This window comes from Symphodus melops, assembly GCF_947650265.1.
Source record: "Symphodus melops genome assembly, chromosome: 5".
In the NCBI taxonomy this organism is placed as follows: domain Eukaryota; kingdom Metazoa; phylum Chordata; class Actinopteri; order Labriformes; family Labridae; genus Symphodus; species Symphodus melops.
The window spans coordinates 17,773,705-17,895,868 of NC_136695.1; the positions used below are offsets into that span (position 1 = coordinate 17,773,705).

Consider the following 122,164-nt stretch of genomic DNA (forward strand, 5'->3'; position numbering starts at 1 on the left):
CATTGACTACAAGAAAAATAAAAAAGAGAGGAAGAGGATTTGTTTGGGCTGTCATTTTGAAATGTTGAGCTTTACATTATGACTGTCAACACCTTGTCTTTTTAAAGGAAGAGGCAAGCATTTTTAGACATGAGATTAAATCTGAAGAGGGCAAAGGGTTGGATAATGACAAGTTGTCTCAGTTGCGCCCAAGACTTTATTTATTAACTTGATCATTGGAAAGTTAACAAAATTGTTTCCCACAGAATGAGATTCTATGTTTGATGTTTGTTGGACAGTGTAGTTTATTCCAGTAATTAAAAGTATTTGTAAGTTGTGTATTAGTGCCTATATAACACAGCATACGTACTACAATAGTCATTATGTGAATTGCTTGCACATATATGACCAAAACAATCCCGGTTCTTACAGACCGTAACTATATGTATGCACAGTATAATTCAACAATTTTCCTGATTTATATTCACAAAAGGAGCTTAACAACAAACTTTCTGAAAGAACAGTCAGGTGTATTTGCATGAAAGGTTCTCTAGATGGACTGCATAAGGCGGAGAGGTTATTCACTGACTGAATTAGCTGAGATGCCATGTACCCTAGCGGACAGCTAGTACTGTAGCTCCCACTTCATTTTAAGCAACCGAGCGTCCAAAATGGATCAATTTAAGTCTTAATACAAGAATTAATTATGGATTAATATTGTAGAAGAAGGAAACCAAGTTGCACTAATCCCAGAAATAAAATTTAAAAATAAAAACAGAGAATTATAGGCTAGGTTTTACCTCTTGCAAAAAAAGGATAACAGCACAGCTTGGGCTGAAGACTTCATTATGTGGTTACTATGGAAACAGCAACTTGATATCCTGTTAGCTGAAGGTTTCCTCTTAGCTGTGCCTAACAAAAATAACTTCTGTTTCATAATCTTGTATTTTCACATTTTACTACTATGCTAACCTATTTTCAAAACAATTACTTATGACGTGAAATTCTTCAATTACTATAGCTGGGTAGTCTAAAAACTACTCAAACAATATACCGCTGTCTGGAGGTCTCCACATTCAACTGGTTTTTACATTTGACATCTTTATATACACTAATGTGAAAATGCTTTTATCTACTTCAGTGTAATATGTCATAACCTATTGCAAACATGACAGAAATATTTATTTCAGTTATCTTTTCATCTTACTAATCTGAACCTGTTTTTAATCACATTGAAAACATGTTGTAATCTCTTTACTCTGGTGATTAGTCTTATTCAGTGTGATATATTTTTATTTACATAGTAAAGCCCTTTGTAATGCCTTTTGTAATTAGTACTGTATGTATTTTTCTCAACAAATTAGGTGCCTTTGGTTATTAAATTACTAGTTTGTAATTTTTTTGCGAAACAGTGATTTAAACAATTATTCAAGAAAAAAAAAACAATTTAAACTTGAAAAATCTGACTGTTTGGGGTTTCAGGGTTATTTTACGTCACATTGGAGAATTAGGTAAGCTTGTCTAAGAATTGTGTTTTTGAAGCCCATATATTGCTGCCAGCTGTGGCACTTCATTCATCACTCTGAGTAAGGGTGATCATGTTGCACACCGTCAGGCTTTCATTGAAACAATAGCTTTCATCCTTGAAGTCTTTTTTAAAATATTCACATATCTGCTTTTTATGCTATGTTTAGCCTCTGTGCAAGTCACTTTTCATGACTTCCTGTCTGGCATGTTTCCGGAGAATATCTTGGGAGATGATTAGCACCTATAGGATCAGCAACCCCAGAAAATGTAGGAATAAATCTGTAAATTCCTTTTGGGATTGAGAAATTTAAGATCATATGACAACACACCACACATCACAAGCGCGTTAAGTCTTTTAATGTTGCTGCAGAATTGTTTATTAATGTCCCCTCATGAACAAAAGTTGTAACTCTGGTGTCTCAGCACTAACTGGATCCATCTTAAAGCAGAGAGGGAAACATAAGCTGGCCAGTATTTGCCATTTCATTTCCTGGCTGGTAAGCGCTTGTTTCCTGTGTATCAACCCCCATGCTACCCCTACTTTACTTTGGACTCTCAGCTGCTAACAATTTACTTTCAAGCCTAACAGTTTCCAGATTAGGCTGTGATAGGCTGTGACTGTAATTAAAGATGACATTTTGGAGGATGGACAATGTAAATAAGCGTTGTATTTTTTAGGTCAGGTTAGGCAGTGGTTCAAACCAAGGAAGTCATTGTGTGAAAGTAAGACAAGAATCTTATTTCCCCTTAAGCACCTACTTCATAGGAAGTGTAATGTGTTCTACTTGCCTTGCCTTCTCACAGCAGAGTGTTGATTAACACTGAGTTGTATGCTGCACATTCTAAACATCTGTTGCACATCTTAGTTTTTATTCTAATAAAGCCTATCATAATAAAAAGAAACCTTTTGGTAAATAAAAACCTATTTTTTGTCTTGCTAAAAGCTTGATGGGATCATAGTAAGTGCCAGTACATTAGTTGACTTAGTAATAACCCAGGGCTACAAACTAGGTAGACAAAGGTCGAAAGGGTCAAAAAACATTGTTTACTTGTGTTCGTACAATGTTGAAAGTGTTTATAAAAACTTCTGACGAGAACAAATGACAGGTTTCAAACAAAAACAATTAAAGAGGAGCACATTTTTAGATACTACTTTTGACAATCTTTACTGGAAATAATTAATAGTCTTACATTATACACACAAACATGGACAGAGACTGTTTTTGTAAAGAGTGTAAAAACCATTGCCATATTAACACCAGTGGCAATCTTTTTCATCACTGTAGTTTATTGCATGTAAGAATGTATTTCCGACCCATTAGCAAAAAATGGGCAGTGATTGTCACATATGACTCAGTGGCTGGAGAAGTCCAGTTGATTTTAACTCTCTCTACTGACTCCACCTTTCCTATCACTGCAAAATGGAGAGCTGGAATAGCTTGTGCTTTGCTTAACTTATTTTCACTGCCGTTGATTATTATCCTCCTTCTTCTTCTTCTTCTCCTCCTTCTTCTTCTTCTTCTTCTTCTTCTTCTTCTTCTTCTTCTTCTTCTTCTTCTTCTTCTTCTTCTTCTTCTTCTTCTTCTATTCAGACTAATGTTTCCGACCTAACCACAAGGAGATTTGATCTGGTGACACTGAGTCAAAGTGATGTGTGCAATAGTTTTGTAAATTAAAAACTAATATGTGGTTAAATTGTATTGATAAATCGATTACACAATTTAGTATGAGGATATATATTGCTTGTAGGAGAGTTTGAATTCAGTGTAGCACAAACACTGGAACCAAAGGGAACTATTAGTCTGTCTTTGTACAAAATCCGCTTACCAGTAAAGCTCATTAATTAACATAATCATTGTCAGGTTGCCAGGCAAATAATCCTACACATAAGCCTCCATGTATAAAACCACAACTTCACATTTGTTTTGGTAGACTGAATAGTCACATTAATTGGGATGGTCTGAGTGCTTTTAAGTTGGACATGGACAGAGACAGGGTTGCCTGGAGTCTTTGTTGCATGCCATGCATGTAACTGGCTGTTTCTTTGTAGATGTAAGGGTGGTATCATCTTGTGTTTTTGCAACTCAGACATATAATACATGTTAACAGAAAAGATAATGTGCAGCCATGTGGCCAAGTTCTGTTTGCAAAGACATACTAATACATTATACTTTGTGACTGCATTGCCCGAGCTTGGAACTGCCAGACAGTTTTATTTTCAAGAGTACTTTATGAATTATTTAAGCTGCTTCAGTTTGTTAAAACTCGACCTTTTTTTACAGAATGGACTTACCCTCACTGTGGCCTGTATATCTAGATATACCCCAGTGTGACATGAGCCTTTGTTCTGAGTTTGCATGGTAATTGCTGGCAGGACTTGCATAAAGACGTTATTTTCCAGATGGCAGGCAGACATGACTCAAGAGCTGGTTAGCTTCACCATGTGCTCACACTGGAGCCTAAACAGCAAGCACTTACAGCCTTCAGATGGCATGGAGCTGCTTTAGGGCTGGCTGAGCTGAAATGGGTAATGGTCAAAATAATTTTGGCTGAAGAAGAAAAGCTTCAAGTCCCCCCAAGCCAGAAAAGAAATGTTGAGAAGACCTGTGCGACCTGTGTGATTGCAGGTGGGCTGTTTCTTTCAGCCAGACAGGAGAAATATTGGGTTTAAGGGTTTGAACTCTGATTGGATGTCCTGCAGATCCAAAGTTGACAATCAGCAGCTTGCAAAGTAACACTGAGGTTTTAAGCAACGGTCTCACTATTCAATGCTGACATACTTAACAGCTGTTAAAGCTGTCGAAATTCCGAAAAATGTAGAGTGTGCTAAAAGCATGGCAATTGTATATAAACCTACTGTTGTGATTAATAAGACAATATCTGTATATGTCAATATTGCCTTAAGAAAGGTTCTACTGTATTTGGTAAAAACATAAACTCTAACAGTGGATAAAATAGAATATGACATAAATATAAATAAGCCCATTGATCCACACCTTTTTTGAGAATTATTCACTCAAAGAGTTGAAGAAGAACATTTTTACAACTTTGACATATCTGTGGTAACTTTTCAAAACGGTCCAATTGCTTGGACATTGATTTCCTGAAAACTGTTAAACAACAGATGTTTAGACATTTTCAGAAAAAAGGCAATTTGACTCTTATAGTGTGAAATAATTACAGATTTTCTCTTCTTCACTTTTTTTTGGTAAATCAATATTGAGGACAATTTTTTCATCAACGAAGTATCTTTTTATCAAAGTATTTTAAATCAAAAGTTTAAATCAAATTTGAAGGGATACTGTCCAGGTTAAAACATATGTATTAGTTCTCCATTAGTTTCAGTCTATCCTTACTGTGGACATACAAACTTCTTGACGGTATATAAAAATGGATGGGATTAAATGATGCAGTCTTCAGTTACTGTAGATCATATCTCAGATGATGATTTTACATCTTCCTTAAACAATTTACAGATGTATCATTCAATCAGCCAATCTTTTTACAGGGAGTTTAGGGTATTACTATAAAACTATGACTAACAAGCAAATAGTGTTATTGTTGGATAGATTTTGTTTTCACATGTTTGCAGTCTTTAAAGTGCTATGCTAAGAAAAATTGACTTTCAATCTTAATAACTTCAAAATGTACTTCTGTGTATGTCAACTTGTTCATTAAAGCAGCTTAAAAATATGTTTAAGTGGTGAATTGTGTTTAAATAATATGTGTCATCCAGTTCAGCCACATCATTCTACTTTCTTCTTCTTTTGCCTCTGTGTAATTGGAGAAAATCCAGGGAGCATTCCTTGTTCGGGTTCATTGGATGGTGATGGACAGCTGTGACTCGGGACTCTTAAGAGTGGGACAAACTCAGAAGAGGCTGTGTGACAAAGGCGGGCAACTGAAAAAGCAAACAGTCTCCTTGTAGACAGCAGTAGCCATTGCTTTATAAGTATTTGGTGTCAAGCAACCACTGATTAATTTACTTTGAGTATTGCTCTCACAAAACATAAAAGAGGCATTGATCATAATCATGCTCTATCAAAATATATGCTACTATTCAGTAAGAATAAGAATACAATTGGTAAGTATTATAACAGTCAGAATTGTCTTAGAGAGGTAAATGTTAGGGCATACAGTATGCTCATAATCCTTAACAGATAAATATCATTAAGCTACAACTAAAGCACAAAAGTCATCTAAATTGTAGTCATGCAAAAAATATCTTCAATTGATGACGTATAGAGAATACTTAATTAATACTTAATACTTAATTTTTTTGTGATAAAGTCAGTCCAAACTGTCAGACACATTCCCCTGTCCCCCAGTATTTTATGTGACTTAGCTGTTGTCCTGAGTCATCAAGCTCCATCAGCCACACAACTCAGAGAAATGTCCTCATAAAGAAAAAGAAGTGAGGAGAATGGCAAACAGAGAGATCAAGAGAAAAGACGATGGAGCAGAAGGGGGGAAATTGTCTTTTTAGGTTCAAAGGCGATCTTTCTCCCCATCATTCTCATTCAGAGCCACAATGGCCCCTGAGGGCTTGTCACTGATGCCATTCAGCAGTCAATCAAAGTGATACAGGATCCAATGATGGCTGCCATACGAAGGTTTGGAAACCCCCTCCACTTGTTAATACAAAAAAACAAATACTACTCTTAGTTCTGAAATATCCCCGTGCAATTAGACACGCTTAGATTTGGTTCTTTCAAATTCTAAGACCTCTTTTTTTACTTTCAAGTTTATACCTTAGAAGTAGAAAGAAGAACGCAGTTGTGTTTTTAAATTAAAACAATAAAGAAATGTATCCCTAACGTTTCTAAAAATGTACATTATCAACATATATTCAGTATACTCAAATGGGTTTTTTTTAATACTTGGTTTAGGCATTTTTTTCAGATGAACTTGAGTTGTTAGATTTTATGCAGTTTTATACTTTGCAACATGACTGTTCAGTGCAAAGCCACATGTTTCTTTTACTCCACAACGTCGACTTGGTAACAAGGATTACTTGTTTCTTTGCAGATTCTGATTTTACAAGCAATAATCATGTTATAAAAGTTGAAATATTCTAAGAGTTCAGAGAGTCTTACCAATTAAATAAAACAGATATGTGTTAAAATACACCCTACAACATTGGAATATAACAACATAGTTATCATAATAACACCATTGATTGATTTGGGGGTACTTTTATTACATTTGCTGATAAGCTGTGTTTCATCTTCAGTCAAATGTGTGTGTTATAAGAAGTAATCTATGACAAGAAATCAAAATTGCAGGTCACAATGAGTTCATTCTTATCTTGAGAAATAGAGGTTGGACAGAAACTCCCAGCTTAAAGGATGTTTTACTTGTGAGGACTTGAAAACTGATTACCAAACTATGATGAGACATTCCCACTGTATTTATTCCCAGTTACATTATAGAAACAAAGCATTATATCAGCTACATCCCCCAAGCTAACCTTAACAGAACAAAGTATAAAATAACACAGAGGAAAGTATCTGGGGGCCCTTTAAGTGTTCTGAAACAGGAGACATATATCTGCGAGCAAATCCAGGTGGTCTGCTCTCCTCTGTAATTCTTAAAAAGGCACATTTCTCTCTGCAACTTCAGCACTCAGACAGAGGACATAAATTGCATTGATACACTGATTGATTCAGTGTGTGAGTCTACATGTGATATGAAGACGGCGTGTGGAGCTGATGAAGGTGCTGAGAGCTCCTGCAGTGGTGGCAGAGTTGGTAACAGTATGGCATCTTAGCTTTTGCACTGCCTAATGTGGGAATGAACTCAATAAGGCACTTGGTATAAATGCAATCAATCGGTAAGTAATGAGCTTATATAAATCTCCCCCCTGAGGAAATCCATTAATATCCTTGTTTGGTCAAACACTGTTCTTTGTGTGACAAAATTAACGCTTGGTAGGAATAACAGGGCCGATGTAGATGTCCTCGCCTCGGCTGTAACCCGAGAGCCTCACGGTGGTGCTAAGAGTTCACCAGGGGCCCCTCTGTGTGAAAAGGGTCCAGTCAGGCTTGGACTGAGTCACACAGAACACTACTCACTCCATCCACAGCTGCTCACAGCAGGATCCAGCCATCTGGACTCAGTTCTGCACTGACAGGAAGGCTCTCAAGGCACATCTGTATGAGGGCTACAGTCACAGTGGGCCCCAGGAATGTGCTGTTCTGGGAGGGAGCTGGGCAGATTTAAGGGATTTAAGGGACCACAATGCAATATATATCTTTCCACGCTGTACACTGTAGCACGTCTTTTCATCAGCATCTGTGTTTAGTTTTTACTGCCAGGGTTCAGACATGGTTTGAAGCACAAAAAAGGACTCAAATCACAGTTATTGTCAGTTGTTTTTTACAATAACTTGTCATGTATTATATGTTTAGACAGATTTTTGGGAAAAGATAATTGGTAATACTGCACATATTAGACAAGTCTAATACATATGTATAACTTTGTTTACATAAGGAAGCTGACAGAATAGTTATCAATAAAGGACTTGTGGAGAAACTGTGTGATTTGATATGTTTTACAACTCATTTTTGGATGTGTTTAACTTCTCCTTTTGCATAATTATTTTTTTTATTGTTTTTATATATTACGTTATTCTGTTTCTCTGCTTGTTTATATGCATGTATTTTTTACATTTTCAAAATAAATTCCAAATCAAAGGTTGAGTCAACATTACATGCCAGGTGTTGATTAGGTTTTATTCAAATTGCATTACCATTACAAACTCAGTGCATGAACGATATATATTTATATATATTTATTGTCTTTATTTTGCTTTCCACAGGTATAAAGGCAAACACAGTTTCAAATAATATCTGAAATATCTATTAGAATGTACAAATGTTTTCCTTATTTGTCCGAATAAGGAAAACAACTGCAGAGGCTTTGGACAGCATAACACAAAGTGAATCACACTGTAGCAAAGCAGTTAATCCAGACTGCATGCATTTTTACAATTCCTGGGCCTGCAGGGACAGCTCAGTGCATAATAAGTTCTTCTGTTACCATAGCAACTTTAACAAAACCCTAAAAAGAGTTGCTGGGAAAAGGTCAGAGGGCAAGAGCAGGTCACACATGATAACCAACACATGCTTTGGATTCTGGGTCTGCAAGTGGGAAAAGCTAAATGTGACCCATTAGGTATAAAAGTGTGCACTTTATTTATCACATTATTATAAAACAGTCAACTAAAAACATCTTTTTATAAACTGCCAATTCACAACAAATGTTATCTCAAGCGACAGGTTTCAACCGAATTCTTTATCATATTGTACAACAATTTTTTTTTAGAACAAAACTAGGTTGGTGTTTTTAATGACCACATTATTAATTTATGTTGAGTTAGCTTCCTTTGCCTGGTTGCTGGTTATCCCCCTATAACATGATACTTGCTTTATATTTTTACAAGAGGGAGAGACCCTTTCATGACCTTTTAGAACATATTGATGACAATGCATTCATTGATTTTAAATGAGTTTAACATATTTGAAGATGTACTAATGCGTCAAATAAGATATATGCCTTAAAAGGGGATTTTTGCATCAATAAAAACAAGTTAGGCTGTTTACAACCAGAGTTGTCTCTGTTGATAAATGTTTTGTTTTTTTAAATGTGAATACTTTGTTGCAATAACAACAACAAATCTAATTACTTTGTGCAGAAAGAGATGCAGTCTGAAGCCACAGCTGTGAGAACACAGGGTAAATGGTGTGAAGTTATAGAGAACATCTTCAACCACTATTAATAATTTATCACATAGGTAAACAGCAGCCTGTCTCCCGGGCTTCATCAACAGAGATCAGCAGTTGTTCTCCTTTATGGTTAGGTACCCTGCACTGGGAGTTGAATGAAGCATATGTGCATCGATTTTGCTCCAAGTATAAGAGCTGTGTCCTATATTCCCTGAGGCTGTGATTAATAGGGCACTCTTCTGGATGCAATACACACTATAATATCATCTTCAATGCAAGGGACTGCATGCCGCCAGTTTCACTGAGGCCTCTTTCACTTCCCAGGGCCTCCCCAATGTTTTAGATAGTAAATGAAAATGAAAAATGTATTTTCAGGACTGTGAAATGATACCATGTGCCGCATTTATTGCATTGACATTTACATAACTGAGTTAGATTCTTATTGTGTTGCAGTGCATGCATAAGTGAATTTCATGAACACCTGTTACATAATCCTGCCTTGGGGATGATATGGTATCAGAAACAACAGTGTATCAGAGGCAGTTTCACTGTGAATCCACCTATAGAGTCTTTTGTTCTGTTGCCTTTGGCTGTACGCTTGGCACCTTAAATCCATTCTCATTAGTGAACAGAGTGCAGGAGCAGTGAGCCTTTGGCCGTCAGAACGCTGAGGTCCAAAGCAAGTAGACACCGCCCCTTAGTGGTGAGTAACAGAACAGTGTGGAATATTTGTTGAAGAAGGGAGAGTGGGTCAAAAGAAGGAAGGCCAGTAAGTGGTGCTTACTTGGCCAATCAGAAGCTTTCGGATTTCCCATTGGCTTAGGGGTAAGTGCCAATCAAATCCTCCCAGGGGTTTCATTCTGTGAATTCATCAGTGTAGTTGAGGAGGTCTTGGAGAACACAGCTTCTCCGTGAAAACCTGCTCTCACTCACAGGAGCTCAGATCACGAAGAAGCAATAATTTTTTTTTTCATGCACTCAGAAAACATTCTTAATTTAGAGTGAATTATTTAAACTATCAAAACAATTCCTCATCAATATCTAGTATTGCACCTTACTGATATATGTGTGAAGACAGTATTGTCTTCATATACAGTATTTGGACAAGCTGAATCATGTCTCGAGTTGGTGGTTTTAATACGATGGGCCATATTTTATGATGTGCCATTGTTTTCATGTCCAGAAATGTTAATTAACTTCTTATCTGAACAGTTTTTGATAATAGTTTGTTAAAACATTGTATAAAAATACAGTAAAGTAAAACTTCATATATATTGATATTGTTCTTTAAAGTATATGTATTATACAGTAGTCTATAGTATCCTACTATGATGGAGATTGTATTGTATTGCGGATTATTATAGTATAATTGTTAGCAGTAGTTTATTATTATTATTATTATTATTATTATTATTATTATTATTATTATATTGTAAACACTGTGAGTCATTTACTTGCCTAGCTCTAAAATAAACATCCGGTTTTGTATTTGTTAATAAAACTGCAAAATTATCACAACCAATCTGTAATCCCAGCCTGACATGCGAAGTGTACACATCCCATTGTTGTATCCATTTGACGCCCATGGGTGGCAGGGCTGTTCCGGACCACTGGACGGGAGGGGGTGGGGCAAGGAAGAGCGGACTGCTCTCTGATTGGTCAGCGACGTACGCGTCCCCGTCGTCTCCTCCCGGTTTTCCTGGCATGACCTTTTCCCTTGGCAACCACTTCCTCCGAGCATCCACGGCCATCTTTAATTTTAAATCATTCATGAAAAGTTGTTCGGCTCATGAAAACACACCGAGCGACACAATTTGCACTCAAAAGCAGCATCGCCAGCGCTGTGTGCATGCTGTTATTCCTTTGACGAGTCCCACACAGAGCCGAGCCGAGCCGAGCCGAGCAGCTGTCCGCCGAGATTAAACACCAAAAGCGTACGTGCATATTGTTCTGTGCATCACTCGGGCCCGCTTCCTCTTGTGTTTACTGGTCAATGTTTTCAATCGTTTGTTTTCGCTGAACTGACAGGACGAGTGTGAGTCCTGTTAACGTGTTGCGTTTAGAGCTGGTGGAGTAACATGTTGTGCTCCTGAACTCAGCAGCAGGTGGAGTACTATTATAAGCGTCTGGAGCATTGTCTGAAGGACACAGCAGAGTGCACACTACTGTCGTGTCAAATATCAGTGTTTGTCATTTCCGTACGGTTTTAAGAAAATAAATACTTTTTGTTGATTTTGTCATGTTTGTTCGTCACTTTCTCTGTAACAGCAGTACCCTTTTTTTTTTTTAAATATATATATATATTCTTGGTTCACGACAGGATGAGAAAGAAGCAGACTGCCAAACAGAGGAAGACAGAGGAGACTACAGTTGTCCAGGAGTTTGTGGTTGAAAAGATAATACGCCGCAGAATATTTAATGGGAGAGTTGAGTACTTTCTGAAGTGGAAAGGCTTTACAGAGTGAGTCATAAGCTGCAGAATAATTCATTTGCTTGCCCTTAGTGTCTCGTTCTCTGCATGATTGTAAGTATCCTCTGTACCTTTTGATGTGTTTGCAGTGCTGAAAACACATGGGAACCAGAGGACAATCTGGACTGCCCTGAACTGATTGAACATTTCCTGAGAAACACCCATTTCTCTGAGGAGAATGAGGAAGAGCAAACTGAAGTAGGGTTCATTCTCAAAGAAGAAATGACAGAGCAAGAGACGGAAATTGTGAGTATTTAGGATATGAACCGCTGGATTGTCTGAGATTTTTTAAATTGTTTCCATGTTATTTAGAGAACTTCCTCAGCTAAATCTGTAAAGAAAAAAAACAACTTTTTTAATACGGAGCAGTGCTTTAGTTTGCTGTTACAACTTGAAAATCCAAGAAGGTTTTTCTCTGAATGAAAATTAAAAGCCAGATATGAGGTACTTTACACTACTCACAATAAGTTAGGTATATGGTGAGGTCCTCAGTGGGTTTTATACATAAGGTGTTTGTTTCACTTCAGTGATTTCTGGGATAAGGAGGCAATTGTATCAGGGTGATATACGCACCTCATTTAGTGTTTTCCAGTTAATGGTCTCACTGTGTACAGTGCGCCTTACATACTGGGGCCAATACCAAAATGTACAAAAAGACAACTCTTTTCAATGTGCATCCATTTCAACATTCTGGGGATATAAAAAGCTGGTGCAGGCATTCAAGGGTTGGGTTAAGGTCGCTTTGGTGGAGGAGGTGCAACACTCTGGGCAGGCATCACCAGTCAGTGCAAAACAGATTTGGTGATTGTAGATTTTTTCAGTCACTACATGTTCGTACCTCAGAGACACCATAGAACCCATCATCATCGTCATCCCACACCCCAGACTTTCTGTTCATGGATGATAACGCCAGAATTGTCACAGCTCGACTTCAGGAAGTCAGAGTGCCTCATTTGGCCAGCAATGTCCCCTGACCTGAACCCCATAGAGCGCGTCTGAGACCAGCTGAAGCAGAGACCAGATGCTCATACCCCACCCCCACATGACCTGGCAGAACTGTGTGTAGCACATGTGGAGGAGTGGAACGCATTGCCTCAGAACAACATGATGAGGCTAGTTAGGAGCACGAGACGTCGCTGTCATTGCGGCAAGTTTTGGAAACGCACTTCTAACTTTGATCATTTTGGTTATTTGGGGCCATCTTTGTTATTGTCTAAATTGTTGTGTTAATAAATATTGCACTAATGAAAATGGTGCTTCTTCTCATTTATTAATTGTAATATCAAAGTGAACTATTATTTATTTCATTAAAATTCAGACCAAATAGGAAAAGCACTCATAACAATAATAACAATATCCCTAACTTATTGTGAGTATTGGATTTGTCCCTTTTTGGCAGACTTTTCCTATATATATATTTTATTTTTTTACAAGATTAAACGTTCATAATGAAACTTCATGGTGTGTTAGAAATTGGTTAATGTCACAATCCTCATGAAAGTGAAAGCAGATACATTTCCTTTATTTTGCAATAGGCAAGTCCCTTTGTTCTTGGGTTTTAACATTTGTCCTCATGACTCTCTCTCTTTGCAGTCCTGTCTGCAGTCTCAGCAGCGGTCTCCCATCATGCAGACCAACAGCGATGTCCTCGAGCAAAATAACGAGCAGTCAGACACCCCCACTAACCTCAGAACTTACCTCGAGCCTGAATGCATCATTGGCTCCACAGACAGACAGGGAGAGCTCATGTTCCTTGTCAAATGGTAAATCAGCTGTGCCCTCTCTTTTGTCCTTGAAACATCTGCATGAGAGAAAAAACCGTACTTGTTGTGATTTAAAGCTGCAGTCTCCGTGTTCAATCTACGTCAAAGCAGGTGGAGAGTCTAATTTCACTTTTATGAGCATGTCATGTGATAATGTGGGAATATCATTGTGGGTATTAAGTTAGGTAGTAGGAAGTTAGATGATGACCTCCACCAGCTGATAAAACATTCTTGATATCATCAGGCAGGGCCCATCTGTAAGTGGTAAACATGCTAAAGGGGAACATTTGGACATACTGTCGTTTTGAGTCATGGGCAGTGCTACTGCGCCTGTAAGAAGAGTTGCATGTTGTCTTCTGTGGCTGTTAAGGTGCTGTGTTGGGCCAAGAACATTTCTTTATGCTTTGGCTCTCAGTGTATGACTTTTTGAAAAACAGGCAGGATGGGTGGAGCTTTTATAATGCACGGATGCTGTTAAAATGCAGGGTAAATGTCCTCTTCATCTGAGGAGGATAACTCTAATGGCACAGTAGTGGTGCCTCCTCATAGTCCTCCATGTTCATCTGGCAAACCAGTTAAATCCTGCTTCACGTTTTAACACAGAGCTGAACTTGAGTATATTGAGAAAAAAAAACAAGGGATCTGGTTCATAAGCTTTCCTCTTTATCAACAACCTTTTTATGGAGTGTCAGGAGCTTGTGCTGCTGTGCAAAGACGTATCTCACATTAGCAGTTCGATGCAGCCATCGTCATGGTTCCCTTCTCCCCTTTGTTTTCCCCACAGGAAGAACTGTGATGAAGTAGCCCTGCTACCAGCCCGTGAAGCCAGCGCACTGTGTCCCCAGGTGGTCATCGACTTCTATGAGAGGAAGTTGACGTGGCACTGTGGAGAAGAGGAGCTGTGAAGTACATGGCTAAACAGATTTGCTCTCACCTGAAGCTTAGTTTAACCTCCATCGAGTGTCCTCCCCCAGCTGGAATTAGAGGCAAACTGTGTGTAGAGTTTCAGATCCTAGCAGGTGCGAGATCCGCAGCGGGGATGGATTTTAAGTGCCCAGGCTCCTGCGGTGCTCAAAGAGATCTCTCTGCCTTTGTGCAGGCTGTGATGGAGACTAAATCTAACCTTGTGTGTAGAGTGGCTGATTTTCTGGGTCAGACTAACCTGTAGCAGCTTTGGTTCTGTGTAAGCAGACACAATCACTGTGGACGTGTTTTTATTGTTACTGTTACTGTTGTTAGCTAAGAAGTTATTGAGTGTGTGACTTATATTTTGGATAGCAGCACTATGTAGAGAAAGTGAACCAACTACTGTCCAATCCGTACCTCCAGTTTATGTAGCGCTGAAGATTGTAGACATGTTGTTTCAACGTTTGTTGTTTCAGGTGTTTCAGGTCGCAGCTTTTCCTGAGTGATACTCGTTCTCCACCCTTGTGATGAGGTGAAGCATTTAAATTGTTGCCCACTGAAGAATTACTTGTATTCCAATCAGCTGCTGAAGACCAAATGTTCCCTTCACCTCTGTTTTGAATGAAGTTAGTCAAAACCATACTTTTCAATACCACCTGTTGTAAAACCATACAATATGTTATTTCAAAGCTCCTGTGAGGAGTTTTTAGCTGTTTAGGAAACAAAATCCTTTAGTCACCAAAAGCTGTCATGAGGGAAAGAGGGAGCAGTCTAAATTGCACAAATACAGTGGCAAAGCATTTTTTCAATTTAGAGTGTGCAGAAATTTTCCTGCAATAATTGGTCATTAAAAATAACAATTTAGGGTGCCCTGGCCTTGTGTTTTGGTTGCTGTGGCCTCAAACAGATGTTGCTATTGTTTAATTAAACATCTGGTATCCTAACTCAATGTTGAATTCTAACATTTAAATTAGAGATCTTACACAAAGTCCTGGCAGAATGAAGTGAAAAAGCTGTACATTGTCTTTATCGAATATATTATTAGTAAAACAATTTGATCTGTGCAACTTTGATGGCTGACTAGATTGTTAAATGTAGCACTTTAAACATGAGACTGTCCTATTACATGTATTCTGATGACTCTGTCCTAACTCGACATGTCTCCCATGACTGTTATGGGACTCAACTGAACCTTAAACCCACTGAAACACACCTGCTACTGACTTACTGTAACTGTTGACCATGGATCTGTGAAGTCTGTGAATAAAAACAAAAAAAGGTAACCTTTTGTGAAGCTTTTCCTTTTTTTTTTTTCCTTTTCACATTTGTCACATGGTAAATCATAATGAAACAACATGAGGACCAGTTTCAGTTTCCTTACAGCTGATTTACAAACATCAGCTAAGCTGTTGGATTTGTTTTAATGGGTTGTACATGACAGCCAAAAAAAGCTTGCAAAGTAGAATTTGATTGATCTGCTCATGCTGTCACATTTTGCATGCCAGCTCAGTTACTCAGTAACAGGAGAGAGTGTTAGTGATTTGATTTTACTGTCAGAAGGGGGAGTCTATCTCAGTCTTGTGACTTTATTTTTGGAACCTTTGCCCCTGGACAATAAAAGGAAAAATAAAATGCTCAGTGCTTAGCACAGCAGGATTAGGTCGACTATGCTTTACTGAGGTTCAAGCAAGTAAATATGGATTATGAGAAAAGTAATTGAAAAGACTGGAATGCAGGTCAGAGTTGTTTTCTGTTTTGATTTCAAATAGTTGTATATACATGCTTTAAAATCAAGTAAACCTTTAGGACGTTACATTGTGTTAAGAAGCTGTCAACTCAGGGGCAGTCTTGAAAAACAACTTTTTTTCTCCCAATGTTGGGTTGGATATTTTGAGGGAGTTTCCTACCCTGATTCATGTTGTTTTAGTCATATCACTTCCTCTCTCCAAGTGTAAAAAGCTTCCTCTTTCTCACCAACAGTTTAGTGAGTTCAGTGTCTCCCCTGCCTTCTCCATGCAGCCGATTGTCAGTGTGTGGGTGCGGGACCCGCGGATACGAAAGAATGACTTTTGGCATGCCTACATAGACTATGAAATTTGTTTACATGTGAGTACAGTGATAAATCACTTGACTTTTTCTCTATGTAAATAATGGAGCTTACTGTGTTGTGTTTGTTTTTTGTGTCCTGGTTTAGACCGACAGTGTGTGCTTCAACAAAAAGATCTCAAGTGTAAGAAGGAGGTTTAGTGAGTTTGTATGGCTCAGGCAGAAGCTACAAGAAAATTCAATGCTCATGTAAGTCAACTTACTGTATTTAGTACATTTATACCTTCACTGTTCATATAAAAAGCTATCAAACTATGGTTCCATTTAGGAAAGGCCTTAAAATACATTTTATTGTACTCCTTTTTTGTGATAAATCAATATTGGTTGTTTTCTCGAGAGCTCAAGAAATTAACTCCTTATCATGGTTATGTTATGTTGAGATTTATTTCATAGATAAGTTGAGATCTTGAGAAAACAGCAGGAAATTAATCATTATCACAGGAATATGGAGAAAAGAAAAATGCTTAGGGCTTCAGTATAATTTAATTCTTGAGGAATATTTGTGTGTGTGTTTTTTTAAGGGTACAGCTACCAGACCTTCCCCCAAAGAACCCCTTCTTTAGCCTTAACAATGCTCAGCAGATCACTGAGCGGATGAAAGGCCTCCAAAAATTTCTGGAACAGTAAGAGTGACTTCAAAGATACATAAACTTGTGAACTTTAACGTACATGTAAAGATATAAAAAATGGATGAATTAAAGTTTCTGTGAAACGCTCATGACATCACTTTTCTTAAGTGATAACACAAACTATCATCATCTAATCTAACATAATCTTTTTTTTTTCTGCCCTTGTTTCCCAGAATCCTTCAGAGCCCTCAGCTGCTGTCCGACAGCTTACTGCATCTTTTCCTGCAGTCACAGCTCAGTGTGTCCAAGATGCAGGCCTGTGCAGCTGGAAGGACCCACTATTCCGTGGCCCAGGCCATAACGCATTGTGGTCTTAGGCGTTTCCACTCTGAGGAGGATCTGAAGAAGGACCAAAGCATGTCATTTGATTCTGACTCTGACAGGTATATAAACGTGGCAGAAATTGGAAATGGTTCTCCTCTCTAAAAAATTAGAGTATTCTCCCAGAGAAATGAACGGTATAGCAGGTTATTTAATGACAACAGCAGCCATAATTATGTATATTACCATTTAGACACAAATTCTTCATGCCTTTTGTTTTCTTTGCCAATAAATGCTTTTGAATAAACATACCAATGTGTTTATGTTCATGGTAATATTTAGAAAATTCCCTAAATAAACACTTTCCATCTGTACTTCCCTTTTTTCCCCATCCCTGTCATTTCAGCTCAGAGTGTCGAGATCCAGAACCTCGGATTAAAGATTTAGCTTTAAACAAAGCAGCGAGTACGGCTTTACTCGATCTCAAGGGGACCAGCCCGGAGAAAAATGTCAGCCGCATATCTGAGTCTACATGAAAACATCATCTCACTGTGAGAAAAGTTATGACCTGTGAGGAAGACATGTGCCTGCTACCCTGTCATACTGCACTTTTGGTTATGTATATCTCTTAATTATTTCACTTGTAAAAATCAAAGGCTTTTGTGCTCCTACAAAGACATTTAAAGACATTTGTGTTTGAAATAAGGAAAAAAAAAAAAACAGTTTAAATGCACTTTTCTAAAAATCCTTGTTACTAGTCTGTTCATGTGGGTTCCGCTATAAGAATATGGCAACAACCTTCCTGAAGATGGCAGTGTTGCTATATTTATGTTTTTGCATTTTCCCTTAACCCATAAGCGTCTGCTGTAACCATATTTACTTCATAAACACTCTTAGCAAAAGAATCATAATTTCTCGAGATTCACGAGGTTCATTTTGCCCGATATGTGCAGAAAACAATGAAATATTTGATACGGTGACAGCAACCCCCCCCTCCTCATAAAGTGTGAGGGAGGGGAGCTTGTCATCTGGTGGCCACTGCAGTGCATGGCAGTATGACGTGTAATAGAGTCTTTGTACAGTTTTCATACAGCTCCCCTGTCAGGTGTGGGGCTGGCAGGAGGTCAGGAGGGATCCCAAAGGACTCTATCCTGCATGAGAAGGCTGTTAAGAAGACAGGCTTCATTGTTCCCTGCTGAACAAAATGCCAGCTGCACTGACAGGCTACCTTTCTCTATCTGTCTCTGTCTATGTGTACATTCACTGCAGTTACATCTCTCTATATATCTGTGCACGTGTGTGCAGATTGTAATCCCACAGTGAGCAGCAAGATGCTTATGCAGAGGTAATGACCATTAAACAGTGATGGCTTACTGACATATCTGCAGCGCTAATTAGACTACAGGTTTGTCACTTTGCAGCAGCGTTGATGTTCTTTATTACTTCAGAGCACATACAGAAAGATCGTGTGGGTTGAGAACAGCAAACACTTTGGACAATCAGTTTTGGGTGTACAGTATATGTTTGATCATGCGCATCCAGTTATGATAATATAGCATGTGGATGATGTTTTCGTCAGTCCGTCATAGTGTAGGTAGGCATTACCCTGTACCTTCAAACACATGCATTAAGGCTGTTATGTATGAATAACAAAGCGATATATTGCTGTCTTTTTATATCTGAAGACTTTTGAATAAACTATCCAAAAAAGGGTTTGCCCATTATTCAAGTGAGTATGTGCAAATGTAATTTTGAAAGCTCAGCAGACAGAGCCCTGTGCTGGATTAGTCACATAGCATGTTGAAGTAAGCTTTTCTTTTTACACAGTCCCTGTCCTTGAAAAGACAAATATATCTTGTCATTGCCACATTCATGGAATAACATACAGAAGATATTCAGTGAGTCAGTGCAGTCAGTGATTTTTTTCTTTTCAAAACTGAAACATTAACCTTATTGTATTTTATGTCAGATTTACAATGTGTCTCTTGACAAACACTCAGAATACAACACAACTCACTCTATTATCTGCAGTTAAGAACAATGTGTCATACAGTACACTGTTTATTGCATGGAAATTTTTTAAGAGATATCATAAAAACACAGACCTTGTGGGTAATTTACGGGGACATTCTAGGGTATTTGAAATAATTGTGTTTGTTGGAATATTGTTGTGGCGTCCAGTGTATGAATAAGGCTTAAGTATTTTGAGATGTGTAAATGGATGCTTAAATGAATAAATGGGATATAAAAACTCAAGTTATTAAAACGTTTTAGATACCTTAATTTAAGTTTCTGGTCAGCATTTTATGAGCATGTGTGTTTGGGAGACTATGACCTCAGTATTTTTAACATCCTGGCAACATTACATCTTGAAGGCAGCTAATGTATGAGGCTAAACATCTGCAAATATGCAGCATGTCACATTAGTTTAAGGAAGGGATTTTGTTGGGTTTTGAACAGCTGCAAAGATTGTATGTTGTCTCTGTTAAGTAAATCACACGGGCATGTGTTATCTCCAGGCTTAGCACATGTTAACTGCTCTCTGTGAGAGTAAACCTTTTGTTGTTGCATTACAGTCCTGTGGATTGAAACGTTTACATGGTTTCAGTCAGATCTGTCAGCAGTATTGACTGTGCTCTAATGGTCTGTGACTCTGGTCCATTGGCCGGTAACCTTCAGCCACTGTAGCCTATCCTGTCAGTGTGACTCTGCTGCCATGACAACACTGACACATTTAAACCTATCAGATCGATTGGCTAACAGCTCCCTGCTCCATGTTGTGTGACCCTGAAGAGGTCAGATGGAGTGATACCATAAAATGAACCTGCTTTCAGTGTAGGTTCATGTCAGATAAAACCACACCTATTCAGTTGAGTACAGGAGAAATTAACTTTACATTATTTCCCTCAAATCTAATTAGAATGCTTATTGTTTTACACATAAAGCAGAAGAAGGTAAGCTAAAGAAGAAAAGCTCCTCAGGGAGATGCCCATCTGCCTCATACAAAGTCAGCACGTCTTTCTGCAGAGACAGCGATAATAAACCCCTCCTCACGCCTGCTATCTAATGTCTGCCTTACTATTCATATACTGGTGTGTTATTAAGACAGAATCGCGAAAAAAGGTAAGAAGAAAACTGTTTCATACATGGGAGAGAACCAAATCATCAAACTGTAATGTGACAAAATGAAATCCCAATCAGCCTCCATTTGCTGTGTGGAGCCAAAAACAAATGGAAGTATTGAGGGAGTTCTGCTCCAGTGGAGGCAAATTACAGATAAATCAGAGGCTGCTCATGCATTTTAAGTGCAACATTATACAGAATCCATTAGTAGCAATAGGACTTTAGCAGCCCTTGAGATATTAAATCTCTTTGCCTGCAACTCAGGAACCAGAATTCGTCAATATCAGGGGAGCCCAGCTGCACTGTCAATAGATAGGACATGAAACCTGCAGGAATGAAGCCACGCTACATGAAAAAAGGCATGACAGGCTGGTGATATCATGTGTAGCTTGTTAAACAGCAAGACAACCACATTCTTAAGGGGGCACATGAGGGAGCAAAGTAAATGATCTGGAAGCTTTGGGTTAATTAATAACTTGCACCTCTGCTTTGGACTTTTTTAAAGGTTTCCCACATTTTAGGCCAATCGTGGGTGCTGATTTACAGTGGGCCACAAAACTTCCACAACCTGACAGCCAAAAACAAAAAGAGATTCAGATGTTAGACTTGATGCTATGTTCAGGTCACTGGGTATCAATATCTTTCCACCTGCTCAGCGGATAAAAAATATTCTTTCTCAAGGCTCAATTTTTAATCTATCGTTCAATCATCAAAAATGAAAAAGTGCAAACTAGGAGCTAGCCATCACACATTAAAACTAACAGCTGTCTTTTTTTACTGTGTGGCTCACGCCTTCTTTCCCCACCTCTGCATGCTTTTTTACTTTTGGTACACAGATGTAGCAGTCAAAGTGAGCTCGCATGATCACTGTACCAACAAGAGAAACCGCTTCTCATCTCCTTAAATCGGGGCTGGTCCACATGAAATTCGTTCTTCTCAATAAGACACATTGGCCCTGGGGGGGGGGGGACATTGAAATGAATGCTTAATAATTTCCTGAGACAATATGGGATGTAAAACCAGGCATGTTGCCTTTATATTAAAACAGATGGTGAAGGTGGAACCTTGTTCTAAGTACACATCTTCTTATGCACATTGTCCTAACAGCATCATAAAGGCTATAAATAAGTTAAAACAAGGTACTTCTGATGCTTATTGAGTTTTGATTCTTTGCACAGGGGAACAGCTCCTCCGTGTGTCACAAGATTATGTGTGAATAACTACCCATCCTGACTAATGCCTTGTTATGGATGAAGAACATGTAGTGAAGGGGCTCTTTGGACAGTTCAGTGACTGGAGAAGCTCCCGATGGTGCCAGAGAGAGGACCATAAAGGGGTGGAGAAATGAGGAGAGGGAAAAAATGGAGGGGTAGAGGGCATCGTCTCCCGAGGCCTCTGTGCTTCACTGCCAGTGTGTGTAAATCAGCAGGCAGCTCACGGCTGCAATGAGGTAGAAAATAAAAAAAACATAAAAATGTCCGAGTGAAATAAGAGGCAAGGAGAAATCTTTTATGATAAGTCTAAATTCTCCTTACTCTGCAGTAGATCCACTGGCCAGCTCAGCTTGTCTTCTCCAGACGCAGTCCATCATCCCAGTGTCTGCACACAGTCACAAATTACTCATATGACCCCACCTGCTATTCATGTAATACATATGTAATGACTTTCCTAAATTCACATGATTATCATTCATGGTATGTTAATAGTTCTGTGTCAAGTTAATTAATATGCATGTAGATGATGAGGATTGCCAAACATGGGTGTCCATATTTTTAGATAATGTCTAAAACACATACACATCTATCAACATGTTTAAACCTTTAATTTAGAACATTTGTTTGATCATCTAAAAAACAGATTGATACAATGTAATTTAAAAAGTTATCAAAAATATTTAATTTATGTTTTCATAGGAATTCACTAAAAGACACCTCAACCAGCACTACATTAATGACATGTCATTAAAGTTCAAAGTAGAGTTTCAGTTTACCCATGCTGATTAAAAAATCTCAAGGGATTGATTCATGTACTTGCCTTTGGCAACCTACTTGTGTACATATCAAAGTTACATGAGATTACATTCAGACCAAGTAAATTAAAACATCTCTGGCACGAGTGAAGTAGGTTTGTAATAACAGTTCAGTGCTGCTCAGTCAGTAAAGCAGGCATCCCATGAAAGGAGGCTACAGTTCTCGTCACAAGGGTCTCAGGTTCAATTCCAGGTCCTGTCACTAAATTTAGTGAATGTCATACCCAACTCTCTTTACACACATTTCCTGTCTCTCTAAAGCTGTCATATCATAGCCAAAAATACAAACAAAAATAACATAAAAAAACAGCAAGATGATCAAAAGTACGTGGAGTAATTCCATAAGAAGAGATGTTAACATCTTTTCTCGATAGCTGAGTTGGCATAAATGAAGGAAGTCCTCCTGCCTAACTTCTCCAAATCGTTGACGATTTTTGTTGCTAACAGGTTCATCTCTCTAAAGTCTCTCCTCATAGTCCTTCTAAAGAATAGAAAAGTCCTGATATTTTCACAAAGAATCTGCTCTGTTGAACGAATTACCCCGAAATTTATGTCGGTAATCAAGAACAGATTTTTCTTTTTCCCATAGGCTGAGATAATCAACAGAAAATAGTTTTTCTCTCATGAGAATAAAATGTGCTTCAATCACTTCATGTAGCAATGTTTTGTGTCTGCTCTGTGTGTTTGAATGGTCACTTTGTACAGACAAGATGCTCCTTATGTACCCTTGGCTTTAAATTAGCCCAGGTTGGCTTGGCAGGACCTCCGTTGGACACATACCAAAGCTGACATTATGCAGGAGTGATGGCAACTATCTGCTATATCCAGTGACACTATGTTCGCTCAGCAAGCTCATATAACTCAACCCTCATACCTTTACTTCCTCTGTCACACAGAAATGTTACTATATTAAGAGCTGCCATTTGAGCTGGAACTTTAACCTGAATGTGGGTTCTTTCTTTACAACCATGTGCAGCTTATCCATCTGTGTGGGGGGTAAAATAGGTGAAGAGAAGAAGAGAGGAGGTATCAGTCAGCTGTATGGAGGTGTAAAAGGTACAGTGTAAAGTGGGCTGTAATTACAGTTAAAGCACCTCTGACCTCTGCTGATTACAAACTATCCTCCCAGTCTATCCAGGGTCATTACTCACGGCACTAACTAGTAGAGTAAATCTAGGCTGAACAGCGACCTGATATTAGAGCCACAGCCAGAAAGTAAACAGGGGCAGAGTACGGAGGCTGGAGCCTTGTAAATAATGTGCAAGGAGCTGGAGCAGGCGTGGGAGATGTTTATAGCAGGTGGACAAACACCTGTCACTTTGATAAGACTGATTTACCCTGAATGACATGTCAGCACATAGCTCTGCTCCTGTCTGACAGCTCAGGCCACCGATCACATCAGCCAGGAATATGAGACTGCTTTTCAACACTGATGCTTACAGTTAGAGAAAGAGATGACAAGAAGACCTGCAGTGACTACAACTTCATCAGTTCAAAACATCAGCTGGGACACTCGCATTTGTATTCATTCTCACAATAAGTATCAAGAAACACTAAGCAGCATGCACAAATAAAACAAAATAAAAAGTGCTCTTCTACTCTCACTCCCTTACAAAATTATTGTTTATTACAGTAAGTCAATTATCCCCCTCTTTGTTTGGTAGACAAGAAGCAGGAAGAGAGATGGTACTAAAAAATTCCCTTCTTCCCACTGCAATTCACCATATTCACATGTTCCTCCAAATTCATGGGCTGGAAAGTCAAAAATAGCTTTAGCTAGCATCATTAGGTCGGATTTCCCCCTTTAATATCAATAACTCAAATGGTGACAAAAGCTGAAAATGGATTAACATCAGTGTTAAATATCAGGTGTTTAAATGTGTTTTTTTAACACAAAGAGTTGAGGAGCAGTGAGATTGAAGTGATGTGGGATGTTTACCAACCTGAAACACAGCAACACAACATGAACTTTTTCATAGCAGTATTCAAACACTGTGCGTGATGACAAAGGTAAATGGGAGCCATGTGAATTTGATGGATTTCCCAGTGTCCACGCATCACCTAAATTCCAGAAATATGACAATAAAATTTAAATTTAATAAAAAATAAAGAATTTTTACTAATACTTTTCCCCAACTATCAGTTTACAAGATTAATTGGCACAATAGGAGGTTAATAATGATGTGTTCAAAGCCTAAAACTGGGCTTTAAGACAGAGGCGAAACATTGTCTTCACTCCATATTCTGAGAGATTCGGTCTTCATGTCATCACATACTGCCGCAAGTAGGATGAAGAAGGATGCGCAAAATTAACATGTGAAAGAAAAGGGTGTGGTGCTTGTAATAAATAATGTACAAAAAACGTTTTTGCATGCCATTGAGTTTTCATTATAAAATATCACAAATTCAATATAAAAATGGAAAATCTTAAAAGAGATGAAAGAATTTTTTTTTAATGACTTTCAAATCCACCTGGCATTATTTCTGCCCTAGCTTTCACTTTAAATACACCATGTCTCCTCACTATGTCATAAGCTAACTGCAGAAAAAAACTTAATTTGTCAGCTGCCATGAGTTATGTTAACAGAAAGTGACCTCAATTAAGAGTGACTTGCATTTAAAAAGTGTCTGTATCAGATTTTCAGATTTAGATGGGGGGTTGGGGGGGCTTTAATGGAACGCTGACAGAGGGCCAGTTGGAAAGGTAATACATTTCCTGCAAAATGCCAGGGGATACCACATAAATAAAGCAGTGTTATTCCTGACAGAAACTCTGTATGAAGCTGTGCTGTGATCTATGGCTGAGTGACCCAAATAAAGAGCAGCAGAAACAGCTGACAGCTTGATCAAGATTACCTCTCTAAATTGGTATAGATCAAGCCTTTAGCCTTCTCAACAAACCTCAGGGGTAACTGTACATGACAAAAAAAAAAGTCATGGTTATCATGAGAGTGACCGTGTCCTGACGTTTCAAGTGTCATTTAAAGTATAACAGGTGTTAGAGTGGGCTGTGTAGAAAATAATACCTGATCAGATCAAGATTAAAATGACTTTGAATGTGTTCTGTCCTAAAGAGACGTTTGTTTTATATTCTAATCATCTTTTTAAACACATCCAATGTTATTTACCGTTACTTAGCAGCTCTGTCTTTATATATTTGGCTGGTAAAAGAGTATTTTTATGGTTGTAAGTATTAATTAGGGATATTCTGGTATCATTAGTGTAATTTAGTGTTCCTTAGATTAATGGCATAGTGGCATTTATCTATGAAACATTATATCTTGATGTTAAATTGCAATAAAAGAACCTGTATATTCTGAAGATATGGCTGTCCACATCTAAGAGGGGAGGTAGGAGTGTAGTTGACATCCATTAAGGAAATCCTTTATTGGCACATTAAAATGAGAGGCAATATTTAGCCTTACTTGCCTTTGGCAACCTAACCCATAGCCTTACATTAAAAAGGGGGAAATACAGAGCTATGTCAGCAGGAAAGAAATATTTGTGTTTCTGATTCACAAATTACCAAAAAAACATGTTTTAAGTGTCTTTTAATCTAAAAGATGGTGCTTCAAAATACACATTAACATTGTCAGTAATGTTGTAATGTGTCAACACCTTTTTTTCTCTGCATCCCAAGAAAAGCACTTCCTTTCCACATCCAATGTTGTATATTCAATAACTAATTATGGTAATTCATTACTCTCCAATTAGCAGAGAGGCTTTATTGCTGTACTGTACCATAAAGAGCAAGATTTATGTTGGCTTTGAATGTCACCCAGAGGACAGAGGACGAGCTCATCACTCAGCGGGAACAAAACAGAAAGACAGGAGCGAAAGAAAAATAGAGGAAAGACACAATGAGGTATTGGTTAATGATCATATTTTGCTTCGCTTTCTGACAACCTTGAATAACCTTGGTAAGGCTGGTATTGTTTTTAACAACCCAAAAGAAAAGCATGATCCTAATAGATGAAAAAAAAAATGCTTTGCAACTTGTGTATGTCAGCTAGGAGATGGTAAAAAAAAAAATCTACAGTATGTGTGTAACCTCAGTGGGATAAGCCCAGCAAATGCAACTTCGCCTGCTGTCAAACAGCCCCTTAGAGGGTGATAAGTGTCCCTGCTATCTGTGAGGGTGGTTGTCTTATTAGTGCACCTCAGCCATTTCAGTCAGGCATGCAGCACAGCCAGCCATCTGCCACACTGTGATCCTCTGCCCAGCTTTGTCTCTCAGGTGCCATAAAAAGAAGCCCAGCATTTCTGTGAAGCTTGGGATAAAAGAGCTGACCAAAAGAAGTCCTAGTATTTAAAGACCAATTAATTAACAATTTTACTTGGCTGCATGATAAGAGAAAAATCATGATTCAGTAGCCTAAAATGTTTTCGATAACTGAGCTTATTCCTAATGTTTTACCCCAGAAAATACTTCTATAAATCTGCCTAAGCATCTTTGTCACTGTTTAATATATGGCCTTGGGAGAGATGCTATTGCCACCTTGTGGCTTAAGTGCCAAATTAAAGAACGAAAGCTTTCATGAAACAGGTATTTTTAAAGCTTTATTCCTCTGACCATTAATAATAATACATTTGCAAAAAGAAATGTTGTGGCTAAACAATAATAATAAAAAAAACTACAAACAAGCAGTAGAAAAATACTTTTAAACATGGTCTTCGTCACTCATTGCCATCCAATCCCCAAAATGAGCAAACAATAGTTCAAAATAAAACGTGTTCATGTAGCAACTCACACAGCATGTGTTTATAGAGCATAAAGCTCCAACAGGTACTCTTTGGGAACGATTCCTATCGCTCCGTTCTTCTCTCCGACCCACCAGCCATAATTCTGGTAGTCCTACAGACACGGAAAAAGAAGAATAGAGAGGATGACACAACTATTTGTTTTCTCTTATAATACAAGTAGACAACGATACCCTAAAAAAACTGTAATTCAAACGTGTGTCTTTAAATCAAAATGAAGAGATCTGTCTTAAAATTCAAATGTCATGTCAAAGTAATTTTTCACATCTGAAGAAGAGCCATAACAGGATGTGAGGACAGGGTGGAAGGGCCAATCTCAGCAGTCTGATAAAGGCATAAAATTCTCTTTCACTCGCTCCTCCAAAACAACAAGTATACTGTACCCCATCAACAACTTCATTCGTTCTCGTTCTTCTCATTCTCTCTCCCTGGTATTGCTTTCGAGCCTGCACTCATTCCCCTCCACTCCACACATAAAAACCCAGAGTGTGTATAAAGCACATCAGACATAAATCTGTCACAACATGACAAGTAATAGCTCCAAATGGCTGTCAGCATGCTGAGATGTGAGGAGGAAACTGTGAGGGAAGATCAAGAGAAGAATCTCTCTCTCTCTCTCTCATATCAAAGTCCTCCCAGGACATGAATCAACACAGGGGATCATGTTCTGACAAGGACAAAGAAAGAGGAACCTGCACAATGTATAAAATCAATGCAAAAACCCAGGGACCGAGAAGGAGCACATCTGTGTCCATTTACTCCCAGAAGGAGTGGTAGATGTAAGTAGAGGGAGAAAGATTACAGCAATAGTTATGGCTAACATGGACACTTGTTTGCTGATGGGGGCTGTCCAGTCCACGGTGTCAGATGATCGAGACAATTGAAGGCAAATTAAACATCATCCGGATACAAAGAGACTAATTCACTTCAAGAATGTATCACACGTCTCAAACTCCATTTCACAGGCCCCTGAGGGATAATGTAGCACATTGACATAAGGTGTGTGTAAGAGAGTGCGAGACCTGACTGTGTGCGAGCACGTTATGACTTCCTGCAGCAGGCCTTTGAAATGAGCAACACCTCATTGTGTAGTTCTGGCCCACAAATAAGTTGTGCCTGAGTAAATGTGGGACACAACATAAGCAGACATACAGACATGTGGCACGCTGGTGACAAAGCCCTCATTTACTCAAATACCCTGCTCTTGGTAATACTACTGTCCCATTAATATTATTTTTTATATGGATGCAGCATATACCAAGGGGTAAATGAAGTGTATCATGTTGTATATTATCACTTTTCAACAGTTGGAAGATCAATTTCTTTGTTTTCGCCAGTTTGAATGAAATATAGCAGAAATGTTTCATACTTTTGCAAAGGATAAGGATCTCGAGCACTGACTGTGGGTGGACAGATGGACTGATTAAGGTTGTGAAAATTTCTGGAACCATGGGATTCAAAATGACACAATCTCATTTTAATGGTTGATAAGTCGTAAAAGCACTGAAACTTCCTAAAAACCAGAAGCCATCAGTCATGTGCAGGAGTTTGCCTGCATTTTTTGTGAATTAAAAACAAAAATTGACATAATGGCATGTGCCTAACACGAAACAGGTAATGTCATTTGGTTTACTAGTTTAATATCTAAGTTTAAAAAACATTTCTGTCAGTTACAAAAACCCCAGAGAAACAATGAAAGATAATTGTCCATTATGTAGACATTTAATTTACAACATTATTCCTTTATATATCTTTTTTTATTATTAAATTAGAAGCTCCAAATTTTCCAGCACAATTTTTGAAAAACATGCAGCAGCAAATTGTTTGGGCAGAGTTTACATTTGATCAACCCATCAAGCACCTAAATTAAGTGAGACATCACATCTCAATTAGTTTTATGTTCTGAGACTAAAAGGCGATGGGGGGGTGGGTGTGGGTGCAGAATCTCTAGACACCACACTCTCCCTCACTCCGAGCCATGCCCTATAATCAACAGCCAGGTCCTGAGTGGGGGGTCTCGCTGTAACACTGCAGCTATTTCTGGGCTCTGGAATTGGGGGAGGGACACAAAGAAAAGGGAGGAAAGAGAATGAGGGAGGTAAGTAAGTAAGGAAGGAGGAGGGGAAGAAAGCGACCGTCCCTTTAGTTGCAGCTGGCTGTTGCAGTCCAGACAGGTTTTATGGTCATTGCCCTCACACAGGCCACAACCCCCAACACCAAGGTTTCAGCTAATGGCACTCCCAGTCTGAGTGAAAGGGCAACTTGATTCTTGGGTCCTTTTCCAAACACATAGAAGGAGTCATAAACAAGCATTTGGCCATCAAGCATTGATGGGTCTGTCTGCTTTGTACATTTGTTTCTTTCCATTAGTGTTGGATCATTTCATCAATTAGCTGGTCAACAGATGATCATTTTTTCCAAATACATTATTTACCTAAAGCATAATTGTGAGCTTGCTTTTTTCTCCTTAAATATTAAAAAGGGATTCCTTTTCATGGAGCTTGTAGGACAAAAAAAACAATCACATTTTTGGAAGATTTAAATGTCTATTTATAAATCAGGAAACAAAGCTATTCATACTGAAAATAAGAAAGAATTTCATGTCAAGGCTCGGCTTCATGTCTTCGAGCTGCCACTAGATGGCAGACTTGAATTTTGAAATTGAGCTGGCCAGTTGACAACAGTAAGTCTCAGTTGACTTCACGCTCCATAGAAACCAAACCAGACAGGAAATATACCCAGTCTAGATGGTGCATATTTCACACTTTTATTTTACGCAAACCACAGGGTCGACATAAAACTGTAAAAGTAAAATATTAGTAGACCAATTGGCTGTGGGATGTTCTAATGCTAGACTATTTTGCATCAAGACAAAATCCAATTCTGCATTCATACGAAGCAGAGGAGCACAAAAGGACTCCTGTTTAGTGACATAATAAAGGTAAAGAACGGCCCCTAAGTCCTCATTAACTGGCACACACGCAAAGGCGACAAGCCTCGGAAATTGTGCGTCCACCACACGTCCTCACCTGCTCTGAATGGAGTGGCGGACTGAGCCTGGGTTTCCTGAGAACACACATTCCTATTTGGGGAGGTGTGAGAGACGTCTGAGAGGTGTGTGGGCTGCGGGCTGCTCATTGCCTGGCATGGCAGCATCGACAGCATGCTGAAACAGTCCAGATGGAAGTGATGGAATGGCACTGTGTGCCAGCAAAGCCCAGCCTCCGCCAACAGCACTAAAACAGTTTCCGTTGTGACACAACTAATCCCAATCATGGTTCCAGAGAGAGAACCGAGCCCAGTCTGCCTCTTACCATCAGTCGTCCACCTCCAGGAGGCGGGCCAGATGCTGCCAGTAAGAGATGTGTACATACAACTTCTCTGAGGGCCCTGAAATAACTCACTTTAGGTGGTCTGGGACCAGCAGAACTATTCGGACTACTCAACCGCTATTAATTCCACTACTCATCACTACTCTGACTCTTAAAACTTTTGCTTTGCTTGGTTGGACTTAATCCTGGCTTATCCATGCATGAAGAAAACTCGTAAACACAGAGACAGAATAATGTTTTACCTCTAAAAGAAAAAGGGTTCCCTTAGCATACCTTGCTCAGGATATAAATGGCGTCTCCACGTTTGAAGGACAACTCATCCGGTTGGTCTGCTACACAGTCCCATAAACCCTGGTAGTAGTTTTGGTAGTCAGTGCTCTTATCAACTGAAGGGATACAGGAGTAAAGAAGATGATAAGAGATGAGTAATCTCATTAGTCCCACAGGTCTGACGGTGCAGCAACACCAGCAGGAGGCAGTGCAGAGACTGAACTAGAAGTGGAGGCAAACAGAAGCTTGGAGTTCATTCTACCTATTAATGATGGATGGGTTCCGAGTATGACGTCTTTTCACACTGAGAAAGTAATGTACTTTCACAATTAAAACACACAAAAAAGAGAGAGGTGTAGTTGACTGACAGATGGAGATCTGGACCTCAGAGTGTCTTTCTCTGATGAAACAACAGCCCTTTGTGGCATCAGCGTGGCCTCTAGTGCCAGTGTTAGGAATGTAGGCGTTCTATTTGTTCAAGATATGTCCTTTAACTCTCACATAAAACACATTTCAAGGACAGCTTCTTTTCATAATGCAATGATAGTGTGATCTATTGTTTAAGTTGTCTGCTTTTAGTATTAAAAGTACAAAGAAGTTATCTGCTTTCAGCTTTTTTAAACTGAATTTAGAATAATAAATCTGAAAATAATAAATTGAAATAAATTGGATAAATTGAAATAATAATATATATTGAAATGTTGTAGCTTTTATTTGCAGCATTTTTGTTTCATTTACTGTCAAAGACTAAACTTCTACATTACTAAAAAAATATCCTTAATACAGTTACCATGAAAATTCAGGCTTTTATTTACTTAGGGGCCTGAAATTGAGATGAGCTTTTGAAGTTCTATAGTAAGAAAGAATGAGGATACAAATAGCTTGTTAATGTTTAATACATAGTTAATGGTTATACCTCTTAGCCTATTTATTGATCTAAAGTAGGAACACTTCCTGTTTGTGGTTTCCCTCAGACCTTTTTGATGTTATTGGGATTTTTCTCTCTGTCAGTAGATAAGGACAGACAGCATGGTATTTTGGTACTTACAAAACTGATGTACGTCATTTATCTTAAAAGGAAGTTACCAAAATCAGCTGAAAGTTATTTCCAGCATTGTGTCAACATTCAGTCACACCGTTCACATAAACTTCCCCTGTATGCGTCACTTCTCCTTTGCTATGGCTAAGAACTGTGAGTATGCACAAAGTAACAACAACACTATGTTTCACAGTCCAGTCCAATTTAATATTAAATAAATTAAGCACCTAAACCTATGTGGTGCTAAAATAGATACACGTCTGTGCTGTGTACCTGCAGGAGGAGGAGCAGGTTTGTTCGCCAAATCCAACTTTGGAGGTGGCTTCGCTGGAGTGGGTATTTCATCCTCTGGAAAGAAAACACGAGAGCATATAGATGGTTAAGTGCACTGTTAGCTAGAGCTTCTGAATCTGTTTCCAATAACAGAATGAGGAAGTGTGCAATGGCAGAAAAGGAACAAATGACTGAAACAAAAGAAAATCCCAATAGCAGATTAGAGACATTTAATGCATGCTGTGTAGAATAACACAGATTTCCACAGGGATAAACAGTGTGTTCTGACCTGGGAGCTCCTCATAGATGTCTTCATCTATCGCCTCAGACTGCTCTTCCTGCTCAATATTACCAACATCATCGTATAGTTCCTGTTCCTCTTCATCTTCTGGGATGATGCCTGACATATCTGCAAACAGAGAGACATTTTTTTTTACTCATGCATTAACAGAGCCAACATTTGTTTATTTCATTCTTTAAATACTGTAGATTTTTTGAAATCTACAAGGCTACAAGTTGTTACATTAGGGGGGTTTAATAGAATGTTAGATTGAAACAGTTCAAACCTTTTATAACAAAGTCAATCTGTTTTACCCATTCCTCCGCCTCTTTCACTGATGACGCACAAAACTGTGAAATGAAAGAGGAGAGAAGTGAAAACTGCTGTCAGTGCAGCATGCAGCCCTTCATGTAATAATTAACATAAACAAATAATACTTCATTTATGCATATTAAAATGTTCCGCATGGAAGGGCCTGGATGTTAGAGACCCTCATTTAGACATTTTAAGTTATGCGCGTCAGGTTGAAACATTGCAGAGGCAGCAGTGTCAAATGAATGAACGGGTTTTAAAAGCACTGAATGAAGTCAAGGTACAAACATGAATTTACAAGTTTAAACATGTCACATCTCAAGTCTGCATTTGTTTTTACAATTTATGTACATTAAGAAGAGTAATGACTCAAATCAGCATCAAGAGCTCACCTGATATATTCGCTTGTCTGGAGCTGAAATTTCAAAGCAACAGTCTTTCTTGGAGTCTTTCCGTAAGCTGCTGTTCATTTTGACAGAGTAGCCATCGATACTGAACTCCCCCTTCTGCTGTTTGTCTATTGCAAACAATTATGACATGTAACATTATCGTAAGTGTTCACATAACTGCAATGACACTGACAAAACCTGGCAGACAAAAGCAGAAGGCCAAACACCTTGCCAATAAATGATATCAGCATTGTGTGATTATTGGGAAAATAGGGTTAAAAAACTGAAGTACCTTTCTCACTGCCGTAGTAGTAAAAGGTCTGATGGCTTAGAGCACACCATCTCTTCTGCCACTCGGTGCCAAAAAAGCTGTGATCTATAGAGGGAGGATGAATAACAGTCTTTGAATAGATACTGTATTTTTGGTTTATATTGAAATTAATAAAAGCTAAATATTGCAGAACTGTGCATCACATACAGTATATGGGTTCAACCTTGTCTTGTAGTACATCACGTGACACGTGATTAGCTAATGTTGTTGGGTGTTGTAATTGTATGTGGAGTTTAATATTCACTTTATATAAATGTGTTTATTTATGCTTCATTTTGAAAATGTAACAAATGATTCAGAGTTTACTAAATGAAGTAACATTCCTTTTTTTTTTAAAAAAAGCACAGCCTTGTATGTTATGAGAAGAGAACACACCCTTTCTGCGCTTCTCCAGGTATCCCGCTTTAAAGACAGACGTCAGGTCCTGAGCTGCCACAGGTGGAGACTGCTGAGCTCCTGGAAAAGAGTTCAGGGATCCACAAAGGGGGGGGTGGGGGGTGTCAGTGTTCTCACTGAACCCATTCTTTAAAGTGTTTTTATCATTTAAAATCAAAGATGAAGTCCGATTTTGCACTCTTTAAATATTAAAAAAAATTCCAAAAACATTCAACTGATGTAAAAATAAGTAACATCAAGGCTCCACTAAGCTATGCAATGCCTCTGACAGGAAGGATTCCTGTTGCAGTGTGCAACTTCAATGCAAATGTTCAACTGCTGTGTCAAAGTTGCTTTGTGTGAAAGAGAAGCCATAAAGCTAGCAGCTGCTTACAGCCCATAAACCCCAGACAGAGCCCTAAACACCATTTCACAAGTATTTCACTGATGCTCTGTTTATAAACCTAAAACAGAAAGTCCTGCATCGCGAGCAACAATTGAGAGCACACGGTTTAAACTACTGTATATTGAGGAATGTTATTTTTGCCTCAAACTACAGCCATGGAAGTCATTTTCAGTCCCCCGACTGTGGTTGAGAGTAATAAAGCATGCTCAGGCTGTCAAAGAGGTGGGGTGAAAGAGGTGGTGGGAGTAGCAGTTGTGCCCCTGGATTGCTCCTCAAGTATGTTGCCAAGTTACAGTTGGAATGTCTCCCTCATTGTGCCACTCAAAGTCACTTTCTCCACAGAGCGGATGCAAAGATTTTTATATTCTTCATACTCAGATGCAATTTTGAACACTTGTATTTGCAGCAGTTAATAGTTAGCGCGTCTGCTATGTGGTTTACCTTCAAGGGCCTCGTCATCTTTGTCTGTGCGCTCAGACTGCAGCGACCCGCCGTCGTTGTTGCTGTCAAACTCCTCCTCATCGTCAGAGTCATCTCCACCTGCAGGAGGAAACAGCGCTGTGGAGTGAAGGTGCACGTTATGGTGTAACACAATAGTTTAAGAGCAGCTCATATGAAGAGACTTAAATGACCAGGGAGATAAAACGTTACAGTACAACAACCAAATTAGATATTCAAATTGAAGACAAATCTGTTGTAAGAAAAGAATCACCGTTGCACACTGTCCCTTGTTAAAGAAAATAAATGAAATGAAATGAAAGAAAAAGATGATGGTATTATTATATTTGGATGCACTGTATTAGTAATACATCTTAAGGATGTGGTAGATTTGGTTGATCATGTGATTTTGTTTGTGTGTCAAGACAAGAGGTTAGAAAACCAGTAGTGTATCTATAGAGGAAATAGACTCATTATGAAGACAACACTCACTTTTGTCCTTGAAATCTTGTGGAAAACTGTTGGGGAGACATTTTATCTCTGCATCAGAATCAATGAACAGTCACATGTCTAATGTGTAAAACCAAACTCAAAAACAGCATCATGATATTCTACCAAGCAAACAGTCATACCCCAACTTGACCTCCTTAATCCGTTTGATGAAGGTCTCCTTCTTCTCTTTTGCCTTCTTGCTGAGGTTTTCCCCTTTTAATCCATCACATAGGAAGTGTTCAAGATCTAAACAAGAGTACACGAAACATTCACACTAGAGGTAGCCAAATAGCTCCTTACTGATCGTTCTATTGAGTTTCAAAGCAATACAAGACAGAGAAAGTTGGAAAAAGTGATGTCAAAGCGCACATTGTGAACTCAAAGCGCACATTGTGAACTCTAGTCATCAGCAGATCTGTAATGTGAGGATTTGGTGGACTCGGAGTTAGTCATCCATATTAAGTGCACGCTTCCTCTTTTTTTACAAACGTCTCTTTTCCTGCAATTAGCCACAAAAGAACACAGAAACCAACAAACATGTACAGATCGGCTGAATGTATGCAGATCTTACCTGAGATGAGCGTCGTTAGCTCCTCGGGAATGGGTCGCATTGTTTGGAGTATGTTTTCAGTTAGGCAGCAGTGAATTGTTTGGCCGAAGAGCAGGAAACCTCACTTGACACGGAAGAAGCAGACACGGAAGTTCAACAGCTAAATCACTGACCACTGTTGCTCGACACCCACTCTGATGTTTATAGCTCCATCAGCCTGTGTGTGTGCGCCTGTACATGTATTTTTGCCTGCTGCTGCTGCGGATGATGACGTCGGGGATTGAAAGGTTTAATGGCGCTTAACAGACTAATAAAGTCGATCATGTTGTTAATTGATTCTGACCAATATTTCTATTGCGCTGTAACTGACTCACTGGACACATTGGGAGGGTCTTTTCTGACAATGATGCAGACACATTGAGTTTATGAATATGTCAACGCTGTAAATCAAAACAGGGTCATTAATCATCAAAGGGGCAGTTATATCACACTGCCGAGGAGGGTCGCGTGCCAAGATTATATCAACAACAGTCTGTGCTTCCTGTACTTGTAAATTCCTTGATACGACTAATTTCTGTGAGTAATTAAGACATTTGCTTTGTAAGATTTACGACAAGCACTTCTTTAACCTAATCCGATGCAGCCCCTTGATGCGAGAGTTTAAAAAACGTGCAGGAGGTGTGCCTCCTGGTGTATTCAGTGAAAGCAGACACCTTGTCACATTGTTTTTAAAGGTGTCACTCATTCATCTCTCATCTTTTGACAGCCAGTATCAACCAATCCAGGGTAAAAGGCAAAGCCTTTGAACTGTATACCCTGTTGTTGTCATTGAAAAATGACAAGAAGAAATGTAAGTGCATAGCTGCAGGTGCTGTAACGAGATGGTGAGGAGAACATTTTGTTTCTGTCCAGGAGTTTTGAAAAGACATGGGCCTCATCCTTACAACATTTTATTTTTGGGCCCTGTGAGGAGTTTAATTTAATTATTACAAAGACTAGTGATGCCATGTATGACCTACAAAACCAAACATGACCATCAGCAGATGTGAAGGAATGCTCATTTGAAATTGCTGCCAGGGGTAAATTTCATATTAGGGGATTAACAGTGAAACCAAGAAGCAGTCATTCTATTTGTGATTTCCATTGCAAAGATTCACAGTTATTTTATGTTCAATTGATTAAAGAAATCATGACATGATGTTTTTAATTATTAAATTAAATAATTAAACCCGTTCTTTAACATGTCCATAGGGGGCGCCAAAAAAACGAAAGTTACTCACTTGAGCTTTTTTTTTTAAGATTTATTGTTGCATTTTTTAGAGACAGGACTGTGGATATAGTCAGAAATCATGGTGGTCCTACACAATTTTTCTGATGTCACTTCCTGTTCAGATATCCATGAGTAGCCAATAAATTCCTCAGACTCCTCTGTGGTCATTCAAAACCTGACCCCCTTCTGACCTAACAGCAGTTCCTCCCAGTTTGGAGAGTAGAGTAGAGCCAGCTTGACCTTTGATCCCTGTGTGAGGGGGGGTGGGGGGGGGGGGGGTTGCGTGGAGGGAGGGATCTGCTGGCACTCTGATGTATCTAGTTTCCCACAAAGCCTCTCCTCCTCGTCTGTCAGCACACAAACTCCTCCCTTTCAATAGTTCCTGTTTTTATCATACTCATTTGTAATCTGCCTGTCACCAAACACATATAACCACATTATTAATGAAGCAACTTTGAAGCAAGTTTAAGTTTGTATGAATAAATATACATATTGTAGTTTTCATATTAAAATCTGAAAAAGAAAGTGTAAAAAAAAATAAAAGTATATAGTTCTGCTCGTAAAAATAAACTACAGCAGAGTTTGCTTAGTGATAAGTGATCTTACCTTTTGACATGCTGACACAGTGGGGTCTTCACATTGAAAAAGAGCTAAGTGGCCTCAGCACCAAATCAAACCTGACGGTCTCTCTGCCTCCTGGGCTTTACATGCATCATTTTCAGACTTCGTCATGTTTTCAGAATGATCACCACTTCATACCATATATTATTCGGGAAAAGCGGTTCACCAGCTCAACTTGTTCAGTGTTGCTGTCAGGCTCTTACAGCAAGAGCTGCAGGATGAACGCAGAAAATATAAAAGAATCAGGTTGCCTTTAGTCTGGAAATGATCAGTTTGATCGTTAATCTTGATTCCTAAAACTAAATCAAACTTAAGGCTTTTCAAGGACCATTTCTCACAGACATTTAGTAGCAGTGTTTGTCATAAACAACAGAATCATATACCATGAGTAGCCTATGACTTCTTTATGCCGCGGTTCAACTGGTATAGCTGTGAACAATTTAACGGAATCTGGGAACGTGTAGGAAATCCACATGGCCTAATGACATTCACTTACCCCCTTTAGAATAATAACAAAAAGCTATATGAAAATAAATGTTAAAAAGCCATTACTGCTGATGGACCAGGTTAAACTGTTGCTTATGCGTTTAAATGACAAAACCAGTGAAATTATTTGCACCCATGCAAAAAAGTATTCGTCTGCTTCCTCAAATTTAACCTTAAATATTTTCGAACGTAAAAAGTTTTTTTTTAAATGATTCTTAATTCCAAAAGATTGTATGGCATTACGAATCAGTCTATTAACAGGCCCCCTCACTGCTGTGAGTTTTATAGGCAATAAAATTTAATTAGAGAGCCAAGAAAAGGCTGGGCTTTTAGCCTAAGACTCTTAGAGTCAATCCTTCTTGCAAATGCTCACTTTTTTCTAAGTAGGCAATACATTTCTTCTTTAGGTCAAATAAATCCTGAGAGTTAATAACAAAACAATTGTCACGTAGAAAACATATTTCATTCAAACCAAAATGAAACAAAAGAAACTCATACCACAGTGACGCATTAAGCTAATGCAGCATGCCATTTTAACATTAATATCAATTCTTCTTATTTTTGTAGCTCTACGATTTATCTATCTAGCTGGAGAAGTGTTTTGGAGAGTTTTAGATAAGTAGAATCAATACACGAACATGAACTCATTTAAATAGTTTAGAAAATATCCTGGGGTTTTCATTAAATATGTTTTATTATTTTAATAATGACAATAATATGCACGGTCATTATGGATGTATCTCATAGCAAATTGTCTGACATGTTTTACATTTTTCATGCATAGACCTTACATTTATTAGCTCTCACAATTGTGTAAAATGAGACAAAATGGTTCCGCTGATCGCAATCAAAATAAAGTTTTATTTGAAGAAAAATACTCTGCTCAGCCATACTGAAAACGCATGGGCCATAAAGAAATGTACTGTGTAAACTGCCTTTAAAGGCTTGATTGATTTAACCTCATTTGTCATATACATGTATTCCCCAATCAACGCTTCAACTGACATATAACACACTGCAAACAGGCGTCTAAAACAGATACACCGAGTTTTAAAAGCTTAAATTCTGCAGGTCGATTGTTGTGAGAGTCTCAGAGAAAAGGTCAAACGTTTCGGACGATAAGGGCAAAGGATTGTGCGTATTTGACAAACTGGGTGAGAAAGAAGAGAAGGATGAGAAAACATGGAAATCCTGCGAACAGACGTCCAGGCCCGGGGAATCCTCATCATTGTCCCGGCCTATTGTCGACACACAGATTGGAACAGTAGGAGCCGCGTTGGGAAAATGTTTCAAATTTTTGTCATTGCTGTTTAAAGGCGTAACAGGCGGGCTCTGGTGCTCTCCATTGAGAGCGCTTTGAAACTGTTGTGAAGTCAAAGTATTCTGCTGGAAATACCTCTCATCCTTCGCAACCTCCTCGAAAAACTCATCCTCCGGCGTGTCGTCGCCGTCGTCCAGGCCCGCGTATGTTCCCTCACTGTCCCGGTTCTCCTTGCTATGCGTCTGCCTCTTGTGCTTCATCCTCCGGTTCTGAAACCAAACTTTCACCTGCTTCTCGCTTAAATCCAACAAAGCGGCTATTTCCACGCGCCTCGGTCTGCACAGGTATTTGTTAAAGTGGAACTCCTTCTCCAGTTCCAGAAGTTGTGTGTTGGTGTACGCAGTCCTCAGTCTCCGGGATGCCCCTCCGCCGCCTGCAGCACCATCTGAAGCCTCTGGTGAACCTACAAACATAAACCAAATGAAGATTGTAATAATATGATTTGAAAATCAAACATTTCCTCCATACGGATGTGTTTATATGTGGTAAAACTTGTGGCGAGGAAGTGAGCGCAAGAACTCGGATGATTTATGGGCCCCGGCAGAATATGATGGGTCTTCGTGGACAGGACAGCACGGAGGGTGAAGATTAACGCACGTGCCAGCGGCCCGTGTAAGAATCATCTATCACTCTCCATTACTGTCAAACATTTACACTCTTACACTGCATCACAAGTCAGTGCGTTAGTTGATGAGATTAAGCATACTTAAATCAAAAATCCTGTCCTGGTTTAAGGGGACGCCCACGCTGGACAAGGCCCGTGGATGCAGCTCCTTTTTTTTGCAGACAATGAGGAGCCTTCTAACATGGAGGTTATTAATCATCATGTCTTGCCTTGGGGGGAGAAGTAAGGAGGCGAGGAGTCAGTTGCTGTCGCAGAAATCTGCTTCCTCTTGATGCTTTTCTTCTCCTTCATCCACGGGTAATGCGGGGGTAGAGATGCAGACTGCGCCGGGCTGCAGCCTTTCACAGCCGCCTGCTGCTTCGAGCGGCTGTGGCTCAGGCCGGGGATGCTCTGCTCAAAAGGAGGAGGAATCAATGTCGAATGTGAAAGCGCCGAGCTCTTGATTGATGAACTTTGAAATGCATCACCGACAGGGTTAGTAAGAGATGTCAGGCACTCAGCAAGCGAAGGCTGGCTGTTGATGAAACCACTTTCTCGCCCAAATCCGTAATTCATCTCCTCTCGGGTTTCTGGAAAACTCCAAGCCAAATCAAATTAATTAAGAGTTTATTTCCATAAACTCCTAGGTATAGCCGTATAGGGAGACCTGTAAGCCATAAACTACTGCATGTTTTCATGTGGACATTGTTGGAATTAGACCGTGCTGCTTGTCACATGATTGCATCTGCCCAATGATAATTTGGGCTTTTTATCAAAAGGAGCCACTGTCCCCTGTGATTGATCGAGAAAGTCAGAGGGGTAACGCCTCATTCCGGGGGTAGGGGCTGCTTTATTTACACGTTTTTTGGGGTCAGTTTGTTCACTACTGCCCCCTTCCCTTTGGAAAATGCATCCAAATGCCATCATGTCTTCTCTTTGCGCGTCCACGCAGGCGCAGACTACCTCACCTCGCGGTTTAATGCACGAGTGTGAGTGTTGTACTTTTGCGAGCTTGTGAGGATGCATGTTCTATGAGCGTTTATTACCGGGGTGGCACCCTACAAATCATTCCAGCAGTCACATTTGCGTCTCATAACGACGCCCACAGTCGTTATCAGTGCCAAGGCGTTAATCTTGAGACTTTTGGTAAGAAATGCTTGGAGAGGAAGGCTCCACCAGACAGCAAGCAATATGTCCACCCCTCCCCCAATATACACAAATTCTCACCACACATGACAGAGGGAGGGGTCGGGGGTCCTTTTCTCCAAGATTTCGATGTTATATTTAAGCTTATTTTGGTTACGTCGTAGTTCCCTTACCCATCACATTATTTTTATTTTTTGAAGGTTACTTTATCAGTTTATGATAAATCTATTTAAAACCATATTTTCTGACTAAGAAAGTTTTTCAAAAGGCATTGAACAGCGTTTTACAGTGTACAGCTCCATGTCTCACATCCCATTACATTTTGCTTATTTCACCTGCAGGGAATGTAATGTTGAGTTAAGTCATCATCCATACACTTCAGCATTATTGGCTTTAACATGGCGGAAAGGGGCAATAATTTGCCACTGTAGTGTGAAGCAATGAAAAGGTGGGGATCTGATGGCTGTTTATTGCTCCGGCTCTAAACAAAGAGCCCTGGTAGCCTGCGCATGATCAATCTTTCTCGCCAAAAGGTCTGACAGCTCGCTGCCCTAAGAATACACTTAAACCATCTAACGCTCCCTTAGATCATACACGACCAGGAGGAGAACGGTCACTCTCTGGGTAAGCTAGAGGAGAAGTTAGATAGAAACGCAGTTTTTTTTTTCTTAATAGGAGCAAGGAGGAGACGCACGGCCATTATACGCACAAAGGTGTTTTTTTTTCTACATTCGCTCAATATACATCCAAATGTAAAACTGTGACGCTTTTTCGTTTGCAAAAAGGACTTAATTTAAAACACAAGACAAGAATTGACTTGTAAATGTTTAGAAACGAATGGAGCAGCTTTGACGCACAATCAATTGTTTACAAAGGTGAGTGCGTCCGCATTCAGCAAACCCATTCAGCCTCATACCTCTGAGAGCTCTGAGAGCAAGAGCTTTCTACTGATTTTCAAGTGATTCTGTTCTATCACAAATGTTTAAAATGTTTTACTTGAATGCTGAGGCGACTAGAATTGTGTATTTGGACTAATTGGTAATTGTAAGCATGCATGCTCTTTAACACAAAATATATTTGTCCTTTTGGAACCTGTATGAAATCATTCAGATAATGTAATAGTATAAATTACGCGAATTGATTTTCAACTGATAAGTAATATTACATTTAAATTCGTGCTTGGCTAGTTGTCAAGCAAAAATGTTTAACTGTTGGTGCAAATATTTAAACTAACAAGATTATTTGAGTATTTACCTTTATATATTTACAAAAAAAATGGTTTATAATTATATAAAGTGGTAAGAGCGCGTATTTAAGTCGACTCAGCTTTGGAAATTCACCAAAGATACAGAGAACAAAGAACAGTCTTTAGATATTTTATTATTTAGATATGAATAAATAGAACTCTGTCCCTGCTAGTTGATATTTGCACAGGACTTATTTTCGTCTTCTTTTTGTTCTTCTTCTTCTCTTTTTTTTACAGTTACATTCTGATCTAGGCTGTTCCTGTCTGGCGCTGTGCAGCTATAAAAGCAACATTTGGCGGCTTGTTTTTGATAGCAGACAGACAGTGTCTGGACGAGATCTTCACACGTGCGGCACGTATCCCGTCTGTTCTCAGACAACAAGGAACATCTGGGAAGCAAGTGGGCCAAACTGAGACCACTGACGGGAGGTTTCAGTGACAAAGAGCAACCCCTTTCCATGTGTTACCTATCCAGTATGTGTGTTTTTAGGCTTCTGTGGGTGTGATATAGTGAAGCGTGAAGTTTTAAATCAGATTTACAAAATAAACGACTAAACCAAATTGATTGTTGTACGACATTATGAAGTGATTCCAAGTGCACGTTACTTTCAAATTTATTACACAACAGCTGTTCAATGTTATTCACAACCGTATTGTTGAAAACTGGTTATTGGATGATTACTTTTCCGTGTGTGTGTGTGTGTGTGTGTGTGTGTGTGTGTGTGTGTGTGTGTGTGTGTGTGTGTGTGTGGTGATCCCGTAAGGATTTTCATTTCATTTTGCAGTTTTATTTATTGGGCCGCGTGGAATCACGTGAAGATTGGACAGATATGACTGCAGGCGCACCAAAGAGCCACAAATCAAACTGTTCTGCGCGGCGACATATGCAGAACTGTAGTGAAAACTGATAGATAAATACCAAAGAAATCACTGACATGCTCATATGGGACAAATCGTCTTGGCTCATAGAAAATCAAAGATGACGTGACAATGAAAAAAACGTCAGATCACCAAGAAAAAAAAATACAACTCACACTACATCATTCTCCTCTCCGTGTCCGTCAGACGTGGCTGTATCTTTGAGTGCTATACGTATAGCCTATATACGTAGCCTGTATATATACAGAAACACGTTTAAGGAGGGATTTGCAATCAAAAGCATGCTTTCCAGTCGGTGTGAGGTTGATAAAAAAACACACATACACTTACATGAAACACTGGTTAATTTTTGAGACATTGTTAAGGAACCGTCTAAATAAATGTTTTGACCTTGAAGATAGCAAACAAAAAGTATCACATTCCAACTTCTGATCTGAAGTCAACCAAAACCTCAGCTCAACAGCAAGGATCAGTGAAAATGAAACTGACTCTCATGCTCCCCTGAACGCCTCCTCCACGGCTCACTCGGGGCCTCCTCTGTCACCAGTGGTGTCATGAGGTTTGATGTATGAGGGTTGTGAGAGGTCACTGAAGGCAACTCTCTGTTTTTTGCAGCAGTAGCTGCTTTTATATAAGATAAACAGTGAATCATGAGCAATTTTCCAACGATGCATTTCCGACTTCATTTCATTTTATATTAGGAATATATCTATATTTTTATATTAGGAACGTATGTATCTTGATAGCTTTATACAGTTTTTTCCAAAAAAGGAATGAAATTTAATGAGCTGCATGTGGGTGACCTCTGTGGCGTAAAGAAGGGGGTAAGGGTGAGGTAGATGAGGAGGTGGAGGGAGGTAGAGGTGATGTCGAAGGAACAAAAAAGGGAGGAGGGAAGGTTGAAAAGACACTCACTTTTTGAACCGTTCAAAAAAAGTTCATGACTGAGTCATGATCCAAGAAAGTTTTAATCGAGCCCCTGGAGGAGGATGAGGGATTACGTGCCTTTGTGTGTGTGTGTGGGGGGGGGGGTTGTTAAATCTTTATAGATTTTGAATATTGTGTATATGCAGCCAAGTCCGTGGCTTTGAGATATATAGCAAAATGCGCCATCATGTATTTGATTTCTTGCTGTAGATGTCTCATGCTTGTCCTTAATGTTTTTTATGAATAAAATGTCAGATATTTGCATCCACCTGAGATTTCTACAAAAAGCACATATTCCTCTGAACTAGGACACAAAAGAATGAAGTAAAGTCTTTCGATAAACGTTTTTTGTGTTTTCTATAGAAGCAGCTGCAAATTTCAAAGGAACTCCTGTCTAGACTTGAAATAAGAATAAGAAATAATAATCTTTCAGGAGTAATTTATGCCACAGATGACGATACAGTGAAACAGAAAGAGCCACGCGGCAGGAAGACATGATATACGACGAAAGCGACACGAAAGGTGCAGGTCTGTGTCAAATTGGGAGTGGTTCGTGGCTTACCCAGAACACATCATACGGTTTGTTCCATGACACGAGCCGCTGCCGCCACCTGCTGGCGATAAGGGAGCAGCAGCACTCTGCTCGGACACCGTCACGAGGACATCGAGCTGTCAACAGCAACACAATGTTCTTTCGTTTGTTTGCTTGTTTTTTGTTGGTTGTTGATGTTATTGGAGACTACCATCTGTTGGCCAATGCTATCCTTAGTTTATGTTGTTTGTACGTGTGTGTGTGTGTGTGTGTGTGTGTGTGTGTGTGTGTGTGTGTGTGTGTGTGTGTGTGTGTGTGTGTGTGTGTGTGTGTGTGTGTGTGTGTGTAAAAGAGAGAGATGTCTAACAACAATCTCACATTTGACTGTCTGGTCTTGTAGAAAAGCTGCCTCACTGCAGTCACAGAGTCCCTCGCTGCTCTGCTGTTTTCACACCTTATAAAAAGTGGAGACGGTGGTTGTGGTTTATTGCACGAGGGCATTTGTGAGGCGTTCAAAGGGCTGGAAAGGTCCTACAAAGTAACCAGACACGTTACAATACAGACAATAATTAAGTCGTCTCAATGATCGATAAAAACTGTATTCCAGTTACTTTAATTTTATATCACTCCATCGACTTATTGGAGTACAAATATTGCCTTGCATTCCTAATAGCAAAGTGTGTCGGTTGAAAACAAGGCCTGTAGTACTCAAAATTATTTTGATAACTTAAGCCATAGATAGAATGGAAAAGTTGACAGTATGAGTAAGTAAAAAAATAAAATAAAATGTCTTAATATTCTTCCTATATATATATATATATATATATATATATATATATATATAGAATATATATAGAAGAATAAGTTATATATATATATATATATATATATATATATATATATATATATATATATACGAAGATTCGTTGTGTTGAGGATCTTTTGAGCTTTAATAAACGAGTCTAGAAAAACTCTGACTTTGTCGAAGTTTGTTTAAAAAACATGTGGAAGGACTGAAATAATATGTAATCATATTAACTAACTTAATTGTTTTTTTAAAACGTAATGGTAGCCTATAATGAAAAACATTGAACTGTTCTTATGTTCTATTGAACTACTCTTTATTTTGAATGAAACAGGAACGAGGTATTTGAAGTGTGCACATTGGTTCTACAAATGGATCAAAAGCTTGCGGTTAAAAAACATCTAGATTACCAAAAGAATAAGTTAAATTATCACACAAATAGGTAGCTGTGACATTCAGGTAGTCGAAGATCATTACAGTACATGCAAATAACAAATATTCTACAGTAAATTTACTATGTGTGCAACAAATACAACAATCACATTTAATTTCTTACGAGACGAACATAAAATACTACAAAAAAATCCTGCCTTACTTGAAACAACATAGCCCCCCCCCCTTTCCCCCCTCCTAAGGCTCTTATTCAGCTTCAGTCCAAAACACAAGTTAACTGCTTTTTCGACGATCTTTGTTGTCTTTCTTCATCTTCATCCTGCGGTTTTGAAACCAGATTTTCACCTGTCTCTCGGTCAGATTCAGGAGTATTGCTACCTCATATCTACGGTCCCGGGGAAGGTACATGTTAAAGAGAAACTCCTTCTCCAGTTCGAGGATTTGGTGCTTTGTGTAGGGACAACGCTTTTTTCTGGTGGGCTTTGCGTGAAGCCAGTTGGATGAAGGGTCATCTGGAAACAGGGGGGCAAAAATAAAGCTCTCAGAACAGATTTTGAAAACAAAGATTTCCAATAAGGCTTTATATAAATATATGATGTTTTTAAATTGTACACTGAAGTTTGACAATGATCATTTCGATCTTATTTATTTATTTAACAAATTGATGTTGGATGTAAAGGCTCTGTTAAAATCAAATTATGTTCAAGATATTTCTACGCCCATTCTCTGATTCAGATAGGCCTGGATTTTTAAAGCAATACTTTCAGATCCGTTAATGAAATGTTCATCTATTTATAAATCCTTTAAAATAACAAAATAAAAATGGGAACTTTGCATTGCTTACTCTTCTCTTCCGCTGACGGGCTCTCCTCCTCAACAGATTTAATCGTGGTCGAGGTTTCGCGTTGAATCTCAGTGAGCGATGCTTCATTTCCAATGTCGGACAAAAGCGATGTGTGCGTCTCCAAAGTTGTGCATTCAGCACTCCCGACCAGAGGCTCGGGTTTGATCTCATAATGCATTGCTGTCGATGGTAATCCCGTCAGACACAGGGACGCGGAGACCGGATCCAACGCCCAGGAACGCGTAAACATGCCATCGCAGTCCCCACTGGTGTAATGGTGATGTATATAGGTTGGAGCTGCTGTGTTTGGAGGGTGGCCCGAGATCGGACTCCAAGATCCACCAAAAATAGAAGATTTCGCCTGCAAAGGGCATGGCTCTTGTCCGCCATATTCGGTGAGCATCGCCTGCTCCACCCCTGCAGTTGATGAGAACCTGGATGCCATGTCTTCCTGCTCGGAAAGAACAGGCGATTCAATATAAAAACTTGTTCCCAACGTCGACATTGCACAAAATGCAAGAAAAATGGAGAGTTAATGTCCAAAAAGGCGGAGAAAAAACGAATTCATTGCATATAACGGGCTGCTTTCCTGCACCAACGAGGGGTTCAATGCGTCCAGTAAATTGAACCTTGCCCAAGCCTGGATAGGGCGTCCCGAACACGTGACCGTGGGACAGAACAATAAATAATAAATCAGCCTGCTGCTCAAGTAAATGGCCACCATTTTCCCCACCATATTTTAATAGCAAATCCCCGCGCTTTTATTGGGGAATTTTACGTTTTATTAGCAATAAACGTTATGATTTTTGTCAAGAGATATTGTGTTGGCACAATTGAACACAGATGTGATAACAAGAGGAGCAGGGGGGGAAACTTTGAAGTCTGCACTGTCTAATCACTAAACAACCTTTTCTAATAAAAGTACACCCATGAAAACATCACTGGATTATTTATTTTACAAAATATAAGAAAACTTCGTATGCAATCTCTCTCCTTATTTTTGGAAAAGAAAAATGTGGTTCTTCTTGTTCGGGGCTGCTAAAAACAACAAATAAAATTCAAAAGGAAAGTGTACTTAATTTGACAAATTTTAAACACAGTATGGGGTGGTTTCCAATGTGCACATTGCTGCGCCAGGGTTTGAGGCTATATTGAAGGCAAGCTAAAACGGAAAACAGGGTAAGGTTATTTGGGTGCAATATAACAGTCCTTTTATCACGGGCAATTGAGTTGTTTTTCTTCAGGTTACAACCTGGCTGTCTAAGCTAAATATCACCAATAAAGCTCAGCCTTTGTGTCCTTTCTCTGGCGCAGGCAGACGCATCCGGTATTTCCTACGGCTAGGCAACTGGCAGACTGCAATGATCATAACCGAGGCCTTGTCTGTCCTTCTGCTGGACATATACGAGCCTTAATCCTTTCATTTCCCGGCCTACAGCTTTACTTCCTGCCATTTAACTTATAAAAAAACCTCTCACAATCGTTCTAGATGTAGTTTTCATTATAATAATGGTCAAAACAGGCTTTGTCGCAGTACCATGCAGCATCCAAGTTCTCGAAACATTATTAAACCTCTAAATGCAAAAAAACCCAAAACTAATTCAATACAAAAATGGTCTTCAACGGTTCCTTTTACGCACAACAGTATAAACTACTGTGCTTTCGGAGACAAGATTTTCTATGGACTTGTTGCAGTGAGAGATAATGTTTAAATACGTTGGACAAGAAATTCAAAGCCTCACTTGCGATGCGATGAGTTTTACTGAGGTAATCCAGGCAGTTTCGTGTTGTGGGAGAAATATTATAGCCCAACAACATGAGACTACCTAAACCACTCAACAGCCCGCTCTCCTCTCAATGGATTTCAAATCTTTATTTACTTTAAAAAGTGTAGACATTATATAATTTCATAACCTGTTTGCCTGGAAAAAATATTAAAATTGAAACAATTTTATTTATGGTCAGTTCGCACTCATATTGTCTAACATGTTTATTATTAAGGTCAGATCGTTATTTAGATTGTAAGTTGTGACAGGTTGTCACGAACATTATCAGGTAATTTGGTTAGTTTTACAAAATTAGGAAACTTCTTTATTAGGCTACTTAGAACTGCCATTGATAAGAAAATGTTGTTCTCCAACTGTTTGATAACATTTCTGTCAAGGACTGAAAATGAACCAACTGTGCAGACTCACCAGACGTTCATAACAGGCTTAAACAATGAAGGACATCAGCCTCTACTACTGGTATAATATTTACTGTTCACAAAGCGGACCAAGTCCTAAACACAGAGGTACAAGCACCATGCACTGCGCCGCTGCCAGCTGTAAGATTTCAACAGCAAGTAGCACAGCTCCTGCAGTCTGAATCTGAATGAAATAAGAAGTCTGCAGTTGCAGGGATGGTTTATTAATTTCACCAACAAAATGTGCAAATGTTCATCAGACCTCTTGGGTTATTTTAGCTGTCACATTAAGGCCTTCACGTAACTGTAACACAAGTATCCCAAGGATGAGTCCAGCATGCAAAGTCTAATGGCATCCTCAGGAAGAAAATACAAAATGTACAAGCCTGAAGCTCTGAAACATCGGGTCACAGTCTGAGCACTTCAAACACAATGCATCAACGATACAAATGGAGCCATTAATAAATACAATAGACATTAAAACAAGAAAGAGCAACAATCAATAAGTTAGCAGTAGGGTCCTATTTTTCCATGGACATTCTCACAGTTGGGTGGGTGGGGGCCCTTCACAGGCGCCCTTGCCATGGATGGTGGAGGGCGCCAAAGACGCAGACACAGACAGTCTCATGAGAAACTGAAGTTGCTGGAGAGCTCTCGGATCCTGCTCTCTCTGCTCATTTTTTTCAGTTTCATCCTCCTGTTTTGGAACCAGATTTTCACTTGCCTGTCAGTGAGGTGCACACTGCGGCTGATCTCCAGGCGACGCTCCCTTGTCAAGTACATGTTGAAGAGGAACTCCTTCTCCAGCTCCAGAGTCTGGTGCTTGGTGTAGGGGCAGCGCTTCTTTCGGCCACTCTTCGCTGTGAGCCAGTTGGCCGTGGTTTCTAATTTTCCATCTAATGTGAAGCAAAAGACAGTCAACAGGTGTTTCAGAAACAAACATCTTATTTTCACAAAGAACGTATACAACATTTAATATAGACAAAAACTGACATCATTTTAAAATACAAATATGTATATGTTTTACTTTGGACTAAAAATAAAGTGAGAAGAAATCTACAGTTTGAACTGGCACTTAAATACATCAACAATTTAAAGACTGGTAATGACAGATTTCTGTATTTAACCGATTTTTTTTTGACACTATTTTACGCACAGCCCCGTGTAGATACTGTAGATAACCAACATCAGCAATTCTACCAGAAACAGATATGTGCCCCACCGAGTAGCTTTGATAGCAGTAGCCTGCAGCTATCTGCATTTTTATTTAGACATAAATAAAACCTGCACAGTGTGCTGAAATACTGGAAACATCCGACTCCTGCAGGACAAACCGGTCAGACTGCACATACAATGTTGTTGCTCGAGATTCGATGGGCCTAATAATTAAAAAAAAATAATGATTTATATCGTGACTTTATTTTGATTTTTAAAAGATGTATTTTAGACTAAATCGTTGATGCCTGGTTGAATAGAGTTGTAATGAAGCACTGTGGTGTTTGTTTTCTAAACGGCTCCTGAATCATAGCTTTCATTCTAGGCTCTGATTGGTCACGTTCAATTTCGCCTCTCGTCTAATAAAGCTGTAAATACCCGTTAAACGCGCACCTGAGTGTCTGACTGTTGACCTAGCTATTTATGGTTAGAAAATCACAAGTCATACCCGTGCATTCATCTGTGTTTGAAAATCACACTGGAAGTCTAAAACATGGATGCGTCTTTTTTTTGCTATTTCTGCAGCATTTCTTAATCTATAAATTTGTCTGATCTTCACCTTTTACGGGTTTCTCCGGACACTCTGCACCGCAGGTCTCAGCGGGCTCAGGGGAGGACGAGATGTCCGAGGAGAGCCGACTGTCCTCTTCTCCGGTCGGGGCGCAGGGCGCAGGGATAGGCGCCTCCTCGTGGCTCTCCCTTCGTTCTGGCTCAGCAGGAGCAGTCTGGGAGGGTTGGCTGTCCGAGCGCGCAGGTCTCTGCAGGGTAAAGTGGTTCATGTTTGGATGGACATCTTGGTAAAGCCTGGAGGAGGACGTGTACGTCTGAGACAAACGGAAGTACCCGGGGACCGGCAGGCTGCTCCCGCTCACCGGGCACGATGCGCCGGAGTAGGAAATGTCATCTATCGATGATCCTTTAGGACATTTGTCAGACTCGTAAAGGCAGTATGCGCTCTCCTCCTTTATGCTCGGGGAGAAGGAACACTGAGGCATATGCTGGCCGCTGCTAGGCTGATCCACCCGGCACGATCTCGAGGTTTCCAGCCACGTTTCCATCCCTTGAACATACGGAGCAGAGGAAGGGATCCCGCTTTGGTTGACTGACTCGTTATTTCGCTTACCGATCCCTGGGAAACACGCACCGGAGAGTCCATATGAATATTCCGACGCCGGTGGCAAATACACGCCGTTACTTTGGTAATATGAACCACTGTCGGTTCTCACGTTGATTAAAGAGTCCACAAAAAATGAATTTCCAGTCTGGTTGTTGGGGCATGTCATCGTTGAGGTGTAATTTGACGGTGGATGAAGATATCCCTTTCTGGCTGACATTTCTTGTGCAAAACATTGCTGAATAATTACTGATACTCATGCTTCTCACTGTAGCCTGCAGCCAATTAAAACAGCAGGCGACCAAAGACTCCTCCCAGTCCGAGCAGGCAGCTCCTCTGTGCCATAGACTTTGTTTTAGGCTAAAATAAAGAGGGGACTGTGGAGGGGTTGAAAGTGGTGCATGAGAGGGGTTTAGGCATAATCTTTCAATCTCCTTCGAATCCTACATTTTGAGCCTCGATCACCACCTATAAACCCCAAGCTGGCTATGTAAATGTATAAAAACAACAACGCTGTTTGACAACTCAGTAGTTGAAAGCTGTCTCTAACAGTTATGTACAATGCAGAGCTTTATGGCCTCTTTAACAGCACTGTAAAAATGAAGGGTGCCTCTGAGAAGCTTAGGGTGCATCAAAATCCAAAAGGTCCATTGTGACTCTTTGGTGGAGGGACTTTTAACCCTTCTTGGGCTGCTCTGGTGGTTATTATATGACATTCCTCGTGGACAGACAAGGGAGTGTGAATCAAAAAGGCCATTTTCCATTCAATTTAGCGAAGTCCATCTGATCTGATTGTGGTGGGGATATTGTGGGTTGCAAACGCAATAAGAGTGTCCAAACACCTTTTTAAAGAGGACACGGGCCTACTGAACTCAGCGTCACAGCTGAACAAAGCCCTGGAGCCACATTTGCCCAAATTGTCGTCTAACATCAGCAAAACTACTGTAGTCTTTAACTTAGTAGAGTTCCACTGTTCATCACTATTATCTCCTCTAAGAACAACAGGGTGTAACATTTAGTCACTGTGTATGTTTTTACTCAGGATCCTTCAAAAAAAAAGAGGACACACACAAACCCTAGTTACTTTATCGTCGTTTATCTTAATTTAATCTAAAAAGTAGTCCCAGTTGAAACCTAGAATATTTACCCTAACTCGAATAAAATTTCAAATTTTGTTAATTTTGTTTAATCCTCAATTTCAGACAGATCCCCACAACTCTTCTTATTATAGTCTTTATAAACATCTGTGTGTAAAATAGAGCAAATAAAGATCTGTGGTTATGTCCGGGAGACAATGTTTAATGTCTTATAATGATTTTTAAAGGGGTTGTTTAAGGACTATCTTCAGTCCTTATTTCATAGACAACAAAAATAGTACTCGGACATATTGTTCTGTTGTACAGACCAAACCAAGTGAATGAAATGTAAGCTGATAAGAGCGGATACGGTGGGTTCTCGTGGGGAAAAAAAGAAAACAAAAAATAAACTGAACTCGATAAGATTTTTTTTAAAGTCATACCTCAACCCATGCTTCATTGAAAGACCTCCAGCAGAGTCCAGCAGTGTTCGAAGTTGATAGCTCAGGACTGCAGATTTAGGTCAGCTATAAAATGTCTCCTAAGGTGAGTATACCCTGAAATAAAACAAAGGACAGGTCCGTTTTCTTATATGTCTGGAGCCCCAGAGTCTAGAAATTAGAGTTATGTACAGAGAATTTATATGGCGTCAAACCTGCTGCAGTCTGCAGCTTCAATGATAATAATCATTAATCCAGGCACTGTGTGATGGTTCAGAGTGCGCTGTGGGTGAGCCTCTTTCAGATTATTAGGCCCATAAAACCATTTTTTTGTGTCTTATAACATGAATTCCAATTTTATATTATTGTTAAAAATGAATATTAAACATACATCACTATTGTATATTTTATCGAGGGTTTTAATCGTCAATCGCACGAGCACGTCTAAATGTTTCCATTAATTTAAGCAAATGATTAACGTTTTTTATTTAAAAATGGATACATTGTTTAACAAAATACATTGAAATCTATTTCCATGAAACGTTATATATATATATCCGTTTTCAACTGATTTAAAGCGGGATTAAAGTTCGTGAGCTTCACGTGTAAACTCTAGGCCCGAGTGATCTTGTTACTCTGTGCGCATTAGTTACTCCAGACCTCTGCTGAACTGCAACATGATAACCTGGGTTCAACTTGATGAAGGAAAAATATAAACATCTTTCCTCTTCTTCTTTTAACTGTGCTTATATTTTCAGTAATGTTTCTCTTGCAACAAACCATCTACACATGATATACAAACGTTAATTCCAAGATGAAGTACAAAGTATACAGACTCTCTGAATTAACACACAGAAACTCAGCAGTCATAAAGTTGAAACTTGCATGCCTACCTTAACAATAAGATCCTGAGATGTGAACATAATGTATTTTAAGCAGCCAGGCGTCCAAAACTCTCTTATATCTCAATTTACGGCAATGACATTGATCTGAGGAGCGCCACCCAGTGGCAAGAGACAGCCAAGGGCCTCCAACACTGCAACACAAACGCAGAATATTCCGACCCCGGTAAGAAGCTGAAACGAATGACGCCGCAAAGGTCCGTGGACACAGGCTATGAATGCTCCCAGCCGCTGTTTTTCAGCCCCTTAGTCACAGTTAATAACCTTGGTCTCAGACGCTTTATTGCACTACACTCCAAATGCTCCAGACGAATAGACGTTTTATGGCCAAGTTACTGGAGCAACTGGGAGGATGTGCAGCAATCAAAGCGGAATTCCAGGGAGCCTCACAGGATGCACAGTATAAGGAAGGAATCAGTGCCCTTATTAGCTTATAGCCGGCCATTCAAGTTGTTTACAGGGGCCTGGTGCTGGATACAAAACCACCTGAAACCATCGTTAGACATCATTTTAATGCGCGAATGCGATCATTTTAACCTGCTTTTGTTTGTTCAAACAAATCTCAATGAGCTGAACACAGTGACTGGTTATTGATGTACATTCTCTATATTGAACAACTAATGGATAAATTATCATACAGATTATAATTATTGCCATCATTATCCGGGGTTTGCAATCCTCTTTTTATATCCTCTGTCACTGTCTGACGCTTCGCATTGTCTAACTTTTAGTGGATTCACTTTTATTGAGAGCATAAGATTCAAATTCATTTCAAATAAGCTGGCTTTTACACCTGAATGTATTCCGACAAGATTTTCTAGGTTCATTTTAGGTCAGAAATGAGCCTTTAAACAGAAATGAAAGAAGCCTTTGTAATGGATATCAAATAATAACTGCTGCGGATCCCATTTCCAGCCATGGGGGTACAAAAAGCATCAAACCTCTATATTATGTACCTGGTATATGAGCCATGTTGTTATATACAACAAAGAAGGATTATGTTCCTTTTGAGGCTTTCCTGTTTTGTCAACGTTTGCCCTTCAAGAATAATCCAACTTTACGGCCAATGGATTCAACATTCGCTGCTCCAGAGGATCAGACGCAGATGTTAAATATCAGCTTTAAAATGCATGAACTGGTATCAGATTAAGACCTAACTCATTCTCTAACTATGCAGCACTGACTTGAAGTTTTCGTGCAGTTGTTCACCACCCAAACTGTCAGCTAAATTAGAAATTCGAAAATTTAAGTTTTCCATTCACAAGTTGTATTTGTAATACAATTTAAAGATGAAGTGAACAAAGGAACCCGTTTTTTGTTCAGATTACTGGCCATAAAAAAAATTCGTGTGCGTGCGTTCACTTGGAGAGTAAAATTCAATCTAAAGAGTAAAGTAGCCTCTTTTAAATGGCAGGACAGTCATCCTCCTGTGTGATATTAGATTATATAAAAGCAAATTCAGACACGAGGATTTAAGCAGACGCGCGCCATGCACCTATACATCAACATTTTTAAATGTGTTCATGAGGGTAAGAGGAAAACAGAGAATAATAATAATGATAGTTTAATAACAACATATTGTATAAATAGTATAAATCTTTATGAGGTTTCGCACATTGAAAGTCGCCATTCTGTCCAGTTTGCTGTACATGTGTGTTGTAGATTAGTGTTTTGCATTTTTGCACGAGAGTCTCAGTTCAGTCTTTATATCAAAGGGTTTGTGTAGTACTGTAATCGGTCTCTGTTCAATTTCTTCTCCTTCATCCTCCTGTTCTGAAACCAGATTTTCACCTGGCGATCAGTCAGATTGAGCATCCTAGAGAGTTGCAGCCTCTTCTCTTTGTTGATGTAAACGCTGAAAAAGAACTCCCTCTCCAGTTCCCTGATCTGATACTTGGAGTACGGACACCTCTTCTTGCGGGTCCTTTGGCCACCTGAAAACATGGAGAAATAAAACGGCAAAGGGTTAGCACATTAGATATTGTAGAATCGTTACAGCAGGATGAATCATTACTCTGATTTCCTGTATGAAACAGCCGTGGTGGTCTGAGTTAAGCTTTGGAGTTCAAGTGTTTCCTCCTCTCAGGCCTATAGGACTCAGATCTGTAAACACAGACTGGACTTGCTGGAGGGGCACGTGAAGGATTGCATGTCGGAAATTGTAAAAAAAAAAAAAAAAAAAAAAACGTGTATCAGTAAACCCTTACTTTCTGATTGTTTTTTGTTAAAGATCGGGGGCCTTCGTTCAGTCATGGCTATCATGTATCTGATATGCTTGTATTGTGCATTTTGTTTTTTTACTTCTCTGTGGGTGAAGAGCAGTTGTTTCAGAGTCAGCGGGGAAATGCCAGAAAAAGCAGTTGTTGTATTAAATCCCTACAAATCCAATGAATGTGTAAATATTTATCTTGAAAAAGCTGCAGGGTTTAAGCCTTCATCTGGCGCAAAGTCAAATTCAAATGCCTCAGCATGCAGTTTACATGAGTTAACCTGGAGAAAAACAAAACTAAATATCCCAAAATTGACATAATACAAGATATATTACGGAGAAGTTAATTATATGGAACATGGTTCCAAATATAAAAGATTTTTGATAATACATATTAAATCTCTTAAAATGTTATATTTTTATTTAAACGTGTTGTACAATGACTTGCCGTAATATTACAGGTTTATAGACTAATACATATTGAACTAACTAGCATTTTAACGCACATTAATGTAGAAAAATGTGGAGTAATGTGGAGAGAAAATACTGTAAAGCAAGCTTAACGCCAAAGTCTTCACGGCCAATTCCAATCCCAAGCACGTGATCTTGTTGTTTCAAACATAGTTTTGTTATAGGGGAAATCTACAGGCCCTCCATAAACCTTCCATGCTTATAAAACAGCATATAAAATGCTTTAAGAGCAGCACGTTAGATGTTTCTCCTGCTCGCATTCAGCAGCTTTTACTCACTGCTGCTCCTGCTCCGTTTGTCCTCGCTGTGTCCGGAGGAAGACTTGGGGCTGAAGCTCTCCGCCGTGTCGGAGCCTGCGTGTGCTGGAGCGGGGCTCATTTTGGCAGCCTGTCTGTCCGTATCTGCTGCCGCTTGTGCTGTGGGTGTCGTGCTGTTCTCCGCGCTCCCGTACGCGGTGTCGAAGAACTGGTCAAAAGCCTGTGGCAGAACTCCGTTCCTACCAACGCTGCCGTAGAAACCCCCGGGCGTCGAAGTTGTGACGCCGGCCGAGTGTCCCGCGCTTGAGCTGCCTTTCACCAGGATATCTCCCCCCCGTGAGGACGGGGTTGTCCAGCCATCCCTGTGCGTGATGTCCTCGGCGTAACAGTGCGTCAGGCTCCCCCTGCTGTGGTGCCATTTACTGGACGCGTCAATCCCATAGTCCCTGAACGCAACATCTCTCACGGACGGGACCTGTGGCAGCGCTGAGGACTGGTAGGGGTATGTCACGGGACAAGAGGACTGGCTTTGGGTTAAATAATGAGGCAGACCCGAGAAGTCTGCTCCGGAGACGTAGTAAGTGCAGCTCGGTAAATACATATTAGAGGCAGGGATCCGCTCATCAAAATCCATATTCTGCTGCTGGAAAACGTTCTTAAAAAAATCCGCTCATAGTTCCTCCGCGCACAGTGCTCCAGTCACTTTGAGACAGACTGCTGGAGCAGAAATCCTTAGACGTACAAGCTGACGTGGGGATCCATCTCTATCCATTCCTGAGGGCCAAAGCCATGTGACCACTGGCACAAAATGACAGCTAGCCTACGCCTCAATGTGTAAGCTATAAGAGGCAATGAGTCAATAAAGAAGACATTTGGGAAGGAAAATACATCCAAGGAGTTACGCACAGACATATTTTATGCAATTTGAACTGGCTGGATATCAAAACACGTTTTGCGTTTTTGATTTGACTCTGACATATAATAATTATCGTTGAGGTAACCCAGGACAATGTAAATACAAACAAGAACATTATGTTTCAAGTTTAAAGACTGTTTGTTATGTTTTCTGTAAAGCTTTTTATTCGTTTTTTCGAGATAATCCTCACCTTAACCCTAACCTTAAACTCGGAGGAGACGTTTCAAAGGCAAAGGTCCCATTAAGAGTGAGGCACTTTGTCACGCGTGTAAGGCCAAATCCCTAAAACCCAAACAGCATTTCTATTTCTCAAACAAACAACATGCTGTGATAATTTGGCACGAACAGTTGTGTGTCACTTATTTTGGAAGATATTAAGAATGAAATAAATCTAATTAAAAATTGGTCATTATTGTACTCGTGGCAGGTATGATTTAAATACCCAGGCTATATTTAGACTTACTAACACGAGTGGCGGAGTAATTCGAGTCATCTAGTGAGGTATATAGACAATGGCCTTTAAAGAGGGCCGTGTTTTGTCTGTCGTGTGTTTGTTTGGACCAGCATTTTTATACATTTATTTTGTGTATGCGTACAAGTTGTTTAACTAACTAACTAACTAACTAACTAATGTGTACATGTTTAGATTGCGCGTACAATGGCACTGAACCACTACGCACGTGCAGGTTGTGTGAAAATCGAAATGTCTGGTTACTTATTAGATGAGGGAAAGAACAGGGCTGAGTTCATATATAAGTGTTAAAAAACGACGTCACGACAAAGCGACAGAGCATGCGTTTAACGTCTAGTGCAAACATCCACATGCTGTTTATAGGCTATGAATACTTAAGATATTTAGGGTGGGGGTGGGGGCTCTAGTCTTTGGACACGGACTATTTCCCACACTGCAATCCATTTCCATTTGTCATCACTGCAGATAAGTGGGCACATGTGTCTCATATCTCCGTTCTTGTTTTGCAGTCTATTTTGAATTTAGTCCGAATTCAATGTTAATCAATCAAAGGCTGAGAACCTGAAACGTTCTCACTGCACAGGTGCTTTGACTTCAATGGCGCCCATTTACGGTTTGAAACCCTTACTTATTTAATCTCACGTGATAAATTTAACAATAACTTCATATGATTAAAAAAAAAAATACTCTGGCACGCACGGTAAATAGGCTGGTCAGGCTGCAGGAGTGGCCTAGTATCCCTCCGCGTCTCACAGCAGTTTCAACCACAAACACACTGGGTTCACGTTTAACCCGGGTCAGTATGTGTGCGCTAATCCACGAATATAAGTGAGACCGTTTTCATAAAGATCGCATGGCGGCTCAGCATGGAGGCTGCACGTAAACAGAAACATTGACCTCCAGCCGGTTTTCAAGTGAGGAAAACCAATGACTGTATTAGATGTAATAGTCGCATTTGACACGCTTCAACCCAACAGTATAGTGGAATAATAATTAAGGTGCATTAAAACTGTATTATATTCAAGGTGAAATTGGGCTTATTAAACAACGTGTATGCTTTGTTTGCACATAAAAGTCAAGACTGGTTGTTTTATAGTGACATGAAAGGTGCAAACTATGCATTTAAAAATCAGGCCTTTAATCAGAAGCACGCGCACCTAGAAGTATGAAACATATTTTAGTCTGTGAAAAACGTTACATTATTCAAATTTACTAACATATTTAGATCTCTCGAAAGAACTGATATTTATCTTAAAATATAAACAGTGTGTGGTTTCATTGAGATTTCGCAGACACTGAAGGAGGTATTTGATTTCATTTAACTGCCTAAAATTAGGTGCGCCTCTTACATTTCCTATTCCTGCATGAGTTCATTTTACTATACAATAATACAATATTATAGGTTATACTACTTGTAAATATTGTGGTTAAATACGAGCGTGTTAAGCTTTTCTTATAGTCTAAAACCCGTGTTCGTCCTTAAAAATTGTACGTTGTTAACTTTGAATGTCACTATCAAGAAAAAAAGAACACTTGATGTATAAATCTTTTATAATACGAATTTGTTGGTGTGAAAGGAAAATATTTCATAATTCAATGATAGTTTTGAAGGAAATAAAGGAGCTGTAAACCAATGACAGCATGGTGCAATGTTGTGTTTGGTGCTGGGGCTCAGAATGTGTTTAGATTAGGATCTTGGATTACATTTAACAAGAAACGGAACCACTTATATCTAGAAATTCAAAAAATCGTAACATGTAAGAGGATTTGATGTTTGCAGATAGGCTATCTTAAAATTATTTATTTTTTGGAGTCTTTATTGCCTCGAATGTTAAATTGCTGAAGTTCTAAACGGATGTTTATTGTTATGCTATTTAAGATTTTCCCGTAAAATGTCTAAAAGATAAATCTCGTCGGACCTCCTATTCCACTATCTGTATGTGTTCAATGTGATAATGTGTGTTAGATTGTCTCTCTAAAGTCATTATTTAAGCGGTCTCATAACTTCTATAAAAAGAAGTGTTACAAACCTTTCTAACTTTATTTTGTGGCAGTATGTGCGGTGTTGACACAAATATACATCCTGTAATCAAATGTTCTGGACTGCAGATGAAAAACTGAACAGAAACTCTAAAAATGTGTTGGTGGTTCTAAATGTGCTGTCAGAAAGTTGAAATATTGGTTAGATTTTAAAAAAAATGGTTAAAGCCAGCTCTGTCCCAGTCATTTTATTTTTTATTTGTTCCTGGTTTATTCGCAGAAAACTTTATTCACTGAAATGTCATTGAAAGCAACCCAAACAAACGCATATAAACGTCCACCATAACACACAATATCAGTTAGAGGTTATTAAAGCTAAATCTAATGAAGAACACTTACATTGGTACCGTGCGTGTTCATTTGACTCCAATGTCTTGGAGAGGGCCTCACATCTCAGATCACATTTTACATTTCAATGTAAAGAGTTTCAGAACATTTAGTGGTGGATTTATTTAGTTTGATTCTAGACCACATCTTGCGAGGCCATCAGTGTTGTTACTCGTGCTTTTTTTTTTATTTTTTTTTTTTAGCTGGCTTTCGTTCTGCACATACGGGTATTCGTGAGTGAGATGCACTAACATGTCTGGTTGTTAGGGGGCGCAATGACACAGGGATGCAGACGACCTCCAGAGGTTTCTTGAGAGATCTTATTCTCGTCAATGTGGATCAATAATAACACCAACATTTGAAACAGAATCTGTGACAGATAACCTAACTATTACCAACAGGTTGTCATAAGTGGACAGAGTGTTAAAGAGTGTTTGAACAGTTTGGAGGTGTTTGCAGGCTCTTACTTTAATTCTACAGAAAATGACGTCAAACTTTTCCCAAAGCAGATATGTTTTATTGGTTTTGACAATAATTTGTGTGGGAAATCTTTAACATTCATGCTAATAAATGTCACTTTGATGGTATACTGTATAATGCGGATCATGACGAAATCATAATACATTAATTATTATGAATTATATTTCCTTTTGGTAAGTAGAAGATAAAAACTGGCAACTAAACTATAATGATTTTTGCAGGTCTGTTTCACACTATTATTCTTCGTTAAAAAAGAATAATAGAAAATCCTACTGTAAGGATACGATAGAGAGGTATAGGGTATATAATTTTTTTTTAAAACTTAACCTTTAGAAATTCTGATTTTAGATGCAATAACGGATAATAAAGTGATCATGTTCAAAATTGTCGACATGTTAAATTTTACATTTTCAAAAAAAATCAAAGAACAGATTAAGCTTCAAGCAAACTTCAGTCCCTAAAGATTACATATGCTTATAGGCAAGAAATTACACATGATGACCCATGATCACTTATTTCTGAAAAAGCTATTTTTAAACAGTAAGAAAACAAAATGAGCTGGGATGTGGAGCCAAATGTGTTAATGTGAATACAGTTAATGACACAACAGAGGATATCCTCTACAATTATTATTTTTTAAGAAAATAAATATGCCTCAAGTTTTACTTGTGCACATCTAATGTTCTCAATAGAGAATCAGTCTATTTATTGTTTGAATTACGTTTCAGAGTGTTCATTTGATTTCATAAGTTCAGAAAAAAGCAGACTTATGGTAAAAGTATGAGATATTTCTCTGTCACGCGCGCGCGCAGACATTTAAGTACAGACAGATGGGTATGATAAGGATAGGTGAGAACACTGTGCTGACATGCTTTCGCCACTAGATGGCGACATAAACTCCTAAACCTGAGGCCTGCAGTGACTCAACTATCTGATGGAGGCCTGTTGACGAGGAAAATGATTTGTAAAGTTCGTTGTTAAGCTTAAAAAACTTTCCAACTTGGTCTGAGAATGATAAATAAAACAGACAAAAATCCCATAACGTCTTGCAAATATTTATTGTCAAAAACTTTGGCTATTGCAGTCAAGAAAAAATAGAAAAGATGGTGCCAGCCGGGGTATTTACATGTTTAAATATATGTAAGAGTTTCCTGCACTTCTCTGCAAAATGTTTGGTGACTGACAGGCACAGGTCAGCCAGACAAAAAAGACGAGTTATCCCAGGCTCAAACCTGGAGTTCAAAGAAAAGTAATCAAAACAGAAGAAAGTATTAAAACGCTCGCCTTCACGTTTGATTGCTTTCTCTAATACTGGTAGATTAACGAACTTTAAATTAACCAAAGGGTACATCCTGAAGGACAGAGTTCCAGACGGAGAATTTAAGCATAAGCTTTGTCCCAGTTGTCTGACATAAAAGAGATAGCAAATTTCCCCCCTCTCTTTATCCCCCTAAATGAGTAATTGCAAAAAATGTATTCCATCATTTAAAAACGTTGTGTTACACTTATATTATATTTGATGATCACTGGCTGTAAATGAAATGTTTATTTGCTGTAAATTGGTTCTAGATGTTAATTTTAAGAATATATTCATCCATCCATTTTAAATTCCGGATTGACAGTTATATAAAAACGCAGGATCGCACAGGGGTGTCCCGTGGCTTCGAGAATGTCTTATTTTCTGACGAGTAATTAAAGGAGTCCTCTCAAACTCGCCTTGGTCAAAATGTTGCAAGCCATTTCCGACCTCCTGTCAACAGGCTGCACCGAGTGGTTCCAATTAAACGTGAGGAAGGAAATGTGCAGGTCAAAAACAGAGTCACTCTGGCGACCAACAGGCAGTTCATATCATGTAATAAATTATCGCACAGTTTTTTGGAGGAAGGCACATCCGTGTCCACACTCCCTCCCCCGTTTCATTTCATTTTCTCACAGCTAACTGGGGCTCTTGAATTTATTGACCACTTTTTTCTCCTTTACGCGCCGGTTCTGAAACCAGATTGTCACTTGTCTCTCAGTCAGGTTCGTCTGTGCTGATATCCTTCTCCTTTTATCCTTGGTGATGAATTTGTTGGCGGCGTATTCTCTCTCCAACTCTTTTAATTGAACCTTGGTGTATGGCACGCGCTTCTTTCTCCCCCGGCGGATAGAACTGTCCCCTCCAGATATGGTGTCTGTGGAGATTTTTTTAAAAAGCGCGTTAACATTTGAATTTGTTCATATTGCATCATATAGAACATAATTAATTGAAATAAAAAAGTTAGGCTTTGTAATGTGCATATTCAAACAATGCCAGTTAAAATGTTTGATAATTCTTTTGCCCTATATTCAAATATTTACAGGTTTTTACCTGCACATCCACTTGCAACTTGCACATTTTCCTGTCAATAAAAACGTTAACAATTACCTTGCAAAGAGGATTTCCATAGAGGGTTTGACTGTGGCTGCTCTTTGGCGCAATAAACTTGACCGCTCCAGCCATTAGTGATGGCCCAGGGCTGGTAGGGCTCCATGGGCAGCAGTGACTCGTGTCTGGGCTCAGATGGAGCACTCAGTGCAGGTACCACAGGCACGTCCAGGTAACTGGGCTGGTATGGACTCGAGGAATAACCCTGATAAAATGCAAATTCCTTCGCCCTGGTTGAGAACTCCTCACCAGAGACGGATGAGTCCATGTATTTATCGCCATATCCAGAGGGCTGCGCGCACGCTTTGACGCTGCCGTGTGACATCCTGCACGGGTAATAACTGCTGCCAAAGTATCCATAAGGCAAAGACGCATTTGGAGAGCTTTGAGTAGCAGAACAGGGACTGCATTGTTTGCCAGGCTCCCCCATGCCAGACACTGGCACCTCACTCGCATTATAAGTGGTGCTGGGAGCCAGCGAGGTTGGATGCGCTAACAAATTCCTGCACTGGTTTGCTGCAAAATTGCCTCCAGTAAATCCCTCCATGTTCTTGCTTATTTCATCCAGACCGCTGTCGTAGAGAAACATCACCGGGTCGATCCAGTGCGAGTGGAGGAGTAATGAAGCGGTCATAGCATGCCCTACATCAAGAGGACCAGCTCTTTTTCTAAACCCACTCAACTGAGCAGAGACGGGCACTCCGGCAGAGTAACGATACCAGCACGCCTGAGTACAGAAAGATCGCGAGGTTATTGGCCAGGGCCAAGCACGTGATATGCAAACAATCTGATAAACGTCTAGACATCAGATCAACCAGATCGAGCCGCATATTTATGAAGACATATGAGTAGTTGTGCTAAACACACAGTTTTGATGATAAATTTACATTATATGCAATCGAGTCGCACTGTTTTGAATTTTTCGAACTTTGAATCAAAGAAAGTTTGTCTGTCTGAGTCATTCCAACAACTCGTGGAAAACGAAATCATTCATGCGTATTTCTGAAGGCTGAATGATGCGCAATTACGCGTGCCATTTTGGTGTGTGTCTCTCTCTGTAGGCGAAGCAAGTCTGACTTATGTTTTCAAATAGATTTCTTATGTTCAGCATAATATTTAAAACTTTTTCTGTTCTTTCAGACAAAGAGGCACGCTCGTGTAAAATGTTCCATCACCTCAGAAGCGGTTTGATGGGTTCGAGTTAGGCTCTTGATAAAGATTACACAGGCGGTTGGGAACAACAAAGAAATACTTAATATTCTGTTATAAATTACTTTTTATGAATTAAATGATAACAGTATTATCACTTTAATCCTCAAATTTGGTATTACATCAGGTAAATACAAACATGTAGAGGGTGCCAAAAATACAAAAAACAGGCCATATTTGGCTGCATTTGGAGCTGAGTCGTGGCTGGAGGCCAAGGTCAAGTTGAAAGTTGCTTACAGGCCAAATCGGCTCTTTGAGCCAGGAATCAAAACACCTTGAAGTGGCTGGTTTGAAAGCAAGATACTTTAAAATGTTCCGTCTCTTTCCTTAATTCGACCATATTTCTCTTTCACAGAAAATTCCGTTATTTCTGACAAGCTGGTCAGGTTCACTATTCTTTTTCTTATTTAAAATGTTACTTCAAGGAAAACACATGATTCAACCAGTGTCTACATGTTTTTTTGCGTTCTGCGTAAAATGAAATGGGTTGCCTGTTGTCCCTTGGAGCAGAGCTAAAATAACTTCTACATTTGGGCACATTTACCATATATTATACACACATCTCCTTCATCGGCATGACTGTATGACAGTGAACACAATAAATGTTTGCAGTTTAGCAGACAGTGGGCACAAAAACCTTCAGCTAAATATCACCATGATGGCAAACACTGGTGTCAAACTAAATGTTCTTACTCCAGGGGTGTTTGTATTGTACATTTCTGAGGCAGTACCACAAACGCAAAACGGAATGTGAGCACCTTTTTATTTTTAATAGAGTTTTCCCACCTTTTGAGGCTGTAAATCTTTATGGCCCAAGTTCATAGCTCGTAGGCAGTGAGAGCGGTGAACATTTCAGAAGGGAAGCAGAATGTTTTTCAACTGGACAAATTCATGTTAAATTTTTGCTATGTTTTGTTATGATACGATATAAACTAATATGGACTGAAATCGTACAGTGCATTATGGGTAAAGTAGTCTACTTTCTTTAATGTCGCTGAAAATGATTTAGAAAATGTGTGAGCTGTAGACAGAAATCTGCTCAGCCACGTTGTTCACACTTTAGAGGACGAACGTCCACGAAAAAATACAGCTGCTTCTGGGGAAAGGGAAATGTTAAGGTCAGCACCGAAAACTAAACCACATGCATATTATATGAAAACAAACACTTTGACTAGGGGTAATGCCGGTTTTTAGTTTTTTTTTTTTCTTAAATTGGAAATACCATCAACAAACACTCAAAATAATCTACTTTACATTGTGTTTTATTACACGAGATGGTACAGAAAAGAACAAATTGAAACTTTTGAAAAATAATTTTTAAATCTTAAACAATAAATATTGATGTATTACATTGTTTTTTTTGTGTGCGAATTTGTTGATTAATTATGACAAATTACCTACAATAAATGAAAAACAATCCTTGTATGCCAATTAGCCTATAGGAAACCTCTTAAAGTGAGTCACCGTAATTTAATCATTAATGATTATACGTATAAGACACACTATGCTTCGTTATTCAGTTTAAATGGGTTGCAGAAAGTGCATTAGGTGGTTCATTTGAAACAAAGAGCGGTTTAGGCTTGTTGCATTAGTCTGTGATTTGGATAAGGACAAATCCACAACAGCAAAAATGTGTACTGAATAGTCATAACAGCTAGCAGCAACACTTTCTCCCCATTTACACAACATACGAAATATCAATAGGACGCAAGCTTTTGTTTGTGCATATTGCAAATTAAATATGTAAAGGCTATGCACAAATTAAAAGAGCAGAAAAAACACAGCCTTGTAGCATTTAGTGTGTGTGTGTCCCAGTCTGCTGGAGGCCTGAGACCAAAGCGGAGTTCTGTTTGCAGGACCTATCAGCTAGATGACAGCACAGCTCTTAGCGTACAGTGCTTAATGGACTTTTTATGACTTTGCCTTGTGATCGCATGACCTCTGGCACCTTGGCCCCTCAGTGGCTCTTGGCAAACCAGATCAGAAACATGCCGTCCTCCTGAGTCAGACTAAGTGGGGATAGAATAGGAAGGATCTAAATCCCAAAACTAAATCTACTGAGGCTGGCCCACTGATGTTAAAATGCTCACAACTTTGTTTCATAGCTGTGCAGTAGGAATCATGCAATAAAATCCATTTAGGCAACTATTCAAAAGGGTCTTCGAGCAAGGATGTGATTTTTAGGATAATATAGTTCCAATAGAGTTGATGTATCTTTGGCCGTTTCGGTCTCTTTGTTTTCTTGCCCGTCGTCCCGTCACTGAATCTGCTGTGGAGCCAGAGAGCTGCTGCACGCACATGTTCGTCCAACATTGTATCGTGACTAAATCAGCAGGAGGCGACAGAATTTATTTGAGTCATTAGATGCAAGTACTCACAGACATGGGACTAAGGGTCCAAATGAGAACGACGTAGAATTTTTATATCCGTTATCGCGAGACATAGTAGCCTTTGTCTACTGTGTCTGATGTTTGGATGCTCACAGCTAACAACTTCATTAAAAGAAAATAAATAAATGCGTATAATACTTGCCCGCAGACCGTTTCCCTTTACATCTGTGGAAGTTATTCAGGAGAACAGTATTCCAGGCCTTAAAAACACATCTGTTACAAGTCATTCCAGTACGTCTCTCTCTCTCTTTTTTTTTTAAAAATCTGTTAATTATCAGATAACACCAATGTTTAAAAACAAAAGCAGTGACATTGCCAGTTAGGTGGTACATTAATTAGCCACGAAGTTTAAGATACACCAATCTGTCTTTATTTTTGAACATGATATGACATAACAGTCTTATCCCAAAGTAACATTTCCAATATCAAGAAAATTACCCCGGAGCAGAAACACATTAATGACAGGTAACAAACAATAGATAAATATGTGGAGACTAAACCGTATTCTGCAGCGGTTTAGCCATGAAAACAAAAAAGATAAAAGGAGTTATCTTCTTAACACCAGATTCCCATCAAACTGTTGCTGTCATTTAAAGATCATCTTTTGGATCATCTCTATATCTGACAATTCTTCATTTCTACAAACTGAAAAGGAGTGTTGCAATTTAACAAAAAAAAACAAAAAAACAAAAAAAACACACAAAGATGATTTCTTAAAAAGGGAAGTGCACTCATGATCTGTCATGCTGTGTTGGAGTTCTGTAGGCCCCACTGTCTTTTACAACCTTGGAAGAAAGAACACAGTCCTCAGGGTGAGTTGCACCCTAACTACGCTTTAAGTCCTTTGCAGGGCCAGGCCTGGCACGGCTGTGGACGAGGTGGGGGGTTGATATTATTGGCCCTCCTCCTCACGCAGGAACTGAAACACTGAGGAGAAATCTTTATTAGCATAACCACGAGCGCACATCATACGGTAGAGCTGATGGGCTAAAGAGCCGAGAGGGACAGGAGTCTTCGTGTTGGTGGCTGTGTTTTGTGCAAGGCCGAGATCCTAAAAAAAGAAAAGCAAACATACATTAAACAAAACCAAAGGGACTGAAAATGTAACTCTTAAACCTAAACCACAAGTCCACATACCAGAGAATTTTTCTTTATGTTGCTACAATATGGACTTGATTCCCTTTTAAGAGGAACGCTAACTCAACAATTCACTGCACCATTTCAAGTGGTTTGACCACTTGAAGTGATTTTTCTAGCACTGTAACCTAACCCCTGTCAGATGCACGACATGTTGCACACAAAGTGGTCCATGATTAAGTTATGAGGAATCTACTATGTATCAATAATATGAATAAGAATTACCAACTTAAGAGCAAAACACTACTCAAATTTTATTGTCCTCTAATTCAAAAACTATCCGTGCTAATGGGAACATATTGTTTTTGTTCACTTTTATGAACTTGTACTAACTATTTGGACAAATTTTTTTAAAGATTTATTTTTGGCGTTTTTATGCCTTTATTATAGAGGGAGGACAGTGGATAGAGTCGGAAAGGGGGAGAGAGTGGGGAGAGACATGCGGGAAATGGGCCACAGGCCGGACGCGAACCCGGGCCGCCCGCGCGCGAGGACTGAGCCTCAATACGTGGGATCGCGCGCACTGCCGCTGCGCCCCCAGCGACCCCTATTATTTGGACAAATTTAAAAAACATTTTCATGGAAAGGGCTACAAGTAAGAACTTTGAATTAAGCTTTAAATTTTAAATGAAGAAAGTCCAGTGTAACAAGTATGTAAACTGACCTTGGCCATGAGCTGAGTGCCAAAGCCTCCCTGGTAGTTATTTGCAGAGGGGACTCCCTCCATGACTCCGGGCACAGGGTTGTAGGTATCACTAGACCAGCACCGACCTGAACTCATGTTCAGGATCTTTGCCAAAAGTTTAGGATCGAGACCAAGTCTGTGAATGGAGGAAACAAAAACAAAAACAAAAATCACTTACATTAGTTGCTTCAGCAATTCATTTGATGTGACTATTTAAATGATGTCAAATGCTGCTTTTTGTTCACCTGATCCCCAAGTTCATGGTCTCTGAAGTCCCTATCATTCCAATTGCCAGAAGCATGTTATTACAGATCTTCGCAGCCTGTTAAAAAATAAAATAAAATTAGAATTGAACAGCTGTATTCACATTTTTAATCATGTTATGTGAAAGACCAATACATTGTGAAATTTGTCAAAAACAGCAAATATGTTGTCCCACCTGTCCAGTTCCAACCTGGCCACAGTACACAACATTGGCTCCCATGCAGCTCAGAAGTTCTTTGGCTGCAGTAAACTCTTCCTCTGCTCCTCCCACCATAAAAGTCAGTTTACCAGAACTAGCAGCACCCACACCTGGGAAGGTGAAATAATGCTTACTTAAAATACACCATGTGCAAGCAGAGATGTTTCAAATCAAAATGTTCGTTAAGAACGCATTAAATAGCTTTAAGTCTTTTTTTTTTTTTTTGAAATCAAAGTCACAGTAGCGCCGTAGCACTGCGTGCGTCCCCATGTATGGAGGCTACAGTCGTGTGGGTGACCCGGGTTCGCATCCGGCTCATGGCCACTGTACCACATGTCTGTCCCCACTTTCCGATCTATCCACTGTGCCAATACAGACATAATAGATTGGAACATTTGGGGATGTTAACCAAAATAAAACGTCCCTGCTTTTGAAGCCGTTTGAGTTTTAGAGTAGTAGGCACAAAAAGGTCCACCAAAACTAAAAAGACTTAACAAATGAGGATTACATTTTTGTCCTTGCCTTTGCCTGACAAAGCCACATTGCTCCACATGTTGTTTCACTACTCTTTGGTCCCCTGATCAACAGTCTGGTCTTTAAAACACTGGCTTGATACACACAATCTGTTTCACTTTGAATGGAAACATTTGGATTGAAATCTCTCAACTGCTTTACTGTCAGATCTGTATCAGCGTATGCTCAACAGATATAAATATATGGAAAGGCCGAGGAAATCCACCTGTTGACATGCCTCCTTTTTAACATCTCATACTTAGACATTAACATGAGTATGAAGGAACAGCTATCTTAAAATGAATGAAGCAGATATCAAAACAACGTGACTCAAACACAAAGTAGACACTTTTAAACTCTAGTAGAAATGGATTCTAAGTAACGATATATTAAAATAAGTCTGAAATTCAAAATTCTATATAAAGTGAATTGATGCTGATGTAGAAATAAGAGTATACATTTACAGCCATTTAGGTGTAGAAAGCACAGTTAATCGCATATAGCATGTTCAAGTCTTCTGACACCAGAGTAAGATTAGTCAGCATATTCACAGATTTACGAACAGCTGTTTGATGATCAGTTTGTACTTTTGATGGTGCATTCAGGTTCACAGGGGGTTAAAAAAAAATCACAGTCACATACAACAACCAGGTGCAGGCTGCATGGGAGCCAAGAAATCAACCAACAGAGTCTTCTAATTAATCCTAAACTTTACGGGAAGCCAATGGAGGAAGGCCAAGATGGGTGTAATGTTTTCTCCTCCCTCATGCTCGTGAGATGTTGAGCCAGCAGCATTTTGAACCAACTGGAATATATGATGACTGTGCTAGTGGAACACACTGGGAGTTACAGCAGCTCGGCTCAGTAAAAAATGAAGACATTGGTAAAGGTGTCTACATTCACGCAGAGTGAAGCTGTAAACAAAACGGTAACAAGTCAATGTGACACAGAGATTGCTAACATAAACAGGAACACTGGTTCAATGAGTTGCTCTGCAGAAACAATTTATCCTCTAATTGTGTAACTTTGGAGAAGTTTATTGACAGTTTAGATTCGAGCCAGACGGATGAGTCAGCCAGCCAATAAAACCGACCAATACTAGACTATCACAGATCTTACTAGATTGATTCACTCGTCAAATGTAATTTGAGTTTCACTGGATTACAGTAGCAGGTATCCAACTCCAGCAGAGTGTGATGTATGGACAACAAGCATTATGGACTCCCCACAGTGTGACGCTGTGATGCTCAAACACACTTTCCAGTTCAGTGAACATCTGGTGCTCTTCATCTTTTCCATAAGTGTGTAAAAACTGCATTTAAGGGGTCGCCGGTGGCGCAGCGGCAGTGCGCACGACCCCATGTATTGAGGCTCAGTCCTCACGCGCGGGCGGCCCGGGTTCGCGTCCGGCCTGTGGCCCATCTCCCGCATGTCTCTCCCCACTCTCTCTCCCTGATTTCCGACTCTATCCACTGTCCTCCCTCTATAATAAAGGCATAAAAGCCAAAAACAAATCTTTAAAAAAAAAAAAAAAAAAAAAGGGATCAACGCAATAAATGTGTACATTTAAATCAATCTATCCAGATTCCAAATTTTTAAGAAAGATATTGGCCTATATATCGTATCAGACCTTTTCTCTCTCTAACATCGTTATCAGAACACTATATCCCATATCGGTCGGGCCCAAGTATATTTAAGAACTCAAAGAGTCAATTTATATGATCATTATGTTTACTAAAAACTGCCAAAGAGAGATCTGTGAATGTTACATAGGGTAGAAAATTAAAGTAATAATGACCACACAAATCTGTAACCATGACACTCTTTCATATTTTATGATAATCTATAATTTAACAGACACCAAACATGTGATAAGTTCTTTAACTACTAAAAGAAAGCAGGTCTTTTGAGTTTCACCAGCAGAAGTATTTCCACTGAAGCGTCCAATTCGAAATCTTTTACTTAAAGTAACAAATGGAGAAAAGTTTCCTCTTCATAAATATCCCTGTTTCTGTCGTCAGATTTCGACTCAAACTTTAGTATCATAATAACAGAGAGAACTCACTGAAAAATGGTCGTTACCTCATTTGGTCTGTAATATATTTCACACGAAGAGAGAACTGTCGGATACATGCTGACTCAATTACCTCCCCACTTCCATGTGTGATTTTATGTTATAGCTTTAACCAAACTGGATGAAACGGTCATTACCATGCAGCTGCACTTGTTTTGATTTCTGTCTCACTACTGGAGAAAAGCTCTGTTCAGGCGCTAATGACTGGTGATTGACATGTACCAATGTATGACACTGATATTAGTTAAACTGCTGCAGCCACTCAAAACACACCAACAGATCCAAGTTCAAAGGACAGAGTAGGAAACTTTTTATCCATGTGCACTTGCACACAATGGAAGCATATGACGTGTTACTCATCTGTAAAGCTAAGCTGTTAAATGGCCCAAATCAATTTAAAGAAAGTGGCAAAGAGGCCAAGTTCAAACAAACCCCGAGCATGTGGACCTCCAACGAAGTCTGAGAACACACACTCCTCCTTACACAGATGCATGCTGTGCTGTTCATCCACTGAAACAATGCAACACTTGATTTGCCAACATAACTGGAATACAGTGATATATTTAGGTTCAGTCTGTTAAATTTAAGCAGTTGATCAACATAGACAACATGTTGCGCCTATGATAAGAGTCACTTCCCTGCTTTTCACTATAATAGATTTATAATGTCACACAAATCAGAGATGCTGATAAGACCATGTATATCTTCCTTTCCGACGTATCTGATACTTTGGCAACTTTTTCTGCACATCCGTTTCTGCACAACTTGCTCACGATTTAGTCTTTTCCTCATCAACACATGTTCAAAAGATGAAGGACACGTTCATTTAAATGTTTGCATACATATGGGGACTACACAGCTGTAGTGTTTCTAAAGCTTTAGTTTTAAATGAGTATACAACATGCACATTAAAAAAAATATTAATGCGATTCCTTTCTGTGACTCGCGGTCAGGCAGTGAAGACATGATCTTACCTATTTTTCTTGTTGTTGGTTGTTTAGAGGGTCTGGATAGACACACTTGCACCTTCACAGTACTATTTCATTGATCTCAAGCACCAATCATAAGGGTAAAAAACCTACTCGCATACCAATGGTAGCTGAAGTCCATGGGCTTGAACTTCATGAAGCCTATTGACAACAAATTCCCACATGTTCTCATATTTATTATTGTTACTTACCCCGTAACATCTGAACGCCAAATACCTGGTATGTTCTGATTACTTTAAGCCCTTTAGTTGCTTCTAAAATGTGAATATTTCCTGGTCATGCAGGTAGGTTCAGCACCATGACCAGTTCACTCAGCAGCCTACATACTAAATTTGAAAGGGAACATGAAGAGCCGAACAAAAAAAATAAAAAAGATTTGAGCAAGAGATCAGAGTTGAGCATTAAAGCAGTTTAATTGCACTGAATGTTCTCCTGACCATATAAACACTCCTCAGTGTTGTGTGAAACATTTGACAGCTCAATTGTAGCCTCCACAATAACTTAAATGGGTTCGAGACAAATTTAACATTTCAGCTGTCATGAATGTTTTGTTTTGGCTGATTTGGTTGAATTAGTTTAAGTGCTGATTATTTAGTGTACACAATTTTATAGACTAGGCCATGAACTGTATTAAGAAAAGAAAAAAAGTCAAACATACCTCCTGATACTGGTGCATCCATAAAAACTGCCCCTGTCTTCTCTGCAGCAGCAGCCATCTCTTTAGAAACAGATGGGTCAATGGTGCTGGAGTCAATAAGCAGAGAACCTTTCTTCACCTTTCTGTTGAAAAATGTACACAAGTCAGAATCCGGCTTAAATCCATAAATTCACAATTAAAGAGAAGCACTTACTTGAGAATGCCATTGGGTCCAGTGTACACTTCTATCACATTGGGACTAGAGGGGAGCATAGTTATAATGCGGTCAGCCTTGTCTGCTACTTCAGCAGGATTATCCACAATCTGAGGGGGGGAAAAAAATCACGGTGTGAGGAGAAAATACACAGGAGAACTTCTTCAAAATGTAAACAGCTAATACAAATTACGGCCTCACCTGAGCTCCCAGCTCTTGCAGCTCCTTGCAGGACTCCGGGAAAACATCAGTAGCAATAACTGGATAACCGTGCTTCATCAAGTTCTTTGCCATCGGGTTTCCCATATTGCCCAGACCAACAAACCCCACCTGTGTCTTTGAGGCCATAGACCTTGTGGAGACTACGACATAATGGCCAAAGCAGATCAATGATTTGACATAGTGTAACCTTGTTCAAGGACAAAAATGCTCGTCTGCGAGTCAACTGTATGCAAACATTTTTGACGTTATATAAGTGGACAGATTTGATTTTGTACCTTCTTAAGCAATAATAAAATACTTTTCAAGCAATTAAAACTCTTGCTAATATTAGTGTATTTTAAGCTGCAAATGTACCTCATATACTTACTTCATAGAAAAGTTTAAATTTCCTTTAGATATATTATCATAAAAACTTCTTTCTGTGCTAAATACATGTTTCAATATTTATGTTGGTCCTATTTCATAAAAAAAACAACAACCTCAAAACACATGTTTGGGGGTTCAAAGTATTAAGAGAGAAATAGGCTCAGCCCTTAAATGGATCACCGCAAAAATTAAAGAAGGACAATAATGGTTGTTGAAAGATGTTAGCCACACACTTTATCGAAACAATATCTTCCCGTTGTTCAAAATGAACGAGCATGCGCACAAGATCCAGCAATACAGACACTTTGTTAAAAGGTGGACAGAATAAGATGGATAAATTCAGAGGCTTTTATGTTCTTTACTGGCTTCAAATAGCCACCTTCATACACGCAATGTAACCAGACAAAGTGCACTACACAGTGACTGACATTACATAATGAACCTAACAATAAGTCAGCACACAGTAGGACACAATGGCATACAATTACTTTTGACCCGTCAGCGTTTCGAAATATTTAACTCATAGTTTGTAGGTTTGTCAAAAGACCCGCCGTACTTACAACATGTACTTTTAAAAGAAAGGCTGTTTAAACAGCAGACTGGTGTGCAAGTGAAGCTAGCGACAACTCAAACTTATCTTCAAATATGTAAAGCCAAAGTTGTTTTTTCAGCCTTAGAGAGGCTTAAAGTAACCACTACAGCTTTTATAGCATAGTGCAGCCAGGTGCATTATGTGTACATCGTTTCAGTTTGTTGTCCTTACCAAACGCAAAGTCGACATTTCTGCAACACCTTCCAACTATGTACCGAGACCCTCTCAGCACAGCGGCCATGCTTCTTTCCTCTGGTCCTACGTAGAGGACGCAGTAAAACGTCATTTAATGGCGGATTTTTCCTCCAATCAAATCAAAGATATTCGCTGCACCGCCTCCCAGTTTCAGCAAATCAGCTGGAGGGGAGGGCCTTAGAGCTCTCCGTGCTCTCATACAAACTACAAAACTCTTTCTGCAAAAACCGTGCAGTGAAATTTTACAATTAATAAGAAAACGTTGAATTTAATGTAATATGCATTTCTATTCCTAATTGTAAAATCATTTCGACTGATTTAAACATTTGTATACATTTTAACTTGTCATAGCTTACACAGAATAGTTTTTCATCAATGCACATCCAACCAAATTTCCGTTGAAAAGTGCATTGGGAAAATGACATAAAACATGTTTGAGCAGAACTTAAGAAGAACCCCCCCCCCCCTATTTTAAAAGATTTTTAATACATCGACATTCAAAACACAACTCCAGAGCTAATTATTATTATTTATTACCACTGGAATCCTTATTCTTTAAATATGTACAAAATAATTTCGTCATGATATATATATTTGTGAATTTAGCTAACAATTATGTATGTTAAACACAACCATAGACTGTAAATATTGTGAATTTAGATAACAATTATGTATGTTAAACACAACCATAGACTGTAAATATTAAGGTCACACAACCTCTATTTTCATGTTTCGGGTTTTCAGACGGGATTCCCGAGTAGGACTCTTCCGGAAATGACGTAATGTTGTTATTATTCCAGGAAGAGGGCACGGGGAATGCACTGAACTGCGTCAACAATTGTTTTTATTACACTTTCAAATTCCAGCTGTAATTCAACATGGCAACTGGGTACGTTTAAAGATTATTTTATAGCTGTGACTTATAACAAAATCATTGTTGATATTGTCAGCGTTTGAAATGTTTTTTTGAGACGCTAACTGTTTACGTTGACTAACCTTGTCCTGCTAGCATCGCTCTCTGGTTAGCTCCTCTGTTTTCCAGTAAGGACATTGTCATGTTTCTTGTTTAACGCCATATGTTTAACCAGTCAAAAGTAACATTTTGTCTTGATATTTTTACATTACACTTAAACGCATGTTTTTGGCCTTTCAATATACCCGTGTTAAAGTATGTAACTGACGTTAGCTAGTTAGCTGCATTGCTAACAAGGCGAGATATGATGATTTCACATTAGGCCTCACCTAGTTTTTAGCTTGACTTTATTTCAGCAATCTCTGTGTGAAATTTCTCTTCTTTCATTTTTAGTGTGACATAACCGTGCGACTTATTTCTTTACGTTTGAGTAAATGACAACAGTGCAGTAATCCAACATGTTTCTGTCGAAATGATATCTGTCGAAGACTAAATAATAACAATCATTTATACTAAATTAGAAAAGTATTTTGAGTTAAGTGGAAATCAGATGCTTGAAGTTGAGTCTGCTGTTCTATAATTTATTTATTTGAATGAGTTGGCACGTTATTTAGGTTGACTTGTGGCTTAGAATATTAAAACAATCTAAAAGGCAATGCGATGGCATCTTAGTTATTCACTGAAATGGTGCCAGATTTAAATGTATCCTACAAAATAAGGAACCCAATAAAATGACTGTCATTATACAGGATCATGTCTTGTTATTATTACATGTTCCTGTAGTGTCAACTACAATTAAACCACCAGGTTCTTCATGTATTGAATATCAAATTTATTTTGTGAAATGTTAGGTACCAGATTTAAGTGTGTCCTAAAATTTTACTAGCAAAGTTAAAATACTTTTAACTCAAATTTATTTTATTTTAGCTCTTTTTAATCATGTGGTGAATTCAATATGACCTTTTGAAAAGTAAATTATTTGTATTTTGTCAGCGTTATCAGCCACCATGAGTCAGCATGGACATCCAAGTTAGTCATCATTAAAATATTAATTTTTTTATTTAACAGGAATTTGTCACTTGAATGATTGTTGAACATAACACTAGAAGATCTGTCTGTCTATACAAATTTGAACTGAGAAAAGAGGAATGTGGCACGTTGTGCATTTGTTTTGAAAAAAAGGTGCGGTCCCTCATATAGCGATATATTGTGTGTTCTCTGCTAACTGGCCACGGTTCTGTTCGAATATCAGTTGATTAGTTAAATTTGATTTGATTCTATCAATAGTTTACAGTGACAGATAGATAGATAGATAGATAGATAGATAGATAGATAGATAGATACTTTATTGATCCCGAGGGAAATTCAGGTCATCCAGTAGCAGTATACAGACAGGCAGGACACAAGACATCGGTTACAATACACACCCGCTGTCCCCCTCCCCTCTCTATACAATAATCCCCCAAACAAGACTGTGACTGTAGGATTCCTGTCAGTTAATCTGTTTCTGTTTTGTAGCACCATGTTGCTTTCATTTAGCTTTCCCATTTCTTTATTTGTCACATATTTGATTGCTGGTTTCTTCCTCTACAGCCTCTGCTGAGTGATTTATGGCACTGTTCCTGGAAGGGACATTACTAAGCAACAACATGGACACATCCAATTTTGCTCACGTCATCTTTCAGAATGTGGGTAAGAGTTACCTGCCTCACGCTGCGCTGGAATGTCACTATACCCTGACGCAGTTCATCAAACCTCATCCTAAAGACTGGGTCGGCATATTTAAGGTGAATAACACTTATACACACTTTTTCATGACGAAAACTCTAAAGAATAGACACACTGTCAAATAAATACTATATGTTGTGTCTTCAGGGTTTTGATAAATATGTCAATAACAATTTTTTTAAACCTATGAAATGTTTACTCAATGGACACATCAACAATGCCCTGAGACAGCAGAGGTCATGATAACAGAAAGTTAGCCTGCATTGTTTACTTGCACGGGAAGTGCATACGCTGAGTTAAGGAGAACAAATGCTGTGTTCCATTTACCTCGGAACTGGGAAGTCGGAGCGAGGAATAACGTCACACCTGAGTTGAGCGTGTTCCAGTTGCAAGTCGGAAAAGCAACATGGGCAAGTCCAGGAGCACCTTTGATTTGTTAGCTAATACCAGACAATAACAACACACAAAAATAAAAACGACGACATGTCCACAGAGAGAACGTGCACAGTACTATCGGTGTTTAATCAAAAAAAAAAGTAGAAGCAAGCAGCTGATAAACACTATAGTTACGACTTTAATGTTACGGTTGATGTACTTAGCAGCCATGTTGGATTCTAACTCAGGCAGCTTGGGCAACCCCGACTTTCTGACTAGTAAATACGAGTTCAGGAGGCGTTCCAGTTGACACTTCCGATTTGGAGCTCAGAATTTCTCACTTCTCAGTTCAACTGGAACTCAGCGGTAGAAAGTGGATACCTTGTCTGTAGGTTACAAAAAAAGAGAACTCCTGTCCTCCAAAGATGAGGTTGAGGCTCACAAAAATGAACGTTTAGTCAACTAATGGATCTAATAAGTAGTAAGCAGCCCCCAATGATCCAGATCCTGCAACTGTTTCACAATATTTTTATTTCTCCGGTGAATTTATTCGGTGTGGTTGATTTTCTGGTGAACAGACCTCCTAACTGGTTTTGTAGATTGGATTGAGTTCAAGAATTTTAATTTTCAAAGTAAACCTCTGTATTTAAAATGTATTCTTGCTTGAAGTAGATCTGCTTTGGGAACAATTAAGAATGCAGCCTTTAAACTGCATCGTACATTTTAAGCTCACACTAAGAAACTATAGTGCATCTTAGCTTCAGTCCTCTGTAACAAACGGGATACTCCTCCATCTGGAAGCCTTTATATTGCTGCATTGGAACATTGATCCCGATAATATGGGAAACCAATTTTGTGCTCCTTCCCATAATCCGTCCTGCCCAGCCTTTTAAAGATTCAAGCTGATGTCATACAGTTCATTTCTAACTGTTTTGTAACTCTAGTTCAGGTCTATATAACAGTGTCTTTGGATCCTTTGCAGCTTTACTGCATGAGCAGATAGATAGATAGATAGATAGATAGATAGATAGATACTTTATTGATCCCGAGGGAAATTCAATTCTACAGGTTCAATTCAAGATACTACAGGTCTTAGACAATATAAACAAGTTAACAGAGCATTGATGGGCACAGAGGGGAGAAAAAGAATCCAGAGACCTTTAATGATTGGATAGATGGATAGATAGATACTTTATTGATCCCGAGGGAAATTCAAGAATGTATGACGCTGTAGTGAGTCTGCAAGTAGTCTAAGTCTACTGTATACCACATGTTTGTTTCGATGACAGCGGGGACCAAATCTCATCAAGCAAAACAGTTTTGTTTAGCATTCCTCCTGAATGTGTTATATCTGTATTTATATGAAACACTTTGACTTCGTCACACTGTTAACAGATAATGTAATGCAAAGCAGAGACAGGTTGACATACAAGAGATTTACCCTTTTCACTAATCTGCAATGTTAGGAAAAGCCTTATATTGATTGTGTCTGAGGAAAATATGAATGATTCACTCCTTCGTGCTATTCATAGACAGTGTGTGGTGTAGCAAAGGGGATATGTGGTGAGCTATTAGGTCATGTGAGGCAGCTGGAGGTTGATCAAGTAATGTCCGGAGGCTATTAAAATCTCGCATTCAGCACTCTGCTGAAGCTGGATGGCACGCCCCCCCCCGTCTGTGTTCAGCCCAGAGGAAGTTCACCAACTGGCGGCGTGGATCTTAAAATGACTAATTTGTTGAGCCTCTGAAATAGAACGGAGCTGGAAAAGTCTAAGTCCAGGATGCTAAATTGTGTAAATGTTCCTGGTAGAGCTGACAAAACGAGGAGAGATATCAGTAGACAGATGTGCACCAGTGTGAGGCCCTTAACACATACAGTCACTTCTGGCAAAGGGGCCATCAGATAAAATGTGAAACGGTCGATAAAATAACTTGAAGAATTTTTGATTTTGAACGATGAAGACAAAATACATTTCAAGTGAATGATTATCTCATTTGTTAGTGAATGCTTTAATGGAGGGACGCAACGATTCACTCAACTCAGGATACGATACTGTCATGATTTATTGTTCAGGAGAATCAGGAGAGGACTGGGCCTTCTTAATGTGGTGTCGATTAAATGCTGCATCTTATTGGTTGTGCTCTTTATGTCGTTGTGTCTTGTTGCAGTGTATGCTCACAGTTTTTATCCACCTGTTACCTCCTCACCTCGTTCATTTTCTGTCTTGGGAAGCAAAAATGCTTCCAGTACCATGTCAGCGCTGGCTCATTCCAACCAACCGCCTCAGCTGTATGGCTGCTGACGCTTCATGGCGTTACTGCGAGTCCGATTTGAACCTCGACACCTTTGAATCTCGCCGATGAATCTTTACGTCCCTAATTTAACGTGTCATTTTGAAAGGCAGGGCAGGTCATTTTCTCCAGATGCACTTTTTAAGATTCTGGTTGAAATTGTCTTCAGGTCCTGACAGTAATTATTAATTCATGTGCTCTGAAAGAGGAACAAAAAATCAGTCATCAGGAGCAGCTGTAAACACGTCAAAACTTCGACCAATGTCGGCAATCGACCACCTTTTATAAACCGATCAAGTCTCTCTACCCCATGCATGCATGAGCTGAAATCAGCTTCTGGACCAATAGCGCTAGTGCGATTAAGTGAGGGGCGGGGCTTTTTGAGGGAGCACAGAGGGGAGGGGGTGCTACTTTCAAAAATCATGCAAGTTTTCAAAAAATGAACTAACCCTGCCTTTACTACAGTCTTAATAAATGAATGAATACAACAACCAAAAGAATGTGTTGACGCTGAATAGATAAGAGCTTCTTGTTTACATGAGCGCAGCAGCAGGCTTGGATCTTAAAGCGATTTAACCGGCAACATGTCATCTTTTAGGTCGTTCTGGGCGTTACAGAGGAATGCTGTCGGGACATGAAAGTGGGTTCACCTTTATAATGAATCATTCTCTGAGCGCAGCCTCTCGGTGTGAATCATGAATAACTCACGCTTGAACACATGAAGTGTGATTGGCACCGAGCACAGAACCTCCTGCAGCAATAATACCGTCGTCCATGTGTCGAGCTTTAGTTTGTGCGGGATCAACTTTGGAGGCGCACGAGATTTCAGGATCAGCGTGTGCCGAGAAGTTTTAGGCAAACACTGAAATTGTCTTGTTGCAGCTTAACAGTCAGGTTTTCACGATGCCTCCCTGCCATCTCTACTTCCTCCACTGCCATTCGTACACGTTACAGACCTGTCTGTTCTAAGCGCGCGCACCACCAGCACCTCTGCTGCTTTAACGAGTGGACTGCTACGCGCTCGCCTCGAGTAACGACACCCACTAACTAGGTGCAAGTTTTAATTGCTTCCTGTTCTTTACTGCTGGAGGCTGGAGCTGCACTGGTAAAGAGTGTGTGTGTTGGGGGGGGGGGGGGGGGTTGATGCACCAGGGCCCTCTATCTCTGGCTCTCATGAACACTCGCAGTATTGAAGCTTTAGGCCCATTTCTATGAAGGTGAGAAAATGACCCATCCGGCAACATCTGTTCCTCAGCTTTTACTGAAATCGGATGGATCTGTGTGAATGCTTTAAGTCGGGAACACTTTGAAAGTGGCATCGCACAACTCAAACTCTGTCCTACGTCTGATGTAACAGACTGGTCTCAAAGTGCGTCTTTTCCTGAGTGTGCGCACAGTGAGCCAGCCAGCCTGAAGTGACTCTGATTTTCTTTGACAGTTTTATGGCATCGGGTTGAAGTTATGGATGTATTTTCTGTTCTCCCGCTCATCAGCGATCAGTTAACAACACATAAAAAAAAAAATGTATAATTACATTTTGGGTTTTTATTTTCAAGTCACCTGTGTATAAAATTTTCACCTATTTTCCTCTTCCTGTTAGAAGTGAGTTGTGGCTGCAGTTCCACAGTTTGGCTTGTTCACGACAGGGGCTCATGGTCACCTGCAGGCCGAGGAGTCGACAGAAAGAAAGTCCCCTAGTTGGCGCCATCACACAAAGACTATTACCCAAACATAGATTTAAAAACCACATACACACACATACATACATACACACACACAAGTGTGACAATCCAGTAGTTGATGTGTTGGAAGAAGCAGTGTGGATTTTAAAGAACATGTCTTCCTGTTGTTCCTCACTTGTCATTATCCTACACTGATGTGGTGAGAACGTCTGCTTCAATGGATTCCCTTCAATGTCTCACAGGTCGGTTGGAGCACAGCGAGAGACTATTACACATTCTTGTGGTCGCCTCTCCCTGAGAACTATGCGGAGGGAACCACAGTCAACCGAACAGTGGTCTTTCAGGGTAAGATCATACTACGGCTTTATGTAACTTTAACACCTTTTTAAAAAGCAGATATCAGAGGGAGGCTTGAAGGATGGCCCAAACTTAGATAGTGGTGTGGAATGAATGAGAAGTTTTTCTCCACAGATGGCTCCTCTGTGGATGATGATATTTCAAGTTTCTGTGTTTTATTAATACTACTGTTTATGAAGAAATGGAAAACAAGGGGAGGATTTGTCCTACATGCTCAAGTCAAGTCAACTACATTATTATTAATATCACAAAGTTTTACCATCATTTGTTATGAATGTCTTTGTGCAGTTCTAAGGATAAGGATAAACTTTATTGATCCTCCAGTGGGGCAAAATTTGGTTGTTACAGCAACTCCAGAAAAAACAGGAAATATAAATGACATCAATAACAAAAAAGTCAACAAAAAAACAGCAGCTATGAGCAGGTTTACATTAATTAAATAAAGGGAAAAAAGACAATAGAATGAGATAAAACTGGACATAAACACTATGTACACTTTCACTCGTGGAAGGTTTAAGCTAGTTTTGTGAAGGGATGTTCACTTTTTGATTCTTTGTACTGACGGTACTGTTGGGGGGGGGGGATATTTTCCACAGGATATTATGTGCCCAACGATGACGGCGAGTTCTACCAGTTCTGTTATGTGACCCACAAAGGGGAGATCCGGGGAGCCAGCACGCCTTTCCAGTTCCGCGCAAACAGCCCTTCAGAGGACGAGCTGCTGACGGTGGAGGATGAATGCAACTCTGACATCCTGGTGGTCACAACCAAGGCCAGTTTCCTCGAGGTACAGGTTTGACAAGGAAGCCACTCACAGTGGAAACCAAACTCAAACACACACGTTCAACAGCAGCGCGATCTGTCGCAGAGGAAAGTAATTCCACACGTGACACGAAACGTTTTGAATGATGCGTCTCTCCGTGTGCAGCAAAAGGTGGAAGAAGCCCAGCGAGAGAAAGAAGAGTTGGTCAAAAACATGGCGCTCCTGCAGGAGGAGAAGGAGCAGCTGGAAGTCGAGAAGGAGAGTCTGCAGAAGGAGTTTGAGCAGGAGAAAGAAACCTGCGTCCAGCTGAGAAGAGAGAACCAAGTAAGCCGAGAAATGAACTGCTTAGAAGGAAGAGAGGAGTGAAGAAGGGCCGTTAGAAACATGCAATCTTTAAAACCAGACTTTAAAATCCTTTGTTGCGTGCTTTAGTTCCTCCTGGTTTTGACTTTGCTTATCTAACTGCACAAGATGTTAAATGTTCCGAAGAGAACATGGTTGGAGTCTGTTTTACTGTTTTCTTCTTCTTCAAGTGAATTCAAGGATTTTATTTTATTTTTTTGCACATTTGTCCAAACAGTCTCTTAGCCCCCCCTAGTGAAAGACTGCAAGCATGCAGAGCTACTCAAACTGGGGATGCCTTCGAAGTATAAATCACACACTGACAGATTAAAATGTTTTATCAAAGTTATTAAACAGACTTTTATGGTGTAACATGAAGTCTTAAAAGCTGTGTAAGTAATTATTCCTATAGCTGCTCATTCTGAAATGGCTTTCAGATGAAAACATGATCGCAGATTTTGTGGCTGTTAATTTTATGACTATACTTTTATATGATTTTTTTATGTGGTGTGGATATTAAGATTCCAGAATTTACCCTATAAACGTACTGTAAACTAACGACTTCCTTTTTCTTTTTCTTGTCTTTTTGTACGTTTGAGAATTCTTCAGAGAGACAATTCAAACACAATAAACCTCGAATGTTTTACAGATACCTTTTTCACAAATGAAAAATCACAGACAGAGAGGGAATGTGCTGAATAACCTGATTTATGAACACGTTATGAATAAAGCCGATTTATTTTATTCAACTCTACATGGGAGTACTGCCCTCTTTGTCAACGTTTTACTTCACCTGTTTGTGACGTTTGTGTGTTGTTGTGCGCTTTCTCAGGAGGTGCAGAATTCATCCCATTCCCTCCAAGAGGAGAAAGAGGAGCTGAAGAGGAGGCTGGACGAGGCCACAGCCAGAGTGATCCAGCTGGAGGAGGACTTGATTGGAGTCACTCAGAAGGGCCTTCAGAAAGAAACTGAGCTGGACAAGTGAGTTCAGGATGGATTGGTTGTTGTTGTTGTTGTTGTTGTTGTTGGAGAGATAGTAAGACACTGCATTCACAAAGAAGTCTGCTTAGAGTTTTTATTTTTGTTTAAAGAAGATCAGATACATCGAATAAACTCACACAAAGATTGCCTGTGTGTTGTTTGGTCATCTGAGCAGAAAGACTTTGATGAGTTGTGTTCAAATGAGGACATTTAAATACCAACTGTCCAACTTTAAATACCAACCTTATTCTTCTTTTTAGTTTTTTCTTTATTTTTCAACATTAGCAGCTTGTTGTATGTACAGGTGCAGCAGAAATACATTAAACACATGATGGGAAATAATACTGTGGTCAATAATGGAACACTGGGTGGACGAGCTAACAATGTTATGATCTCTTTTCAGTCTTAAGGATAGAGTGAAGAAACTCACGTCTGAGAAGGACTTGCTCGAATCCCATCTGAAGAATGAGAAAGATGAGAAGGAACTGTATAAGGTGATGTTTTTCTCTTTTTTTTTTTTTTGAAGTTGCATGATCAGAATATGTCAGTGAGAATCTTTTAAACGTTGTGTGTGATCACATCATGGTTAAGACGTATTAGTTTTGAAGGTTCACGTAGAAAGCAAGAAGGTTCTTTCATTCTTTTAAGGGTAGAGGACTTTGTAGACTTTGTGGTTTGGCTGATTCCTATTTTAGAGACAGCTTTACAATTTGTACATATGAGAGGCCTCAGAAAATGGAGGTCCAGTTAATAGACCTTTTCCTGTTTTTCACTTTTTACTACCGTGATAATTCTGCATATTCTCTTTCAAACATGAGTCCAAACAGGGCATGCCTTATTCCGTCTTCTTCTGGTCCATCTGGTGTTTGTTTGTCTTTTGTTGTGGTGGTTACCACACAGGAACTGGGAGTGCCACACAAACTGCACTGTCGCCACGGAAATGGAGCCAAAGCCCATACCTAATTTAAGTTGCACTATCACACCGGGGCTTTTGAAAAAAAAAAAAAGAAAGCAAACTTTATGAGCCCTTCTCAGTCTCTATTTTGTAATTGAGGTCATGCATCATTTATTTTACGGTCATATGCTCTTTGGTACATGATCATGGCTGGTGTTGTGTAAAACGACTGTATGTTTTATAACTTCACTTGTGTTTTATAACTGCTTCTGTGTGTTTGTGTACACGTGTCCGTGTGTGTACTCCACAGATTCACCTAAAAAACCGGGAGCTGGAAAACACTAAGTTGAGTGCAGAGCTGCAGATGCTGAAGTCTGTGGACGTGAACAAGGAAAACACAATAGCCCAGTTTAAAGAGGAGGTGGGACGTCTGCAGGCATGCCTCACTGACAAGGAGAAACAGTACAGAGAGATCCTGGCCAAAGTTTCCCCCTTGGTACAAAGACCTTCCCTTCAAAACGTTAAAAAGTCACAACATGCATCGCTTTTGTTAAACTGTTTGACTTTAGGAATTAAAATATGTACACATGAGTGATCTATTTATTTAAGGATAAATAATGGACACAAATATTTAAAAAAAAATATAGGTAAAAACCTCCAACCAAACGATGTGTGTTTCATGCACAGGGAGATATGAAGGCCCTGAAGGAGCAGCTGAGGCAGAAGGAGGAGCAGCTCCAGGCCAACCAGCAGCAGTCCTCTTTGTTAGCTGCTGAGCTGAGAGACGCCTCCAGCACCCGGGACCGGACCATGTCTGAGCTCTACCACATGAAGCTGGAGGCAGATGCCCTCCGTCAGGCCAAAGCTGAAGCTCAGGCCCAGTGTGCCCGTGTGGAACGCCTGGTGGAGCAGCTGAAGGCAGAGGCAAAGCAGGAAGCTGTAAGGAGGATAATCAGTCTTAAAAATGTCATTCGTTAATACCTACAGTATGTTTTTAATGAACGGGAAGGCAGGGGGGAATCTTCGTGATCTTTGTGATCAGCAGTGAGGAAATATAAAAGTTTGGAGAAAGATACAAAAAGACAATGTGTTAAGATATGTTTGAAAATGTTCAAAGTCATGGCCATGGTTTAGAAAAAATAATGTGAAATCCAAAATAGACAAATAGAAAATCTTATTTCATAAGAGCATATAAGTTCATTATATTTAAATATCCATCATTTAAAGAGTTAAAGTTACATTTAACAGTAACTTCACACACATCTACTACGTAATACTTCGAGGAGCAGTTTTGTAAAATGAGGATCATTGGGGATGGCAGAAACGGCTCCGAAAAGTCACCTCAACTGTTGAAGCGTTTTATTGAAATTAGAACGTCAATCTGAAAAAAAAACTGAGTAAGCTTGGTTTCCAGAAGAAAACCTCGCTGGTCCCAATATCTTCCCCCACGAGCTGTTTCTCATATCGCTGTGTTTGGGTCCAATCGGTTGTGTTGTAATTATTATTTATCACCAGGCCAGAGAAGAAGAGGAAGCGGCTGCAGACCCAGCTGTTGTAGCCGAGCTGCAGAGAGAAGTGGAGGACCTGAAGCTGCGGCTGCACATGGCGGCAGAACATTACAAGGAGAAATACAAGGAATGTCAGCGCCTGCAAAAACAAGTGCTGAGACTCTCTGAACAGCAAGGGGTATGTCCCACCAGATATCGGAAAAAACATCAAATATACACTCGTACCCGGCAAGTGAAAGAACAGAACCAACGTTGCCTTTTTTTTGTAGACTTAAATCTTCATGAACATTGAAAACACCATGTCGATTTTATTTCTCTTTGTAAACTCGTACAAAAAACGTTTCTTGTCTGTATCAATGTTTGGTCATGTGATCCTCTTTGATTTAACTGAAGCGTCATCAGTGAGCTGTTGCTGTCTTCTAGAATTCATTTCAAGCACGTTTTTTTTTCTTTCTCTGTCTCTAGGACGTTAAGAGGACCTCCGTTCAAGAGGCGACAGTAATCCCTGCATCAGGGAGTCCAGACACATCAGTGCCCGGTAATTCCTACTTCACTTTTCCAACATGTTTGTTATGGATATTAACTTTATTAGCAACACACTTGGATTAGGTGTTAAACTTGAGTAAGTTTACTAGCTGTGTCATTTCATAGGTGTAGCCTTGTATTCTGCCTTTGAGGTCAGTCAGCAAGTAATCGTAATAGATGCTGGTCTTAAAAAGCTGTTCGCAGATAGAAATAAGATGTGATAAAGCGTGTGATGTTTGGTGCCAGTCTGTCATTATAATGATCGATAGATGAATCGGTAATAATTCATGGTTTGTGTGGACTTCACAGGGAGTCCAGGTTCAGCTGATCCCATGCTGGAAGCCATCATCCAGGAGAAGCTGAAGGGCATCAGCAGAGAGGCGTCCGACAGGAACGACAAGTACAGAAAATGCAAGCAGATGCTGGTGGTAAGAAAACCTTTGCATTCCTTTGAATGATTCTGCTTTCAAAGCTTGTTGTTAAAGACGAACCTTCTTCTCCGAAGGTGTGACACACATGATGCACTCGGCTGTTTTAAAAGAGGACACCTGCTTTAACAAACTTTGCTCTGCCGTTCAGGAGGAGAAGGAGCGGAGCTGCATGTTTGCTGACGAGCTGGCAAAGATGGAGGTGAAATTTAAAGAACAACTGAAGACCAACGAAAACCTGAAACTGCAGTTGGCAGCAGAGGAAGATCGCTATAAGGTCAGCTCATCTGACGGCAGTTCAGACTAAAGATTTTTATTTTTTTTTGCTCTGCACTCGGGCTGTTTGCTCGCAGTGAGGCTCTGTTGCCGTCTGTCTCTGTCCGCGCACCGCGTGTCCTTACCTCTGAGTATGGCTGCTCTTGTTTCGGGTTGGAGCCTTCGATGCTATCTCTTCTCGAACACACTCGCTCTGACAGTGTTGTTTATGAGAAGGCCTATCAGCCGAGACGACGTTTTACTGCTGTTTATGTCAGGCTCTGCAGAAGAGTCCTCTCCAGTTGCCGTGCTAATGCTGTGCTTGGCTCAGGTCAGGCGGATATTTGCTTAGCGTCTCCAAGGAATTCAAACAGGTTGTTTTGCTTGGAGGCACATTGCATATAAATCAGTCCTCTACTAAGAGAAACATTTTTTACAGCCGCGATCAATTAATGTAAAGCCCTGACAGAATTTCAGAGATGTAGTTTTCAGTCACCACGTCAGATTTGGAGAATAAAAAATGTCTAATGTTTTCTTTTCTTTTTTTTTTGTTCTGCTTTCAGAGCCAGGTAGCTGAGAAGGGACGGGAGCTGAAGGAGCTAAAGGACACACTATCACTCTTTGTTAAGGAGAAGGAAAAACAGGAGGGGGTTAGTGACGGCATTTCATTTTTTTTCCTGCTTTTTATTGACTTCAGCGGCTCGAAAGAAAACTCCAAAAAAGTGCTCTTCTCCTGCTATTTCCCCCCCACTCCCAATCAGGACTGTGTTTAACGTGCTTCTAATTGTGGAAGCAAGGTAAACGAGTTCTTATTTTCCATTCCATTACTTCAGACCACAGTGAGGTCCTCACTGCCCTTAAATATCGCTTTGAGGTAACGCTTTAACGGCTAAGAGGAGCAGAAATACCCAATTTGAGGTTTAGACTGTTAATTAAATTGGCGTCTGTAACTAACCTCAATAAAACACAGCGTCCCATTCACTTTGAAAATGAGAAGAGATTCTACTAATTAAAGTGTTTGTGTGAGCCAGAGACATGCAAGGAGTCAGCGCTCTGGAGCTGCTGGCTGATTGGAAGAGTTGGTGTTAAACTAGACAGAATGAAACCAGATATTTGGCTCCCTGAACGAGATGCCGATGCCTTTGGTGCTGTTTGATTTTGCAACCGGGTTTTACTTGTGTCTAATATTGTCGCTGTTTCCACCTACGTAGGATCTCCAGAAAGGCACCAGGAAGGCCGATCAGGTTGTCGCGGGTGAGAAAAGCAGTCCAGACATCACACAGTCCAGCGTGCCTTTATTCCTGCAGTATCCTGTTCCTTACGCTCAGGACGCCCCGACCCCTCTGCTGGTATCTCAGAGCCCAAGCAAGCTGCATTTTGGAAACCCATACTCCCCCTCACACTCAAAAGGTCAGTTTTTCTCAAACGACACATCTCTGTTGTCGAGCGTTCTATAGTAATTACAGGCACATGCTCATGTTCTGTCCCCTGAATTCTCTCCCTGCAGATGAGGAAGATGAGGAGTTCTCAGATGACCAGCTGCTGAGGCTGCCCCCTGTGGGCCCGCCCTCCTGGGACAGTAATGTGGTGTGTATCCAGCCCACACGCAACTCCAGCAGGCCAGAAGGCCACGAAGAATCAGAGGAGAAGCAAAACAACAACAATGTAAGCCTCTCACATTGAGAATTTCTTTGTTTCTGCACAGTGTGAAATTTTTTCTTTTTTTTTTCCTCTGTGTTGGACATTTGCAAAGGAGATCCTTATGTTGTATTTAACATGTTCTCTTCTCTCTTAGGGTAATACAAATGAACAGCCTGCAGCAACTGAAACGCACAGCCCATTTGTGAATGATGGACAAACTGCCTTCTGCTTTGATCCAAGGTAACCCACCCTGACACGGCCCACCTTCTCATTAACGCTGTCAGAGTTTGCCGCACCCTACATTTTCTAAACCTGCGCATGTGTAAAGTGTTTGTTCTGCTGCACCGGCCCCTTTTGTTCGAATTAGTCAGGCAGCAGGCCACCCACATCGCAACAGACAGATGCTCTTTATTAGCCAGCACTCCTGGTCTGCCCACATCATCACTTGCCTGCTTATTAACTGAAGCTTTCTCTCCCCGCCCTCTTCTTCTTCTTCTTGCCGTGTGCAGCATGGACATGAAGCGGTGTCCACTGTGCGAGGTCATCTTCCCGCCAAACTACGACCAGAGTAAGTTTGAGGAGCACGTGGAGAGCCACTGGAAAATTTGCCCGATGTGCAGCGAGCAGTTCCCGCTGGACTGCGACCAGAAGGTGTTTGAAAATCACGTGCTCACTCACTTTGACGGCCACCCGCTCAACTTTGACTAGAGAAACGTCCACAAAAAAATTAAAAAAAAAAATTGGCACATCCTGTCAGCCTACTTCCTGTCGCCAACAAAATAATCCACTGCACATTTTTCTGCATGTAATGGTGTGAAGATCCCGTCTTTAGGACTATAACAACTTTCGCTTTGTTACTCCAGCTTAGAAATACATCATCTTTTGAATCTGTCGGCAGATCAGAACTTTTTTTTCTAGGTGAAAGGTTTACCTTCAATTGGATTTTAAAAATAATGTAGGGATGATAACACTGTTTTAAGAATAAATACAGACTTTAAATGGACTCAACTTTTAGCCAGCAGGATGTAACGAATCAGGGACAGAGATAAGTTTTGACCAAACTTACATTCAAGTCATCAAACCAAATGGTTCCCCCTTAAACATCACTGTACAAGTCATTTACTCAGTCTTTATAAATAGCAGCCTTGGGGCACTGAATGCAGTCAGGGAGAAATCTTCAGTGATTATACATTATATCATCAGATCATCTATTTTAGAATAATTAAAGCCAATGATATTGTGAAAGCCTTGATTCTTTGTTTAGGTTTGTTCTGTTAAGTTCACTATGTTTTGGCTGATTTGGTTTTCGTGTCCTTAAGAAGTTTTAACGTCATCAGCTAATCAGTGCATGCTGAGCTTATGTTCAATCTCCTTCTCTTTGTTTCCCTCTTTGAAAGCATTAAGTTATTTTACTCATAGAAATATCTCATTTGTTCAGTGAGTTTCATGTATCAACTATAAACTAATAAAGTCTGTTTGAAACTGAGTCGTGTCCCGACAGTTAATAACACAAACGTCTTCAGGCACAAATCAGAGGATTTTTTTTATTCTCGATGTAACAAAAGTGGACATGAAGCAGCTTTTTAAAGAAATACAGTACATCAACAATACGTTCTCCAAACAACCTCTGTTTGCCTGTTCATACACATTATACTTTTTCTTCTTCAGAGACATATGAAAATATAATTTAATGCACTTAACACATAATACATTCACTTTACACTATATCAAACACTTTCCTCCACACTGGCAGTACAATACTGTCACAATTCTTAATTGGACCTTAGTTCCTGTACACAAACATCATGCAGTGAGGATGCTAGAAAATGGCTAGTTGTTGATAAATCTCTTGTCCTGTGGTCTTTATCATCTATGAGGTCTGTATTTATGGGATTTATTGATTTCACTACCCTCAACTGACATTACATTTTATGGCACAAAGTCAGAGCTGGGAGTGTTTCCTCAAAGACCATCACCAGGACTGCAAGTGGAGATGTGCTAAATAGAAGGCCAGACTTCCATCTGCTTGAGTTATAGTCATGACTTTGACATGTTTTAAAGGATTGTGGAATGATGAATTAGATTGTGATGTCTGTGTAATGGTTTTTTTTTGTTTGTTTTTTACAATGTGAATTTGTGTGGCAGTCAAAATGAAGCCAGACAAAATCCTGCACTGAACGGAATGGTTTACAAATGAAGGCATCGATTGTACAAACAGAAATCTCCCAATAAAGACAAAAAACACTAGAGACTCGGTGCACATCTGCCCTGGGAGCATTTGAAACGTCTGCTCTGAAGGCCTTTTGACTCATTTTGGTGGTAACTGCACAAACACCGAAAATGAGATATTGGCAAAAAAAAAAAAAAATGCTTATTTGTTGGCAACTTGTTACAAAAAGTGCATCGATCCCTCACCCCTCAAAAGAGAGGGGAAACTGCTTAAGCCCTCAGAAAAGTGACCGGGAACATAAGAAACAATGATGCACAGAGTACCCATTAGCCCACTAAAACATAATCAGAACACTTGGTCAGAGTAGTGGCGCTGAAATGCTTGAAAAAGGTCACCTGAGTTCATCCTTTGGCACTCACACACAGATGAAGGCAGTAACAGATGAATTAAAGAGGTCTGGACTTGTGATATGAAAGAAAAAGTCCAACAAATCAATTCTATAACATTCAATCTAACACGTAATGAAACATTTAGCTTTTTTTTTTCCCAGGTTGGATTTCTCGTGTCAGAACACACATATTTTTTTTCATTTGCTCCAAACACATATTATGATAACCGGAGCCGATCTAATGGTGCCCTCCTTTTTCCAAAAGAACAGTGGTGTCATATATAGATGTAAGCTTAAATGTGCAAAATACAAAACTGAGAACTACATAAAGATTCAACATTGTGAAATAAAAAACAAGAATGAATAATATCACAGCTATACCATGCAATCAAAAATAGTGTCATAACAAAGTGGGATTAGAGGAATGAGAACTAGCCATTGCTGGTGATAGTGGCTTTCAGATGTTGGGGACGTTTCCTGAAGGAGAATGCTGGTCGCTCACTCCGTCTCTACTGCTGCATCTTACGGATGACGTCGGTCGAGATGGGTGGGTGAAAGTTGATGGTGTGATGTCGGAGACCCTGAGACGTTTTGTAGCTCTTCCCACACCGGCACTTGAAGGGTTTGCGCACCCTTATCTGAGTTCGATGGCCGTTTTTGGCGTGATACTTGATCCCGTTCACATTCTGTAATGAAGCAGAGAAAAAGCATTGTCTTTTACTGCGTTTTCCACATCTGTGTCATTGGTATAATGTGGACCGTAAGAGAGGATATTTACGAGTGTGCTTGAGGGCACTATCTCGTACATTTCTATAAAAGACGTTACCGTTTGATATAAAGCTATCAGGGAGGAATAAAGTCTGTTCTTGTTACAAATCTGCCTCGTTCTGCCTCCGAACAGATGCCTAATGCTGCCTGCTGCCACAGACTAAGTCATCGCCCATAACCCTGTCATTCACGTCAGCAATGCAATTTTCTCAAGCTGCACATAATTTATCCCAACCACACACACACCAGATGTGAATGGAAAATCCCGTAAAACTCCACATCACTGGAGTGGACTGGATGTATGCATCTATGTTGACATGCTGTAACGCTCCACCATGGGCGGATTTTCCGTTGTCAACAGCAGGGGCTCCATTTTGATTTCACATTCTCATTTGTGTGAGAAAATCGAATGGCGCACTTTGAACGCTCGTCTTGTTTGTATGCAATGCACAGTGTTCTCCTGCCTTGTATCTCTTTTTACAGCCTGGTACGGGGCAGGCGAAAGGCTTCTCGTCTCCTCCGTTCATGCACATGGAGCTGAGGATCGACTCGGAGCTGATGGCGCTCTCCGTGGTCCACGACTCATCGCTGTCAGACTCGTCAAAGTCCACCTCCTCCTCGTCACACTCGCTACCTGTAGAAAGGGGGAAACACAAAAAGTAACTGACTCATGGCATCTCTTCCAACGTGCAATCATACACATTTTCCTTTCCTTCTCTTCTTGGTGACTAATCATCCTGCCTTTTGATGCTTCAGTCAGATAATTGTGCACCATTCTCAACATGCCCAGTGGTTCCCATAATCTTCATTTCATGTGTAACAGACGTTTTCGGAAAGGCTGCAATATGCCAGTTGTGGGAAAGAATTTATGCATTTAATGAGGTTTCGGGGTCAATGAGCTACAAATATTCAATCCCTTACTCTTAAGGATGTTTTTCCAGAAGAAGCGATACAAAAACCACAAGAGCTGCAAAAACAGGGCTAACTTTAAAGTGTGCAGACTCTGGAGAAGAGGGATGAGTACATGGGAAAAGATCCCAAAAGCCCTGCATTGTTATTCTGTTGCGTAATCTTCACTGCGGTAAACTGGACAAATCAGTCGTCCGATGAGAACACAGCATTGTTTCTGTGGCTTCAAAAGAGCTCTCCTGGTGTTGTGAAAAACATTGAAATCTTCAGCCAACTTGATGAATAGTGAGCCAATAATCAATCAATAAAGTGAGTCAGCGAACAAAATGATCATTTTAAGGGACAAAATATTTTCGACCAGCAAATACAGACTCTGTATGAATGAATCTTCAAGCATTTGGGAAGTTTGCATCGGTCCTTCAGTGGTGGATATCTAAGCAGGAGAGTGAGTGTAGAGGATGATGACATACCTGTGGGAGTGTTACTGCGGAAAGAAGAGGAAGGGGTGATGGGTGGGGTGACTGGAGGGGTGAGGTTTCCACTGGTGTGGCGGGGTGGAGTGGAAACACTGGTGCGGGACAGAGACAGAGACAACTTGGGCTGCGCCCTCTTCTTCAGGGTGTCGTGCTCTCGCCGTGCCGCCTCTGTCATGAACCTGGCATCGTGACATATCAGACTTTTTTTTTATCATTTCATATTTTACAAGAAAGCAGGCGATCTTGTTTAAATGATGACACGTTACTGCACAACTGACTTTTTTGTAAGCTCTGCCGTTGAAGGTTTGCTCCAGTTTAACACATGCTCGGAAAAAGAATATCATTGGCTCTGCTCTCAAGTTTATGATGGATAGTAAAGTCTTTGGCGAATGTGTAACATAAAATGAAATGTTAACATAGACATTGTAAAAGCAGAAGTGGAATTAGCAAATTAAGCTTTAACCACATCAAGATGTGTTTGTGCAGGGAGACAGCGGCAGGCCTTCTTGAACACTGGCTGGTTGCCACGAAAACCACGATTCAAGCACCATATCAAAGACGACAGGGATGAACCTCGAGCAATAAAACAAACCAATTACTAAATACAGAAGCGATTCATCCAAGCACACTACCAGAAGACATTTGAGATCCCTGGTTAAACCTCAAAGCAGAACACTCTCCAAAGGGCACAGCAGAAACTCTCGGAGGCGACTTGATGATCACATTTTACCCGGCCAAAGATGAATGACGTGAACGTTTCTGTTATTTTAGATTGACTTCTTCAGTTAAATTCAGCTGGTTTTACTCTCTATAAAAAGGTTCCATTTTGTACCTGTTGATGTAGCTGAGGGCAACATATGTCGGCTGCTGCAGCTCCTGCTTCTCCAGAAGACGGGGGTCTGTGTCTGAGCACAAGAGAGAGAGAGAGAGAGAGAGAGTATAGAATATAAATGTCAACATTGGCTAATTTTCAGGCTAAGCAAAAAATGCTAATCTTGTCATGTAATCGAATATTGCATGTGTGGTGGTCAACTTTCCCCAAAAATAAGAGTTTTTGCACTGGTTGGTTTAAACTAGATCACCACCCTCTCAGAATGTGCATCATAGCCAGCCGGAGATTATGAGTGTAGAGACAGATTCCAGTTGTTTCAATGAAGCCTGTGTCAAAGATGCATTTGAAAAAATCTGGGTCGATCTCGAAGGATGCTAGATCTTTGCACAACAAAGACACGGGTTGGGTATCTATACGCTGACTTTATTTGATCGGTGATGTAATTAAAATCTGTATTGTAATATAGATACTCAGGTAGACACAAAAACAGGTGATGTGCAAAACCAATTCAAGTTTCTGTATTTGAGTTAAAACGTCAATACTTTTACACAAGATTTCCAAAATATGATGAAGCACAAAATAATCGTCAGTAATCAATCTTTCCCTCCGCCTTCAAATCCGTTTATCTTTAGCTATCAGAGGCTACCTCGTATCTCCATGCAACACCAAAATATACACATGTGATCTCTTGATTAGAGCCGTTTATGAGTGAACATGTCTGAAAAAAGCCAACTCCTCAGTACATCAATGAAACGTTGGCTGTGTGTTTTGGATGTTGCTGGTAAGTTCACACGTGTTCACATTTGTCTTTCATCAGTGAGCACCTGATCAGTGGACGAACTTGGAAAGTCTCAGGAACGAATGTAAGGAGCCACAGAGCACATAAGGCACTTTGTAAACAGTTGTTTTTAAAGGTGCTATATAAATAAAGTTATTATTATTATAAGCAGGTTATCAGGTTATTCAACAAATAAAGGCTGAATGTGGGTAATGCTGCTGTGCACCACTGTCTAGAAAACTACAGCCTATTTAGCTAAGTATAGCTGGAGAAGCTAAGTAGCTCTAAAGCTGATGCTGCTCTCATGATGAGTACTAACAGTTGAACAGTGTGATTAGGACTTCTTTCCTATTAGTAACATTCAATAAGACACGTTCTGCTATACTTTTGACTTTTATTCAGGATATTTAGGGGAGAAAATAACATCTCCAGTCCCTCTCTCTTGAATTTCCACGGTACATTTTGGAAATCTGCACAGCAGACACCACATTGCTCATACATGACCACACTTGACACATACTGTGTTTCCACACGCTGTGCTCCAGACATCCAGCTTGCTGAGCGGTGCTAAATGTACAACAATAGCCAATCTCCACACCCTGAGGTGAAGAAGGCCTGACTTCAAACACTCTTGCTTCTGCCATCCATGTGGTAGAAGAGCGATGCCCCATAAAACAGTGTCGACCACTTCCCAGCTGAGCCTCACTGTCTGCCTCTGACAGAGCTGTGAAGGGCTGCTACCCCCATGTGGTTCAAACTAATGCCTGTTTCCATCCACAAGCTCATTTAGTACACAACACAAACACCTCAGGCTGTTTGTAACGTTCACTTTTAAAAATCTGCTTTCTATGGCACAATGACTACAGGCAGCTTTCAGAGGAACTGCTCGTTCAGCAAGTACGGTAAATAAAAAAACAGCCATGGTTGATCAAGTTTCACAAAGAAAATGATAGGAAACATATGGAAGTATTGTGTCATTAAAGTTTCTTCCTTAAAGGGGTAAGCAACACCTTTGTAAATAAAACCCTGAGTCATACTCATTTATAACCAACCTGAAGCAGAGTTTGAATGGCCTCCTGTTCGTTTGTAGGACAGAAACAAAACACCTTAAAACAGATTTCCATTTAGAAAACACAAGAAAGGGAAATGTTAAAAACGGTTTCCAGTTCATCTCAGATGAACTGTATGTCCTGACATGTCACATTCACCCATTAACACCACATGGCAGAGGCAGCCAAAAGCACGATTCAATTAGCACACGTTCACGTCGCTGGCTATGTTTAGGACTCAGCGTCTCGGTCAAGAACCCCTTTGCATTGTGGGTGCAGGATCGGGATGGAACACCTGACGTTCCAAATGAGAGACGACTGACTCCATAAGTAGGCCGCAGACGTGAGAAACATAAATAAATCTCAAACTGTCAGTGGTGTCAGACCAGCTGAAAATCAGACGAGGGTAATGGATGAGACAAAACCTGAGCAGCACTCGAGTGGGTTGGTGATGAAATGTTGTCATCATTTTATGACACTGGCAGGCAGGCTGTAAGAAAAGCTTAAAGCTCAGTGCCTGAGGCTCAGGAGGTTTCCCTCAGTCGTAAGCAAGTGTTTCATTAATGTTGGATTTATCCCCAACGTGACGGACAGCACATCTCTCTTCACTCTTCAGCCAAAGTTGTGAAAACACCAAGTAGGAAAGACGTGTTCATACAGTATAACAACTTTACTGCAGTGCCAGAAGCTGGAGGCAGTGCAGAGGCTATTCTGAGCTCTGTGTTTTGGTACGCATGTGTGAGCGTGAGTGCACACAAAATCCCTCCAGAGATCCCTAATGAGCCTGGAGAAGTGGCATGGCAGCCTGCTCTCAGAGCGCTCAAACAGCAGCGGATCAGTCCCTCCCCACACGCTGTAAATCACACACACTTCAGGTGGGGACCGGGGCGCAGGAGGCCTGCAGGGGCCAGACCCCCACAGACTCTGCTGTTCTTGGGGCCACCAGCAGTCACGGACCAGGATGAAGGCGCCTCATGTAGAGATGAGAACCCTTTAATGAAACTACACAGGTGGTCCACCATGGTGGCAGCCGTGAGAGGCCTTCTGGGAAACAAAATGTGCTTTTTATTCACCGTGGCTTGTTCCAGAACAAACAATCACTTCCTATACACGGCAGTGATTGTTTATGTACCAGATCAAACGTCAGGTGTTGGATAAATAAGATGTAGGCAAGCAGAACACATGAACTTTAAACACTCATGCATAATAGTTCTCTTAAATGTCATTCTCAATCGGAGCTTTACAAAGATGTACATTTGTTAAAACTGGAAATCAACAATATTCCAATGCAGGGTTTCTGTTTTCTAAAAATAACAGTTCAACAGGAACAAAGAAAACCTGCACTTAGCTACCAGCTCTCCCAGGAGAAAGTTCTTTTCTGTTAAAAAAAATAATTTTAGACAAATTTTTCTTCATATTAAAAAACAGAAAAAACTAACAGTAACAATGACTTGACCTATAATTATCCTTTAACCTTAACCTTTACTTCATATATATGGCGTGTATGGTGTCTCTGTGTGCAGGATGATTAAAGAGTGTGTAACCTGGGTGAGTCAGTGGCTGCTGTGTATGAGAGCAGAACGTATGATGCAATAACTTGTTCTCATTAGGGCCCAGGATGGCCCTTCAACAGGAAGCCAAGAGACGATCGCACAGCAAACCTTCCTAAGGCAACGGGGGAAGTGACGCCTGCTGCCCTCTCATAACTCCATCCACGACCCTCTGCCTCACACACACACACACACACGCACACACACACCAGACGAGCCAGTCCCATGTCTCATTTCCACCGTCGTCTGGCTCTCCATCCAGCCTCATGGCCAAATGCACTGTGGGGCAGAGCGAAGTGCTGAGCATTATGGTGACATGTTTATGGCGGCTGTGAGCAGCGGGGGACATTACCAGGAGTGGTGGCACAGGTAATTCATTATGATGTGACCTCTGAGGAGGAAATGAAACAGAGTCAAGCTCCATGTGGAAGCTGCCTTTGCGGGTTGCTGAAAAATCACGAGGAGGCAAAGTGATGTTTATATCTAACAGTGACAACAGCTTAAAGGTGTATACACATGCGCTTAGTCACGCACACGTCTACAAAAACACATCTGTATCGACACACATACAAGCCCACATTCATTGCTGCTCATTACACATCGGGATAAATGATTGCTATTTTCATCTGATGAGTCGGATGTTTTCACTCTTAATTAATCCATCGTTCAGTACACAACATGTCCAGAGCTTTGTCTGTCACAGGGCTCAAGGATAGCTTGTTTCAAATGATTCAAATCAAAGAGCTGGAAGTAGTGAAGCTTTGGTGTGTTGACTCAGACTCACAGAAAGTCTTTAAATAATAATCAAAACAGCACACTTTTAATAATTACACTTATTGTCTTCTAACCTGTATTTGTTTTAATGTTGGACAAGTCAATGAGGGACTCTTAATGTTTGGATTAAATCCACAGAATAAAAGGGAGGGTCAAAAACTGTGGGTTCAAATGAGCACTGACAAACAAACGTCATTGCCGTGGGTGAACCTTTACATTTGCATCATTTGACCTCAGAAAATATACAGTTGAACATTCTCCACAAGTCCTTAAAAGATATCAACGACATTCGCTTCTGATCCATATAGAACTACAACCCCCAGTAATGTGTACGGCCCTGAACGCGGGCTTTACTCCGTCTCCCGTGGGGAACCTTTAATCGAGTAGAGGAGCCCCTCATGCAGCAGCCACCACACAAGAACAGGAGCAGCGGTGTTGGGGGATGGGGAAATGTAATTAGGCCCACCAGGTGCACAGATCAGGGAACTAGTTACTGCTTCCCTAATTTATTACTTCCATGCAGATTGTGAGGGGCTGCCCACCAAAATCTACTAAACGAGCCTTTCGTGAGATTTGGCAACAAGCAGACGTATTGTTACCGAGCGTGGACACTTCGGGCCTCGGCAGCATGTATAAACACACACTCACAGGTCTGAATAACATGGTCGCTGTTTGCCTCTGGTCCACAGCAGCTGCCTGGTCGCTCAGTGACAAAGTAAACGTTTCAGTGGCTGAGTGCGAGTGGTTAGTCAAGCCGCACAAGAAGAGCTTTCAAGCTGCGGGTGAACTCTACTGTCTTACAACGTGATGATGTTTCGGGGGCTCGTCAAAGTCTACATTATTACTGTTTAGCTTCAGTTGTTCACAGAGGACTAAGTGGACAACCCAATACTCGTTTTATTTATCTAAATGGCCAACAGGGAACCCCGGGCACAGCCGAAACATGATCAGGAACAAACCATGAGAGATTAATCAAAACTCTGTGGCACACTGCGAAAAAAACGTGACTATATTTTGCACATTAAGGTTTTCATTTGAGTCTATGACCTTTTTATTGTGACGATTGATCACATGACCATTCGTATTCAATGCACCTGTGTGTATGGCCTGTCATTGTGCACAGCAAACCCGAGGAAGCTACAGGCAAAACACGTTGATCCCTCACAGCAGACCGACTGGCTCTTTGGAATTATCTGACACAAACCTTCAGATCGGCAGAATCTTTGGACATTTTCAAGAAGCACCTAAAAACTCACCTGTGCAGACTTCATGCACTCTAACACCCTTCCTTACACCTACTTTTTTTTGCATGTGTTTTTTTGTGTATGTTTCTCTGTTTTTGCGTTGCAGTACTTTTTTCATTTTTGATACTGGGGTGATTTATTCAAGTATAAGGAGTATCCCTTGATTTGTTTTGTTGTTTCTCAATAACTTATAAATTATCCTTTGAAATATTTCACATCACTGACGCCGGGTCCTTTGACCTGGTTATTTTAGGACACAGTTCACTGTGTTGTTAACTGAGCTGAAGAAGTTAGATTTGAGTTTATAATACGCTGTATAACAAGCTTAAACTGCGCAAACCAAGACCCTCAAAAACACTGCCCGGCAGAGCAGTGCCCCCTCTTGTCCAAAAACCTGACCTGCAGGCTGTAAAGAGGAAAAGGGGACAAGAATGTGTGCTTGTTTTCCAGGCGCCTAATTATGAAGGAGAATGTGCTTTAAGCAGCAGGCCACCAGATGAGGAGGAAGACAGGCCAAATCAAGCACTCTGTCTGTAATTATGCTTCACAGGCACTTGGCACAACGCGCAAGATTTCGCACTTCTCAGAGTGGGCACAGGCCAGCGGACAGAGGAGGGGGGTAGCAAAGTTTTTCCACTCTGGCCCAACTAATTGCCTCATTATTCCCCAATAAGTCATTCAGAGGCATTTTTTCTAAAATCTAACACCTTGGACACATGCACAGCTCACAATCGGAGGGCAGAGAATATTAAAGCCAGTCAAGCAACAAACAAGAACAACAGAGACAGCTGGGCCTTGTCAGCTTCAATAATAAGAGTCTGTAATATTAAATTAGGAAACAGATGGAGGAACTAACAGAGCGTCACACTGACAGCAGGGAGGTTTATTTCCTGGATGATGTTGAAACATATAAAAGAACTTTAGCATTTTATGCCTTTACTTTAACTTCTTGATTTGTGCACTGTGTTGCTTTTTTGTGATTCACTTGCTGCTTTGAACACGGAAAATGACACAGATTTAGCACTCTTATCAAGTGACTCTTGTAAAAAGTTACAACAGATATGATCTTATGCCATTCAAAATACAGCACAATAGGCATGTAGAGAGATGCATATGGCCTAGTGGTTAGGTCACGTCCCATGTACAGAAGGTAGTCTTCCAAGCAGACGGCCTGCATTCAAATCTGACCTGTGACTCCTTTTCCACATGTCATTCCCCACGCTCTCTCCTAGATGTCCTACTCTGGCCAAACACATAAGAGAATAAAAGCCCAAAATAAATCGAAAAACAAAGGCTTGAGGATTCAATCTTTTTAAAGCTTAGACCATCGTATGCTCTCCTATCAAAACATGGACGATCAATAAATAATGAAATATGATGTTCCTGTACTGATTTACTCTGAGAGGTTATTGTTGCATTTGCCAATAGTAATGAAAACATAACCACCTTGAATTTTAATCACTTAACTTTATATTATCATGTACTCAACCACATGGGTTTCTTTTTCCATCTCACTAAAGTACATAGAGAATGACTTCTCAACTACACACACAGTGACTTTGACCTGGCCCACCGTAATTGCCCAAAGTAATTTTCCTTTCCTCAAAACAGGCAGATTATGTCGAGATCAATTAATGTGTTTATCCTTTACAATATGTATATGTATATATAATATGTACACACACATATATATATGTACACACACACATATATATATGTACACACACACACACACACACACACACACACACATATATATATATACACACACACACATACATATTGATGCTGCACTCAATTAAAAACCATTTGGTAGTAGTCAACAAACTACAGTCAAACAGTATTCTTCACTCAAGTTCTTATTTTTTCTAAGTAATGAAGTAAATCACTGGTTTGTTTGTGACCTGAACCAAAAGGTAGCTGGTGTTATTGTGTTACTTCTCATGATCTAGAGGTGGCGCTGTTGGTTGGAGTAGGACTTGATGAGCAGTCAGGAGGAGAGAAATTCACATTTTATATGGCAAAATAAGAAAGGAAGCCTTTTTAACTGAATCCAAGTTCGACGACAAAACAACAACACTTAAATATAATAACAGTTATTCACCAAATGTTCTTCAATTTTAATAAAATATACTATTGGTCCACTAATATACCCTTTATGAATAACTTTCTATAAAGAGTAAAGCATATTTAAATTCATTTGTATGGATAGATTTGTTTGTCAAACGTTATCTTAATGCAAAGTTTGAACTGGCAGTAAATTGCTAATTACATTGTCTTTGAAGCAGGATTCATGTTGAAGATACATACTGTGTTAAACCCATAGACTGTTAAACCGGGTAGCCTATATCATTTTAGAAATATTGATACTTTTAAAAAGTTATAGCCTACAACGCGTGACATAAGACAGTTGGATAGGGGAGAGTGAATTTCTTTTATAAAAATAACTGTCCTAACTTTTTGCCGGTCGGATTAAAACTGGCTGTTATTTAATCAGAGCACGTTCATTGGCTCCTGCAGATTACAACTTCTCTCACGAGCATCCCTGGCGGCTCTGCGCGCGGCCTCACGCTACAAACATTGATGTACGAACGACTTGACGGAGCGTTAAAAAAAAGTCTTCCTGTCTTAGTAACAGTGCGGCTCATTTAGTGTTGCAGCTGTCTTGTGTTTTGAAAGGCATCTTTAAATAACACCAAGTGGTGGAGATGTATTGTATTTTTAACATGGAAACATCAACAGCCACCACACCTAGCAACAGGGTTGTCAAGACGCAGGAAGTAACTTGCTAGCTCGCTAATGTAGCCGCTCCTGCTAGCTGCAAACCTCGGCCATTGCTAGCTGCGGCGGCGCTCGTGACTTCTCGGCTCTTACCGATGTGGTTATCCTCGATGTGCACGATGAGCTCGGCCAGAGAGTCGAAGTGAAGTCCGCAACCCCCGAATCTACAAGCGTTGGAGAAGAAAGACGCCGCGGATATGCCTGTCATGGTCGCTGCTGCATTGGAAATGAGAGCTGGCGAGCAGCGGGTAGCAGCAGGCGGACAGCGGTGGGAACAGCTGGAGCGGCAGGGCGGTGCGGTGATGGAGGTGCGTCAAGCGTCGAACCAGCGGTGCGCAACAGGAGAGACAGGAAGTAAGGCGGGTTTGCTTTCAGTGCAAAAGCATGTACTGTTATTAAAGTAATAAATACATATTAGCGTTTAATAAACTCAAAAAAAGTGCATCTAATGATGATGTGTTACGCTACCGGTCACCAAATTGTTTTCATGAAATGTCTTCACTGTTCCCATACAAGGCTGTTACCAGCAAATACTTCCTCTACTAAAAAAAACCGCCTGATTCCTTCAAAAATAATATAGGCTTATTTATACAGATACAGAAAGATAACATGTTGCTAGCCTAACTTTATATTAAAACTATTTTTAAAAAAAGACTTAATTAGATGGTTCAACTTATGCACATCGAAAACTAAAAATATAGTTTAGGTTTGATTCATAAATTTGAACAGGAAGTGGTCTTTATAATTCAGTCTAACTTGATGCATTGGTTTGTAGCGTGTTATGTTTTATATTTTTATTTTATTTAACCTTTATTTATATGGGTCTAAAGTGGGACTATACTTATATGTTGTCATACTTACGACCTTAAATGGCTTTTTGTCGCATCATTTCTCCTTTAATATGTGTCATATTGTTTTCTGATCTGTTGATGTCTTTGTTTAAGAGACGTTGTGTTCATTTGACGTCTTCTAATACTTGTGTGCACTATATGCACAAACAGTATCATACACTTTTGAGGTACTATTTAGCTATTTGTCCGTGCAGTGATTGCAAAAGTTTGTTTTCTAGTTTCACTGTACAACACAATGGATCAACAAGTAGCTGAAATATTATGTCCACCATGTGGCAGTGTTGGTCAGCAGAAAAAAACAAGTGAGGCTTTCTATTTCTAAGCTTTCATTGAAGGTAATTTACCCTTCACTGTACCATGATTATTGCTTCATGGTGCTAATATAAAGAGCAGTAACAAGTATATTGTGAAAACATGATGCCATAATAAGTACTAGAAGAGGACAGTGTCTTACTTATCTTGTTTTTTTTCTGCTTTACAGGAGTTATTCTCAGCCATTCAGGTTTTCTGAATTGAGATTTGCTATAAATGATAATTCATGGCAAAGCGGAAGGGTTTGACATACTGACTAAAGACAAATGGCCCCTCTCCTAATGCTTTGGTATTGTATGGATGAAAGTCAACAACAAGTATGACTTTGCAAGTTTTACTGAAAGTACTTGATGGTGACAAATATGAAACATGTGTCTTGATATTTACAAGTTGGTTTTTTTTGTGTGTGCTTTGAGAAGATAAAGAAAATGAGCTTGACAATTTGCAAATGGGTGTCTCCACAATGTATGAGAAGGAACGTCGACTGTAGAAAGTATACATCGTGTGATGGAAATGAATCTGGTAAAGATGCACTGCCAGATGTAAGAACGTAAAATACAGTAACTTCTCTCCCTCCCGTGTTCTGACATTAATTGACTGGGCAGTACCATTGAGTTTGTGCCTAGTGATGGTGTAATGGGTCATCATCGTTCCCATGTCCATTTTCAGACCAGGCTCCACAGTCATGGTTAAACATTTTTCCAGTTGTTCTTGACAACCATGAGGCATTGCTTTGCGAGCATTATGTCACACATAGTCTTGTGTTTGAGAGAGCCGATGACTTTATTTTTAATACTTGCATTGCCAATCCTTAGCTATTTATTTGTGCTTGTGCTTGATGAGAATTCAGTAACTCAAGTCATCGCTCCTCTCTCTTACAGCACATTAGAGCATGAGTGTCTGTAAGATGAACTAACTTAGATTGTTCTGATCACCAAAGTAAACTTAGACCAGGAAAGTCACATTGGTGATTTAACCTGACAGCCCTCTGTTGGAGCTCGAGCTGGACCACCGATTTGAAGTGAAGAGAAAAACACACACCTTCAGACTTCCTCACACCCAGAAAAGACTTAGATTGTAATTTCAGACGTATCATGTTGAAGTAAAACACGGAAACTGAAAAACGTCCCAAAACAGGTCTTTCTTTTTTTTTTTCTCAAGTCTAATCATTGCATTTATGAATTGGTATTTTGTCTTACATTATCTAAATGCCAGAGTGAATTATATTAAACATATTTTTATATATCACTAAAAGCTGATGACACTTCTTTTAAGCCTATAACAATTATGAATGCTTGTAGAGATGACATGAATAATCCAGTTTGAGAACATTCAAAATGAAGAATCATTGTCAACATTGTCAACAACATTATGCTTTGGTAGAATCGCTAACATTTCCTGAGGTCATCCATCTTCACATAGCAGCCTACTCTTCAAAAGTTCCGAACCTCAAATAAAGCAGCAGAAAAAGACAACAACTCTAAGTGAGCCTTAGTTAGTCATAGTCTTCGTCTTAAAGCTTTCACAGCCTTTTGGATGTTCTCAGAGCTGAACAGCACAAAGCTTTCATCTCGTTGGTTTATAGTTTGCAAACAATTTTAATGCACCTACAGTATCATTTTTACAAATACAGACAAATGCAAACAATAATGTTATCAATTTGATTAGAATTTTAAAGGAATCACACCACCAAACACTCCATCAGTGTACGGTATGTACACTTTATTTTATTAATAATTAAAAAGGCAAACTGGAGATGCTAGCCTATGTTTTACTCTTTGTTGAAGTTAAATCTATCTGAAGGTGTAGTGTATTTTTGTAAATTGAAAGCCTGTCTGACATGTTGCTGTGATTTAGCCTCCTTCACCTTTTGCACCTGCTGCAGCAAAGCGTCCTCACCGGGGGTAATCTTCCCAAGGTGATCTTTCGCACATAAGCCCTGAACAAAGGCATAATAATAAAAGGTTTAGTATAATATAGATCAAATCTGCTTTAGTGTGGGTCACTGACCCAAAACTGTATCGGCTCTTTCCAACCTTAATAGTCTGCTCCTCTGGGAGCATAATGTTTGGATTGGTTGGAAAATATATTGGCAATAAAGAGACAAAGGGATGTCATAAACGTTGATTAAAGCTTTGGTTAAAAGACAGAGGCGGAGGAGCTCTGAATTATGGGGGCTTTTCAGACTGCCTTATTGTTTCAGTGACAGAGCTCTTAGTGCCTCTAGTGAAGTGGTCGCAGGCGAGTGGTAAACATTTCTCAATGTGCAAGGAGTCATTAATCCCTGGAGCCCAGGAGGACTTAACTATCAGTGTCTGTGGTCCAAGAAATCACAGCCAGTTGGCACCAGCGGGTCACACAGAGCTCCAACAGAAATGCTTTGTACTCTAAAAATCTTTCAATCTCGTCGAATGTGCTGAAGCCAAGCCAGAAGAGACAGTGCGGAACAAGTGTGCGTGTTACATGTTCAAATCTGTGGCAGGTGAAGATGTTGAGAATGCAGGCGTTTTGAAGGAGCCAGTAGCAAAAGGAAATGCTGTTCTGTGCGTAAAGTTATGCATATATCTTTAATTTGAAAACTCTCAAAAAGGCTGCGGAGAGAGTAAGAGGCCTGTTAGTTGTGGCATTACTGGTTTGTGCAAATGTAACTTAACTGATAACATGATAAGCGTTTACTGTGTTCTCTAACGCAGGAGGTATTGTCTGAAGATGGAGCCTGTGTTCAGAACCTCTTCATTTCAACCTTGTGCTTCAATTTTATAAAGTTCTAAATTAATTCTGTTTAGAGTCAGCTTGGTAAAGGAGAAATTGTGTTATAGTGGCTCCCCGAAAAAAAGAAGAAAAAAAACAGGTCAATGAGTCCATTACTGTCACTGCATAACAGTCCATCAACTGCGGACACATGTGGAGGGCCATTATAACTTTGTATTACAGAAAAATCCCTCAAGTCATGAACATGTGAGAGCTATCTGGAACTACTTGTTGTTTGTTAACTGTATCTCACAGTCCCATTTGTATTGAACTGATTATCCAACATGTCACACACGCTGGGCTGATTCCAGTTAGCTGCTACACGTTTAAGAGTCTGCACGTTTCACTCTTATGGAGGAGGCTACAGAGCCTTTAGAGAAGGGAGAAAGAATGACCACCTATGCTTTATCCTGCTTTGACTATTTAACATGCAGACAGTTATCTGCCACATCAGGTGTAAGCTGCGGTACATTTCACGTATTTGCATGCCCGATTTGTCATTAAATGCAACTCAGCTTTGGACCACACCCACTCCAGATCCAGCAGTGGTCCTGGTCCTGGTCCATGCCTCTCTGGGCGTGGAATTTGCAAACTCCGCCCTGCACGCGCCGCCTCCAAGCGGACCGCAATGATTTAGAAGTTCAGGAATCCCACGTGACGTCACCCAGGGGTGACGTTATGCTTCTCTAAATAGATCGTATTGTAATCTTTTCTCAGTCCAACGTGGTTTCTTCTGAGAGACTGCTTCATATTTTCTACACTTGTTTGGTAAGTCGAAAAGCCTCTACCAGCATGCAGAGGACCATGCACGCGCCTCTGCAGGTTTGTGTGTATTTGTTTCTCAGAGATACTTGTGACTTTTTCTCCTGCTGTTTCTTTTTTTCATGCAACAGCTTGTTTTGTTGCTCGCTTCAGCGGTCCTTGTCAAAATGTCTTTTTTTTCTTTATTTTTTAAAAAGTCTATTCTTCGTGCAGCTACAACAGACAAAGTGTCATGTTAGGCTTGTTGAAGTGAGTGCATTGTCATCTCACTTGTCCGGACTATCTGTTGACTGTTGTTGAAGTTGAACGCGGAGTCAAGTGCTGCTGCTGCTGCTCGGTCTGTCTGTCTGTCTGTCTGTCTGTCAGTCAGCAGTGGAGACAATTCTGCAGGAATTCATAATTCCAGTCGACTGAAAACTACAAAATGCGTTTATGCAATGGATGATTTGAATTGCACTTCACACTACATGGTCACGTCCTTCAGCTTTTCTCTTAGTTCCTTATAGTGCCTGAGCTGGATGAGATCCGCATCTTTGTCACGCCTGTCCCATCTCGGGATACGCAGAGCCGGCGCCGGTCCCGCACTCTGCGTGCTGCGGTTCACCGATGACTGGGAAATGATACAGCTCGGTCTCTTCTTCGCTGTCAATCCGGTCAAAGAGAGAGGAAGAAAAAAAAAAAGAATTATGCTGCTATTTACTGAGAAACGTACGTTGTATTTCTCTTGAACAGCAAAGTGACTAACATGACGTCATTCTGCAGGCCAGTCGATATGTGATGAAGAGATATTTTACTCTCAGTAAGGTTGTGCTGACGAGGCGCGCGCTCATGCTGCTCGAGACTGCACGGCTTTGACAAAACAAGAAAGATGTTTGAATCAGTTGATTAGTCGCCGCTGTCATTATGTTTATGTGACAACACTATCAATAACAACACTCCTGTAATGAGCGCTGCTTCAGATCAACGGGGAGGCTTTTATTGTGTCCCTTAAATTGTCTCTGTTAATAACGTGATTTTTTTACGTGTTGATTTAATTGAAGTGGCGTGATCATTTCAAACACGCTCAGATTAGTTTGAGGACTGCTTTGAGAGCGAACTCGATTTACATGTGATGTAGTAAAAGCTGAGAAAGGAATACTTTATTCCTGTTTGTGACAAGTATCCTCAGTAAGTGTCAGTCATTTGATCATCTTTTAAAACTGACACAACTTCTTAAAAAATAACTTGTTTAATGTCTTTCATCAAAACCCCCCCTTTTTTTTTTTGTTCAACAAGAACTCTAGTATGCACATCCAAATCTGAATAAACACAAAACAGCCAAGTCACAAACTTCATATTCTCTGAATAACTGGAATGACTTGTTTTATTTACACGTCCGATTCTTCCCATATTTTTTTTACACACATTTCAGCTCGATGACAGTTGATTCTCATCTCAGCAGTGAAATGTGACCTCTGTTTGTTGATGGCGGTTGCACGGTATGCATGTGTTCAAGGTGAAACATTCCTCTCACCATGATATTACCGATGTAGAAAGGGGTTCAAGTGACAGAAATCATAACAACAGCCACACAGCCCCGATCCACAGCGCAGCTGAGAGCATTCACACTGTACCGCACATGATGTTGTTTTTAAAGTTGAATTTTCAGCAGGTTTGTTGTCAAGCGTTTTGCCTTCATGGAAACCCTTCGGATCAAACTTCATGTGAGGGGAAAGTGGCGTGTGGGGACATTTGTGTGTGTGTGTGTGTGTGTGTGTGTGTTCTGAGTTGACGTGTCGTTGTAGGAGAGTAATTGATCGCTCCGGAGGTTTACATCACAGGAGTGTTTTTGTCACGCGTTCACCTCATAGAGCAGAAGTTCAGGGCAGACATTGTGGAAGAAAGAGGGCCATGTTCTCTGCCTCAGGCATCGCCGTGATCCCACCTTGAGCTCGTGCTGTCAAAGGCCTGGTGCTGTGGGGAGTTGGAGATTAGAGTCGCTGTGCATGTTTCTGCTTGCTTTGACCCCGTATGCCTTTCTTTTCTTTTTTTTCCACACCATATTGTTTAAATTCTAATAGGCGGTCTACCTGGAGAAGTCCTCCCAAGCTCCAAGTGAAATCAAACGCCAGACCCTAATCCATCCCCTCGCACACATCAGGATGGAGTTAATGTAAAGTGTAACTAAATTTCCTCCGCTAAACGAAAACAGATCAAATGAGAGCCAAGTGCCATTTCCAAAGAAAGGGCTTCTCACTCCGATTATCTGAAGTGTGAAAGCTATAGATAACACACAGAATGAATGGTTAAAAGTTTTATGCGTCATGTGGTTTGAATTTCCTGCTAAATGTGATGAAATGATGTGGTCCCATTTTAGAAACAGGAAGGTAAAATGTTTGCATCTGTTTAAAATTCATAGATCCTTATTTTTCTCCCTTTTTCTAATGAATGCTTTGGGGAGAATTATTGTAAAATATTTTTTTTATGTCATGTGAGTCATAGTCGAGCAGGTGTTCAGAAAGACAGACTCAAAACAGAGGCTATAGGAATTTGATAAAAGTTCTCTGGAGCTGAGTTTGAGATTTAAAAAAAAAAAAAAAAAAGAAAAGTCTGAAGTCCTGATTCAACTGAAACAACAGCAGCAACAGGACCACTGGCTTCTTGTTGTTCTATAGTTTGGCCCTCATTTGGGATCAGCAGCAGGAGTGGAGCTTGTTGTGTCAGAGGAAAGCTTCGAGGGGCCCTTCAGAAGAGACGCTGGTGTGAGCTGGTGACAGAGAGAGAGAGAGAGAGAGAGAGAGAGAAAGAGAGAGAGAGAGAGCAGGGCTCATTGCTCTCTGACAGAGAGACCCTGTCCAGACCCTGTTCTGCAGGCCCGCTCATGAAGTACGGCCTGTTAGGAAAACAGCACTGCTTAGCATAACACAATATTTGAATGTTTTGACTGTGCTTGAGGAAATAGTCTGTACCCATGAAAACGACACACACACACACACACACACACACACACACACACACACACACACACACACACACACACACACACACACACACACACACATACATACTAGTGTATGAAGGTATTCATGCTTGACATGGTGTTTGGTTTTGAGCTGAATTCTAATGCATCTTAATTTGTCTGCAGTGATTCTCGGGGGGATGAAGGTAAAAAGGAATCAGCTTTGAGTTGTGTGTTGTCGGATGCAGTGTGACTGCTGTAAACACTGAATATGTTTCAGTTATTATCGACAGTGACCACACACGTGTGATGCCGCTGATTACATCGTTGTCATCTTAGCAGACTCCTTTCACCTGGACCTTGTTTTTGATGTGATTCTATTATTTGTGCTACACGAAGAAAAAAAAGTTTGTTTCACTCAGAGATTATGGGAGATTGTTCATCCTTAAAGTACCTGGGAGGATGTTTTAGTTGGTTATGAAACAAACTGAAATCCATCACAATTCCTTCAAAGGGCCTTTCTATTATAGAGCAAATGAAACCATCAGTGACAAGAGCAGGTCTTTCTACAGAGTAGTTTTTAAGGCCTGAAATAGTTGTTGTCGGTATCAGATGAAGTGATGAATACAACGCCACTAAAACAGCCTTTTTTTTTTTCTTTCTTTTTTATACATTTCCCAAAATTCTCAATTTGTGATACTGTATGTTTAACTGGTAAAACAAATCAGGATGAGATTTTTTTTTTGTACAGGACAAAATCAGAAAAGAGATATTCTGTGGACTAAAATGGTCCACAGGGGGCGCCAAAGACGACACAAACCTAAAGATCCTCACAGGAGCTTTAAATGTTTATTTTTTACTTTATTTAACACTACTTGTTGGTTGTTAGCAGGCTCCATGTCATGTCCTTATTCACCCAGGCCTCTTTCACATGGGTCGTAAGAGCCTCATTCACTTATTAAGCACAAAACGAGAGGCAATAACTCGAAGCACTCTTGACATCCACGCGCTCTGGCTTTGGTTCACTTATCACACCGTATTCAGTGTGAACGTTCCCCGTAAGCAAGAAAGAGCTGCATGTTCAGTGAGTGTTACAAATCCCCCTTTTATTCATCACACGCCGGCTTGGTGCTGAAGGTTGGTCCCTGTGTGCTGCTCCTATAGGGATGAAAAAAAGATGCTTTAACACCCGTCATAGTCTCTTCACATCTATTAAAACACCTGTAAGGGTTTGTCACGTATAAGAAACGTTGAGGTCACATCATAAATGGACAAAAATAGGACATTAATAAAAGAAAGTCCCTGTGAGAAAATAGCATGCAGTCATTACATGATGTCTGATGTGAGGGGAAAGTACATCGATTATTCGAGCCATCCTCTGTCTGTTCCGTAATCGGATGTGTATTTTTTTTTTTCTTCAAAAGGTTTTTTTATTAAAATGTTGAAGCTTAAATTTAAGGGGGTAAAATGTGTCTCTGTTTAGATCACAGCACAGCTTTAATACTCATAAGACCTTAAGTATGGGCTGTCTGTATCAGTTATAGGCCAGGCCTTCCATTTTCTGCCTTAAATAAGTGAAACATTATCCATTCAGGCACTCTTGGACAACACAATTGTAAAAGCTGCGGTAAAACTTCATGGTTTGAATATTTAGAACTGACTGACACGTCTCACGGCTGATTGAAGTGCACATCTCTGATTTTCATCGTGCACGTCAGTATGATCTTGAACAGCCGTAAAGATGTGGCTGCTGCTCTGTCATAAATATAGTCCAGCACCTTTCTATGTGTAATTAAGCTGAATTCACCCATCCTTCTTGTTGTGCTTCATTTGATTATATGTTCAGCAATACACAATGATACACGCACACACACACACACACACACGCTTCTTTTCTGGTAAAGTTTGTCCCCTATTTCACTCTAAATTATTAAAGCTTCTAAAACGATCATTGAGGGCATTGTCATTCGACATGATTCATGGCTATGGCTGGAGTGTATGAAGCAATTACTTACAGAGCACACATTTGGCAGTAGTTTCAGGTAAACAGATAAATTGTCTCGTATTTTCAAGCTTAAAGCGAACTCGTGTTTCAAAGTTGTTTTTGCAGAAGAACTGAATTGAACCTTGCGTCCATCTTTCACGCCACGCTGCTCTGCGAACCCCTTTTTCTCCGTCTCACTTTGAGCGTAACAAATAATCCTGCTGTTGAATCATATGTGACTGTCTGAATGCTTTTTTCTCTGTGTTTATAACTCTTCACAAAGTATGGCATATTTTTCAAGTCCTTGAAAAGCCAGAAGCTTTCCCCCTGACGATCTAAGAGTCCCGTAGCGTGAGAAAAAATGTCTGCTCATTACTGAAATACCCACACAGCTGTTTCAGGTGCAATGGCTATTTTATGTCGAGCGTTACACAATGAGCTTATTTTTCCTCTTGGATGTTGGCGGGGAAACTCAAGTCACTCACTTCCTCTTCTTGTATGTGTGTGTGTGTGTGTGTGTGTGTGTGTGTGTGTGTGTTTTTTCTGTAGTTTTATGAGAAGGTGGCCAGAGTGATGAACTCAGACCAGGAAAGGCCGTATGTGTGCAACGCTCCTGGCTGTTCTCAGGTGAGTGTGTCGAAACAAACCAACACAACACAACCTACAGTGTGTAATGTGTGTGTCTGTGTCCGTGTGTGTGTGTCTATGTGGTTGTGTGTGTGTGTGTGTGTGTGTGTGTGTGTCTGTGTATGTGTCTGTGTTTCTGTGTGTGTCTGTGTGTGTGTGTGTGTGTGTGTGTGTGTGTCTGTGTGTTTCTGTGTGTGTGTCTCTGTGTGTGTGTGTGTTTGTTTGTCTGTTTCTGTGTGTGTGTCTCTGTGTGTGTGTGTGTGTGTGTCTGTGTGTGTGTGTGTGTGTGTGTGTGTGTGTCTGTGTGTGTGTTTCTGTGTGTGTCTCTGTGTGTGTGTGTCTCTGTGTGTGTGTGTCTGTGTGTGTGTGTCTGTGTGTGTGTCTCTGTGTGTGTGTGTCTGTGTGTGTGTCTCTGTGTGTGTGTCTGTGTGTGTGTCTGTGTGTGTGTGTGTGTGTGTGTGTGTGTCTGTGTGTTTGTCTGTGTGTTTGTCTGTGTGTGTGTGTGTGTGTGTGTGTCTGTGTGTTTGTCTGTGTGTTTGTCTGTGTGTCTGCCTGTAATTTGAAGAGGTGTGTACATTGAGGAGGTGTGAGGAGAGGGTCACTAAGTTCCTCGTGCATAAGGATGGAACACAAGTGTTGAACTGAGTGAAACACAAACTGTAAATAAAGCTTCAGGTGTAAAAAAAAAAAAAAAAAATACTCCTAGAAAATAAGATACTTGAAGCGACTGGTGCTTGTTCAAGATGTAAGCTTAAAAGAGAGGATAGAAGTGAACGTTAAAGTGTTCTTGTTTGGGGATTCTGGTGAAAAGAAACACTTGTTTGTTTTTACAAAATTGTTACAACCCAATATTTTATTTATTATTATTATTTTTTTCTTTAACAGCGTTTCCCCACAGAGGACCATCTGATGATACACCGACACAAACATGAGATGACCCTAAAGTTCCCCTCCATAAAGAACGACAACATGTTATCAGGTGAGTTACGGCTACACACAGACCTGCACAGCTCACCTCAGCACCAGCTCCTAGTTTATTTGCAGGTGTGAGCCTCGGTGACTCACGCTCAGGCACACTTGTCTATCATCAGAAAACTTCACGGCATGTCTGTGCCGGGTTGTTTACTCTAATGCAAAGAATATGACACACTTTACCCTGCAGCACAACTCTACTCTGTACATAAGGAGGCTACAGAGACTGTGACGTACGGCGCGAGCATGTTCAGGGTCAGACCTGTTATTAGTGGCAGAGTAGAGGATGTAGAGGAGGTGGGATGTGCTTTACAATGGATGGTGGGATGTACTTGTCCCAGCTGATGTTCTGATCAGATCATAAATCTGCTGTTCTAAGAAACATCAAATCACTGATTGTGTACTGTTCTAAACCAAGGCCAATCCATAGTCAGTAAAGATCTCTATTCTAGGAATCAGGCCGGCCATGGCGGACAATCCTGTGAGCTGATCTGACCACGCCGCTGAGATTGTGTCTTCTTCATTATTTACACTCTGTGGACAGCAGGATCAGATTTTCTAGGCCGGGTGTTCTTATCGCCTGCTGCCTGAGTTACAGCTCCAACCTTTCTCTTATTGAGAACTTAAACTCAGGAACATGTGTTGTTGAATTGACTGTAAGATACAGCTCAGCATTACAGAGTGGTAGAAGTGAACCTGCTCTTCTTTTTGCTCATTTTTGTCATTGACTTGTCGGGGATGTCTTCAGCCTATACGTCGCACATGACTCCTTTTTATTAATGGAACTTGAGTAGCAATCTCAGCCAAAGTGGGAAAAGTATAATTGAAGTAAAAACTGTATTTTGAGCACAGAGGTTGGAATCCATCTGCGGTGTAGCCAGAGTGAATAAACAGACCACAAAGTATGCTTTTAGCTTTTGAAACAAGCCTGATCCTCAAATCACCTTCAACTGTCTGAAACCTGATCCTTGTGCACCCCCACAATGTCAAGTTGAATACCGCGGCCTCACCGAGCTCAACAAATGAGACCCCCACTCAGGAGGTGGGATCTGTGCTTCATCAGCTCAAACGGAGCTGTCAAGCTTTGTATCTCTCGTTCACGAACAGAAAGAAGGTGAAGTTTACGCTTCTCGTGTCCATCTCGACTCCAGGCGTTTGCTGGATTCACATTTGTCCCCAGAAACAAAACAACAACAAAAAAGATATTACCCCCACCTTTGAATATGATTGGATCAAACAGGCTTGAATATAAAACAACATAAAAAGATCACAGAACAAGAGAAACAAAGAAACTACTTTCAGGTCTTTTAGTAATGCAAATTTCCTGCTTTCATTGTTTCGAACATATATTGTTAATCCTGCTTACATCAGGTTTGTGTTGTATCTTCTTTCTAAGTTTACATGATGTTTCCAGTTTGTTTGTTTGTTTCTTGTGTTTTTAATTGTTGAATAAGTTATCTTTAAGCTTGCTGTGGTATATAACCTCAAATGTTAATATTTATGTTTACTGTTGTAAAAAAATGGAAAAAACGTCAAATATGATGTTTTGGTTTCGTGCTAATAATCGTACTGTCAGCTGGACTTTAAAGCTCTCGGGTTTGTTTGTTGTTCTTTTTTCAAAAGATATTTAAAAAAAAACACTTTCATGATTTCCAGACCAGACGCCGACACCAACACGCTTCCTGAAGAACTGCGAGGAGGTCGGGTTGTTCAGTGAACTGGACTGCTCCATTGAGCAGGAGTTCTGCAAGGCCCAGGAGGAAGAGGACAGTAAACAGGTACTGCGACCTCAAACCTGAAGCCAAAACCTCGGCCACATGAACATCAGTCATCACGTCTCTAACAGAAACTGTGCAGTATGACCTCACACACACACACACACACACACACACACACACTGCACACATGCACTCTGCTCACCTTTCTATAACCGATGACAACACAGGTACGCACACATCTCTGCTGTGATGTCTGTTTTCCATCCAAAGTCTACATGTTTGTTGCACAACTAGCATTTTATTAGACACCACACACCACGCTCCTCTATCCCCGTCAGTGTTGTTGACAGTGACAGACTGAGCTACCAGGTGGAGATTTGTCACCCACCACAGGTGACTAGAAGGAGATCAGGTTCTCCACCTGTAGCTTCAAACAGATCTCTCGCTATCTCTCAGGGAGGGGGGTCCTATTTCTTCCCTAACACAAAGACAGACCCCTGAGACAACTTATGTTGTTCTCACATGTGAGCAGAGTCGCTGAGCTTTTTTGACATCTGACAAAGGATGTGATCATTTCGGCGTTATAGATCTGCCCCCGAGGCACCTCCACCTGAGACGGGGATGCTCGTCAAACCACCACAAGACAGACTGCTTATCTAATGTCTGGAGAGAGATGTGCAGTGCACGCTGCAGCTAAGCTGTCGTCTGGGTGGTTTGGCTCTGGAGCTCGTCTGCTCTCAGGTCAGCCTCGTCTGGCCTCCCCCCAGCCTGTGTGGTTTACGATGGGAAGCTCTGCTTAGTCAGCAGGAGGCGAGTCGGAGCAAGACCCTGTGGAAGTGGAAAGTAGAATAAGCAAAAGAGAGCTTAAAATGTCAGGAAAACAGCAATTAGTTTATAAAAAGTCACTGAAACATGCATTTAGAAACATCTTATTGATTGAATTCAGGAAAGAAGATTTTACAATGAAAACAAAATGTTGACTTTTTGCATTCTCGTTTTCTTCATATTCGATCATTGCAGATGTTTTCCTTACATCAGATTAACTTTAATGTACTTCAGCTTGCTGTTTGTCTCAAGATATGCACATTGAGAATGGAGCTTTGTTTGACTTACAGTGCAGGCTTGTGTTTTGGACGTTAATGACATTACATAGAACAGAGGTAAAACTAACAAAGTGTCCTGCTGGGCAAATAAAAAATAAAGACACCCGTTCTTCATTAGACTCACAATGTTTCCCAAAATGGCCTCAGAAGAAGCAGAGTAGATGATAGTTTATGTAGTTCCTTATTACTCAATCAAGCTGGGGGTGAATGGAGCCCAAGGCCAAACAGTTCTAAGGGCCTGTTACACACAGTTGTGTTGAAAATACACAAATTGCTGGGAAAGAATGTGACACTCCTTGAGGATCGCTCACCTTTCTCTACCTCTCCGTCACTTTTTCTTTCCCCCCTTTATCTCTGCAGAACATCGCACTGCACGGCCAGGCAGGCCAAGGCCAGCACCAGCATTCCCACTCGCGGATGGGCAACCATGATACCAGCATAGTGATCCAGCAAGCCCTGCCCTCGCCTCAGTCCAGCTCCGTCATCACTCAGGCTCCATCCACCAACAGACAGATAGGGTGAGTATGCAGAGGATATTCTTAGGAGCAAAGAGGGAGGGGAGGTTTGTTGTTGCTTTTTTGCCACTGAGCAGAAGAGGCAGATCGAGAATTAGCAGAGGTGATCCCAGTGTATCCTCTCACCTTACCCTCTTATAGCCACAGCCTCAAGCTCTGCTGGTCCATTTTTTTTTTTTGTCCCTGCTGATTGTCATCTCCACGTAGTCTCTGAGGTTATGTCAGTGTTGTGTTACATTCAGATCTTTGTGTGTGTGTGTGTGTGTGTGTGTGTGTGTGTGTGTGGCCGGCGATTCATGTTTTTCTGTTTATTGAGTACTGTCCCACCACAGAGCATGTCAAAGAGGGTCCCAGGGGGGACAAGATGAGGTCATTGCTGAAGCCCGGACCGCTTTTACAACAGTTTAGCGTTTCACGCTCCGAAGCAGTTGCTTTCACTGCAGGGGAATGTCAAGCACAACCTTGGATCCTCTGATACCTGTGCACCCGCATGCTACAGGTGTATAATTACAGGAGAAACAGAAAATAATGATATGAAAGCAAATCTGTGTGGTGCACTGCTCCATCATTTACCTCCAGTGTTGAGTGATCTAGTAAAAAAAAAAAGTAACAATGAAAACATGTTAAATAGAGTTCAAATCATGGATCCTGATTAATACATCACGTGTGTCTCATATGTATCTATACAAACAGCATTTCTGATTCTCTGTCATGTATGGATGTATGACATCCATACACATACATGCACAAACTTTCTCCTTTAGGACTCACTCTACTGACCTTATTCCCTTCTTGTCTCTTAACCCCAACAACCTTCAAACCTGTGCCAGGGCTTTGTTATAGTAAACCAGGCCTGTGGCATGTAAGTTAGACGTGGAGATGGCTCAGTGTTCTCGGCCTGTGCTGCGTTGAGCTTGTCCTGTGCACATTCACAGCTTGAGGAGCTTGTGAATATTGGATGGGAGGCACCATCACTAAGCCTGACTGACACTCCGTCAGGTATTGTCGACGACCGGGTTGGAATTTCATCCCCTGGTTTTTTTTTTGGTTTTTTTTGGAGGAGCGGCAATCACTGCCCGTAACAGAGCCTCTGCTTGGCCTGCTTCACCTGACTTTACCTGTCATTAAACACTCCTCACCTCACCAGAGCACAGACACACCAGCCACTTCACTTCTCCTCACACGTCTGTATGATCACAGATCTCTCGCTGATTTGTTGAGGGACTGGTGGTTTTTACTGCTGGCACACGTACATAAACACATCACTGGAAAACCAGAGTTTGTGTGCCATGTGGTGGTGGTTTTTCAACCACAGAATGTCAAAAAAAAAAAAAGAAGAAGTATTAGTTGTAGTTACATGTGGCACATTATGTGAGGCTTTACCAGAGCAGCATTCATATTTGTTAGAGATGTCATATGTTTACTCGCCCGACGGAATCCTTTCATGACATGGAAAGGAAGAGACGATTCACACGACAGAAAAATGATCTGGAAATGTTCACATCAGCAGCGAAATGGGGTTAAGGAAACCCCTACAATAATAAAAAAAAAAAAAAAAAAGTAGCCCTTCCACAGGAAGCCATTTGGGCCAACCAAATAATCTGTGCCCAGGGTCTTACCACAGGAACTTCCAACACCAAGATCAAGTCAGACATTTCACAAGCTAGATGTGTTGTGTTTAGTGTGAGTGTTACTAAAGGTCGGATCAGTGCTGGAAGAAAAAAAAAACCTGTTTCCGCTTCCTCAAATATCACCTTCAATCTGATTCATGATGTTTTTATAAAGATAAGACAACCAATGTAAATCTTGTTGTTTTGACTGTTCAGGTGTTTGTGCTAAGTTTAAACTACAGTGACAATTAAGAATCAATAATCCTCGCCAAGGACGAATAGTATGTGCACTTAATCAGTGCGGGCTCCTCTGTGGAGAAAACACCTGGAAAAAGAGGGGGGAAAAACCCCCACCAATTATAATGAGTTAATCTTCTATCTGCATCTTTGTTCTTGACTCTGCTGATTGCTCGGCGTGAGCATCGAATGAATTAGGATAACAAGTCATTTTCATTGCTTCACAATGTTTACTAAAGAGCTTTGAGGCTTGGAATCAATTAGGATTGGCTTTCCTCAAGTCCATTTACTTTAGGGTTGAGCTGAGCCTGCAGCTGTGAAACCTGAGGACCTCTCTCTCTCTCTCTCTCTCTCTCTCTCTCTCACTCACTTTTTTCTCCCCCCCCAACCCCTTTCTGCTCCAAGTCCCTAAACGAAGTCTTTGGGGAGCCTCACTGACACAAACCAGTGTTAAAACCAGGCATAAGGAATAGCCAGCAGATCTTAATGTCATGGCTATCATTATCACACAAAGGGAAGCGGCGTCAACAGATTTGAAGGCTTTCTGCTTTTCAATTACAAACATCTGGCCTCTGAGTTAGGTATGTCAGAGTTAAACGCGTTGGACGTTACTAGTAAACCATGTGAGAAACAACATTTTGTGGAAACCTCAACCTTTTGACTCGTAAGAGGAGAAGTGCTGGTTTGGGTGTGGGCACATGCATCAAAAAATGAAATTCTGTGATTCTGGCTCAGGAGAGGAATTTAGTGCAATCGTTTCCATTACGTAGCACAATCAGCCGGAATGCAGCTGGGTGAAGTGGGAACGATTGTAGTACAGATGTTGTAAAATATCCAGTCATCCGTTTAGAAGGATATGGTGTTTTAAACGCTTGTTTCAGTTTTGGCTGTGGAGACGTTGCTGTCATTGAAGGAGATCCCTTCGTCAAACAGTCGAAATAACTTTGACAATGTGTGACCCATAAAGTGCCAACCAGATACCAATGATTGTTGAGTTCAGCCGATTTTTGGTTTAGCACCACCTAACCAAGACAGTATGTCTCTGTTTATGTCTTTACAAATGTCACATTATCTACTTCTAGAAGTCTAACTCATACACCAACGTGCAGTCTGGAGTGTGTAAGCTGTAAATCCACTTTCTTTCAGATTTCTATATGGAGGATTTAACTTAAGTCTGTATTGTTAGTGGTGTCCCACTGGGGCCCTTAAATGCGTGCAACTTCAATATTTTTCTCTCACATCACTGTGCAAAGCACTGAAGGAAGTCAAAATGTGGTTTAGTTTCCCATGCAGCTTCATAGATGCAACATTTTCACACCTAAGAGCTACCATCTATTTGTGCTCCTTGTTTTTGCCCCTTCAAGGGAAGTACCTCAAATAGCTGCTGGTCTTCGTGCCAGAGCGGCTAGCACGGCCACGGTTTCAGGTGACACATTTTCTGTAGACTTCGGCGTCTTCACCACTATTTCTGTCAACATGCTGATCGATTATTGAGGAAGTTAAAATACTGTACTTCGAGCTAATTGTTCAACAAAACAAAAAAAAACATGCTCTTTAAGCTCAGTAGATTTTGATTCTGATATGATTTAACAGTCATTGAAACATTCCACTTCATGTCCGAGTTCCAGGCTGTATTGAATGTCCGATTTTTTTTGCAGTTTGTAAAACACATCGCTCCCTGTGTGTGACAAAACACCGGGGGTTGCTTTCATCTATTGTGCCAGCGGCAGAACAGAGAAAGTCCCCCCACCTCTAACGGAGGACGATGGGCTTTCCATGCACCACGTTTGACCTCATGAACTTGAAAATCTAAGCCAAACTTCCTTTATTATTGTTTAGGATAAGAAGGTAGGGGTAAGGAGGGAGGTCCATCCTGAGTGCAGGAGTGCTGCAGCTCGACAAAATGCCTGAGGTGCCCTCATGCTCTAACTTGACAAATGCCCTTCTCAACAGGCCAATATGGCTAATAATCTAATCCAGGCACAAACCTTAGAGCTCATGCATAAGGAGTTGCAGCAGGTTACAAAAGGGAAGGACACATAGACAAAGGTATAGAGTGCACTTAATTAGAAAAAAAAAGGAAGAAGAGGGGAAAAAAGAAAGAAAAATGTAGGATGTACATCTGACCTGAATTAAGATGAGCTCATTGTGTACTGCAGTGGGTTTAATAGTGCGTTTGTAGAGGAACGCCCAGACTCTGTTCCCTCTCATTCCAGCGGGGCTGTGTCATCCCTGCCCCGGGGCCACCACACATGCAGGCTCCTGCACCAGCAACTCCAACACAGGGACACGGCTCACAGCTCTGGGGAGCACGGGGGGGGGGGGGGGGGGGGATCACAGC

At 40.2% G+C, this 122,164-nt stretch overlaps 12 protein-coding genes across 17 annotated transcripts; 4 read left to right on the top strand and 8 right to left on the bottom strand.

Moving 5' to 3' along the window:
- The first annotated feature begins 11,035 nt into the window (after nt 1-11,035).
- Nucleotides 11,036-15,655, top strand: cbx3b (chromobox homolog 3b). The gene is made up of 5 exons (XM_079343127.1): nt 11,036-11,167; nt 11,554-11,694; nt 11,793-11,949; nt 13,297-13,466; nt 14,251-15,655. Exons 2-5 carry the CDS (start codon nt 11,555-11,557, stop codon nt 14,369-14,371), a joined length of 588 nt encoding a protein of 195 aa, XP_079199253.1. The 5' UTR covers nt 11,036-11,167; nt 11,554; the 3' UTR covers nt 14,372-15,655.
- Nucleotides 15,656-16,022: 367 nt separating this feature from the next.
- On the top strand, nt 16,023-19,538 carry snx10b (sorting nexin 10b). The gene is made up of 6 exons (XM_079344603.1): nt 16,023-16,108; nt 16,353-16,478; nt 16,567-16,667; nt 17,000-17,101; nt 17,281-17,490; nt 17,775-19,538. The coding sequence occupies exons 1-6, from the start codon at nt 16,076-16,078 to the stop codon at nt 17,902-17,904; spliced, it is 702 nt and encodes a 233-aa protein (XP_079200729.1). The 5' UTR covers nt 16,023-16,075; the 3' UTR covers nt 17,905-19,538.
- A 7,529-nt stretch (nt 19,539-27,067) lies between these two features.
- Nucleotides 27,068-36,053, bottom strand: skap2 (src kinase associated phosphoprotein 2). 2 transcript variants are annotated; one of them, XM_079344453.1, is made up of 12 exons: nt 35,790-36,053; nt 35,359-35,464; nt 35,219-35,244; nt 34,730-34,828; nt 33,883-33,963; nt 33,469-33,552; nt 33,180-33,304; nt 32,762-32,825; nt 32,485-32,604; nt 32,196-32,270; nt 30,887-30,999; nt 27,068-27,375 (listed from the first exon to the last, which is right to left on the bottom strand). In XM_079344453.1, exons 1-12 carry the CDS (start codon nt 35,827-35,829, stop codon nt 27,283-27,285), a joined length of 1,026 nt encoding a protein of 341 aa, XP_079200579.1. In that variant the 5' UTR covers nt 35,830-36,053; the 3' UTR covers nt 27,068-27,282. The 2 variants fall into 2 exon arrangements, with proteins under 2 accessions (XP_079200579.1, XP_079200578.1); XM_079344452.1 differs by having other exon boundaries at nt 34,730-34,846.
- Nucleotides 36,054-38,984: 2,931 nt separating this feature from the next.
- On the bottom strand, nt 38,985-40,770 carry hoxa2b (homeobox A2b). Of its 2 annotated transcripts, XM_079343007.1 has the most exons (3): nt 40,563-40,770; nt 40,301-40,481; nt 38,985-39,869 (listed from the first exon to the last, which is right to left on the bottom strand). In XM_079343007.1, exons 1-3 carry the CDS (start codon nt 40,644-40,646, stop codon nt 39,196-39,198), a joined length of 939 nt encoding a protein of 312 aa, XP_079199133.1. In that variant the 5' UTR covers nt 40,647-40,770; the 3' UTR covers nt 38,985-39,195. The 2 variants fall into 2 exon arrangements, with proteins under 2 accessions (XP_079199133.1, XP_079199132.1); XM_079343006.1 differs by having other exon boundaries at nt 40,301-40,770.
- Nucleotides 40,771-46,246: 5,476 nt separating this feature from the next.
- On the bottom strand, nt 46,247-47,347 carry hoxa9b (homeobox A9b; the record flags this gene model as incomplete). Its single annotated transcript, XM_079344826.1, has 2 exons — nt 46,247-46,510; nt 46,843-47,347. 2 exons carry the CDS (start codon nt 47,345-47,347, stop codon nt 46,272-46,274), a joined length of 744 nt encoding a protein of 247 aa, XP_079200952.1. The 3' UTR covers nt 46,247-46,271.
- Nucleotides 47,348-49,651: 2,304 nt separating this feature from the next.
- hoxa10b (homeobox A10b) lies at nt 49,652-51,576 on the bottom strand (the record flags this gene model as incomplete). The annotated part of the gene is made up of 2 exons (XM_079343411.1): nt 49,652-49,923; nt 50,802-51,576. 2 exons carry the CDS (start codon nt 51,574-51,576, stop codon nt 49,652-49,654), a joined length of 1,047 nt encoding a protein of 348 aa, XP_079199537.1.
- A 3,902-nt stretch (nt 51,577-55,478) lies between these two features.
- On the bottom strand, nt 55,479-57,483 carry hoxa11b (homeobox A11b; the record flags this gene model as incomplete). Its single annotated transcript, XM_079342781.1, is given in 5 exon segments — nt 55,479-55,708; nt 56,733-57,366; nt 57,372-57,400; nt 57,403-57,468; nt 57,471-57,483. Coding segments are annotated over 5 exon segments (972 nt in total).
- Nucleotides 57,484-62,881: 5,398 nt separating this feature from the next.
- hoxa13b (homeobox A13b) lies at nt 62,882-64,016 on the bottom strand (the record flags this gene model as incomplete). Its single annotated transcript, XM_079344676.1, has 2 exons — nt 63,354-64,016; nt 62,882-63,120 (listed from the first exon to the last, which is right to left on the bottom strand). Exons 1-2 carry the CDS (start codon nt 63,985-63,987, stop codon nt 62,882-62,884), a joined length of 873 nt encoding a protein of 290 aa, XP_079200802.1. The 5' UTR covers nt 63,988-64,016.
- Nucleotides 64,017-67,299: 3,283 nt separating this feature from the next.
- Nucleotides 67,300-75,126, bottom strand: hibadhb (3-hydroxyisobutyrate dehydrogenase b). The gene is made up of 8 exons (XM_079343124.1): nt 75,016-75,126; nt 73,866-74,026; nt 73,665-73,774; nt 73,472-73,593; nt 69,214-69,347; nt 69,020-69,096; nt 68,754-68,910; nt 67,300-68,003 (listed from the first exon to the last, which is right to left on the bottom strand). Exons 1-8 carry the CDS (start codon nt 75,083-75,085, stop codon nt 67,845-67,847), a joined length of 990 nt encoding a protein of 329 aa, XP_079199250.1. The 5' UTR covers nt 75,086-75,126; the 3' UTR covers nt 67,300-67,844.
- Nucleotides 75,127-75,802: 676 nt separating this feature from the next.
- tax1bp1b (Tax1 (human T-cell leukemia virus type I) binding protein 1b) lies at nt 75,803-91,210 on the top strand. The gene is made up of 18 exons (XM_079343072.1): nt 75,803-75,928; nt 77,546-77,739; nt 82,272-82,374; nt 82,983-83,173; nt 83,315-83,473; nt 84,324-84,472; nt 84,876-84,966; nt 85,678-85,863; nt 86,055-86,306; nt 86,883-87,053; nt 87,341-87,413; nt 87,710-87,828; nt 87,980-88,105; nt 88,647-88,733; nt 89,295-89,493; nt 89,591-89,748; nt 89,879-89,964; nt 90,234-91,210. Exons 2-18 carry the CDS (start codon nt 77,563-77,565, stop codon nt 90,430-90,432), a joined length of 2,526 nt encoding a protein of 841 aa, XP_079199198.1. The 5' UTR covers nt 75,803-75,928; nt 77,546-77,562; the 3' UTR covers nt 90,433-91,210.
- Nucleotides 91,211-91,242: 32 nt separating this feature from the next.
- On the bottom strand, nt 91,243-103,651 carry jazf1b (JAZF zinc finger 1b; the record flags this gene model as incomplete). The annotated part of the gene is made up of 5 exons (XM_079343076.1): nt 91,243-92,968; nt 93,515-93,684; nt 94,430-94,614; nt 95,268-95,340; nt 103,537-103,651. 5 exons carry the CDS (start codon nt 103,649-103,651, stop codon nt 92,792-92,794), a joined length of 720 nt encoding a protein of 239 aa, XP_079199202.1. The 3' UTR covers nt 91,243-92,791.
- Nucleotides 103,641-119,690, top strand: LOC306823505 (cyclic AMP-responsive element-binding protein 5-like; the record flags this gene model as incomplete). 4 transcript variants are annotated; one of them, XM_079343077.1, is made up of 5 exons in its annotated part: nt 103,641-103,751; nt 113,591-113,668; nt 114,554-114,647; nt 116,297-116,418; nt 117,822-119,687. In XM_079343077.1, the coding sequence occupies 5 exons, from the start codon at nt 103,641-103,643 to the stop codon at nt 117,981-117,983; spliced, it is 567 nt and encodes a 188-aa protein (XP_079199203.1). In that variant the 3' UTR covers nt 117,984-119,687. The 4 variants fall into 4 exon arrangements, with proteins under 4 accessions (XP_079199203.1, XP_079199205.1, XP_079199204.1 ...); XM_079343079.1 differs by having other exon boundaries at nt 103,697-103,774; nt 117,822-119,690; XM_079343078.1 differs by having other exon boundaries at nt 103,709-103,797; nt 117,822-119,690.
- Between the last annotated feature and the right edge of the window lie 2,474 nt (nt 119,691-122,164).

What these genes read in the sequence shown, in the direction of transcription:
- cbx3b (XM_079343127.1), top strand. Translation starts at nt 11,555, where the DNA reads ATGAGAAAGAAGCAGACTGCCAAACAGAGGAAGACAGAGGAGACTACA. An exon ending in AAGTGGAAAGGCTTTACAGA is followed by an intron (nt 11,695 to 11,792) that starts GTGAGTCATAAG and finishes ATGTGTTTGCAG; the next exon opens with TGCTGAAAACACATGGGAAC. An exon ending in CTCATGTTCCTTGTCAAATG is followed by an intron (nt 13,467 to 14,250) that starts GTAAATCAGCTG and finishes TTTTCCCCACAG; the next exon opens with GAAGAACTGTGATGAAGTAG.
- snx10b (XM_079344603.1), top strand. Translation starts at nt 16,076, where the DNA reads ATGAGAAAAGTAATTGAAAAGACTGGAATGCAG. An exon ending in ACTATGAAATTTGTTTACAT is followed by an intron (nt 16,479 to 16,566) that starts GTGAGTACAGTG and finishes GTCCTGGTTTAG; the next exon opens with ACCGACAGTGTGTGCTTCAA. An exon ending in CAAGAAAATTCAATGCTCAT is followed by an intron (nt 16,668 to 16,999) that starts GTAAGTCAACTT and finishes TGTTTTTTTAAG; the next exon opens with GGTACAGCTACCAGACCTTC.
- skap2 (XM_079344452.1), bottom strand. Translation starts at nt 35,829, where the DNA reads ATGCGACCCATTCCCGAGGAGCTAACGACGCTCATCTCAG. An exon ending in CAGACAAGCGAATATATCAG is followed by an intron (nt 32,826 to 33,179) that starts GTGAGCTCTTGA and finishes TTCATTTCACAG; the next exon opens with TTTTGTGCGTCATCAGTGAA. An exon ending in CATCTATGAGGAGCTCCCAG is followed by an intron (nt 32,271 to 32,484) that starts GTCAGAACACAC and finishes TTTTCTTTCCAG; the next exon opens with AGGATGAAATACCCACTCCA.
- hoxa2b (XM_079343006.1), bottom strand. Translation starts at nt 40,646, where the DNA reads ATGAATTACGGATTTGGGCGAGAAAGTGGTTTCATCAACAGCCAGCCT. An exon ending in TCCTTACTTCTCCCCCCAAG is followed by an intron (nt 39,870 to 40,300) that starts GCAAGACATGAT and finishes TTATGTTTGTAG; the next exon opens with GTTCACCAGAGGCTTCAGAT.
- hibadhb (XM_079343124.1), bottom strand. Translation starts at nt 75,085, where the DNA reads ATGGCCGCTGTGCTGAGAGGGTCTCGGTACATAGTTGGAAGGTGTTGC. An exon ending in AAATGTCGACTTTGCGTTTG is followed by an intron (nt 74,027 to 75,015) that starts GTAAGGACAACA and finishes ATTATGTCGTAG; the next exon opens with TCTCCACAAGGTCTATGGCC. An exon ending in TGCAAGAGCTGGGAGCTCAG is followed by an intron (nt 73,775 to 73,865) that starts GTGAGGCCGTAA and finishes TCCCCCCCTCAG; the next exon opens with ATTGTGGATAATCCTGCTGA.
- tax1bp1b (XM_079343072.1), top strand. Translation starts at nt 77,563, where the DNA reads ATGGCACTGTTCCTGGAAGGGACATTACTAAGCAACAACATGGACACA. An exon ending in CCAAGGCCAGTTTCCTCGAG is followed by an intron (nt 83,174 to 83,314) that starts GTACAGGTTTGA and finishes CTCCGTGTGCAG; the next exon opens with CAAAAGGTGGAAGAAGCCCA. An exon ending in TGGCCAAAGTTTCCCCCTTG is followed by an intron (nt 85,864 to 86,054) that starts GTACAAAGACCT and finishes TTTCATGCACAG; the next exon opens with GGAGATATGAAGGCCCTGAA.